This window comes from Dermacentor silvarum, chromosome 4 (genome assembly GCF_013339745.2).
Source record: "Dermacentor silvarum isolate Dsil-2018 chromosome 4, BIME_Dsil_1.4, whole genome shotgun sequence".
NCBI classification, from domain to species: Eukaryota; Metazoa; Arthropoda; class Arachnida; order Ixodida; family Ixodidae; genus Dermacentor; species Dermacentor silvarum.
In genome coordinates this window covers 32,650,572-32,794,750 of record NC_051157.2, presented here as the reverse complement: position 1 = coordinate 32,794,750, position 144,179 = coordinate 32,650,572, and the positions used below count along the sequence as shown (strand labels likewise).

General features: G+C 45.8%; 1 protein-coding gene and 1 pseudogene across 1 annotated transcript; both read right to left on the bottom strand.

Annotated features, from left to right (window-relative positions):
- Positions 1-72,023: 72,023 nt before the first annotated feature.
- On the bottom strand, positions 72,024-143,085 carry LOC119449725 (apoptotic protease-activating factor 1). The gene is made up of 21 exons (XM_037712962.2): positions 142,781-143,085; positions 133,383-133,549; positions 132,468-132,641; positions 129,765-130,142; positions 128,136-128,379; positions 122,493-122,725; positions 121,640-121,804; positions 117,900-118,142; positions 115,766-115,956; positions 114,198-114,324; positions 112,833-112,995; positions 101,051-101,214; positions 97,991-98,159; positions 93,662-93,982; positions 90,174-90,376; positions 88,823-88,966; positions 81,232-81,351; positions 80,278-80,400; positions 79,148-79,279; positions 75,420-75,548; positions 72,024-72,783 (listed from the first exon to the last, which is right to left on the bottom strand). Exons 1-21 carry the CDS (start codon positions 142,788-142,790, stop codon positions 72,421-72,423), a joined length of 3,963 nt encoding a protein of 1,320 aa, XP_037568890.1. The 5' UTR covers positions 142,791-143,085; the 3' UTR covers positions 72,024-72,420.
- LOC119449728 (uncharacterized) lies at positions 81,514-82,149 on the bottom strand (annotated as a pseudogene).
- Positions 143,086-144,179: the final 1,094 nt, after the last annotated feature.

The window sequence follows — 144,179 nt, the reverse complement described above, 5'->3', positions numbered from 1 at the left end:
ATATTTTATTGGGACATACTCCAGCGCACAATTAAAAAGAACTTCCCATAACACCGCACGGAATTCGATACTTAACTGTAGGTAACGAGGACGGCGTTCCTTACGAAATGTTCGTGGTCCTCGACCTCCACAGCCTCTGGAAAACAAGGATGCTAGTACGCCATGCTGATATTAGTAAACGCATGTTCTGCAAGAGAAAACTTTGTTGAAAGCGTCGCAAACATCCGCGCATGAGGCCTACAGAGCTCAACCTGAGCCGCAACACTGGCTCGCCGTATTGGATGAACTTGCATGTTTGAGGAAGCTTTAACTTCCACTATTTATTTTCATTATTGGTGTGGATGTGTGGGATTTAAGAAAGCCACTTGAATCTAAATATCAGTGCTATTGCGAATGTATCGCACAGAAGTTTTACAGACAATGAAGCAAAAAAGTGATGTGGTCGTAGGTGACGCTTCTTACTGGAAATCTGTCGGTCCACAGTTCGAATCCAGGCTTCCGATGGCTATTGTTTTTTCTTCACTTCATTTTTTATATATAAACGTCTCGGAAAACACTTCGGGATTACTTCGGTGGACATTCAAAAGACTAGAGTAGTGATGGAACAAAATATATCGCTGTACAAAGAAAACGTTGTGTGCTTTTTGGTAAAACAAACATTGAGGGAAAGAGTGCAATTCCAAAAAATTACCCATTCAAATTGGTGTATGAATTCTTACACCCTTTTCTAGGGGTGTAAAAAGGTGAGTTATACACCCTTAAGGGTTCAATTTTCCTACATGTGCAGGTTTCAAACAATTTGCAGTAGACGCCTTCAAACATCTCCGTGTCCCGCCGGTCACGTAAAGTCTCACTGATTTCACTATATCACAGTGTTTAGCCAAACTAACTACGTCGTCGTTCGTCAGGTAACAGAGCAAACAAAACGAAGACAGATAAAAAAAAATCCTGCGTCAAACGACAATCAATCGTGGGACCATTTCGAGCTCTAGACTCATTTCCTTTCAGCAGGTTATGACGTCATCAGGAGTGCGTTTTCTACACTGATTGCGGCTGATCCCTTCAGATTCTCTTCTCGACAAGGAAACCGGGTATATACCTTAAATTCGCGGGCTAGACTTTGCTCGACTGAATGTGATGATAATTTCGTCTCGAGGAGGCTGCCAGCTTAGGCCTATTTCACGTTTAGGTCAGCAAATGAGATCAATGCGGGGCCAGAAGTTGACGTATAACTCTCTTCTGTCTCGTGACTTCTGATCCTGCAGTGTTATTATGCAACCAGAACGTCTTAAACAAGGTGAACAGAATGTCGAGCGTTAGTTTGCTTTGGGGTGTTTCGCAAATGCTGAGAAATATATGATCTGCCGGTGATGGCCACTTGATCCTGCTGGGGGCATTTCCGCAATGACGAAGTGCTGCTCTGCGCTCTGCTCCACCTATACTTACACCGCCTTCTTATCCTCCTAACGTAAGGGTTTGCAGATTGAGCCACACATTAAGCTTTCCGTCCGGTGACTAACTGGAAACGCGGCTGCAATTGTCGTGCCGTGCGCACAAACACTGTACACTGCAGTAAGTTCGTTAATATCGCTTGGTTTCTTGCTGCAGAAAACAAACAATTTTTGTTGACGTAGCACCACAGTATACTTGCGTGGAAGAAACTCAGTGCAAGGCACAGATGCAGTCCATCTTCTTCGGCACCGCAGATAAGACGTCATTTCGGCGGATGTAATCCGCCTGCCTGCAATCTTTTTTTTTTTTTTTCTTGGGATGATGTTACCACTGCAATGAACGCTGCCGCGTGCGCACGCGCATATCTATTTGACACTTTCATTTTCCACTTTCTATGTATCTGCTTTTTCCATTTACCACAGTAAGATTGATTGATTGATTGATTGATTGATTGATTGATTGATTGATTCTTGACGTTTCAAAGGAACGCGGGGGCTATGAGAGACGCCATAGTGGAAGGCTCCGGATTTGCTTTTGACCAACTGGGGTCTTTACCGTGCACGTAAATCTGAGCAAACCAAGTGTTTTTGCCTTTCGCCCCCATCGAAATGCGGTCGCCGCGACCGGAAATCGAATCCGCAACCTTGTGCGCAGCATCAGAACGTCACATCCACTGAGCCAGCGCGGCTGGTCTAGTGTACTGTATCAAGGCGTGTGGGTAACCAGGAGCTACCTGGTTAATTAACCCCACTGCGTTTCCTCTCTCCCTTAGGGTGTCTTGCGACTTGGAATAAAAAATTACAGAAACGTCGTTGTGCAGTTTATTTATCTTTGGGCTGAACACGAAGTATATCCAAGTGTACATTCGACAGAGAGCATAGACGTGCAAACACAAAATCAAGCAGATGCGACGTATAAGCAAGGACGAAGGCGATGTGTGACGCTTGTCTATAGGGAAGAATGGTGATGGCAGGTGTGCGCACAAGCAAGTACGACACATATCTAGCTACATTTAGGGATTGTGTACCTCTTCTGTTGCAGTGGCGCTACCCATTCGGGAGGATTGGCCAAGAATGGGGACACATTTAGAAGCACATACCCGACGACTAAATGAAAAAAAAAAATCAAGTAAATCAAGAAAGCCTTTGTATAGAATGCGCTATTTTATTAAAAGGTGGGTGTGCTTTAGGGGCATCTAAGTCGACATTATATCTTCAGGTTTTCAAGCGAAGCTTCCTTTAAAGCGAAGGCGCCAAGTCCTTTTCGTGAGCGCTCGCACACACGCCGTTTTGTTGGGAAACCAATGTCACGTAAGTTCACGACAACGGCACTGCGCAGACAGACATCTCGCTTTTGCGCTCACGTACATTCAGGGAGGTGCGATCATCTTTTCCAGGTGAGATAGTACGGGGTCATATACGGGTGAATGCCAGAAAACGAGGCGACAATAAGCCACGCCATTTCAATCGCGTGTATTCGTTTTCCGCCAGTTAGAGAACGTGCAGCTAGAGAACGTGCAAATAGATGCATCATAAGAGTTGTACTTTTAGCTTAATATACGGAGCATGTCGTTGCCTCTTATTTATAATTCTGATAGGTACTCCTTCATCTCGCACGACGGGTATGCAAGTGGGTGAAAGTCCCTGATAGCCCTAACGCGCAGACGATGTGGCCCATGCAAACATTTCCAACGGTTTTGTGAATGAACACTTCTTGCGTCGGGTGACGGTAGACGCAGTGTCTTGGGACGCATAGAGTTTCCTATAACAATTACTAGAGGGAAATTTGGCGCTTCGATCGTGCAGCCACCATGGGAATGATGGCTAATACGTGGATTTGGCAGACCTTCGTGCTTGCGGCTTCAGACGTTCTAGTGGCTTCGTTTATTGCGCTTTATCTGCCGCTCATTGGCCTACATCGGAAAGCAATCTATACTTTTTCTTAATACAGAAGGCAATTAGACTCTGCGAACACGCGTAATCACTGCTATAATTTGAGCGGTTCCGCTCGTCCATACGTCCATAGCATAATGGTTTCAATAAATCAGGCTTCCCGTGGTCGAATTCTTTCGTCGGACAATTTTAGTAATGTTTTTTTTTTATTATTTAGTATATTGTTTGACTTTCTAGTATATTGTGTGAAACTCTATGTTGGGAAGGGCCATCTTGCTGCACAGCAAGGTGGCGGGAACTTTTTGGCGGGGAAACGGCACCGTAGAGCGACGACGTGGACTCCGTCACCAACACGCGCTCGTCAATCAACACGCGCCTAGGGCGGAGCGAGTGTATTGTGTGTTGCTAGAGCGTTCTTGGAGCAACCCGAACAGAGCAGGGCGGACTCGAGCGGACCCACTCGAGCGGACCGTGGGGCTGTCATAAGTATAGCTGTTTTTTTTTTTCGACGTATATCATTCTTTACGTATGCTAAAATAAAGACTTATTTCACGGCTGACAAAGAATTTATACTGCTCTGGGAGACGACAGAACTTATTGTAAAAGACGAAGCTCTCGGTTCTTATACCAGCGGCGAGTTGTCTTTTCGTCATGTTTCTCCTGTAAACAATGTATTAGTTGTATTTCGAGCGCTAGTGCAGTATCTTTAGATTATATTATGAGGTTTTACGTGCCAAAACCACGATCTGATTATGAGGCACGCCGTAGTGGGGGACTCCCGGAAATTTGGACCACCAGGAGTTCTTTAACGTGCACCTTACTGTTTCTGCAATTTTCAATTAAAATAACAGTTCCTTGCTCATATGCTTTCCTTGGCTTCATTATAGGTTTACTTCATGTGGTTAAAATTGAAAAAAAATTGAGCCATCTCGGTTCTCATTCTTCTTATCTATGCCTATCTACTTCCACGAGCCCAAATTACAGTGGTGAAAATGAAACTGACTGACGGCTTCTCGCGCGAAAACTGCCCTCAAGTAGTGGCATGGTATGTGGGACATCTCTTTGCCCACACACTCGACGCAAAATTCTCCGAATATTCGCGTCATTCACGCGCACTTCGTACTCGTCAACGCGTGGTCTGTGGGCGCAGCGAAAGCCTATAACAATGCTTGGAATGCATGCTTGCACTTACGAGAAGATCGTTTCTTGCGGGACAGTAACCAGACAGAACTTCAGTTCCTTTCGTCCGTTGTCATTTTCTGTTATTTTCCTCGATTATCAGTCTTCTTTATTTTTTTTTCTGTTCCTTCCGACTGTCTGTCTTCAAGACACATTCCTACAAAGTTTCTTCAGAGACGGTACGATCGAAAGAATTGATCGAAATAGTAAGAGTAGGATGTGTGTGACGCGAAAAGGAAGTAAATATTGCCCGTTCACGGAACCGGAAGCCCGATGCAGGAATATTGTTCCGCCTACGGCAAATCAATTGTGCGGATTTCCGCAGAACTGACCTGCCGTATTTAGAGTTATTGTCGCTTCGAGTTATTGATTTATTCGACCTTGCTCTGGCGATCTGCATGCCGGCCTCCTGGTTAGCTAAAATGGGTAGCGCGAGCACTCGGGAAAGGCGTTGGTCTCGGATTCGATTTCCAGACCAAGATGAATTTTCCTTCAACTGCAAAGCTTTCTTTCCGAGAAACCAGTATTCGGCTTCCTTTATAGCTTCGTGCTAACATTACACATGATTTGTGCATGCTCAGCAATACATGCGATGTTCTTAGAATGCAGAGTGTTTAGTTCACTCTAAGCGCTTTCGAAAGCTATCGAGTATTTCCATTTTTTCTACTTATGTTGTTCTCTCGCATAGTGTTGTTGCTCTTCTTTTGTTCTGTTCTGTTCTTAGCCACGATATCGGAATATCAGGCTCTGCGGTAGCCAAACTTCTCAAACTGTCGCATTTATTAAACAACAAATTAGAAACGTGGGTAGCCGATGTGGACGCTGCGATCTGAAGTTCCATTACTTCGTATTAAAAGGAAATAAAAAGGACAAAACTAAATCAAATTAAATTTGTGAAACATATATACTTGCAAGGTTCTATATGGAATTGTCGCTGGCATCCACTACGCTGATATCTCTGCTTCAGCTTGGCGACAGCGACTTACAACGCAAACTGCTACTTCATGGCTTCGGCCAACACCTAGTGCCTGATCAGGCTAACAAACACTTGAAAAATATATGTAACCCAGCGCCTGAGCCGGCTGAGCCGTCGCTGTGCCGGGTTTTTCTGCGGCCAGCGTCATTTCGCAAAAACTGCTCACATGTTTGAGGCTTCGCTCGGCAGCCGAGCGAAAGCAAAGCATGCCGACTTGCATTATAGTTCGCGGCGCTCGCAGATTCTGAAGTACCCTGGCAGAGTCTGCCACGAGGGGATCGCTGTTTTTCGACGCGTTCCGCTTCTTTCATTGCTCTTGTTCCCAGTGTCACATTGACACATACACGTGTCACCCGCCCCCAGCGTGACATTTTCTCACCCATCTCATTCGCACACATGCACAAGGCACAGCGACCTAAAGCAGCTTCGTGACGCACGCAAGCAAGCGGCCGACCAAAGTGAAATATGAAGCTGCAGCATTTCAGATTACACGTGCCGGTCATACATCTTGGCGCACGATACAGGGCACGAGGCTATCAACGTCTGCCACTGCTTGCCCAATTTTCTATTTTCCTCTGCCGGCCACCTTCAGATAATCGCAATGCTATTACATGTTCAGCCTAGTATGATTCCTGGTGGCATTTTTCGTCTTTTGTCCTCCCTGGCGAAGTATTAAAGAGCGTAGCGGTTTGGTCGAGCTCGTAAACGACACGTGTCGCTTTCATTGACCTTGTTTTTCCTTGAGCTAAGTTCACCGGAAACTGACCTTTTAAGAGGGCTCCAAATGGGTTTCAAACCACGTGCCGTCGAAATGCGAGCGACCGCTTAAGCGACAGGCGTTCGAAGCCACATAATTTTTTTGTCAGTTTTTCCCTCGTGAACAACTCGTGTCGGAGATACGAGAAACGCATCATCGTGCGTTAAAACAACGTACCCAGTCGCGACCACTATCACGTCGACGCCAGTTTGCTCGCCTAACCTTATTTCATAAATTGTATTATCATTCCACGCTTCACGATGACTGCTTTTCGCCACCTCCTGCAGTTTTCCCGCGCCGTGACCACGATAACAAAGTAAAACGGATAACATGTCGCTCATCTCATTACGTAAGATCATTTATTCCTCGCACAATAATAGAATCGAATAACCTACCATCACGCATAGCTACTGAAGTTAACTTACCACATTTTCAAACCTCGTTGTAAGAAAACGGTCAGAGCTAGCAGATTAACTTTACTTATTGGTATGATATGTGCATATTAACATATTGTGTATCAAGTGTCTTGTGATTTCAAGACTTACTGCATATACCCCCTGTTCATATATATTTATTTCGTGTTCCTTGTGTGTGTGTTTATTTCATGGAGTTAAATTCCATGTCTATATTTCATGTTGCAGTTATATTTCATGTTTCCCCTGTAAAGAATGTATTATTAGTTGTATTTCGAGCACTAGCGCTGTATTTTTCAAGCATGAGTTTGTGTGAATGAATGCCTGCGGTGTCGAGGAAACTATAGAACACCTTCTGTGCTACTGCCCATCTTTTCATCTTGAACCATTCACCTTGAGCAAGATCTTGGCACCACGGCCTCGCATATCGCACCTAGAGAAGGGCACAAAAGCGCGGCTGCGATTTTTGAAAGCTACCGGATTGAGTGACCGTCTGTGATCCAGACTTAGTGACCGTCTGTGGTATAGAGCAGAAAACTGTTACTGCGTCGGCGATATACACAGCGGACTTTCTCTTCGTCTCTTAATATTTCCCTCCCCTTTTCCCTTTACCCCAGTGCAGGGTAGCCAACCGGGCTCAATCCTCGTTAACCTCCCTGCCTTTAATTTATTCTTTTTCTCTCTCTCTCTCTTTTCTCTCTCGGAGCTGGCCCTTATGCTCGACGCCGCCTGTCCGTGGCAAGCTCGTTGTAAATATGTTGAGAACGCGATGCGTGGTTAAGGTCAATGCTTCTCTAAGTTGGGTATAGCTGCGCACCAAGCCGACACTATACGAACAACGACAGACCTGAGTTGTATATCAAGCCGATAAACAGCTCCTGCCGCACTTCAGTACTAATGCTCCTTTGGCTACTCTACGAATGTAAGCACGAGGATTGCGGAACAGTCGGTGACAACGCGTCTGCTAACACCGCAATATAAGTTTACCCTTACCATATGTTCTTTTTTTAATGTTCAAGAGTCCTGGCAACATGGTGACTAACACAACATGGTGACTAACATAGATCGGGCCCCTCGGTTCCCGTTCTTCTCGTTCAAAACCGGGCCTGTTTCTTTTTGGGGTGAAATTTTAATTTCAAGGATGTCCTACATTTTTTCATGTATTTTTTCTATCCAAATGAGGTCCCTGTGGATTCTATATGCACGTCTCACCATTCTCTTTACTTTCTCAGGCTGTGGTCGAAGACGTTGTGCTCTCTCATTTACGACGCCGGCCCTGTCTCACTGCTCGTAATCTAGCTTCTTCATTCCGTTAAAAAAAGAAAAGAAAGAAAAAAAAAGTTTGTGGATCAGTAATGCCCTATCGACCTCTATCTAGAGAGCCAGAAGATCACGAAGAGCAGTAAGATCAGGATTCTGGGTTTTTGGATCCAGAGAAACCTGAAAGCCTCCCACACCATCCAAACCCTAAGGTCCGCCACCAACCAGATCACGCGGATTGTCAAAAGAATAACAAGAAGCCGCAAGGGCATGCGAGAAGTAGACACGCACCGCCTCGTCCAGGCCCTGGTGATCAGCAGAGTGACGTATGGCATGCCGTATCACTACCACTCGCTAAACAAACGCGACCAACAACAAGTCGATGCCATCTTCAGAGGTGCGTACAAAACAGCCCTGGGTCTCCCCGTCACCACCTCAAACGAGAAGTTAGCGGCTCTCGAGATCCACAGCACCTTCGCTGAGCTGTCGGACGCGGTTATGGCTTCGCAAAAAGCCAGGCTGCAGAACCCGGCGGCGGGCAGAGTCATCCTCCAAAGGACCGGAACGACAACGGAGCTCCGTGCCCTCGATGGGCAACAACCACTCCCGCCCAAAGTCAGAAGCAAGATCAAGGCTAGCCCCATCCCGAAGCACATGAGTCAGGAACTCCACGAAGGACGACGCAAGGCTCGCGTCGACAGACATCGCCGACAATTCAAGGGTGACCCGTATACGTAACATACGTGGACGTGGCGGTGTACACCGAGAGGGGTTTCTTCGCCGTAGCCGCCGTGAACGGGAGAGAAAATTCCTTGACACTTGCGGTCTCTGTCAGGGCAGAGACTGCAGCGGCGGCTGAGACCATAGCCGCGGCGCTAGTAATCAAGCAAACAGGACAGGGTGGGCAGGGAAGTTCACGTCGTTACCGACTCGCAACAGGCCTGCCGTAACTTTACCAACGGACGAACATCGCTGCTGCCGGCTCAGATCCTAGGCCTGAGGCTGCAAGAATCCCATCGAATCGCGTGGACGACGGGCCACGCGGGAATGGAGGGAACGAAAGGGCGAACGCCTTAGCTCGAGCGCTAATCAACCGAGCTGGGCAAAACGAATTGACACATCAATCGCCACCCTTTACCTTCGTGCCCCTGCCCTCCAATTACTGCGACCACCTCGAGATCCAGCGGCTCAACCACAGGATTTGTCCTCTACCTCACAAAAAAACTCAGCACTGAAGATGCAGTAGCTCTGAGACTTATCCGAACAAACACATTCCCAAACCTACACAGATACAGCAAAACATACCCACAAACATATCGCGGCATCTGCACCTGGTGCGGCGACACACGCCCTACACTCTTCCACATCTTGTAGCAGTGCGGGTGCAAACATCAACACTTTAACACGCCTAGCACGCCATTTGAGCGGTGGAAGGTACAGCTGACCGGCGATACCCTGGCGGGCCAAGAAGCGCTCGCCCACTAAGTTCATCGAGCAGCCATGGCCAGTGGAGTCTTGGAATGAAGACACCACCCACTCGACCTCACGAACAACGACCCGATGGTTCAAATAAATCTTTTCTCTCTCTCTCTCTCTGTCTTTTTCTTATTTCTGTCACTGTGTTCTCACTGTGTTCTCACTGTGTTTATCACTGTATATATCATAATCGTCACCCAGCACCTGTAGTAGCATGTCAGGCGAACAGCCAGGCTAACATCTCCAGCATATCATTAAAGCATGTTTATCTCTCTCTGTCCAACAGCTAGAGTAAACGAGAGAGCCGGACGTGGCTCTCTTATGGGTGACCTTTTTGTCGCTCCTTTTATTTTGTTCGCTCTTTCCTGTCCCGTGCTGCATATGATGTCTGCGATTGCGAAGACCGCTTATTGTGCCGCTGTTCCCGATTTTATATACAAAGACAATCAATTTTCGATGCATTGGGGCGACTAGACGATAATCCACTGTGCGTGCAGACGCTACTGGAATTCACAGATCATCGGCCCAGAAGGCAGTAAAGCCACTTTTCTGTATTTTTTTTTCTCTCATCTTGTGTTTTGTTTTTGAGAACGACTCACTTGTGTGGGGGGGTTTGACTGCGTGGGCTGTCTGCGAGTAGGCACGCATCCATGGCATCCTTCCTCTCTCTCTCTCTCTCTATATATATATATATATATCTATATATATATATATATATTCTCCTGTTGCCTTTTCCTAGCGTAGGGTTGCCAACCAGACGCTTTTCTAGCTAACATGCATGCCTTAATTCTCTCTTCTGCTGTCACACGTTGTCGCCTCCAACTGCATAACGAGTGAACAGGAAAAGCGAATTGTGCTCCTATCGAGGCTAACGAGTTCCCTGAAGTGAGGAAATCAGGAGCTACGTCTGGAACAGCCTGTGTACGTTTACTGCTTTCTCTTCGTTAACTGTTCTGGAAGACTAAGGGTCCCCGCTCTCTCACTTCACGGGCTTTCAGGTTGGCACGGTGGAGGCTCAGCTGGCCTAATTACGCAGCAAGATACCGCGCATGTTCCAACGCAAAATGCGATGTCGAGGGACATTATGCTAATCCCGGCGAAAGGTGTCGCATTAGGGCGCGCAAATCCCGACACGGGCTTACGTGCGCGCTGACCAAGAGCAAGGTAAATCAATATGAACGCTGTTAAAGCGATGAACTTCCGTCCAGTGCGGAAGGGCGGATGTCGAGGCGAGGCTTTCGGCCGTGATTCCGTAACTATAGGTGACTCTTATCTTGAGATTAGCAACTTTCCTTTTAAGAAATTATTTGTCTCTTCCTGCCATTCATTTTCTATGGGCCTGATTGCCGAAAATCAAATCCCGGAAATAAAGTTAAGCCATACGAATGGGGCCGACGTTTTAAAGACAATTTAGGTAACAAAACTGATTGATTGATTGATTGATTGATTGATTGATTGATTGATTGATTGATTGTCCCAAAGCGACACTAGCCGCGTTTACATGGATACGCGGTAAAAACGTAGCATATAAAGGTATCGTATCGCATATACCTATACGCCCCTGTTTACATGAATGCGCATCTTCCTGTACAGCCAGCTAACGTCATCAAGTGGCATATTTGAAAGTTAGCACTCTCAGTTTCGATAAGCGTGCTCTTGCGATCGCCTCTTGAAAGGCATCGAAAGTCTGCTACATATTCTGTCATGCACATGGACAAATTTATGTGACGTTTATTTTGCGGAACCCTATCATATTGTATCAAAATATTAAAATTTCCTTCGTCTTGTCATGTCCAGTGTCGCCGAGCGCAGCCGTCTCGGCTTCTGTCTCCCCAAAGTGGACTTGACCACGTTAACACTGCGAATCCCAAGTAACTCACCGATATTAATCTCATTTATTATTGACAAAGAAGACACTGAATGCGCGTAATGTGCTCTCGAGTGAAAAGAAATCGTGTGTGACCATCTCCGTAAGCAGACATTTTTTTTTTCTTTTGATGTCCCCACAGTGTGGCAGCGGCCGCCGCCGTTTGGTTAATTAAATTAAATTATGGGGTTTTACGTGCCAAAACAACGATCGATTATGAGGCACGTCGTAGTGGGAGACTCCGGAATTTTGGACCAAATGAGGTTCTTTAACGTGCACCTGAATCTAAGTACACGGGTGTTTTCGCATTTCGCCCCCATCGAAATGCGGCCGCCGTGGCCGGGATTCGATCCCACGACCTCGTGCTCAGCAGCACAACACCATAGCCACTGAGCAACCATGGCGGGTAGCCGGTTGGTTGGCCTATTGACATCCCACAGCAAATGCGTTCCGATAATTCCTAATATGATGCGATTCTGGGCCGGCTAAATGCGCATTTTCCATCTCAAGCTACCCCTTTTTGGTGCATTTGATGTGAAACGTCTTCCTAGCTAATTACCTCGTTTAGATGAGATGCGACGCGCTTGAAACTTAATACGATACGCTACTGTCGCATTCATGCAAACGCGGCTACTGATGCTATGAGGGACAATTTAATGGAGTGCACGGATTAATTTCGACCACCCGGAGTTCTTTAACGTGCACGTGAATCTGAGTACACCAGAGTTGTTGCACTTCACCGACTCAGTAACGCTGCTGCCTCTGAGGTCGGGACTCGAACCCGCAACCTCGTGATCAGCAGCAGAACGCCATCGTCACTCAGCCACCGTGGTAGGTCGCATATAATATAAGTGAACACCTTCATAATGCCATGTTAATAGAAAAGCAATGACTTTACCGTGAGAAAGTACATCATCGCAACATTGGTGTCACTGGGAAGGACAATTAAGGCAGGCGGATAAGAAACCTGACCTGAGCGCTTCTATTCATTCATTCATTCATTCATTCATTCAGTCATATAACAAGTAATTGACTATAAGCTTCCAACATCATTGTTTGTCGGTATTCAGTACTCAAACGGTTGTGTTCGTTTCAGATTCCTTTCGAACGGAATGCTGTCTCCACGAAATAACTCGAAATGGCCGTTCGGCTGTCCTTGCGCCGAGAAAACTGCGCATCCAGGCGAACCTCATTAGTCGCCTCATTACCGGAGGCGGCCACACGCTGGCTTGCTCGGCGCTCACACGAGTCAACAAGGTATACGAAGCAATTATAAGGCGGGTTCACGAGCTGTTTCCTCTTGACCAACATGCCGACAATGTAACGCACGCCCGCAAGATAATTAAGACCAAGCGAAACTCTTCGGAAGTTTGTGTGCTTGTTAGCCTCCGCGGGCTATGTGTTTATTTTTACCTTAATTCATTGTATTCCCCGCAAGTGTCTGTACTTTTTTTTTTTTGCTGTGTAATAACAAACAATTTTTGCTACAGGTATTTTTCCAAGGAGGAGGAAAGAGAAAATCAGAAGGGCAGGGAGGTTAACCAGAATAACGTCCCGTTGGCTACCCTACAGCGGGGGAATGGGAAAGGGAGAGAGAGGAGGGAAGGAAAGAAGATAATTAGCGGTGAGTTCGCTGACGCGTGTGATATTGCACTAATATTCACAGACGTTCACACAAGCCCGTCGTCCTCAAGAAGCGCAAAACTGCCTTCACCGCTTCATGGGCCGACGAACTATGGGGGCGGTGTTCCAGCAGCACCTGCACCGAAAGCGGCCGATTGTCCGGTTTTTGTAGCGCGTTAGCAAGTTTTTGTCTTTCTGAGGCATATAGTGGAAAGTGGCAGAGCAGGTGGTCAATAGTTTCTTCGGTGCCGCAGACCTCACATGCTGCACTGTCGGTCACTCCAATTAATGTATGGTATGCCTTTGTGAAGGCAACTCCTACTAAAGGCGATAGAGAAGTGAAGCTTCGCGTCGAGGAAGTCCGAATGGAGGTCGGAGTTGCAGGGAGGAGTTTAATCGATGCAGTCGTGCAAGTCTTAAGTTTGGCGAGTTCCACTCTGTCAATGAGAGACTGCGTGCCAGGTGTCGAAGCTGCCTTGCGGCGTCTGTCCTCGAAAGCGGCATTGTAACACTGTGCTCTTCTTGATGTGATGTGCGAGCAGCGTTATCTGCGGAATCATTGCCACTGATTCCACAATGACCAGGTACCCAATGAAAGACAACCTCGTGGTCTTTTTGTTGGACGTCATGGTGTAAGTTTCACGATTTCGTATGTCAGCTGTTCATGACATCCGCGTCAGAGAACTGACTGCGTGCGCTGTAATCCCGGTTTTGTGTCAGAAAACACAGCCATTTTCTAGGTCTTTCAGAATCAATGAATTCCAGTGCACGACGCAGAGCCGTATACTTCTGCCGCCGTATAGGTCGTAACATGCGATGTCTTGAACCGCAGTGTTATTCCTCGCGTTGGTATAACCACCGCACCGCCAAAACTGAACGACGTAGTAGATCCATCGGTACAGATGTGCACGTGGTTGCTGTACTTTTCATACAAGAGGAGTAAGTTCAGTTGTTTTAGAGCAGGGGGTGGTAGATTTGACTTCTTCTGTAGTCCTGGAATCGTTATGTGTACTCGTGTACGGCTCAAACAGCACGGAGGAAACACTGGCCTGGTAGCGGGTGCGTACCCTGAAGTAAACGACGCATGATGTGCACTGACAGTAGCGCTAAATGTCGTGCAGGGCCTTTCAGCAGTGAGGCTTTCCAGGTGGTGGGAAGGGGTCTGCGTCTCTCTGAACACCGAGCGAGAGGTTAAATTTTGCCTAGCATAGTGGCTGAGATGCGTACCCATTGTCTCAACGGTAATGTGCGGCGTGATTGGGTAACCCTGTGCAATGGCAATGGTTTCAGCCGTTGACGCACTGCGTGATAAGCCAAAACATATCTTAAGGGCTTGGGCTTGAATGCTCTAAATCGTACGCAGGTTAGTCTTGCAGGTGTTGGATATTGCAGACAGGCTGTACCGCAGGAATCCAAAGAACACCACCATGTACAGCTGTAACATAGCGTGTATAGATACTCTCCTACGTTTTCCTGCAAGGAACCTGAACAGGTGACAGATAGCAGTCAGCCGCTTTTTCACGTAATTCACGTGCGGAGTCCAAGGCAGGTCTCTGTAAATTACGACTCCCAAGAACCTGTGACTTCTGCTGTATGGTGTAATTAGTTGTCCGTTAATTGATATGCCCTAAGCCGACATTGGCTTCCTGGTGAATGCCACTATTGCGCACTTTCCACATGAAATGTCAAATCCTTTTTGACAAAGGTAGCAAGATGTGACTATGGCTGCCTTCTGAAGCCGAGAGCGAAGCTGAAGTCATGTTACACCTGATGCCCAAATGCAGATGTCGTTCGCATAGATGGAAAGTCGTACGGTGCTTGGCAGGTTTTCAACTAATTCAATGAGGGTTAGATTGAAAAGCGTCGGGCTAAGCACTCCGCCTTGAGGCACTCCTCGGCTACCGTAATGCTCGGATGTCGGGTCATTTTTTGTGTGCACGTAGAATGATTCCCTCTGTAATTAGCTGCACACCCACATATATATCTTACCACCAAGTCCTTCTGCTTCTAACGCACTAAGGATGGCTTCATGGGTGACATTATCGTAAGCACCTTTAACGTCTAGAAACAGAGCAGCAGGTAGTCGTTTACAGGCCTTCTGGTGTTGCACAAATGTTACCAAGTCAACAACGGTGTCTGTTGACGAACGGCCACGCCTGAATCCGGCCATAGCGTCTGGGTAGATTTCATAGTACTCTAAGTACCATTACAGACGTGTTAAAACCATTCTTTCCATTGTTTTTCCGACACAGCTGGCAATTGCGATCGGAAGGTATGAGGAAATGTCCAAAGGCGACTTGCCAGTTTTGAGAAGTGGAATGAGTTGACTGGACTTCCATTCCTGCGGAACCATACCCGTCTGCCACGAGTTGTAGTATAGGAGCAAGAGTGCCTTCCGAGCTTGGTCTCCTAGGTTACACAGGGCACGGTACGTAATGCCGTCAGGTCCTGCCATGTCGCTGAAGAACACCTGTACAAAACCAGCGCAGCTTCTAGTTCTTCCATAAAAAACGGGCACTCTATGCGGGGATCGCGTGAGAACAGTGAGTGGTCGAGCATTCCCGTTCCATCGGAATTTGCCTCGCCAGCAATCTTTCTGCAGAAAGATTCTGCGACGTTAATCTCTCAACAATGTAGATGGAGTGCCAAAGACTTAAATGTATGGCGCTGACCAAAGGTTGTAACAATCCTCCATATAAGCGACAAAAGTTTTCGCGAATCCAGGGACTCGCAAAAGGATGCCAATTGTCGCGAAGCCAGCTTATTCATGTGACGCTGTATTTTCTTTTGTGTTCGCCTAGCCAATTTGAAATCATGATTGGACTTCATGCGTTTTTATCTTCGTTCCGCACGACGGCGAATTTCTCGAAGTTTCCTGAGTTCGAAGTCGAAATCAGTGCCGGCGGAACTGTTTATAAGCGAATGCGTGGTTGTTAGTGTGGCATTATTTATCACTCCCTCTAGGTTGTAGGAGGTGCCGGCATGACAACAGTCTTCCGTGATTATATTGTACTTAGGCCAATCGGTGCACTGGACGGCTCTGGAGGACTTGGAGCTAGTCAAACCTTCAATCTTCAAATAAGTTGGGATGTGGTCGCTACCCCGCGTTTCTAAATCCGAAAACCAGCGCACTCTTCTCGCAAACGAACGTGAAACGAAGGTAAGGTCCAGGCAGCTACTATACGCTGATCCATGCAGATAAGTAGGGCTTCCATCATTTGACAAGCAAAGTTACAGGCTTCCCCATAGGGAAGGGAAGCCTGTAACTTTTTCTATTTTCTTCGGGTACCCTTATAATAATTTAGAATGGACGAATAGTCACACGGTACTGGAACGGGTGCCTCAGGGGCAGGGTAATCGGGTGCTCGGCTTATATACCCTCGAGCGACTCTGTCCGCCGCCTGGTTTCCCTCCAGCCCCGCGTGGCCAGGTGTCCATATGATCTTATGCCTGATCGGAGTTGTTCGAATGTGCAGCTGTTCGCCAGCATCATGTGCCCTTAGGAGGATATTGAGCGCAGGTTGACAAACGCGTCCTTTCAGGTATAGTTGCGGCAGGCGGCCTGGCAGTCCGTGAGAACGTGAAACGACCGTCCTAGCTTGTTGCCGTGAGCGATGGCAAGTGCGATGGCAACTTCTTCAGCCTCCGTGATGTTCTGGTGAGTGAGTGAGTGAGTGAGTGAGTGAGTGAGTGAGTGAGTGAGTGAGTGAGTGAGTGAGGGTGAGTGAGTGAGTGAGTGAGTGAGTGAGTGAGTGAGTGAGTGAGTGAGTGAGTGAGTGAGTGAGTGAGTGAGTGAGTGAGTGAGTGAGTGAGTGAGTGAGTGAGTGAGTGATTGAGTGAGTGAGAGTGAGTGAGTGAGTGAGTGAGTGAGTGAGTGAGTGAGTGAGTGAGTGAGTGAGTGAGTGAGTGAGTGAGTGAGTGAGTGAGTGAGTGAGTGAGTGAGTGAGTGAGTGAGTGAGTGAGTGAGTGAGTGAGTGAGTGAGTGAGTGAGTGGTTCCAACCAAACCCTCGCGTATATTCTGTGCCTGCCGGATCATCGATGTGAAGCGGCCATCGTTCAAACCACTTTGAAACTATGGCTGTGGAATCACTTACGTAGGGTTGTCTCGAGAGCACTTTTCACATTTTTGCCACTCGCTGCTGAAAAAAAGGCATGGGCATCAATAAAAGAGTGGTAGCGATGGATGAAATATGAATGTTTTCCTTATACGGGTTATGCAGGTTATACATAATTTTTATTGTAGTCATTGAGTTGTATTGTTCGAAGTGGCGTACACTATCCACATGAGAAATCGAAATGCACACTCGACTTTTTATTCAAAATTTCCAAATTCATTTCTTAATTATTTAAGATAAATAAATGCCGTCACATGAATAATTTAACAGTCGATTAGTACATTTTTAATTTCGATTTCTCGTGCAAGTACTGTCCGCCTCTTTGAGTAATCCAGCTCAAGGACTAGAATTATGCTATTTGCTACAGGCGATTTTCGAAAATTCCAAATGGCTTAAAAAACCAACGTCCAGCATAGTTGCTTTTCAAAATAACAGCATACGTGAGAGGCGCCTCCATAGACGACGGCAGTTTTGTGCTGACCCGGCAGGCACAAATTAACTGCATATATAGGCGGCTATGTTCCAACTCTCTTCATTGGCACTGCCGTGACGGCGCGTGCGGCACTGTGACAACGCTACAGAAAGAGTGACACGCCTTCCCGGAGTCGTTATCGTCGTCGAGTGAAACGTTCAGCCGAAAACAATACTACCTAGTAGCTCGGTTGCTCATTCGCCGTTTCAAACGCGTAGAGAAAACAAAAACTAAAGTCCCTAGCGCAGAGCCTGCACTATTGATCCACAGCGCGCGAAAAAGAGAATCTTGTACTCCGCACGAAGCCAGTGTTTCGATGAAGGAACTGGTTTCCACTTTGACAAAAACAAGTCCCCTCGCTGAAATTCTAACATAGGGTTGAGGATTTCCTTCTCCACCACACTGTTGGCCAGTTCAACGCCGTACCCTTCGTGTGGTCCCTTTGAGTAGGTAGTATTACAGTTTGAGAAAGAAACATTGGCACTCGAACAGTAGCATCCATAAAATTATCCCATAATAACGAATCGGAACCTCTGAAAGTCGCTTTCTTTGAGTGGAAAGTCGCTAGCAGCATAGACAAAAGTGATCAATCGATTGCAGGCTGACACAAATAGTGCCTGCGTGCCGCGCATGTATGACGTATGCTTGTAGTTGTTTCCTGAGACCCCAGATGTCCTCGAGTTATTACGTTTTCTAGCTTTTTGTCTGCGGTACATTCACTGACTGACTGGGACGAATGAAGCATTCATTCGTTTTAGTTTATTGTGGGTGCACTACCATAGAGGAAGTATAGCGTCAGACCAGACCCGTGCGAGTGGAAATGCAATGATGGGATCCGAAGGCGCGACCTGACTAGCGAAATTTCGAATCGTTGAGACACTACTGCCTGTTTCCAGAATAACGGAAATACTCACCTGCGTTTTTTTTTCTTCCTCTCTTTATTTGCGTGTATGCATTCAGGGAGCGTGTCTGGGTAAGGAGTTCAACTGAGTTACATTGTCGGGCTTTTACAGACGACACAAAATGCTGAAGCACATTGACTTCAAAGGAGCTCCGCAGCAGCAGCGGCTCAGTGACATGGAATTCGCTGCTTTGATCTTAAGCGGCGCGTTTTCACGCCGGCTGATCTTATCGCCTGCCGTTTTGCGTCGCCTAGGCAGGGATCGAGTGGTGCTCAAGAGGGCACGCCTGTTTTTAACAGCGGAGCTGTTTATGCCGAGCGTAATCCGTCTGTCGTCAACAGAAAATGTGGACCGATCCTGGCGGCAGTGCAGAAAGGGTCCAAGCGCAATGGCACATACCCCTGTGAATTAGCGAAGCTGAGCCTGGCTAAGTCTAGCTAAGCATGATTGGAACTACTTCAGCTTAGTCAGTCATCGATAGCCAATCGATAGCCAATCAATAGCTAATCGATAATCGACAAATAATCAATGAATTCAGGGAAATGCTGGGGATGACTTGGTAATGCTTAGTCTAGCCCAAATACGTGGCCTATACCTTGCAATAACCAATCGATAGCCGATCAATAGCTAATCGATAATAGACAAATAATCAATAAATTCCAGGAAATGCTGGGGATGACTTGGTAGTGCTTAGCCTAGCCCAAAAGCCAGGACTAGCTAGGTGCCCATCAGCTCCACTGTCTCTTTAGCATTGCGCCTCCTGTGCAAGCTACGCTATTTTTTTTTTTTACAGCCGATGTCAGGAAACACGAAACCTAAAGCAATTGCGCTAGCTACACTCACAAAAAGAAAAAGTGTGCCTTCTGCTGTAATGTGCACCTCAAAAAAGACACTAAAGAAAAACACTAAATCCTTTAAGACATATACAGTATTTATTTCAAATTTTATTTTGTTAATTTCGCACTAATAGGGCTATCATTAGGAGAAAACATGAAGGCCAAAGTTGTATTTTTTTTTTTTTTTCATTTCGCGCCGAAACCCCTTCACCGGCACGGCACGCCAGTGCGACGTGATGAATTTCGAAGTGTTTCCTCGCATTTGGGTCGTTGTGGCTCCGTTAAAGGTTGCTTAAAACTTGCTAAATTTTAACATTGTGTTCTTTAGAACACAATGTTAGAACGCACGCACTTCGAGGCAGGCGTCGCCACTGCGTCTTTTCTGGCTTACCGAGCTTTTCTCACTGCAAGGGTGACTTTTTTTGGTATTGTAGTTTGGAGTTTACTAATACAGGTCCAATAGTGTAGTACCGCGCTCAGTATTATAGCTACAACGTGCGACCGCGTTGCCACACGATTTCGCGTTGGGGCGCACGCTAAGCGTGGTATAGTACCTTTAAAAAAGCACTAAAGAGAAAAATAAGTTAAGTTGTATTAGTAAATGGCTACAAGTACAGAGGCACATAGTCTCGGTGATTTACAAATGAAGCCCATCTTTCTAAGAAAAAAGTCGCAGTTTCACCCGAAAAGCGAACGAAGCATTGATTGCGATAGCAAATTAGTGGACAGCTATATATAGTAAGTAGAGTAGTTTTATCGGCTGTATAAACTTGTAACCACAGGCACACTATACTAAATTAACAAGCATGGTGTCACGCGCGTACAAGCAAACATGAACGCATATCACTCGTTGACCGCGGAAACTCTGTCAAAACGCTGGAGTGAGTCAGCGTGGCTGCATCAGCGAGCGAATTGAGCTTCATGCCGGTGCTCATATCAACGCGATCTTAAGCCCAGGCCACACGTACGCTTGCAAACGCGCGCAAGCTCGCGTCCGCGCGCCCACGCATGCGCAGACGGTGCGGCACGGCTTGTACGCGTCGAAACGCGGCGCGATCTCGGTGATCAGCTGCTCTCAGTTATCGCGCGCCTGGGCTGCCTCGCGTCGGCGCGCCTGGCTACGCAGCGACGGCGCGGTACATTCAACTCTCAGTTAAGCAGATTTATACCATGCAAGAAAGTGCTTCTTCACTTTTTCTGCTGATCTAACAGCTCCAAAAATATAACAATTACGTTTATAGATATCGAAGCATTTTGAAGCACTGTCAACAACGAAATACGAAGTGGTGTCTGCCAAGGCGTCAACGAGTGAGGCCAGTGAGCGCGCGCTGTCGCGCGTATTTGTGGATGCAAACCGCCATTCCTCGCTAGGCGCTGCAGGCGCAAGGCGCGTAGACGCGAGCTTACGCGCGTCCGCAAGCGTACGTGTGGTCTGGGCTTTAGGCGCGAAAACACAGGGAGGGCGGACTCCACCCTCGCCGCAGATGTGTTTCAAGATACAGCCGCTTGGGCGGAAGCGCGCGGCATAGTACACGGCCTCCCCCCCCCCCTCCCTCCCTACCCTCCCCCCCGCCTGGCCGAATAGCGTGGCCGCAGTAGCCGCAGTAAAGAGCGGCCCCTCCACCTGCCCACCCTCCCCCTTGAGCCTTCCGGCCCGGCGGGAGCGCGCGGCCGCAGTAAAGCGAGGCCCCTCCGCCTCACTACCCACGCTCCGGAGCGTTGCGCGCGACTGTAATACTGCGCGCTTCCTTCCCGCTTCCCGCCCTTGCGTGCGCGAGCCGCGAATGCCGGCTACCGTCGCAAACTTTCACTCGCACATACAGCGTACGGCGCGCGGCGACGATTTGATCACCCGTGAACTTTATACGGAGCATCACGGCAACAGCGACGGCGGCGACGACGGCGACGGCAGAAATGCGCCTGGAGTGTCCATATAATTGCTATCGCAATAATACTCCAAGTATTCCTAGTATCACTGTACAAAACCGCTGTATGTAGCGTCGGACTTTGTATGTCAAAAGCTAATGTCCGCAAAGACAAACACATGTAGTGTCTGATGAAGGCAGCGCACGTGACACCATTTCTGTGTAGCTTCGTTCACAATGCACGCTTCTGCCACGGCATATGCTACAGGTGCTGGAATATGGACGTTAGATTCTTTATCAGCGTAAATTTAAAAAAATAAGACTTCGGCCTCGGTCCACTGCGCATCCGTCTCTATTATGCCATATACGACACGGACAAAAGCTCAGCGAGCACATGCGGAGCGGAAAGCTGATAGTGTGGAGACGATGTCATTAATATCGCTTTTCAAGCGACAGCTGCAGTCCAGCTTCGTGTGTCAATGCGCGTTATAAATGTACGTTGCCCGGTGCAATTCTCGTCTAGGGAGAAAAATAAAAGAGCAGTTAGCAACAGCGCTTATTAAGCAGGACGTGCTGCATTAAGAAGGCCGTGCGAACGCAAATGTCAGCACGGTGGACGGTTAATAAGTGACCGGAATTACAAATGAGACGTCGTTAGGTAGCACTCTTCTATTATTACATTTCACGAGTCAAGTTGGGGTGGCAGACGTGGGTGGAAGGTGGTGACAAAAAAGCACATGAACGGGAGGCGAGACTCCTTGCATATTAATAAAAACGAACTCAAAGGCTAAATGTGAGGAAAGGTTCTTACGACATACATATGGTGCATTTATAAAGAATGGAAGTAGAGTAAAACGCGAGAAATATGACATGCATAAGTTAGATTAAGGGAAAGCTATGAAGACATGCAGGCTTCCTACGAGAAAAGGGTCCGGTTGCTCAAATGCCAGCTCAAGTCAGAGCTGGCATTTGCGAAGCTAGCGTACCTTGTGTAGCTGGTCTACCTTGCGTAGCACATGTCCTTGACAACCGGTTACAGCCTATAGCTACCCGTACTATAGGAATACAGGATGATACAATGAACTTGATTCAAAAGGATGGCTCAGGTGGCTTAAGCAATATGAGGTAAGTGGTGGGAAACATAAGGCAACTAAACAAATAAAGAAAAAAAAATACGATCATAGCCTGGCAGTCAAGTCCTTTAGCCATCATGGTTGCCAACCTCTATAGAAATCATTTAGTCCCCTTTCAGGATAGCAAAAAAAAAATGTTAGAGAGTTAGAAAGGAGACCTAGGCGAGCAAACACATAAGGTATTTCGCGTAGCAGCAGCCGAAGTTGTGGGTATATCGGTAAATTACTTTGCTCTGTTGTTCCTCCATGTTAAACTCTACCAGAGGTGTCCGTGAGACAAAAAAAAATCCTTTGGTCTGACAGCCATTTTGGTTTTCCGGTGCCCTTCTTTTTCGTTGGCAAGTCAACGAAATGGCCGCTCTTTTAAGAGTTTCATTTTGCGCTTGACTTCCAATATTTCCTTCCTTTTTTCTCGATCAATAGCTGCCACTCGCCGCGATAGCTTAGTGGTTATGGCGTTGCGCTGCTGAGCTTGAGGTCACGGGTTCGCTCCCGTCCGTGGCGGCCGCTTTTCTATGGAGGCGAAAAGCAAATGCGCTCGTGTACTATTACATTATAACATATTATACTACTATGGTCATTCTAAATGAGCTTCGAAATGCGTCCCGTCTCATATCATTGCTCGTGCCTGCAGTTAAATATTTATTTGTAACGATAAACTACACTCTATTCTAAACGAACCAGAGGTTGTATTTAGAATGTTTCGAGAACTTTTACTCTATTTTGCCACATCGTCCTAAATGCGGCAAAATACTTCGCAATCCAACCTGGGGTAATGGCGTTAAATTCAAGGATGAAACTGTGACTGTCGTTTTATATTCCAGCAATCAACCCAGTACCGCGAAATCCACAAACGTTCTTCAAGAACACGTTATGGATCCAAACTTATTCAGGTTTCCTCTTTAGTGAACCCTTCAGTCTCCTGTTTCACGTCCGAAGCCACGCTGCAGTTTTAGGCGCGTTTGGAAATAGTCGCATTAAAAGGCAACGTGATTAAGTATTTATTGCGCTTTCGAGGAATCGAGGCTCCATAGCGTAATTACTGAGTCAGCAACTATCCAATAACTGAATAAAAACGAGACAAAAAAAAAACTTCGGTAAGCGTATATGCTTTAGTGTAAAGCCTGCAGGCGACCCAGAGAAACTTCGCTGCCTTCTGCGCGTTCCGCAAAATGAGTTTTGTACGGTGTTTCATCTCCTAGGAATGCATCTCTACAAAAGACGCATTGAACAGCATGGGCTCAGCAGCTAGTACAACTAGCGCTTATTTACGAATTCGCTGTCTCTCGGTTTCAACGTTTCATAGGTCTGTTCGTCGTTGCACATAAGCGAGCATGACATACAGGAGTACTCCTGCCGAGAAAACTGCGTTCCGGCATAATGCGTATATGGGCCCACTCGTTTCCAAAGGTTAAACAATTTTTTTTTTAATTTCCCCGGGAAGCACCATGTTCGACCAGTCGTTCGAAACTCGCCTGCGATGCGACGTAATAAAAACCTAGGCAGCTTTCGAAGCAAGAAACGCTCTGTGTTTATTCGAACCTACAGAGTTTATGGTCGGCGTTATACGACATGAAAGTTTAGGGCCAACTTTAATATAAAAGTTTAGAGGTAACTGCTGTACGCTTAAATTGCGCGCTGTTCGGTGTAACCAGCTTTCGGTGTGGCGTGTCTTTGTTCGTCATGGTCGTTATTTTTTTAGCACGATCATAAGCAATATCAGTGAACCGATATTTCTTTTCCTGCAATCTTGTGGCGCTTAGGTAGCTAGCTATAGCTAACTGTTCAACATGAGCTGGCACAAGAATCCTGCAATGTTCTGCAAGAGCACGAAATATGCATGTGTTTTTTTGTTTTTGCTTTTTTACCTGGGCACGTTTTTTTCGAACGAGAAAAAAAGAAGGGTGATTACAAGAAAAGGACGCAAGAGACAAGGCACTGCGAGACATAATTGCCGCTAAAATTACGCACACGAATACACAGACACAGGCCTTTACAGCAAGTATACCAACTAAGCAAACCGCAACTTCTGAGACAAGACACTCTTGAATGTAGGTAAAGGTGGCATACTTTGTCGTTTGGAAAGTTTTGCGTAATATTCAGTGAAAGCAATATGAATTTTTCCAACAAAACAAAGAGGGGGAGACCGTAGATGCTCCAAAACTACACCTTGAGTACACCTGAGGCCCAACAAAATAACCCCTGACAGAGGACAAACGCAACCCGACAATCATACAGTAAAATAAAACAATTATTCAATGCTGAATTCAGAATAGGAGTCACAAAACCAGCATTCAACATTTGTCAACGATATCGAAAATGATATATCACTAATGGCTTTCAACAAAGTCTCAAAACGCACACGGCAGTGTGTACTCGTACACATAGCATTCGCAACATTCGTTACTTATTTGTGCGCTCACATTTCTGATCAGCACTTGACACTGACAGTGACTTCAAATACGAGTACAGGCACTGATAACCAGAAAATACAGTATGGTAGCCCCTCACAGTTAAACTATGCAGGTTTTTACCAGCGAAGCTCTTTAACCTGCGTGTTTGCCGTCAGGTGTAACGCCGAAATGTGGGCCGATCCTGGTGGTAGTGCAGAAAGGATCCAAGCGCAATGGCACATACCCCTGTGAACTAGTGATGGTGTGTAATCTCGAGGATGGTCCGTCGAGTGTGCGCCGCAAGACCTCTGCCTGGTGATGACGTCACCATGTGTCGCCAAGCCACGCTTCACCCCATCTGCGTGAGCCATGATGCCATCGCGCGCGCCGCATCGCTTCGCCTTAGCTTTGCTGAGCCATGACGTCACCGCGGAGTGCGGAGTGGTTGCCGCGGCTGCTCAGAGGCGGAGCTAAGCCGTGACGTCACTGCCCCGACCCACGGTATATATAGCACCGCGTCGCCGCCGCGGCGACACAAAAGCCCCACCGTCTGCGCGCCGAGCACATCGCCGCGAAGATGGGGCGGCTGAAGAAGAGCGTCATTCCCGAAGAGGAAGCCCGGCGCGAAAGCCACCGCGCCGCTACTCGAGAGCGAGTGAAACGACTTCTGTCCGATCCCGACTATCGCGCCGCCGATACGGCGGCAAAACGTCGGCGATTTGCAGAAGATCCGGAGTTACGAGCCCGCGAAACCGAGCAAAAGCGTTTGAGCGTCCATATACTTCAAAGATCGAGTGTTGGCTGCTCCTTGGGCTGTCGATGATTCCGGGGTGATCTTGCGCAAAACGTGGCCGAGTCTCGAAGCATAACCTCGCAAAACTTGGCCGAACCGAGATAAAGCTAGGTGGGGTCGCCAGCTTCGCTGTTTGCCCAGTCTTCGCACCACTAGTGTGAAGCTGCCCCTAATTTTTTAAGCCACATCCCTATAGCCGCATACAGGCACTTATTAGCGCTTTTTCAAGCGAAGCTTGTATTGGCTCACACGTTTCGGTGACGTTGTGGTCACGCAAAAACTCACGTGTGGCGCATACCAGCATTGCATATGCGGGTATGAGCCAGGGATATATGGGTATGAGCCAAGGACAAGAAAGAAAGAAAGAAAGAGAAAGAAAGCGCAGGTGCGGGGAAGCTGCGTGCGTCACGCGCAGCTTTCCCACGTGACGCGGGTGACTAATCAGGGTCGTTTGATATGTCGCGGGGAGGGAAAGGGAAAAAAAGAGGGCTGGCGAGCGCTCCGCCGGGCTTCCCTCGCCTCAGATCAGTTTCGGCGTCCGGATGGGAAGGCCGCGCGTGGTGCGTTCCGCCAAGGAGCAGGCTGCGTTTGAGCAACGGCGCCGCGAACGCGCTCGGGAAAAGGCTCTTCGTCGATGTGCCAATTCTAGCGTGAGGACTTGCGAAGCCCAGGCGAAACGTCAGCGAAGAGCCGTGGATCCCGAATTGCGGGAGCGCGATTATGAGGCCAAACGTCACCGAAGAGCCGCCGACCACGAGTTGCGGGAGCGCGATGTTGAGGCCAAACGTCAGCATCGTCTTGCCCTCCAGGAACCCAACAACGGTGGTGCATGCCTCGGCAACGCTAGCGCCAACTTCCCCGGTGCAATGGCCAGGTTTCAACCCGAGTTTCTCAACCGGAACGTCGGAGCCGGCTCCTGTGCATGTGACCGATTGTGGTTCGAGCAAAACGTGGTACTCGACAGTGTAGTTAGTTCCGAGGAACACCGAAGAAACACACGACAAGCTTCGCTTACCCCCATTTCTTCGACAGGAGAGGGACTACTGATATTTTTGTCAAGTGCAGCTATTTCGTGAGACTCCAGTTTCTCAGAATTTAAGCCCACGCCTTTCCTGTCAGAAGAATAAAACGCTGCTTTCTCGTTTTCCCTCATCTATTCCACAAGCGCGCCAGCCGCAGAGGCTCTCACGACTTGCGTGACAGCGAAGTCCCACTTTAGCAGCACAATGATGCACATGGTCCTTTTACTTGCTTTATTTTATTTTGTTGTTCTTTCTGGGTTTTGGTTTTTGTGTTTACCCTTGCAATCCAATATTCGGTAACTTCACTATTCTTAGAACACAGCGCGCATACCGGCTAGCTAGGTTATCCTAGAAGGAATTGAAGGATGCCGGACCGCTCATCGATCTTCCGGTGTTTGCTCACCGAAACACGGTTTCGGACGCGCACCCCATCTCGATGCACCTGCCTGCATGCAAATACAGACTATTCCGATGCACACGGCAGCAAAACAAAATGATACGACTATGGGGCCTTGTACTGCGGAAATGCCACTCAGTGCCCGCTCAACATGCATGACAGCTTTCTGGGAAATCAAGACCCAACAAATATCCTTGTTCTTTTCGTTGTTGTTGTTGGTGGTGGTGGTGGTGTCGTCGTCGTCGTCGTCGTCGTCGTCGTCGTCGTTGTTGTTGTTGCCGTGGTCGTCGTAGTTATTATTGCGCGTTTTCTTTTTGTTCTTTCTTTGCTGGGAACTAAATAATCGCCACCGAAATTAATATGCAGTGTAGCTAAAACTATACCCAGAAAGGTGTATGAACCTTAATTTGCAAGGATGTTTGTGGTGCGCAAAAAAATTGTGCGTTGCAGGCATAGCACGTTCCCGATCAAAGAGCAGCAAACTGTAGTTGAATCTGCATATCAATGGCCGGCCGCGTTCGCTAATAACTGTAATAACTGTTTCGCTATAACAATCAGCTGGTGTGTGTTCTTACGAACGGCTCTCGCTTATGAACTGCTTTGGGAGTACGGGCTGGTCCACGCAAATGAGCCTACTAAAGAGCTACTCGAACATTTCATTGATTGATTGATTGATTGATTGATTGATTGATTGATTGATTGATCTAACGCAACGCCTGGAATATGAGACATACGTCATAGTGGAGCATACCGGATTTTGATCGCCTGGAATTCCTTTGACGTGCATCTATATCCAAGTACGAGAGGTTTTCTACATTTACCATCTGTTGAATTGAGCCAAGCTCCCGCTTCTTGAAATCGAACCCGCGACCTCATGGTCCTTGTGTGTGCGTGCGCGTGCGTGTGCGTGTGCGTGTGCGTGCGTGCGTGCGTGCGTGTGTGCGTGTGTGTGTGTGTGTGTGTGTGTGTGTGGTGTGTGTGTGTGTGTGTGTGTTTGTGTGTGTGCGTGCGTGCGTGTGTGTATGTGTGTGTGTGTGTGTGTGTGTGTGTGTGTGTGTGTGTGTGTGTGTGTGTGTGTGTGTGTGTGCGCGCGTGCGTGTGCGTGTGCGTGTGCGTGTGCGTGTGCGTGTGTGTGTGTGTGTGTGTGTGTGTGTGTGTGTGTGTGTGTGTGTGTGTGTGTGTGTGTGTGTGTGTGTGTGTGTGTGTGTGTGTGTGTGTGTGTGTGTGTGTGTGTGTTTACTCATGCTTTAATGTAGTGTGACCCATGATGCAGGGTGACCCATTTCTTAATGCTCAGAGTCATGCTGTATCTTTTGTCACACTTTTACTTCCGTCTTTGTGACGTTTTATCTTTAGCTTTCGTCCTTCTCTTCAGCAGACCTTCCTGTCCTATGTCTCAATCCCTTCCTTCCCGAACAGCGGGGAAGCGTTATGCCCCGATATTGTGTCAGTTGCCAACCTGAACCTCCCCTTTAAAGTTTCTATTTCTCTCTGTATTGCCAAACTATTCATGACAGTGCTATGCAGTAGAAAACAGGTGGCAGGTGATCATGGCAGGTGGCTTGACACGCTTCCTCCTTCAAAGCGAAGCTTTTTAGGTGGACCCTCCAGGATTTTGCTGACCGTGGCTGTTACTGCTGCCGCTGTCTTGCCGAATAACTCACATACAGGACAGCATCTCATGTAACGAATCGGCCTATATGTAGCTCCGTCTGTACTACTCTACACCGACATGCCGGCGGACGGCTTTGTTCTCTACGGAATTACGCAGGGATACAACAGACGGTGTGAAAATATCCTCACTGCAACAAGTATACGTCTTCAAGCGCATAATTACTATGTTAAACGCAGCTTTCTATGTCTTATTTCCCGAAGTTTGGCCCGGCTGTTCGGTCGGCGTCGTGCCGAGTAAGGTGTGCCGATCCTGGAGATATTGCGTTACTAAACGGGCCGGTCCCGGAGCTGGCGGTATCAAAAGTGGGCCGATCGCGGAGAAAGCGTGATCCGCGGTCGCTTGGATCACGTGGTTCGCGTAATGGCGGTTTCCTCGCCTCGCTAATTTCCCGGGCATACACGTAATCACCATGCTGCAAAACGCGTTGCAAACAGTTTTATAAATTTTAATTCACCTCCTCATGAAAGTTTCGCTTCACGTGGATTCCAAAATGTGCGTTGTAGCTGCATAATTTTTTTATGTATTTTTTGTTCACTTAGTCCGCACATTGCGACCCTAAAAAACTTCAAATAATTCAATGTACACTTCGCGGAGGCTCGTTATATATATATATATATATATATATATATATATATATATACATAAACGAGAAGAAAGGGAACCGAGGGGCCCGATTTTTATTAATCATATCATAAGAAGCCAACAAACAATGACACCAAGGTCCTTGTCCTTGGTGTCATTGTTTGTTGGCTTCTTGTGATATTATATATATATAGCCGACGCTCAGTAATGAGTTCCTTTCAGGAACTCATTACTTTCTTTCCGCTATTATATTTGGCTGCCAGCTTTCCACGTCTCCACAGATTTGATTTACCTAGATAATAAAAATGCTTCACTGGTCAACCTTAACCAATGACGATGCGTATTTTGTCGCTTCCGCGGTCTTCCAAATGCAATTTTGCTATGGAGCGTCGGCGAATGCTCCCATAAACTCAACGGCTGCTCGACCAAGTGTTAGGGGAGCACTGAAAGCGAATGGTGCGGCAATTTCTGCAGACTCGGGCGCATCCTCCTCCGGGTTAAAAATTTAAGAAAAAAAAGACACATGCACGCTCCAAAACCTATTACACCGAGCGTGCGGTAATTTTCTGGGGAGCCGTGGAACAGCACGTTCCGCTTTTACGTGGCTCTTTGTCTGAAAACTGAAGATTTTAACTTAATTTCTCTGGAAAGGTTCTCCGAGAAAAGGCAATCAGGTTAAGCCGGCCGATATTGTTTCGGTGAGGTATACGTGAAGTGTTTGTTTAGTTAAGCAAGGGCCGCCGGCAATTCCACGTCTATATTCTGGCTGCAACAGTATGACATGGTAAACGCGCCAGTTGCAGCGCACATGCGCAAAACGTACGTGTGGTAAAGGCTATATCGTAAAATGAGCTCGTAAAATAAAATGAGGTTGTCGTGCAATCGCGCACTGTGCGTTTTCTCGCGCATTGTGCGTTTTAAGATGATATCTTTATTGTGCTTTACTTAATTGTTCATGGAAGAGTGTTGCCCATGAGCACCATATATACCATCCCAAAACAAAAATGTTTTGCTTAGTTATGGTATTAAGTACGAAGTTTCTCAATAAATGCATCTTCAGCCAAAAGTGAATGACAGGAGGCAAGTGTCGTCTGTTGGTTTAGAGCAGGAACACGGGAAGAGAAAAAAGACGTTTGGCAAACGTCTTTGCAACAGACCGATGCATGATATCCGGCTGCAGTTGTGTCACACACGCGATGTAAATCAAATTAAATGTACACCTATGAGTCACGTATGATGGAGAGCTGTCTGTACAATTTCCAAACGAAGCCATAGATGGATTGGGGTGAAGCTCACTTCCGGTTTTCTGCCATGGTGTTTCCACCTTAGTGCTGAAAATGTATTCGCAAAGTATATTTTTATTTTCGTTGATTATGCTTATTCTCAATTTGTTTTGCACATTTAGATAGAAAAAAATTTCGGGAATTTATACGTACGTCTGCTTCTTAAAGGGTTACCGGACACTCACGCGCTGGGCCGTTTATCTTCCGCCGGAAGGGGATGAGAAGTGGCGCGTCTGGGAAGGGGGGGGGGGGGGGGGGGGGCAACTATAGATGGTCGGAGCTATAGGGTGATGCAGGAGCTTCGTTTCTCAGCTATGTTGCCTTGATGGTGAGGGGGCCATCTTATCCAATCGAAATTCCAGACAGATGCCCACATGGGATCTTGGGATTTGAATCCAACTGAGCAGAGGCGATCATGTCACCGCGGTTCTTCAGAGAGTTTTATCTGATACGAGTGTGTTTGAGGTCGATTCATTGCCGGTGTTGTCACCGGCATCTTCCGCCAATGCTGTTGAAAGATGGCGCATTCCGATAATAAATGTTGTGAAGTCTGTGGTGTTGCGCGTTGCTTGCACAAAAAGATCTAGCTTCTACATCTCCAAATGAGAAGGCCTTTAGAGATGGTGTAAGGCACACGCGTCTTTCACACGTGATCACGTGAGATTTATAAGCCCTGCTACGTGTAGAGAAGAGCGTAAACTATATTAGTGTATCTCTGTATGTGCGTTTCATTCTCATATGCGAGACCGGCGCACCATGGACCACATCGTGACCTAATATGCACTTTCAGCTCCGGGTTGTTTTTTTCTCACTATGTGCGAATGAAATCCCAGTGATAATCTGGGGTAATCACCCAGCCTTTATTTATACTCCTCCTCAATCTTATCGTGCTAGTTTAACGACCTCCTGTCCTGCGCAGAGAAGAACGTAATCTGTGTTATTTGTGTGTTCTATTCTCATCTACGAACCTGCGCATCTTGGTCCACTTCGGGGCCTCATATGCCATTTCATCTCTCTGTTGTTTCCTCTCACTACGCATGCGCGTTAAGTCTCAGCGATAAGCTGTAATAAGGAGCAACAGAGGGTACCTAAAAATCTTCGCCGCGCCTTCTAGCGCATAACTCCTTTATTAAAGCAAAGCTCTCTTTTCCTTGCTCCCCGAGTTTTGGCGCGTCTGCTTGGCCGGTTTGTCGCCGAGTAAAATGGGCCGATTCCCAGTCCTTTAGGTGTCCTTCAGATGGTTTATATATAAAATACTGCTGAATGAAATTCCAGCGCATTTCAAAGAACTTAACGCTGTATTTGACAAAGACAGAGAGGGAAATAAAAAAAAAACAGGGAGTCAAACCACGTTGCACTAAAGTGCGGCGGTTTTCTACCCTACACTATGGAAGTGGGAAGTGGTGGAAAAAGGAAGCGAGAAGGGGTAAACGAATAACAGTGTTCAGCGCATTCAAAGGCGGTTGCTGAGCTCAATCATCTATAAAATGTGCAGCAGGGCTCTGGTGGCTTCCTGCGCATAAGACAGCTCCTTGACAGTCGTTATCGATGTTTCCAACGTATATTTTTATGCACTTTGTTTAGCAGCTTTGTCGTGGTTTCGAAGAGAAAAAAAAACACTAAAGCAGATAATGAAGTGGTAGGACACAATAATATACTGCGCTCTAATACGTTTCGTCAATAAAAAAGAAGAAAAAGAAGAAGATATGGGAAACTGAATAAAATGTCTAACCCGAAAGCGCAGTATACGTTGTCATTCTCGATTATCAGAGACATCGTGACAAGCTACACTTTTATGCAGCAGACATCTCGGAGCTAGAATCTCATCAAAGCTTCCCATTAAATCGCAAGCCGAAATGTTCTTTAGCGTAGGGGCACGACAGTTTAAACTACACATTTCTGTCAAGCCTTCTTGGTTTGCTCAATTTTTTTCCCATTTTTAGTTTCTTTCTTCCCTGTTTTAGTTCTTACGTTTACTACAATTCTTTTAGAGAGGATATGCAATGGCAAGGGGGCTTTTCGCAAGAGACGGTGGAAAAGAAAGTGTCATTTATTGTCATCATGTCTAGAGCAAATTGCATCGGCTTTCTCGTCAAGTGCCTCATTTTCGTGATGTTAACGTTTCTTTTCAGGCTTGATGACCGGAGTGCACTTCAACCTAACGTCGTTATGCTGCATAATTTAGAGGTTTTCTTTTTGGAACGACTTGATGAAACCAGACACGCCAAGCAAGTAAACGTTTGCAGCATAGGCAATCACATTGTACAGCAGAATACGTGCAATTACACCTCATGCAAGCCTGAATGGATTACACAGAGCATGTTTAAGGAACAAATACAAACAATTCCACGTTCAGTTACACCTCATGCAAGTCTTAATGCATTACACACAGCATGTACAAGGAACAAATGCAAAGAAGTCGGCATGTTGCCTGAAATGTGAAGCATTGATAGCGATAGCAATGTACTACATAATTAGGCCTACACGAAGTAAGACTTGTATATTTATGGGGTGTATACATTGCTGTAAACATTCGCTTAATAACTAAACAAACACGGTGTAAGGCGCGCACCGACAAACACGTACAGATCTCACTCGAAGACCGCGAGCACCCACTGTCCTAACACTGGCATGATGAGGAGCTCCGGGCGCGGGAAGAGAGCGTGTTTATCCCAAAGCGAATGTTTTGTTCTGCCGCCCGCCTCACCATTTCAAGCCTCCAGCGTCAACAAAACCCATATTACGTGACCTCCAAGAAGACAGTACACACTAACCATGCATGAAGCCACCAGCCATCTCGGCTCGCCCTGCGGCCTTCCACCCGCAGCCGATCACCTACAACATAGGTAGGGCTCCGTGTTTTCGGAGTTTATTTTTCTTGAAATTCGGAAGGTGTTTTTCAGACTGTATTTTCTGGCGGTGATTAGGAGTTTATCGGAGTTTATTTCTCGTAAATCCCCAATTCCCCGAAATTCGGAGTTCAATTTTGCATTGTTCTCAATACTCCAAAATCTTAGATGAAATGATATCTGAACACGAAAACATCAGAACACACGAAGCCTATTTTTGTTGTCTGGAAGGTTTGAACGCCCAAACACGTATAAACTCAAGCACAAATGCTTGAACACAAAACACCTACGTTTGTGCGTATTACAACCTTAAAGGTTGTTGTAATAGACGCAATCAATACTTTACGAGGTTGCTGTCACTGATGGAGGCACGCTCCTTTCGATTGATGATTCTCAGCTTTGAAAATGCCGTTTCAACGTTTGCGCTAGAAGACTCAACGATCAGCTAAAAAGCACCGGCCACCGGACAGTGTGAAGTCTCCAAAGCGACAGGGGTTCAACAATGTTACGGAATAATTAGCTCTGATAGTTCGCAAAATAACTCATGAGTTGGCTCATGTCTGTCAGTTTCAAGAAACACTAACTTAAAAATCGGTGCATAGGTTTCGAATGCGCGGGGTAACTCATGCTTCACATTTAGATTCATAATTTGAACACTATACCAAAACGATTCACTGGTGTACTGGAGTGCATCGAAAAGGTTCCTCTCAACTATCTGTCTCCACTTTTCCTCGACAGCAGCGTAGTATCCATGAGCGTCTGCGACAGTCGTTGAGCGGTCATACGTCTCTCGCTTCGTGCGCGACAAGCCCTTTGGTAAATCTGCGATGGGTGTGGTCTACAAGATACTGTTGACGTGAGGTAAAGTTTATATGTTCTATAGCAGTCATTGATACATCGGCCAAACCGGCCGATGTATCAATGACTGCTTAGAACATGCCCTTTCGATAAAGAACGGAACAGGGTCATATCGGCCGTTAAAAATCGGAGTTTATCGGATAAATCCGAATTGTAAAAAATTTCACCGGCGAGTGTTTATCGGATTTTTTCGGATTTATCCGAAAACACGCAGCCATAAACATAGGGCACGCATGGCTGCGTATGAGCTCGGCCACGAGGGCATCCACGGCCAAGGTAGAGGAGACGCGCGCTCACCTCCTCTAGACAGGCACTGGGGCAGCGCGGGTTCGACCACGTAATTTTTAACACGCCCCCACTTTTTTTTGGCTCGCCCTCGCATGCTTGCCCTCGCGTGACCACCAACATGCGGCGCGCGAGCCACTCATTCTCCTCGCACTTGTATTTTGTTCAAGACAGAACGCCGACGGAGAAGGTGAAAATGCACAATGATAGCGAATTGGGCGAGTTGGAACTTATTCGCGATAGAAGCGCACGACAAAACGAAGACACCGAAAGAGAAAAAGGCGGGACGAAGCGCTGTCTTTCAACTGGAACCAGGACATGGCACCGTTTGTCCTGTCTTTGCATCTTTATGTGTCTTCGTTTCACCGCACGCTGCTATCGTGGAATTGAGTGTCCATATCTTTGCTATCGCAATAAAATTAATCAATAGGCTTTAGCGCTTGCTCCGCCTTTGAACTCACTGCGACAGCTGCAGGCTGCCACAGCGGACGCCGCTTTCTTCTCAAGCTCAACTTTTTTAGATGCGAAGCAGCTTATGGCGGGGGCTTTGTCCGTCCCTCCTTCCGTCCCGCGGCGTCCCACACCCCCACAGCGCATGCGCGTCCCCTCTCCCTCTCTCTCCTCTCCTGCGCTCCCCCTTTCTCTCTTCTAGGAATCCTCTACGGAGCGGCGCCCGCGTCCCACACCCCCACAGCGCATGCGCGTCCCCTCCCCCTCTCTCTCCTCTCCTACGCTCCCCCCCTTTCTCTCCTCTGGGAATCCTCTACTCTACGGAGCGGCGCGCACGACAGGTGGTGCGACAGCTGCATACTCCGCTGGGGGCGCCACGGTAGTTCCGCGGTATGAAAATGACGGAGCGCGCGCGCCTCATTCTCTCTCCTGTGGAGCGCCGGTAACGCTGCCGGTGACCATCGCTTCCACCACAAGAACGACAATGTGGACAAGAACATGATCGACGAATTCAAACGCCTCGACAACCATCGTCTCGACACCGTCACTCAGCGTTACCTCCGCGCTTTCCGAGAAGACGTCGACCCCGAAACGGTGTTCACTATAGCACTGCTAAACAGCCGGTCCCTCAACGCACACGCCAGAGACATCGAACGTGATCCCGTGCTAACCAAAGCAGACGTGCTCTGTCTCACGGAAACGTGGAACACCGCAAGACCGACGATCAACGCTCAAGCTAGCCACCTCCCCGCTGCTTCGCATCCACACATGGTTCCCTTTAGCGGGAGATGGAGTAATTTTTTTTTTGATTGTATGTCTGGGTATATTCTGTGTAACAGTGCGGGGTTAGGGTATGCCCCGACCTGGAGTAATCTGAGTGTCAACGCCTGTGGTCTGTTTAGTTTCCTATGTGGCGGAGGATATCGTCTCCGTCCCATGTAAAAATGTTTCGTAAGTTCGTTATATGAGGAGGGAGGGTCCCGATTGTCCATAACCTCAGCGTCGCGCCACCCGGTAGCTACGCGGTCAACGACTCCTCGCGCAGCTCTGTGGGCCGACTCGTTGAGGTTGGGCGGGGCGCCCTTGATCTGCCCCATGTGTGCGGGGAACCAGATGATCGTGTGCGACTTGATGTCCTTGTCCCGTAGAATGCGCACGACCTGCTCCGAAACGGTGCCCTTGGCGAAAGCTCGTACAGCCGTCCGCGAGTCGCTGTAGATCGTGGTCCTTTTGTCGTCCAGCAGGGTCAGGGCTATGGCCACCTGCTCCGCCACCTCGGCCGACTTCGTTCGAACAGTCGCACAGTTCGTGATTTTCCCATCGTGATCGATGCCCACCGCTACGAACGCCGTCCCGTCTGGGTACCGGGCAGCATCAACAAAACAGCAATCCGGAGCCTCTTCCCGAGCTTTGCCCAGGAGAGCCTTGGCCCTAGCTCGTCTCCGACCCACGTTGTGTTCGGGATGAACGTTGCGTGGAATTGGAGCCACGACAATGCGTTCCCGCTGTTCTCGAGGGAGACCGCAGAAGCGGGACTCGATTTCCGCCGGAGGAACCCCCAGCTCCCGCAGGATGCTCCTACCCGCTTGGGTGGTGGACAACCTGGCGTACTGCGCCCTCTCCTGCGCTTCCGCGATCTCTTCCAGCGTGTTGTGCATGCCGAGACACATCAGTTTCTCCGAGCTTGTGTACATGGGCAGGCCGAGGGCCCTCTTGATAGTCTTCCTGATCAACGTGATGAGCTTGTCCCTCTCCGACCTTTGCCAATTGTGCATGGCCGCCACGTAGGTAAAATGACACATTACAAAGGCGTGCACCAGTCTCACGTGGTCACCACCAGTCTCACCAGTCTCACCAGTCTTAGTGGGAGATGGAGTAATTTTTTTTTTTTGCGTTGCGCACAACATCGTCTTCGTCCGTACTTGCTGTGGCATCCGAAATGAATTCACAACCGCCACCACTCCGGGAGGCTTCGTGGCTCACAAAAACCCGCACAAATTATCAAGCACCAAAGGTAGACGATAACGCAGTGGTTAGCGAGCACAGCTCTTAACTGTGGATTGCTGAAGGAGAATTAGTTGTTGTTGTTGTTGTTGCCTCGATCCGCAGCGGCGGTTATCTGCACTCTTCGTTCTCGTTCCCGTGTGGCGATGGTGAAGCTTATATGATGAGGAGGTGGTATGACAACTACGTAATAGACTGACGTAGTAAACAGCAAGCCCTGTTTACAGCTTTTAACGGCTGTCGTAGTAAAATACAATATTAGTACAGTAAATGTACTAGCATGAGTGGAAGAAGTAGTGCGAGCGGAATGAACGAAGAAGAGAAGAAGGACGTCTGCCCCCGGCCGTTTGAGGCTCGCCTTGACGTGATAGGCAACAACAACAACAAGCCAGTGGCGCACCGACGAGGGGGTTTCGGGGGTTGTAACCCCCCCCCCCCCCCTGAGGCCGACTTAACCCCCTTCTTTTGTTTAACCCCTTTTCTTTCCTTGCGCATTTCAGTACTGCAACTAAGATGTAAGACGCGCAATCGTCTGCACACTCACAAAAAGCGCATTTTTTGACAATTTCCCGTGAAGAAACTGAAATTAGTGCTATTTAGATGGTATTGGCAAACTGACAAGCATCGCAAACCGTATATCAATAAGGGCTAGATCTCGATTATCTTGTTAACGCAGTTATCGACAGCCATTATTTGGTAAATAATTGTTTATTTGGTTTTCCGGCCAAGGCGGCCGCATTTCGATGGGGGCAAAATGCGAAAGCACCCGTGTACTTAGATTTGGGTGCCCGTTAAAGAACCCCAGTTGGTCTAAACTATTCCGGAGCCCCCCACTACGGCGTGCATCATAATCAGATCGTGTTTTTTGCACGTAAAGCCCCATAAGTTAATTACAATTTTTCATAATCAAATCGTGGTTTTGGCAGGCAAAACCCCATAGTCAGATCTTGTTTATTTGGTTAGGCTGATTTCCACGCATAACGTGCAAGAAAACGAACGAAACCTATATCTTTCATGAAGTACACAGTTCTTCGAAATAGATTGTGAAGCTGACATCGAGGCTTCGAAGCAGGAGATTTTGACAAAACAACTACTTTGTCGTTGCTCAGCTAAAGGGATTCCGAGGGAAAACAGTCTGTGCAGACTATGACGTTAAATGAGCGCGAAAAAAAAACGAAGCGCGGGAAGAAAATAGGTGCGATCACAGGAAATGAATCACAAACATGGGCGCTGACTATCAGTTGAATATCATTGGTCAAGGAACATGCACATAAGAACAAAAAAGGTGACGGGGTTATCGAACACTGCATCGCAGACTCGTCTAAATATCAGCACATCCAAAAAAAAATATATAGCGTTTGATAACCCTCTTACTTCCTACGTTCTTATATATACGTTTTCTGAACCTATTTTCTTCTCGCCCTTCGGTGCACTGCGCTTGATTTTACATCATGAACTTGGACCAACTCGAGCAAATCGCTATCCTGATTCAGCGTAGACTAGTACATTTTTCTTTCAAAACTCTCTCTCTTTCTTTACACTTGTCCGTTGGAAAAGAAGTTCTTTTAGTGGAGAAACTGAAAATTTCCTTCCCTCGAACTTCGCGCTTGAAGGCTATGCAGAAGCTGCTGAGGTGAATTTTAGCTCCTTTCCGCGCGCAACATAATCCTTTCTTCCATAATGAAATTGCGACGCCGCCGAGAGCTGATTCTAAATTACACGGTGGAGTCGGCACCGGATTTTCGTTCTTAGGTCCTATCTGACATACAAATTGCTTCCATTCGCCGTTAGAGACAACTATTTGCAATTCCATAAGCACTAGCTGTCTGTCATTTTCGCGGGACTTTTCTCCGACGACAACGAAGTTGTCGCTCCTTGCGAGATTACTGCCACGTGTTACTGCATATCTGCTTGCCTGATCGCATACACTTCGGAAACGTGCTCCCGGTAGTTGCCGGGTTGTTCTCAAGTACGCACATCGGCATGTTTGAAGTGTCATTTTTATATGAGGTGGCGGAACCCAGTAGTGTCTCCTAGTAACACCTGTTTTGTAAGCACAGAAAGTGCAATGTCGACTGTTGCAGTTCCAGCAACAGCTCGTTAAAATTGCAAATCGCGCAAATGCGAAACGCTTGTGCTCAATTGTAATAGGGGAATATTGTCTACAAGCTTGGCTCCATCCGTCCGTCCGTGCGTCCGTCCTTCCGTTCGTTCGTTCGTTCGTTCGTTCGTTCGTTCGTTCGTTCGTTCGTTCGTTCGTTCGTTCGTTCGTTCGTTCGTTCGTTCGTTCGTTCGCTCGCTCGTTCGTTCATTCGTTCGTTCGTTCGTTCGCTCGTTCGTCCGTCCGTCCGTCCTTCTGTTCGTTCGTTCGTTCATTCGTTCGTTCGTTCGTTCGTTCGTTCGTTCGTTCGTTCGTTCGTTCGTTCGTTCGTTCGTTCGTTCGTTCGTTCGTTCGTTCGTTCGTTCGTTCGTTCGTTCGTTCGTTCGTTCGTTTGCCACCTTGAGAGGAAGACGTTCTTAGCGGCACTTAATATTAGCTAGACATACGTGTGCAGTCAAGGCTATAGCGAATGGAATGACAAATAGAAATCACTTTGTCGGCATTGAGTTGCTGGCATTAAAACCTGCTTTACGCTCGAGTCCGTTGAAGCGCAAGGGATAACTATTCGCGGTGCATGTTGACGAGCGTATGCAATAAGCAGAGCGATCATGGCAATTAAAGAAAAACTGAGCGGTTTTGTGACTTAATTGTAACATAATTGTCCCTTAAACACTAACGCAATGAACCAGGATCGTTAGAGAGGACGGTGAATCTGGGACAATCCGAAAGTGAACGAAATAAAAAAGAACTAGCTTTAGCTGTATTCTTCTCTCGCTATAAACACACTTTAATCCGTAATCCCATGCGTAATGTACGTAGCCAAAAACGAGCTTCTCTTATTTCAAGGAAATCTGTTACATGTACGTTTAAAATTTCAGGCTTAGAGCACTTGTCTACCAACATTATGTCCTGAAGGGTCGCTAAAGTCTTATGCGAACTCGGAAGGCCACAAACACAGAGCTATTTTATACGCATAAACGGGAAGAGACCATCGAGACTCTTAAAAATTAAAAATAATATACAGAATTTAGGTAAATCGTGCGAAATATCTAAATATAGGGCAAAAACGCCATTAACAGTTTTACCTTTTGTGAAGTACTAATAAGTTTATCAAAACTACATTCTTGTATCTACTGTCTTTATTTTCAGCGTGCGATCGCAACTCAGCTGCATAAATACCTCACGCCCCTTGAAGTAGCTTTCCCTCAGCGCTACAAAGCTAGCGGCAGTGCACGCTCCTCAGGCGATGTCTGCACGTCTAGGATCCCTGAAGCAGGGGTCGAGAACAACGCACAGCTTCCGGTGCCCCTGTATAGAACGCACGAGCGGCGCACCAGACGGTGCGTCTTTGCGTCTCGAAAACGGTGGAACCGTTCATCGGAGAGAGCGCATAGCTTCGGAGCGCTCGCTACCAAATGGGCTACCCGCCGACCCTAGCGCCACTGCTCGGATTGTCGTAACAAAGCAGTTGTCACCATACATGTACGTAACGAATTACGTGTAATTAATTGCTCGTAATCAATTACATTTCATTGCGATAGCAATTATATGGACACTCCAAGCGCATTTTTGCCGTCGCCGTCGTCGTCGCCGTGATGTTCCGTATAAAGTCCAACGATGATAAAATCGTCGCCGCATGCCGTGCGTTGTGTGTGCGAGTGAAGGCGTGCGAGGGTGAGCCGGCAACCGCAGCTTAATCTCGCGCACGCGACAGAGGAAGGCGGCCGGAAGCGCACACTCTTCGTTCACGCTCGAGGAACGGGGAGGAGGTGACGGAGACGGGAGGAGGGGGGGGGGGTGCGTTCTGCTTACGCCGCTGCTGTCACGGAGCTATCTTGAAAGCGATCTGCGACGCGGCTGAAGTGTGCGCCCGCGGCGGCCTCATCTTCAAAGCGATCTGCGATGGGCCAAAGGGCATTCACCGAGTGATGGTAGCTTCGTATGCGCTGCGCTTTCGACGTTTAGTTCGCGTTGAAGCGAGAGCCAGCGCGAAGGTCAGTTAGCTCGCTGCCTCTGGCGCGATTTCTCACTCCAGCGTTTTGACGTGCTCCCGCGGTCATCGAGCGAGATGTGTTCATGTTTACCTGTGCGCGCGTGACACTGAGCTTGTTTATTTAGTTAATAAGCGAATATTTACAACTTTATATGGCCGATAAATCTACTATCCTTACTTCGTATAGCTGTCTGCTAATTTGCTATCGCAATCGATGCTTCGCCTCTCGGGCGAAACTGCGCCTTTCTTGGTAATTTTGAAAGTTAGCGATTACTTTGTTTACTCGGTAACGCGCTCACTGTAATTCAATTAGATTTTTCAGTAACCTGATTACTTGTTACCAATTACTTTATTGGAGAGACAAGCTCCAACAAGCTACTCAGCTTTGAGAACCTGAATTTGGTGGGAGCTGCAGTAGAATGCCCGAGATCATGCCATGCAGCAGTCCTCGCTGCGCATGTTCATCTAGGCAAACCCGTGGGCTCAGTAATTGTTTCCTCATCTTGACGCTCGACCAGATGTGTTCGCCCATGAATTGAACAGGTGCTGGTAAGCTCTGATAGCGAATGACTTAGGAAGTAAATCCTCGGAAATCACATACGGACAATTATTTCAGTTTTTCATCGACCCAACCGGGAGCGTCTTCTCCAAGTCCAGCAACGGTGAAGCGCTGCGCTTCATAGAGGACCCAGATGCTGAGTAACCACAATATTGTGCGCAAGATTTTTATACGGTACAACACCGCCCTACCCATCAGCGCGCCTATCGAGCGAACTGGCGAACCTTCTTGTCTTCCCCTCTCTTTTTGTTCCTCAAGCAAGTTTTCAGTGTCGCGGCTGATGGCTTCACAACAAAAACAAGGAACGATGATCAACACATTTTTTAAAGCAATTGTTTGTGCAGATAAGCAATGAAAGGACCAGGCGAGCTTGTTTTGTTTACTCTATCTGTACAATGTTAATAAATGTTCGGCGAAAAGTAACGTAGAAGTAATCAATTGCTATTGAGTAATTCCTCGATTACTTTCGTGGGGCAGTAATTTGTAACTGCCCCAATTACATTTCTGAATGAAAAATTGTAATTGTAATCGGTTACTGTTTTTCTGTAACGTGTAAAAGTCTGGCTGTTGCACAGGAGCATTTCGTAAAAATAGGCACCGACCAATCGTGTCAGCGGAGATGTTATTAGCGAATGCCCGGCCAATGGCAATCAGTTCTTACCAACAAAAGTCTTTATTAGAACAATCCATGATCCCTTAAAGGAGAACAATAACGGCCGTACGACTAGACAGGAAGGCTAAATCCGTCCGCAGCCGACAACGTCCTCCTCCGTCTACGACTAAATAATAAAGAGAAAATTGTAATTCACTCGGAAAGTAAATGAAAGCTACCAAGAACGCCCATGTGGGTTACACAGAAAGACTGCATGTCAAGCTGTCGTCATAGGATAACCTTTCCACATACCATTAAAGTCACTCTTTCTCTCTGTTGTGGAATGTCGGTCACTTCAGGTACAACGAAGAAACCGCGGGGCTTCCTTCTGAGCTTCGTGCCTCTCGCGGGTGGATGACAATTTATTCCTTTCGTGAAACTCCCTCCAACTTGATAATTTCCCGCGAACCGATCTGTTTAAGTAACAATACAGTTCCAGTTACGCACCGTAGCAAGCGAAGAACATCCTGCTTTGAATAGGAATGATACGGATTTCGGCTTGTAGACAGTGCAGCCGCATGGAACAAGAATAGATCGACCTAATAGTAATAAGCTTGCCAGGGGTAAAAATACCTTCACAGCCATCGCGTAACTGACAATCTATGCTACGCTATTCCGCTGCTGAGCGCAAAGTCACTGGTTTAATTCTCGCTACAGCGATCATGTTCTGACTGGGGCGGAATGCAAGAACGCTAGTTCACCGGCGCTTTGGTTTCACGGCAAAGAATGTCATTGTGATAAAGCTAAAATGAAATTGTATAGACCTATAGGACTATATAACTATAGCCATGTTGCGATACCCAGGCGGCGCTGCGAAAGTGCTGGTCAACAACGCCCTCCATGAAGTGTTTATTGGTTTTGGGTAGTACAAAAGCGAGCCTCTGCTAAGAAATGCATGGCGCCGCGGTATATCCGTTCGTCTGAGCTACGCTATACGGTGAAATTTCAGGAGAATTTCTTGCACGAAAGGCTTTGTTCCATGCAGTGTAAATTACGAAGAAAGGAAAGTGCAGTGAGGAATACGCATGTGGCGCGGAGAGAAGCAGGCGCAGTTTTTCCGCGCTGCTGCATTTGAGTACAACTGCAACAAACTGAACTGTGATGCTTGTACATATGCGTTGCGCGGTGTAACTGAGAACCGCAGCCCCTGAACAAATATACAATCAGACATTTAGTTACCTTATAAAAGGACTAAGTCAACTACTGCGTAGTTACCAACGGGACCGACAGTCTGATCGGCTCCGCTACGTGTTCGTGCTGGCTGCCATTAGACGGTAAGCAACGAACACGCTTCTACAGCAAATGCAGGGTTCCCGGCAGTTGCGATCGTTAGATTGAGCGACTGAGTTTCGGTATCTTGTGTATTTACACGCAATAGAATTGCTTATAAAGGGCGAACGGCGCGGGCGCAATTGTTCCGTCGTGTTTCATCTGCCTTTAGTAACCCAGTGCAAGTCATAAGTCTCTATTTGCACTGTCCTCACTATGTGCCGCGTCAGCCAATTTCGTTTCAGTTATCCCGGCAGCACGTTTTGTAGGTGAAGCATTTGTTGTCCTAAAACCTGTGCCGCGTCACCAGACAAACTCATTTGGGGACCTGTAAATTGTTGTGCTTGGCAGATTTGAACCAATAATAATAATATAAAGAAGACAGCTCCAACAACGGTTTCGGAGACGCGACGGCATTGTTTGCTCCCACTTTTCGCACGGTTAGGCAAAGAACGAGGCACTCCCTCTCGACAAACTGAGACCCAGGCTACCCTAAGCGAATTCAGATACGTTTTCCGGCAGTGCAGCACCAAATCAATGGCACAAAATGAAGCCTGAACGCACAAACAAAGCAAACAAGGCGAGTTCTATTGCTCCGTGACAGCGTAACACACTACACCATTGTGACTTGTGCTACACAGCCACTTTATATGTTAGCCACCAGGTTGCGACATAGTGCGTTTTAAATTTTCGCGCAACAAGCCCACATGACATCCCTCATAGCATGTGTGTTGCTTTGGGACGTTGAAACTTATAATATTATCTTTTCTTTATGACTGCGTTCCTTTTGTTTCGCATTATCGCAACGAAAAAGGCTGGCGTTGCCCAATGCTTGTTTGGTGCCCAACGTTCCCAGCTATATTAATTGGTTGATTAAAGAACTCTTGTTCAAGAGCACACGGCACCATACTAGCTGACCTCAGATATCTCTAATGTCAAGAAGCCACCGCCACTGTTTTATACACAAAACATTTTTCTATGGTGACAACATCCTATCCAGGGAAACAAATACCTTTCATGATTTCGCATCCTTAACAACTTCACACTTCTCTCCGTCTTCTAAACTTTGTGGGGTCTTAGGGTCTCACAGGAGACCGACCACCGCAGTTTCGAGCTAAGCGAGCCACAAGGCCGCGTCATCCGTCGCCTCCAGCACCCCTGCGCGCGAGCTGAGGTCACATGGGGCTACCGAGCGACGCACGCAAGAACACAATATTGCCCTTAGTAATGAAAACCGTTTATTGTCTCCGGCGGCACCAGCACTTCACAAATGCCAGGGCGGCGGGGAACCAAAGGGGTCTCGCAAAAAGGACGAAAATACAGACACTGCCGCCTATAGCACGTCGCTGCGAGAGCACAGGCTTAAGCTGGGACACGCCGCTAGGAAAAGTCTCGGCGGCTATGCTACTTGCTCTGGCGATAACCAATGGGCCAACTCGCGAGAGCTCGTGCAATCTCCTTCAGCAAGTGCGGCTCGGCGTGGTACGACCTCGCGCGAGCGCTTGGCACCTCTCTTCGGCTTAGCGTCAGGAAATGATCAGCACAAAGTACGCGCTCCCCGCACGGACAAAGGCACCATGCGCGAGTTCAAGTCCTACTCACAAAAGTGTCGCGGGCGTGAGGAAAGCATGTACGTACCCTGCGCTCGTCCCGGAGATAAGAGAGCCACGCTCAGCAATCCGCAGCCGAGCGCGGCCGCGTAGTGACGTCAGCGCCCCGCCCCCACCGCAAACCACCGCGAGTGGAGCGCCACCGCTAGCGAGCTGGGATAGGCGTGGGGACGACCAGGGACGACCCAACAGGTGAAGCCCGCGCAATGGCGCCTACGCTTACCTCAATCCCCACAACTTTCAGAGTTAAATCTAACTTCTCTTAGCATCCGTCGCAACATAGAATCCCTAATGATCTCTCACTCTATCATTAACTCATCGAACTCTTCTTTCCTTAGTACATACATAAAACTTGCGGAACCTTCCTCATCTAGGTACCACCATCTTAATATTGTACCCGATCGGGATGCGCTTAAAGGGGTCCTGAACCACTTTTTATCGAAGTGGAGAAAGACATTTGAAGTGAAAATAGGCCATCACTTAGCCGCAAAAATTACTGCAATGCGTTCAGTAGAAGCGGAGTTATTGACAATCAAACACGGCCTCCGCTGTGCCCCCCTTCCTCCTTCAATGCCTTGCTCTGCTAAGGCTACGGTGGAGTGGGCGGGGCCACAACGCTCCGCCTCCGAAACGTCACCGTGGCGTGCAGTTCAAATTTCATTTTGGACTTCCGATTTTGGTGCCTACGAAGCGCTAAACATAAGCCGAACGCGGTTGTCCTCACTGCTCAGCGAGACGCACTGCGCTTATCCAGTGCACTCGTGGCGGCACCTCGCGGCGGCCGCGGTGTAGCCAACCACAGCGACCAATAGCAGCCGTGGAGTTTGCTTTATTACGAAAAAATGCCACAGTTTCACCCTAAGGGCGAAGCAATGAATGCGATAGCAACACAGCAATGTCATACGAAGTAAGGTGAGCGGCTTTGGTAGCAATATGAATTGTAGTAAACATGAGCTGATTAAGTATAAGCAGGTGTGCTGCGGCGTAAGTAGACCGACATGAAGAGAGACTCGATGACCACGAGAAGGCGCGTGTGAAACGGTGGTGTTGATGAGAAGCGCTTCCCGTGGGCAGCGCGTGCGAAGGGACTCACCTGTAGCGCTGCACTGCCGATCCGGGCAGCATTGCATGTGTAGCGTGCATTGGAAAATGTGGCCCGACTATTACTAACTGAATGAACAAGCGTGGTGTGAGCGCGCACAAACAAACATGAATAGATCACACTGAATGACTGCAGACAACGACTGTCAAAACGCTGGCAGCAAGCATACGCCGCAGCGGGCGAAGGTACGTGCGGTCTATCGCTTCAACGGAAACTGAGCGGCGAATGCACGGCGCATAAAGGTCAGAGCCGTGTGGAGATAAGAGACGGTGCGGACGAGCAACGAGCGCGGTTGTTGGCAGAGTAGAAGTGTGCCCCCCCCCCCCCCCCGCTCCCTCCGGCGCTGGCTTCCTGCTTCCTTGCTTGCGCGTGGGAGATGAGTGCGTTCGCTCTCCGTGATAGCGCGCGTCCCCGCACGCTTCCGCTCGGGCATACGGCGCGCGGCGAAGATTTAATCTATAGGGAACCTCACGGCGACGGCGACGCCGACGGCAGAAATCCGGTTGAAGTGTCCATATAATTGCTATCGCAATAATAAAGCACACAGAAACGAGCAAGGATCATGGGGTCTTTCGAAACGAGAGTGTTTGAGAGAAAGGTGACTTCGCGCTCCGCTTGCGAGCTCCTCGGACCACGTACAACAGCAGGACTTGGCTGAGATAATCACAACAGCGTATGCTACCCACGGACTATGTTTTATTGCGATAGCAATTATATGGACACTTCAACCGGATTTCTGCCGTCGGCGTCGCCGTCGCCGTGAGCTTCCCTATAGATAAAATCTTCGCCGCGCGCCGTATGCCCGAGCGGAAGCGTGCGGGGACGCGCGCTATCACGGAGAGCGAACGCACTCAATCTCCCACGCGCAAGCAAGGAAGCGGGAAGCCAGCGCCGGAGGGAGCGGGGGGGGGGGGGGGGGGGAGGCGCACTTCTACTCTGCCAACAACCGCGTTCGTCACTCGCCCGCACCGTCTCTTATCTCCACACGGCTCTGACTTTATGCGCCGTGCATTCGCCGCTCAGTTTCCGTTGAAGCGATAGACCGCACGTACCTTCGCCCGCTGCGGCGTATGGGCTTGCTGCCAGCGTTTTGACAGTCGTTGTCTGCAGTCATTCAGTGTGATCTATTCGTGTTTGTTTGTGCGCGCTGACACCACGCTTGTTCATTCAGTTAGTAATAGTCGGGCCACATTTTCCAACGCACGCTACACATGCAATGCTGCCCGGATCGGCAGTGCAGCGCTACAGGTGTGTCCCTTCGCAGTGTTCGCACGCGCTGCCCACGGGAAGCGCTTCTCATCAACACCACCGTTTCACACGCGCCTTCTCGTGGTTATCGAGTCTCTCTTCATGCCGGTCTACTTACGGCGCAGCACACCTGCTTACTTAATCAGCTCATGTTTACTACAATTCATATCGCTACCAAAGCCGCTCACCTTACTACGTATGACATTGCTGTGTTGCTATCGCATTCATTGCTTCGCCCTTAGGGCGAAACTGTGACATTTTTTCACCAAGCCCGAGTGGTGGTTCGGGGCCCCTTTAAATACAGTTTTTTCCCCTTTAACCATTGAATATTGGAACTCGCTGCCTGGTGCCATTCGTTTTCTTCCGTTGGACGATTTCTTGCTTGAATGTAGTTGATCTATTTTTTGGTTGTTTATGCTTTTAGCTCTCGTGATGCTTATACTTGAACGTTTTGTATGCTATACAACTGCATAATTCTCACATCCTGCTATAGCCCTAACAGGGTATGTAAAAATAAATGGAAATAAATAAATGTTAGTACACTTCTCCGCTTCTGCTCCAGCTGCGGCAGATGAGTGCGGCCGCGCGCGTCCTATCTTCGAGGCGATCTGCGATTAGTTCGAAGGCTAGCGGACCTGAGATAGCTAATGGTTTCGTGTGCGCTGTGTTCTCGCGCGCCTAGTTCACGTTTGTAGTAGCGTGCAGCAGCCGAGTAGGCGGCAGCCGTACTCAAAGAAACAGCCGTGGCAGGTGCAGAACAAGATGTATGCGTTTATTCGTTTGACGCACTTTTATAGGCAGCGGTTGCTTATCCGCTGCTGATATCAGTGCACGCGATAACGCAGTGGCGCGTCAGCGCTTGACGTTATCACAACGTTGAAACGAGAGGCAGCACTACGGGGAATTCGCTCGCCGCTGCAGCCGCTCCTTATTCCGCCAGCGTTCTGAAAGCGAGTGTCTGGGGTCATCGAGTGAGACGCGTTCGTGTTTGCCCGTGCGCGCGTGACAACGTGCTTGTTAACTTAGAAAGCGAATGTTTACAGCAGCTTATGCAGCTGATAAAACTAGTAACCTTACTTCGCATATCTGTCTAAAAATTTGCTGTCGCAATCAATGTTTCGCCTTTCGGGCGAAACTGTGACTTTTTGGTAGAATGCCTGGCTTGAAAAGACGAGCAGTTCTGCTCGCAAGGTATTGAGAAAGAAAACTAGAAGAATTCTTGCAGTCACAACTGTCGTTTTTTTTTTTTTTTTTTTATCCCTGCGTTTGCTTTATCTGTACGAACTAGACGCATGTTTGCTCTTATTTATTTCGTTAGTAAGCCTCGCTTTGTGCGGCAGCTAATTCCTCACGAAGATAAAAAGAAATTTACTGCCCCTGACAACAGTCGCTTATCTCAAGATGACAAGGCGATTGGAATCACTTCGCCCGATTTATCTTAATGTTTTCAGTAGTCAGTCATGTAACACTTTGTTCGATGAAAACAAGAGTCGCGTGCGCACAGGAACAAGTCACGTTCTGTCTTCAAGCACGCAGGTGTATGCTTGAAAGCCACTGATTTTCCCGTATTACAAACAATAATTTAAGCAAACATGAACACATCCATGATTAAAATTATCTACAGATCATTTTATGCAGCCTCCCCAACTCCGTTTAATGTTCGAACGTTGGTCCACGAACCTGCTTTCTTTACTAAAAAGAGTGGGATCCGGAGGAGTCCATCTTTGCTTATTTATGCATTGGCTCATCGCGGTATAGGGCATATTGTCCTCAACGAAAGTCTTGATGCGACCATACATGCTTGCGTACATCTTAGCGTCGATATAAGGCCCAAAGATTACAAGGCTGCCAGGATTCCAAGGGACCATGGCAAGCAGCGATGTCGAAAGGCCATGGAATACCCGGCAAGGTTGGGCGCATTGACCAACTGTCTGAAACACCGTGCCCTCCTAGGGGCCATGAAATATTCGCGCAGTGTTCCCCCCCGAGCCTTGGTTCGCCAGAGAGACCTAATCAGCACGAGCCAGGAACAGCAGTCCGGCATCGACGCTAGGTAAGCACTCCTCAGCGACTATAGCTCCGCTCTTTCCATTAGCCGCGCTGCTGACTCAGGAATGCGGAATCCAAGCAGCAGAACGAATGACCAGCCTGCGAATAACGGAGCCCCCGGAGATAGTTGCATGCAGGGCGTACAGACGCGGCCTGCATCGCAACTCGTTCGGCCTGCGCATTGAGGCTGTTCCACGACGACTTATTAGGATTCTGGCAATCTCGGCTATATCTGCGCCAGCAAAGCCGGTGGCGCTACCATGTCTGAACAAGCAAGTGTATTTGGCACTACGCATAGGATTGCGATGGCTCAGTCAGTGTGGCATTCTGCTGTTGAACGCGAGGTGGCGGGTTCGATTCCCCACCGTCGCGGCCGTATTTTGATGGTGTCAGGTTAGAAAATCCTTAGATTGAGATGGACATTAACGAACTCTAGAAGGTCAAAATTGATCCAGAGATCACACAAACAAACAAAAAAATATTCACGGGACAGGAAAGAAAGAAGGGAAGGAAGAAGAAGGAAAAGTGGCAAAAATAAAATAAGTAATGGAGGGAAGGAGGAAAGATTGGGGTAAAATAAGGAAAAAGAAAGAAACAAGGACCAATAGAAAGGACACGGTCGAGAGACATACAGAGGTGTGAGGTGTGGAAGAGGCAGCTGTGTTGATGGGGATAGAAGACGGGAGACCAGAGTAAAGCTTGCATTTATTTGTATCATGCGTGCCTGCTATGTCCTCCTGAGACCCCTTGTACGTTATACTTATTGCACATTGCCTGCAATCAGTCGCATAAGTAACTATGAAGCGATTGCGTAACATTTTCACCGCGGATATGTGAGATCAGACTTGTAGACGTTACAGTAAAAACGTTACCGATAATAATAACATTAAGTTCATTCAAAATTGTAATTGATTACACTGTGCAATTATACTGCCTCCCGAAAGTAATTGAGTAATTACTAAAAGTAATTGATCGATCTTACCTTTTATTGATCTTCCTTTCTTCGCAACTTTTAAAACACTAACACAAATGCGGTAAACAGAATGAGCTGGCCTGGCTCTTTCAGTGAATCCTCTGCAGCCTTTCACACGTTGTTTATTTCATTAACAATTGCTTTTCAATATACTCGTCAGTCATCGTCCCTTGTTCTTTTTTTTTTTTTTTTTTTGTGAAGACAACAGCAGCGGCACTAAAAAATTCGGAGGACGCTTAAGCTTCGCCCTTAAGAGGGGGACGCGATTGGATTCAAAGATCGCTGACTGCTTCTCACCCTTCCCGGCAACTGCAGCTTATGGAACCGTGATGTTTACCGGGAAACGCTGGCGGCGAACGCTGTTCACGAAGGCGAGCTTTCTGGTAGAAACGCGGCCTCTTGCGTGGGCCGATCCCGGAGGTAGTACACAGCCGCGCCAACCAATTGCATCATTTATTGTTTCGCACTTTTAATATTTCAGCCTGAGAATATTAACATAAGATGCATGCGCTGTAGGTGTTTTGTTTCATGATATTTGTTTTTGGTCTGTCATTCTGAAAATTCCGAGGAATGACTTTGTCAGGAATGCAAGAAAAGGTATGAGCAACTTTTGTGATAAAATGGTATGGCGATATGACTTTGTCAAGAATGCAAGACAAGGTATGAGCAACTTTCGTGATAGAATGGTATGGCAATATAATCCGCATATACTGCATGTCACATAGTAAGGCGTGCCATATGCATATACCAAATATATACGAGAATTCCCGCTCACGGGGCGCCAGCGCCAACGCCGACACCGGATTTTCTGCGACACGGGGCCCTTAACTACGCGTACACTTTAAAAAAAGTTTACGCCCTTTGGGTCGTATCTCGTCCCCAAACAATATTCGTCATCTGCCTTGCTTGCGTTTCCTTTCTTGAAAACTCAGCGATCGCTACTTTCCAGCCGAGAATGCTGTGTCACGCTGATAACGCGCAAGCCTTTCGTGACTAGGGAGTACAGGGCCGCTATTTTGTAGCGATGCCTTTAAAGTAATAATGCCTTTTCGCGCTTATCGCGCTTTGTCAGTGGTCAGAGCGACGGTCCGCTCACGATATCAACGTTGATAACGCGAGCGGACCGTCGCTCTGACCACTAACAAAGCGCGATAAGCGCGAAAAGGCATTATGACATTAAAGGCATCGCTACAAAATACCAGCCCAGGGCTCGCAGCATTAAAGAAAGGAAACGCAAGCAAGGCAGATGACGATTATTATTTGAGGTACAAGATACGACCCAGATGGTGTAAACGTTTTTTAGAGTGTAGCTCAGTGCGCATGCTCGAGGGAAGAGCGAGGTTGTAACTTACGAGCACCTTGCGCACGAGACATCAATTACTCAATGCTGCGATGCTCGCGCTTGGGTCCTCCATGAAGCGCAGCGTTACATATTGTTTCCGGGTCTAGGCGAAGGCGTTTAGTGAAAAACAATTGCACCGCCCAAGGACTCCGTACAGATGGTTAACCAGCGAAGCTGAAACGTGCGGCCCCGGTGTTTATCACTGAGTTAATCCCGAGAGTTCATTAAAGTATTTCTCAATTATGAGGTTACACACACGTCCGGCTGCGACGGAGAGAACGACGTCACTGACGGTATATATGCCCGCAGTTCGCCGTTGTCGTTTGCGTTTGATGTCTCGGGTTTGCTCGGCGACGTGGTTAGCAGCATTCACCCGTCGTTGCCGCTTGTGATTCTTCGAAATTAAGTTGCTTCAAAATTAAATTTGTCCGTTACGTAAGACAACTGAATGACTCTTACCCCCGCAAGCAATGGCTCATAGCCCCGTAAACGCGGCCTCCCCATTACGACGACAGAAGAGAAGTGAAATTCTACGCTGGAATGATGAGCGGCAACGCAGCCAGCTGTGGAAGAAGACTGAAAGTGGGAGCAGTAGCACGAGCGCGTGCCGAGCACGAGCACGAGAGCAATGCGAGGGGCGCCAACGAGCTAGCTGCGGAAGAAGACGACGACGCTCGAGCCAATGCTGATTATGATAGTCTTCTTTGGACAGGCGACTAACAGACGCTTTTTCGTTTCACCTAGCCATATAAAGCTTCGCTTTAAAACTGCAAATCGTTCATTGGGCAACAACGTCCGAATTGGCCATGGTTATGGTCATTTAGACAGTAACGAGGAATTGTAGCGGACGTCAGCAGACGTTCACCTTCCTCGAAAAGGTGTCTAAATCTGTAATGTACTTAAAATAAAGCTACACATCGTTGAGCCATAAACATGCTGTTCGTGTATTACAATCACAAAATTAACGAGAAGAAAGGGGACCGAGGGGCCCGATTTTTATTAATCATATCATAAGATATGGTTGTTTATTGGCTTCTTATGATATAATCACAAAATTAGGTGTTTACTCCACCCGACCTCATTTCAATAAATGTTTAATGCTTAAATGTGCGTTGTATGTAACAATTTGGTCCGTCAATAAAGTAACTGGTTACATGTAATTGGTTTTAGGAAAATGCAATTGAATTACAGTGAGCGCTACAGAGTAAACAAAATATCCATAAAATTACTAATCGACCAAAAATGTCAATGATCACAAGTAATTATTTACGTGCCGTTCGTTACGTACAGGTCTGTGAGAGATGCATGCGGAACTGTGTGAGATTGGCTTAAAGATATTCCTGCCGTCAACGTTCGAGAAAATTTATACTAATTTGATACGGTGGACTCCGGATAAACGAACCTTGCTTTAACAGAAATGCCGAATAAACGGAGCGATCGAGAGTGCCAACATTTGTTGGCCACCCATATGCATAGCGTTAATGAACATCGGTTAAACGAAGCGCTTCTTCTTGTGAACGCCGGTTAAATAGAACAGGAACTGAGAACTACCACCTACCTCATGGTACGTTACACCGCATATGAAACCAGAAAAGCTTGCGCAACTACGTCAAATAGTTATGATTAATAAATTAAGCAAATACAACGTACCACGCAGTTGCGGGTAAGTCAAGTCAAATTATGAGTATATCTTTACATATAATGCGTTGTGAACTCCGTTGCAACTTTGACAAAGTTGCAACGGAGTTCACAACATACTCAGGGCTTCACTAAGCAAGAAGTGATTTCTTGGGAGGAAGCAAGGATACAGATTCAGGTTACCCTGCGCGGTGGCTCTGTCAGTTAAGGCGTTGCGCTATTGAGCACGAGATCGCGGGATCGAATCCCGGACGCGGCGGCCGCATTTCGATGGAGGCGAAATGCAAAAACGACCGTGTGCTTGCGTTGTAGTGCACGTAAAAGAACACCAGGTGGCGAAATGCAAAAACGACCGTGTGCTTGCGTTGTAGTGCACGTAAAAGAACACCAGGTGGTCAAAAATTGGTCGCAGTTTCACCCGAAAGGCGAAGCATCAATTGCGATAGCAAATTAGTAGAGAGCTATACGGAGTAAGGATAGTAGTTTTATCAGCTGTATAAACTTGGACATGCAGTAGCACCAGCAACGCGCAGAACTGTTGTCGACACCGTCGGCGTTTTCCGCGTTCGCACCGAACGCGCGCGGCGTTGGTGACTTTTGCAGGTGCCTCTAGGGGGCGGCTCGGAGGTTTTCGACGAGATCAGAATGGGACACTCGTCGAGCAGCGTCGGAAATCTTACCCACCTTCTGGCCTCGCAACGTTTTTATATAAATACGCATTTGGTGCAGCAGCTAGACGTCGCCTCCCCTCCCTTCCTCCCGTCACCCCCACGGCCTTTCGCGCGACGGAAGAAGTCGCGTTTGCTCTCTATATATGGTGATCGTAAAGGAGGAAAGAGACGTTTAATTCTGCAATCCTTCAGGGAGCACGGCGCTGAACGCGCGCTTGCTCTCCCACGTGCGTTCGCTCCCCGTGAAAGCACGCGTCCCTCGCGCCCTTTCACTCGCACATACAGTGTCCGGAGCGCGGCGATGTTGACGTCATAAGGAACCTCACGGCGACGGCGACGGCAGAAATCTGCTTTGGAGTGTCCATATATTTGCTATCGCAATAAAATTGATCCGGAGCCCTCCACTACGGCGTGCCTCATAATCAGAACTTGCTTTGGCACGCAAAACCCCAGAAAGAAGACAGATTCAGGTTGCCACTATTACTTCGTTCACCCCGCAAGAATATGCTACCTTAGATGATGTCATTATTGCCTGGTCTGACGAGACCGCTGAGGTATTATCGCAGAAGTTCACGGTGAAGGATTCAAGCGACGATGACATATTAGATATTACTGTCCCAGTACGCATTACAGTTTTGGATCAGAAAGCAAGATACGAGTTCAATGTACTCGGGCTCCTTTGAACGCGAAGGCTGCGCAGAATTGTTGCGAAACTTCTTTGCATATGAACAAATGAACAGGTATACTTGAAAATTCTGCACAAGCTGCGATATTCGAAGCAATGCAGAATAACGCCAATTTGTCCCACCGCAGTAAAATTTCAACACTCAAAGCTTTTTCAAATAAAACAATCATAGGAGATTTTATCGCGGTGTTTGGTACCTTCGCTCGACTGAAACTTCGGATAAACAGAACACTTTTTTTTTCTTTCCCTTTCCGATACCGCGAAATGACTCGAAAATACAGGATGCAGTGTCAACATTGCTACCCACTACACAATATTGTGTCTTCCTGTCTGTTTATGCACGTAAAAGCAGTTTTTACCATATCCACATTACCATAGGACTCGTGTACGGCCGTTAAGCCCTTTTTGGCGGGCGAATCGACACGGGCGAATAGGATTGCATCAACGCGCTCACTAATTTCCGGCAAATTGGCACGGAAGCATATTTCCACATTTCATGGTTCCCGACCCACCTGGGGGACTCGGTCCAACTGCACAGCTGCAACCCCAACGAACGGGTTCATCGGCTGGTACGCGATTTCACGACCCGCGCAGCCGACAACGGCCATCTTCGTAACGAGGCTTGCATCCAGAAAGATACATTGTGCACTTTTCACGAAATCGTCTCTCACTACCGCTTAGAAAGGAGGTGGTTCTCTCCTCCCCGCCCAAAAACTAAACAAACCACAAGCTAGCACGCTCAGAATGCTACAAACCCGTCACGGTTCCTTAGCAGGATAGACCCAGACTTCCCGCAGTGGTGCCCCAAATGCGAAGCCGATTCATGCGCTGTCGACCAGACGCTCTGGCTGTGCCCAGCCCTAGAAAACTCTACACTTGCCACCAAGGAACGGTGGAAATTCCTCAGAAGAGACAAGCACCACATCCAGCTCCAGGCAGTCCAGAGGGCTCACAACATCGCAACGGGACTTCGCCTCCCGGTACCATCGTGGGCGGAGCCACTGACTTGACCTGAGGGAGCCTTCGGCTCCCCCGGGCCACAGTTTCTCAGGACCAAATAAAGTTCTTGTCACCGTCACCATATCAAACATGGTTACTATGTGCACGTACATGGAGGTGCTGCTTCTGACATCTAACAGCGGGATGTTAATTTAAAAAATGTTTAGCTTTTTTTTTTCCTTCTAAACGTTTCTAATACATCAGTTAGTATTAAGAACAGACGATTATGTCCCTGGGCTGTTTTAAGTCTCAGGAGGATATATACTGCTAGCGATTTGAAATACAGAAAAGGCTGCTATACTTCCGCGCATATGCAAGTCGTTCAAGTCTTTCTTATAGTGAAGTATCTCGCACTATTCGTTCTTGATTAAAAAATGTCAACCACTAACCTTGGCACTCTGAACACTTGTCGCGTGCACGCTTCAAATTGATTTCACAAAACATTCTTTGCAAATCAATCATTCCCGTTCTTTGGCACCTTCGTCGCACTTGCCCGTTGTCTTTAAAGTTCGAACAACAAAATGTTCGCTCAAGCTCCCTGTTTTTTTTTTTCCCAACTCTTTTAACCGAGCAGATTACCCCATAGTCAAGGTTTGTTGACGACCACGCGCCCAATAGAGGCGCGAAATTAATGCGGCCAGACGTGACAGCACGCGAGTTGCCGAAATTACTGCGCCGTATATAGTATACCTCCGGGAAATCTGTCTTGACGCGCACAAATGGAGACAGCCATATCCGACTGCTCAGTTCGTGTTGATCGCCGAAGAATTTATGCCAGCGAGCGCTTTCATCGAGAGAACTCGCGCGTCTATACCTGTCAGAACAGAACGGAAGGCATTACTCACAAAGTAAATTGCGACGAGTTACCGCGCACTGTGTGAAAATCGCCCAACGGGAAGTCTGCGGAATATTTCTGGTCTCTCAGCGTGAATGGTAATCCGACGCGTGCACCTAAGACAGTGAGAAAGGAAAGGCATGGGAGGTCAGTCAGAAGCAAGCCTCCGGTTTGCTACCCTGCAAGTGGGTGTGGGAAAAGAGTGGTTAGAAAGAAGGAATTAGGAGGAGAGAGAGAGGAAAAAATTAAGGCAGGAAGCATCCTTGACGACTGTCTATGCGAAGCAGTTATGAAAGGTATAGACGCAAATGTGAGGGTAAACTTTTTTATTTCTTAAGCGCTATTCCCAAGTGATATGTTACATGTTACTTTCTTTGATGCTTCTTCAGCCACCAATTTTTTTTACGATACAGTATTTTTTTTAATCACCTGAGGCATATAGCATAATTCTAGTCATTGAGCTGGGTTACTCAAAGCGGACATCACTTGCACGAGAAATCCGAATGCATAGTCGACTTACTAAAAAAATAACTAATTAACTTTTCTAATAAATTACTTTACGGCACATATTGCAATTTACGAATTGCAGCCGGTGAGTTCGTTAGGCGTGTCTACCTGAAACGAATTTTCAGGATGGCGCCAGTTTCGAGACAATCATTCCCAAAGTGTGCGACGAAATACATGGGCGTTCCGGTTACTTTTGTACTTCAATGTATACAACGGAGGTTTGTAAAAAAAGTAGCTGGAACAATGCTGCATTTTTACCGCAAGTCTCTCGGCGCATATCTCGAAACCTGTGCGATCCTTAGAATTATTTATAGTACCATTAACTAAAATAACTAAACTTAGCGAAGGCGACCATGGCAAATAGCTTTTACAACTAAACACTTCGTGAATTCGGCGCGTCATTATTAGGACCTGCGAGCAAAACACTGTCACGCTCGCGCGCTTTTTTGCATAAAGTTTATTCTCTCTCTCGGTGTGTATAAGGAATCGCGTGTTTGAAGAGAAGTTAAATCACAGAACGAATTTGCCTTTTTTTTTTTCGCAGACGTTTCCCGTGGCCGCCACATACTCACGAGTATACATACTATCAGGTATTTGGCCAAATAATCATCACAAATCAACATTAATCATTTATTTCAGCGCACACACACATGTTGCAATTGCGGATTTCAATGCAGTCATTATTTATATCCTAAATCCGCAAATAACCAGTCTTCGAGACACATTCGTCACCAACATGTAGGGCGGTATACTGACGCGTTCCATGTACATACTACATAGCAATTACGATAAATGCTAACAGTCAGCACAAATTCTGGGGTCGAAAACAATATTGCTGGTGCGGGTCTTCTAAAGTCCTGCGTACTGGCGTCGTAGTTGCACTCCTGGCTGTCACTCTCGCTCATTCGTTCGGGCTATTTGCATACATTGACAATCATCGTCAATGGTTCCTGCGTAACTTTTTAGATGCGAAGCAGCTTATGGCGGGGGCTTTGTCCGTACCTCCCGCGGCGTCCCACACCCCTACAGCGCATGCGCGTCCCCTCCCCCTCTCTCTCCTCTCCCCCTTTCTTTCCTCTAGGAATCCTCTACTGTACGGAGCGGCGCCCGCGTGCCACACCCCCACAGCGCATGCGCGTCCCCTCCCCCTCTCTCCCTCTCCTACGTTCCCCCCTTTCTCTCCCTAGGAATCCGGAGCGGCGCGCACGACAGGTGGTGCGACAGCTGCATACTCCACTGGGGCGCCACGGTAGTTCCGCGGTATGAAAATGACGAGCGCGCGCACCTCATTCTCTCTGCTGTGCAGCGCCGCGATTAACGCTCGGGCTGCTGCCGCGAAACCATCTCCCGCTCAAGCTAACCATCTCCCCGCTGCTTCGCATCCACACATGGTTCCCTTTAGCGGGAGATGGAGTAATTTTTTTTAAATTTTGCCCTATTCGACAACCTCTGTAAAGAAAAATGAAGGCCTAAATACGAAATGCGCTTCTTACAGTCACTATAGATTTTAGCTTCTTATTTCCTGTGCAATGAACTTCATCAAGTTCGGCGCAGTTGTTGCGGAGAAAAACGATTTCTCCATGTCCCTTTATTTAAATATAGGAGCCCCGGAGCTAAAGAAGAGAAGAGTGAAACAGTGGCACTATGCGCTGACTACAGTAAACAAGAAGAATAGAAATTTGTAGCAGCTAGGGTGCCCTTGTAATGAGTTGGGGTGCTTTAGAACGTCGTGGTATTAGAGACGTCGCCCTTGAGAGGTACATATTGTTTCGCAGATACTCCCGCGTATCGCTCGTTGCAACTGCTGTAGGAATACTTCCCTATACCGGGACCGAGTGCGCTAGTGGATAGTACGAGATTAGCATAAACGTGTGCTTTATTTTTTTGCTTTAACGTACATACCATAACTTCTACTGTATTCTTTTTCGCCTAGTCGCCTACTATTTCTGGCTCGTCTTCATTTTCCTCTCCCTTCAAGTTTCCTCCTTCCGAGGTGCTTCTTTCAGCTTCACTTGAAAATGTTGATAATATATTCTTGTATATACTTGTGCGGCTACGCATGCAATGTGCACCGCACGTGGCTACGCATACACTGTGCGTACACATAAGTCTTTCTACATGCACAAAGTTTGCATTTCTTAAGTTTTACATGCACGTTTATTTTTATAATGTTAATCTTGACATTCATCTACTGATAACTCCTGTTTATTTTTTTTTAAGAAGTGTTCTTTTTGAAGTAAAAAAGATTGCGGCAGGACCCATCTCACGATGACTGTCCACGGTAATTGTGCGTTAGCAGTGAATCAACATAGCGAAACGAGCGAATCACCATCGAAATGAGTTTTGTATGAGTTTTGGCACGTAAAACCCCAGAAAGAAGAAGAACGAGTTTTGTATGAGGCGCGTAACTGCGGCGGGATTCCTATTTCGCGCTTCCCTAAGGACACTCGGCGCCATCTAGCGCCGCCGCCTCGAAGCCTGCGCGTGGCCTCCGTAATGCATGGCACGCCGATGCGTGCGAACGCTGAGAATTCTTCCCCCGCTTGCCGCACACTTAGTGGCACATACTCGGTGACCCAAATTGGCGAGATGTTCATTGAAGAGTGCCACACACCCAGTGCATTCATGACGCAGTTCGCTAAAGCGCTGGCGTGAAATGCGTTCGTTGAAAAGCGGCACATACCCAGTGCAATTGTGGCGCCGGCTGCTGAAGAGTCGGGTTGCCGTCTCTGAGGAACCCTGTGTGACGTAATTTTGATTCCGCTTATAGCATCGGAGACACTGAAGGAATATTTTTCGTCATTGTAGAGTGGCACATTACAGTGGCATATACCTACAGTCGGGTGCAACTTTAAAGGATAGCAGCATTTGCTCCTCAAAGGCGGATGCACACGAGCCTCCGCCAATGGGCACGCACTTTAGACTGACGTCATGAGCCGGACGGCCGGTGACCCCAATGACGGAGAAAATGGCCGCCCGCGCTTCGAACTGGGCCGAGTGGCGTCAGCTGTGTGCGCCTGCCTCTCGTCAGAGTGAATTCCCAAACTGTTTATGGTGGTCCATCACGCCGGAAATATTACTGCGAGCTTACGATGCAACATTTGTGTCGTGTGCGTTTGTTCAGCGCAGTGCGCGAACTGGCGAGATCGCAGGTTCACAAAAAAAAAAGAAGAGAAAAAGAAAAACGTGAAGGGGAAAAAACGCCTATCATATACTTGAAAATAAGTTTGTGAAGACACAAAAACAAGAAAATATAAATCTTAAGTTATTTAAAACCAAGAGCCAAGCATCCGTGCATAAATTTAAAACGATGAATGAAGCATTTCTGTACGTTTATTGCCGCGATCGTCTTCTGGCACCAGGTTTGCAATGGTTTCGATAAATGCATTTTATTGCGATAGCAATTATATGGACGCTCAAAAGCAGATTTCTGCCGTCGGCGTCGCCGTGAGGTTCCGTATGACGTCAATGGAGATTAAATCGTCGCCGCGCGCCGAACGCTGTATGTGCGAGTGAAAGGGCGCGAGGGGCGCGCGCTTTCACGGGGAGTGAACGCACGGCGGAGAACAAACGCGCGTTCTGCGCCGTGCTCCCTTAAGGGCTGCAGAAGTAGGCGTCTCTTTCCTCCTTCACAATCACCATATATGTAGAGTAAACGCGCCTTATTCCGATGCGCGAGAGGCCGTGGGGGAGGGGGGGGGGAGGGAAGAGGGAGGCGACGTTTAGCTGCGGCACCAAGTGCCTATTATTGCGATAGCAATTATATGGACACTCAAAAGCAGATTTCTGCCGTCGGCGTCGCCGTCGCCGTGAGGTTCCGTATGACGTAAATGGAGATGAAATCGTGGCCGCGCGCCGCCGAACGCTGTATGTGCGAGTGAAAGGGCGCGAGGGACGCGCTCTTTCACGGGGAGTGAACGCACGGCGGAGAACAAACGCGCGTTCTGCGCCGTGCTTCCTTAAGGGCTGCAGAAATAGGCGTCTCTTTCCTCCTTTACAATCACCATATATGTAGAGCAAACGCGCCTTCTTCCGATGCGCGAGAGGCCGTGGGGGAGGGGGGGAAGGGAGGCGACGTTTAGCTGCGGCACCAAGTGCCTATTTATATCAGAGGCTCCGGCAACAGTCACCAACGCCGCACGCATTTTGAGCGAACGCGGGCAAAACGCCGACGGCGTCGACAACAGTTCTGCGCGTTGCCGGTGCTGCTGCATGTCCAAGTTTATACAGCTGACAAAGCTAATATCATTACTCCGTATAGCTCTCTACAAATTTGCTATCGCAATTGATGCTTCACCTTTCAGGTGAAACTGCGACAACTTTTTATATCAGAGGCTCCGGCAACAGTCACCAACACCGCGCGCATTTTGAGCGAACGCGGGCAAAACGCCGACGGCGTCGACAACAGTTCTGCGTGTTGCCGGTGCTGCTGCATGTCCAAGTTTATACAGCTGATAAAGCTAATATCATTACTCCGTATAGCTCTCTACCAATTTGCTATCGCAATTGATGCTTCGCCTTTCAGGTGAAACTGCGACAACTTTTTTAAAGTACTTCTTAAATAGCAACCGATTCATTTTAAGCTCGGAAAACGAGTAGTAAATGTTCCGTGTATATGTAAACTAGCGGAAAAGCGCTGCTCTTTATATTTTGTCCCTTGCAACGAAGCTAAAAAAATAGTCGCAGTTTCACCTGAGAGAAATACGTTTATTCAGTCATAAAAAAAATAGAAAATTGTACTTGTATGAAAAGGCAACCCCAGTGGTTTTTCCGGTGAGGTGCCGAATGAATTTCAGGTTGTTCACCTGAAAGGGGAAGCATCAATTGCGATAGCAAATTGGTAGAGAGCTATACGGAGTAATGATATTAGCTTTATCAGCTGTATAAACTTGGACATGCAGCAGCATCGGCAACACGCAGAACTGTTGTCGACGCCATCGGCGTTTTGCCCGCGTTAGCTCAAAATGCGTGCGGCGTTGGTGACTGTTGCCGGAGCCTCTGATATAAATAGGCACTTGGTGCCGCAGCTAAACGTCGCCTCCCTTCCCTCCCCCTCCCCCACGGCCTCTCGCGCGTCTGAAGAAGGCACGTTTGCTCTACATATATGGTGATTGTAAAGGAGAAAAGAGACGCCTACTTCTGCAGCCCTTAAGCGAGCACGGCGCAGAACGCGCGTTTGTTCTCCGCCGTGCGTTCACTCCCCGCGAAAGACGCGCCCCTTCACTCGCACATACAGCGTTCGGCGCGCGGCGACTATTTCATCTCCAAATGACGTCATACGGAACCTCACGGCGACGGCGACGGCAGAAATCTGCTTTTGAGTGTCCATATAATTGCTATCGCAATAATAGCAGAGGACGCGCAGCCTTGTAGAAGGCACGGGGTTACTTTTTCTCTCGCGATCCGGCATGTGATATGTAGCCATTCCCATCACGAGATCTCTACCAAATCAGTCATCAAGATACAAAAGTGCTATTTATACCGAGAATTACGCGTTTTAGAAGCATTAAAACAAATGCAGTCGTGTTTCTCTGCCTGATAGTACAAAATAAACACTTAAATTTATGCGCTTTCGATGCGACGTCGTGCTGAGTTGGGAGTTGTGTGGTGCACTCGTTACTTTGGACATTTCAAAAAGAAAAAAAAAACAATTAGTCGTTAGCTGTAGAACAAACTCCTCGCTGAAGTAAGCAATGAGGATAAAATTGTGCTTCATCGCTTGAAACTAAAAGCGGGGTGTGTGTTGGCGGGCCACTGCCCCGGGTGCCGCTTACTCTACAGTGACGCCACTGCCTCAATGTGCCGTCATCGCACAAGAGCTGCTTATTTTAAACTCAGAACATTCGAAGACAGTTAATATTCTTTAGTGAAGTCATGCGGTCGAGGCAAGTCGACTACTGCAGACTGGGGTGCTATTCTGGACTGAAGCCCCTCCATCCGTATATGGAGGGGCTTCATTCTGGACATTGTCGAATTCTGCTATATTGTCGAACTTGCGATCATGGTCATATCTGATTGGCCCACGGCCTTTTATATGGCTTCACCAATTGACTCAAAATGCCGCCATTACAGAATTTGACAATATGGCTTTGACCATGTCCAGAATAGTACCCAAAAGATAAGGGGTACTGCAGGAAATGAAGGGCAAAAGTTGTGCCGTACTTACCTACACAAAGTTGCACATAACTAGAAGAATGTGGCCAGCAAGTACAACGTGCCTGTTGTCTTCTATGCCGAAAGTAGGCTGGCTTGCACGCTCACGAGTCTCGGAACGAGATGTGAAGCCCTAGTGCTGAAGAAGCACGCCAGGTCTTACGTGGCCTAGCTGCGCAGTTGCTGCGCTCTATCGAATTCCACTGACATGCAGAATGGTCTGTATCAGCCAGACTGGCAGGTGCATCGATTACCAAACACGAGAACGTCAATTATCGATCGATTAGGAATAATGCTTCGCTACATCTACCGACATAATGTAAAGCTTGCACGTGCGGGATTCTGGGCAATTTACTTTTCTGAGCGTAAAATGCAGCTCTTTTTTTACAGCGAACCTTTCACTTCGTCTTTTCTTTCTGGGGTTTTACGTGCCAAAACCAGTTCCGATTATGAGGCACGCCGTAGTGGAGGGCCCCGGATTAATTTTGACCACCTGGGGTTCTTTAACGTGCACTACAACGCAAGCACACGGTCGTTTTTGCGTTTCGCCTCCATCGAAATGCGGCCGCCGCGGCCGGGATTGGATCCCGCGATCTCGTGCCCAGCAGCGCAACGCCTTAGCTCACTGAGCCACCGCGGCGGGTTTTTAAGGGCCGTCTTCGATGGTCGCGTCCGGATGTAGGAAAAAACTCTCATTGGCCGTATGCTGTATGTGAGTGAAAGCGCGCGAGAGACGCGCGCTTTCACGGGGAGCGAACGCACGGCGGAGAGCAAACGCCACTTCTTCCGTCGCGCGAAAGGCCGGGGGGGGGGGGGGTACGAGAGGGGAGGTGACGTTTAGCTGCGGCACCAAATGCGTGTCTTGCGACCGGGCGCAAGGGGAACTGGCGACTCAATCTCCCACGCGAAAGGAGGACAGCGGGAAGGCAGCGCGGGAGGGAGCGGTTGCCCCCCCCCCCCCCGAAATGTATGTTCGTATGCAGCCTACCAAGCCCCCCCCCCCCCAAAAAAAAACAATGTTGCCTACACCGTCCCCCCTATTACTCTGTCACTTTCGGCAGTCACGGTGCCTGCGACTGCTGCACTGAGCTGACCGAAGCGTGCGTGTTAGCAGTTTGCGATACTACGTGGTCACCAACTCCGATATCCATGATGTCCCAAGGAGACCTGCTTCAAGTCTGGAGTCGTGTTGCGACTGGTGTACGTCTTGAATCCGTCACTTTAATATATGATGCAATAATTTGTTGTACTATCAAAAACTGAAGGCTTCATACATAGATCATTGAGTCCACAGCTATCCACTTAAAATCTAATTTTGTACCTGCACTCCCTTAAATTGTCAAAAGAAAGCACCTTTGTTTTCGTGGCTTGAATAAGACCAGAAGCCAATAAACGACCTCGTATATATGAGGCTACTGTAAATTCCAAGATCCTTTTTTAAATTTTAGCAAGCCAGACCGAATACAGCTCTTCATAGGCAATCCTAGATAAAACTTATATTCTGACTTGGCTGAACTGCAGTATATTTTCCAGAGGTTCAAATGCCATAAGTGATTTCAAAGGCCGAAACACGCCTGTCAGTAAAAACACGGATTTTATTAAAAGCAGCACAATTCATAAAGCACACACTTAATGTATATGTACAAAAATGTCAATTTTCAGTGAAATGTTCCGAGTCACTGTTGAACAGTGCATAGTCCACACACATATGTACAGGAGGCAAGCAAACATGCACTGTAAAGTGACACTGTGGCCGACTGGCTGCCACATAAAGTTGGTAATAATCTGTTCAATATTTGAATTAGTCACCTAACCAATAAACCCAAAAGCAATAAAATCCGTACAAGATAAACCAGAGCTCTGATGTCACAAATGCATCCAACCTCTATAAAAAATTGCACATAGTGAATACTGACGAGACCAACCATTTCATATCAATGACGTTCCACACTTGAGGACACCTGTGTTCAGGCTTACAAATATTGCAACTGTTCAAAAAGTACAGTCTGAAACAAAGTAAGGTGAGCAAATCCATGAAAAACTTGGCATAACAATGCGGTACCTAACCATCAAGGTTATCAGGTAGGGCACCTCTGCACTGCTACTCGTAATTTTGAAATCTCTTTGGCAACAACAACAAAAATAAGTATTTAAAGCCTTAGGTGACTGATACACAAGCGGTGTTTGGCATGTAACATCCATTGACTTTTGTTCTGAAAGACTCGAAGGTACCAAAAGTCTGAAGCCCGATCAGTTCAAATAAAAAAAGAAAATAAATATAAAGGAATGTAACCAGAAATTACAAAAGAAAGGTGCAAATTAGTGTCAAGAAATTGTGTTAAAGTCAATAAAACATGCTGCGCAACAATAAAACAAAAGTTCATCAAGAGATCTACATGCAGACAGTCACTATTCCTCCACAAACCACAGTAGCCTGCCAGCAAGCTACTTATAAAATTGGTTTGAAGGAAAGCATTGCTGATGAAAACACACAGACACACACATGCAATCATTAGCCACAGCAGAAAATGATTGGCAAGGTCTTCAACAAAATCATAATGCTAACAGCACTGTGAAATCCGTACATTTTCACATAAGGTGGCAATAAAAAAGGAAGACAATTTAAATTCAAGCACCACGATTACAAAAAATTAAATGTCCATTTTGTAGGACACACAGTCGCATAGTCATCATCAGTGCATTCTATCAGAAAGGCTGTTTCATAACAGCACATATAGAGTTCACACAGTTCAAAACCATGCAATTACATTATGCACTGAATTCCACAAAAATTAATCAACCATAACTACATTTGCACTACACATTTACAAGCAGTACTAAGCTGCTAGACAGCTCATGCTCTCCATGCTCACGAGCAAACACTGGCTAGAAATGTTGAAACACAAGCAAGAACTACCTGCCCTACAAACGTTTGGCAGAAACTGAAAGATTATACAATAGTTCTTACTTTACTACAAGAGTCCAAAACAACATATGAGCACACTAAAGTGAGAACTGGCCACAGACAGTTCTGGACCCTGGCAATTATTCAGAAACTGAAGTTGTGCAAGAGATCTCCAAAAACATGAAGCTAAATTCATTACATGGTGCAAAATGCACATAGAAAATAGTAGCCAGCAAAAAGAGAAACATAGAGCAATTTGCATGCTCTATTAAAACCCAAGAATACTAACGGAACTTTCCAGTGGTTGAGCAGGAGGCCTTGCGACTGCTCTAAATTATTATAGCACCACGGCCTCAGAGATTGGGCAGCATGCATGCCACCAATCTTGAAGGCCAAGCTTGCACGACAGTTTCCTAACAGGTGCAAGAGGGGAGTCTTGCAGTAGCATCTGCGTGTGCTGCCAGTACTGCAGCGTATCAGTAATGCAGTATGGGGAATGACGGGGAGTATACATTGTTTGTCTAAACTGCATCCTTATTGAAGCGGATTTCCTGTTGCAACATTTTTGTATGTCGGTAATTAATGAGCCTTAGATTTGTGCCATTCGAATGTTTGCACACATTAACAATAAAGAATAACCATTTCAAATAACAAAAGTAAGTACCTGCATTGAGCCTTAACTGCCAATATATAATATATATCTACCGGCATGCATACTCAGATATGTCGAAATTATGCGCTGAAAAATGTGTAATAATGTGTGTTTAGTTTTGAATTTTAAAAAGTCAACTGTTATAAGGTTGTGAAGAAAGTATTAGGCAGAATTTGACTACAGAATGAACTAACAGAATGTGCAATGTGCTCCCTAAAGTCAGGTCAAATCAGAAAAATCAATGCACTACCAACAGTTCTCAGGGTGGTTGAAGAGCTGCAGCACACAATTTTCTGAAAGCAATCTTAGTATCAAACTATGGTCTCGCAAGAACACTTTTAGTGCAGTTCAGAGTGTTCCTGTACACCCACTAGAAGGCACCTCAAGTATTTCAGGGAATCTCTCTAATGCTTGTATATTCTTGCTTATTGTGTTTTACAAGTTGAGCAAACGTGAGCAAGCATGCATCACAATATTGGCACAGTTTCAATAAAACAAAGAATGTAGCAAAAATGTATGTGGCCACATTCAAGCTAAAAAGAGAACAGTGAAGCTAAAAGGCCTTGTAATAGCCTTTTTAAGGCAGTGTAAAACGAATGAAATGAATCATTCCACAACAATAAAAAAGGGGGCGATAGGAAGCTCCATAAACAAGTGTGAATTAGGGCGTGGCTGGCCTGCTTTGCCAAGCTTCGTTAGGTTGCTCAGGACCATGGAGCACACACAGTGGTACAAGCTTCGTTATATGGCATTATAACAATGTTTGCAGATGCTGCAAATTTCATGTATATAAAAATGGGCACATTACATTTTTCAGAGTTCGAGGAAGAAAAAAATGTTTTGATACATGTGTCTGGGACTACAAAGACCTGAATCGTTATTTAGCGTATAATATGCAACAAACATCCATCTGAAAAATAAAACAACAGCAGTGTGCACTTACACTGCAAGCTTAAGTGTCATATATGGGCCCAAACCAACACGTGTTCAATTGTGTTTTCGGTCACACACTGCAGAGATAGACTGTTGAACATAATTCCAAGGCACAACCCTTTCCACACCAAAATAAATTATTGAAATTAGTATAAATTTGCCAGGAGAGTTTTCTTGATCAGCCAGTGCAAATCATGTTCCTCCAAAATGCTTTCAGGCAGGAAGGCACTCTCGGTTAATGAATACAACGAAAAAGTATTGCTGGGAAATAGGGTTCACTGCTATCATTGCAAATCCACTGGTAGCATCAGTGCTTGCTAGACCTTCACTCTTGGTTTCTGAGATCACTATGCTACCTTCCAGAGAGGAATAAGCAGAAAACTTCCACTATCGTGCACCTTCCTTTTCCTGCAATGTTGTAAGTGCCAACTGTTACCCCAGCCAGCACAGTGCAACAAAGAAACAACACACAGCAATAACATGTGCCCCTCGTGCCACTTCTCTTGAATATGCTACTGCTCGAATATGCTACTTGAATATGCAAACTGGCAGGTTATTCAGATCAGCATTTGGCTCCAAGTAAGCTGCACTTCCACCTACGAGCTGAACTTGTCCCCGGCCATATCGGTAAATCACGTTTAAGACAAGTTGAGTGCTTCTTAAGACACTTATGATTAAACCCAGGTTGTAGCATATGTGCTGGAAGTAGGTACTGTGCTCGCAAGTGTGTGTAAAGGAAAAAAAAATAACCACAGAAGGCAGAAAGATGTGTGCATGCTGAAACTGCCAGTTATGTGATCATGCATCGAGATCTGTCCTTTTGTCTTTCTTTTTCTCCTAGTAATGCATTGCGTTATGCAAGTTTCTGAATATGGCTAGCTAGATGTCTTCCAGGTACATTGCACTTAAAACAGTCAATTTTAGTACAATACTATTTAAAATATATTTCAAGAAGTATAAAAACAAAGAAATTTTTGCTTCATACTATTGGGTGCCTTTTCTTGACACTGGAGGTGAGCCGAAGTTGTGTGTGTGAGACAACTTTAATGAATATCCTGCAAATTGATGGCCTGGGTCTAGGCTGCGCCGGGGGCAGCAAGTAGTTACAAAACCATTTTTAGCAGATAGAATGAAATGGTGCTCGAAGGGGATACGTTATATACAAATTAGTGCCGACTTTTTTGTGGAATAGACAGGGCAAATGTTCAGACACGTTCATACATACGAAAGAGGTCTTGGCACTTACAGTTAACACAAATATTGGAAGAGTGTTAATTTTTATTTGAGTATGATGCATTATCTTAGACATTTCAATGTTTAATAAGCAGTAAAGCATAATGCAAGTGCAATAATTCCAGTGGCTATGGGCACTAATTAATGATCATTGGAAACAAGTGCCATAGTGAAACACCAGGACTTGGAACGACAGGTTTTTCCCATACTGATAGCAATAATATGTACGTCTTCTGGCCATCTCGATTTCACAACATACCAGTTTCGAGTTCCTATATCTTGACTGGTCGCTTAAGCGATAGAAAGCCAGATTCTGACATAATGTGTAGTTGTACAACAACATGTCGGTGCATCATCATCCATTAGGTGATAATGCTCCACAAACAAACTTTCCAATAAGACTGAACACTTCAAAAAGCTTGCACAGCTGCTTCGTTCAAGCGCACAAATTCCAGTCATTATCACTGAAATGTCAATAGCTTTAATGGATGCCACAAGGTGCGAGATGGTTCGTCTTCCAAGTCAAACAACGTTACAATCAGAAAATGTATATGAAGGCATCTCTTCGCACCAGATACCAACTTCAATTTTTTGTAACAAGCCCACAAAATTTCACTCGGGACAGCGAATGGTGTGAAACCTTTTGATGCTCTAACCTCATACGCAAGTAATTTTAAGTGAAATACGAATATTTTTTCCCCTTTCAAATTTTCAATGCGAAAAATGCTGACATTAGGAATTAAAAGCCTGCACTGGTTGGTGTGGAAAGTGTTTGGAACTGGTTCAAATACAGGAGCACAGCACTTAAGCTGGTTCAATTAGCAGAATGTAATTAAAACATCAAAGAGCATATAGAAAGGGAGATGCGAGTGAATGGCTGTCACGAAGACTGCTTTGCCCTCCTATTGCAGCCTCCCACTTAACACAATAACACACAAAACATTGATAATGGTATACAGGCTAATACCATATGCCATTTCCATAATCGAGAGGATGCTCTTTCATGGTCTAGAGCTTGATGAGAATGGTTGGGAAATGCTTTTACAAGGGTTAAAAGAGAGAGAAAAGAAAAAAAAAGAGAGAGAGAGTGAGACAGAAAGGCAAAAATAATTAAAAGCGGCAAACCAAGTGATTAGTGATGCCTAAGCAAATAGTCAGATGCTGGGAAGAGAGTGTACCAATGTTCTTTACAAAAAAATTGTTTCAAATTTACTTGCACTATGTAAACCTTCACAGAGTGATGTGCCAAGAAAAGGGCAGACACCTGTGTGCGATGCACCTTGAGCAAGGCTAAAAAACGCCCGTGGCACTGCTTTATATAATGTAGTTTCTGAGGATGAAACCGCTGTTGAAACATCTTTGCAGCCTGCAAACCACTCACTCTGGTGGCATTGGCGCGTTGCACCGGTTTATCAGCTGCATTTTGTACTGGCAGGTAAGAAGGCCACTAGTGATATGGCAGTAGTGCTCTATTTTAGGCTGCCCAAGCATGCAGCATGACGGAAAACGTATCATGGGTGACTCGCGTTAACTGGCGATAAACAAAGCATTAAGACTATAAAAAGGAACAGGTTAGTAGGCCAGTGGCTCACTAGTGAAAGTACGGCTCGTTTAACAAGCTCATCATCCATTAGGTGATAATGGATGATGAGCTTGTTTGAGAACATGAGAGAACATGAGAGCGCATTTGAGAACATGAGAAAACTTGCGTGTGGCAGCACTTTTGCAAGTTGGCTGGTGCTGAGAGCACACAATTTTGTCTTCTGATTATCAGTGACCACACAGCTTATCTCCAGCAACAAGTGCCCATCGCATTTCACTACCGGTGGGCTTCGTGCAACTTGACTGATAACCCAGGTGATCATCTCAAGAAAGTTCTGCAAGTAATGCTGGCTACATACTGACCTGTTCCCCTTAACATCTTACAGGTCTGAACAGCCTATTGTGCAGAGAAATGAAGTCACTGCGTGGGGTACTGCAGCCAAACCCCGGGCTGTCTAGTCAACCTTGCACTCCTCCAATGGTACTGCCCAAAAGCACAGAACAGAAGGCGAACTCCGATCTGGCGGAATAATTTCATGCAGCCAGAAGTTGACAACACTCGTGTTGACTGCCCATCGTTCATGGGACAGGCACGCAGTGCACATCATGCAATTGGCCTGATGTCCCCCATCCATTTCCACACTGCTAAACCGAAAGGTTGAAATACATATCATGTAAGAACGCATGGATGACTGCTTCTTCTTGGACAGTTTGGATAAGTACATCTGCTCAAAACTCCACTGGATATTTGAACATGCATTAGCTTAAAAAAATAAAATAAAAGGGAAGCAAGAAGGTTCCACTTGAAATTTTTCTAAACACATACACATTTCAACAGATCTGGTGGGGCCAATCATAAAACTGTGTAAAATGTGGGGGGGGGGGGGGGGGGGAAAGCTCGAAAAGGAGGAAAATTGCCAAAAATCTTTGTTAAGCTCCTCTCCTTATGCAATCATATGCAAGGCTCAGGAAAGGTTAATGGCACCACATAATTTGAATAGAAAAAGCATTAAATAGGAGACTAACGTTTGGGCTATCATTCGTAGCTGCTTTAGCATCCTGGTAGTAAATTAGGGTACTGCCCCTGTCAAAATGACACAGTTGCTTTGGACACCTGAGCGCTAGCAAACAGAAAAGTGGTTGAGCAACTGCATAGAGAATCTCACAGCACAAATGTCCAAGCACAGCCATGTAGATTGGACCATGCTCAGTGGCCTTTCGAAGTGATTCATATAGTGGTCCACCAAATTGCTGATTCAGTCCACAGACAGAGCGCGACATAGTTCAACAGCACTGTACTAGGGTGTGGAAAGGTGCTCCCGACTAGCTTCTCACGGCACGGTTTGGTGCCGCTGAGCCACATCACAATTGTTCAACAGACTGAGTCAGCTGCTGTTTTCCCACAGGAATACACTTTCAGCAGCAATACCTTGGAGGTCACTCAAAAAATATGGCAATGTCAGTCAAGCAAAACAGGGCTACGGCCTCAGAACAGCAAAGATTGCAAGGCTCTCTTTCAACTTCAGAGAATAAGCCGCTTGCCACACCTTTTTTTGAAAGATAACTCGCTGCTCAACACTTACTTTATATCACATGTGATCACTATGCAGAATGTGCACATGCTCGGTGCAAGAGCTAATGTGCATTGCGCACTTCCAGAGTAGTAATTCAACTTGGTGAATTCAACAACAACTGGCAGCACTGGCCTCCTAACAGATCTGTCAATGACGACTTAACCAGAACTACAGTAGGAGAATTTCTTCTCAGGAACCTCCAGAATTGCTTCCACCAAGTTGGAATGTGAAAGAAGTGGCAACAGATGAAAGCACTTCACATGAACAGGCGCACAGAATGGTAATGCCTGTATGCCAAGCTACACATTACTTGGGCCTTCCTTCACAATACAACTATAGGCAAAATGAAGCAAACAAAACAAAAAAACAAATAAAAACAAAACAGTCAGCTCTCCCTCACTTGAGCAGCAGCAAGCCTGTTGAGCACATACAGGATTCCCGAGTCATCGACAGTGACAAATGTTTTGAAATCTGGTGATGAAAACAGGGCCACAGCCTTAGAGCTTTGCAGCTGGAACCTCTGCAGCTGACGGCGACAGCGAGGCTGAGCCAGTGACTCAAAGGACGCTATGCTACCGTCTTCCAAAGAGCTCTGCGCTGATGCAAACTCCAAGGAGTCCAGGGACCACCAGCAAATGGACTCCGAGAGCGATGCAAGCTGCTGGCCGTCGGGGGAAAAGGCCAGGTCGTAGACCCAAAGCTTGTGCTGGCCGATCTTCTGGAGCAAGTCCTCTTCCAAGAGATAGACCTTTGAGCATTAAACAGCATTTGAGTACATTTCTTTCACCCTTTGTGTCATGACAGAGTGTACTTAAGCAAGTCCTTATGCATATACAGTTAAACCTTAATATAACAAAATTGGCAAAATCCGCAATTCGCTTCGTTATAATGAAATTCGACCTTTTATGCAAACAATTACAGTCACCGATAGGTTTTTCTTACCCGAAAGGGGCCGCAAAATTTTTCGGAGGTATTGGGCAATTGAAAACGCAAACTTGAATGAGAAAAAATTCCGAAGACAGACAGGACAAAACGTGTACTACATGATAGAAAAACATCGATAACACAAAAACGAGTAAGCAAAAAATGACAAGAGAATACTGCAAAGAACAACTTTCTAAACACCCGCTAAATCTCTATCCTCGCTACTCACACACAACAAACCAACACCCAAACTATAGTGTCTTTTTCCAGAGCACCTAAATTAGTGACAAGTAGACTTCTGTTAATTCAACTCCGGTTAATTTGATCTTTTGGTTAATTCAATCCTGACCGAAACTTCTGGCCTGCACTGCATACATTTCCATGGGACCAACCTTTTGTTATTCTTAAGGGTCTGCGAATATTTGAAAAGTTCAAATATTATCGAATATTATATTTTTAATATTCGTATTCAATTCGAAAAATAGATATTCGAAGATGTTCAAATATTCAGTTGGAAATGAACATTAACATTCAAATCAAATTGAATATATTAGAAACCAAAACGAAACCATGTTCCTGGTGTTTAACTGTCAAAACTAGCCGACCTAGCGTCATCGGCATAGCCATCACAAGATGACGAACGTGGATGGCGACAGAATGAGTTACCTGGCATACCATTACCATAATAGCATGACAACGATGACCGGCCACTATCAGTCTAATTACATTATTAACATGTTCAGCTAGCGGCAACAGGTCGAGTCACATATTCTTGGGATTCCAGAGAATTGCATGCTTCGCAGGACGAACTAGCAAAGCGGTTAGTCTAGTAGTGGGCCACAATCCTGTTTGCGATTGTTGAGCAGTGATTTGATATATGCAGACTATCAAACGCGCTATAGATTGTACGAAGGACAACATGTTGTGGTTCCTTGACTCTTTCCATACCATGCCCATTGGGCATTGTTAGCTCTCTATCGATGGTTTGAAATGCCGCTTTTAAGAACTTCCGCACCGCTCATAGACATACTGCGCTATCGAATGTGAAGGAGGAGAACTATATTTTAGTTTTATAAGCAGTTCGCTTTTTTCCCATGCGGCAGTGATTTTTAAACGCGCTACAAAGTTTCGCGATCGTCAAAGGAGAATGAAAAAATGGCCGCCCGCTATCAATGATTTGAAACGCCGCTTTTGAGACCTTCCACGCCGCTCACGGACACACTGTGCCATCGGACGTGAAAGAGGAGAAACTATATTTTTGTTTTCTAAGCAGTTCGCTTTTTTCCCGACAGGCGGTGATATTTAAACGTGCTCCGAAGTTTCGCGTTTTTCAAAGAAGAACACAAAAATGTCCGGTTCCGAAAACGGCGCGCGCACTTTGGGAGATTGCAGATATCGCGATTCCGCTGCCTCTGCGGTTGATCTCATCGATACATCGAATAGCAGAGAGTCAGACGCAAACCAGCCCGGAACATCGGCGGCCGCAGCCCGGCACGCCCAACTGTAGTGCTTGCAGTTAAATTTTTGTAGCGGAATACCTGTTCAATTAAAAATTTGGACTTTTTTCGGAGATAGTGCCTAATAGACAGCAATACATTTTGTATATCTGATAATTTTCGTAACATTTTTTTCTTAGTAGATACAAGCGTGTCTTTACAAACTTTGTTAAATTTTATCGCACAATCTTGATTTTAACAATTTATATCTTTTTTAGGACATACATCTCATTAATCAAACTTTTAGGCTTGAAAAGTGCAGTCATTTTGCTTTCTGTTTATGTATTACATTAAATATTGAGTGCAGTAGTTCCTTCAGAAAAAAACATCTTCCGTAATATACAAAAAACACCCATTTTCCCCATTGTAGGGAAAGAGTTATTAGACAGCAGAAAAAAGAGCTGTCCGAGAGTGATGAGGATGGACATTAGGTAAATAAATTTTTATTCTGTGAAGTTGAAGGTTGCTGGTTTCGAGTTTTTCTTATTGCCAGAATTGGAGGCATGCGACATTTTTCTTGTTAAAATATCAGGGGTGTATTCCAATTTCTGCTGATTTAGGAGCTCCAATTTCATTTATTCATTAGTTTTCTGCTATAAACCTATAAGAAAGTGGGTGCGCATTCGATTCAGGGGTGTTTTCGAATCTGGGCAAGTACTGCCAATGAATCGGCGTTGTCTTTCTGTGTTTTTTCAGCCACTTGTTTAAGTCAACCCGCCGGATAAATTGACCAATTTCAGTAGTCCAGTCAGGGTCGAATTAACTAGTCGACTGCGTTATGTGAACGTGCTGTACATGCTGTTGGCGAATCAAGGCTAGTGCGTGAACTATGTTACAACCAGGAAAACATGTTAGCATAGAACCAATGTTTTAGCAAGTCTACCGTAGACTAGTTTCAAGTTTTGAGCTTGCTTTCTTTTACTCATGGGTGATCTATAAAGCAAAGAGAATTAAATCCACTTACATAGACAGATCCTTCATCAGTGCCAGCTGCTACAGTAACACTTCTGGGGTCTGGACCAAACCGGCAGCAACGGACGCATTCGTCAAGCATCTGGCCACTCAGCAGCTCGCCTGTTTCAGCATTCCACAACTGTTGAATGGAAACAGAACCTTTGTGCAAACTCAAAAAGGTTTACATGAAAATTGTACGAAGTAAATAAATGTAACTTACTCTAAATAGAGTAACAGCACATGGGATAGGATGAACAGAAGGAAACAAACAGTGTACTGTGTCCGTTTCCTTCCGTTTGCACATAATAGCAGTAGTTGTTTGACATTAGTATATATAATAAGAGGAGACGACATGAGACGATGAAAATGTAGTCACTGAGAAAAATTACCACAGTTTCGCCATAAGGGCGAAGCAATGAATGCGACAGTAACATGTTAGAATATTACACGAAGTGCAAGACTCGTAGCTGTAGTGGCAGTATGAATTAAGGTAAACGTAAGCTGACTAAGTAAAAATCAGTTGTTGTGCTAGGGGTCCTCTGTTTGAATTCTGACATCGGACAACTTTATTTATCCATATCGGGCAAGTTTCAAACCTCTTGCCTGGACTGATCCTGGAAGTAGTACACCGCCGCACCAATAAAATTACAACTTTTTCAGGTTTGAGCTCTGCTATTGTTCCACACTTTGAACATTTTAGTCCGAGAAGATTTAAGATAAAAGGCATATGCTGTTGGTGTTTTTTGTTCGGCCGACATTCAAGGCAAGTTTTTTTTTTTTTTTTTTTCTGGCTTTGAACTTTTGGGGGGTCGGCTTAGAATCGGAGTCGGCCTAGATTCGAGTAAATACGGTTATTGCTATTGTGATAAAAGAAATGGAGGCACTGTTTCCTGCTCTGAAGTGAACTATTATAACTTGGCATGTGAAACTGCACTTGGCAAATATAAATACAGAAAACAGCATGGGAACAAAATGGAGTATGAGATAACTACTCGCATAAATCCTGAAAATGGCTGCAGGCCACAATAGTACTTTTTACTGATCGTACAGTACATTCGCCCTGTCCTATTAAAATTTTTAATTAATTTCTTACTGCTAATTAATTAACAAGTTAAGAACCGCACAAAGAGCGATGGAACGAAAAATCATAGGACTAACGTTAAGAGACAGGAAGAGAGCGGTGTGGATCAGAGAACAAACGGGGATAGCTGATATTCTAGTTGACATTAAGCGGAAGAAATGGAGCTGGGCAGGCCATGTAATGCGTAGGATGGATAACCGGTGGACCATTAGGGTTACAGAATGGATACCAAGAGAAGGGAAGCGCAGTCGAGGTCGGCAGAAAACCAGATGGGATGATGAAGTTAGGAAATTTGCAGGCGCAAGTTGGAATACGCTAACGCAAGACAGGGGTAATTGGAGATCGCAGGGAGAGGCCTTCGTCCTGCAGTGGACATAAAATATAGGCTGATGATGATGATGATGAATTAATTTCTGGGGTTTTACGTGCCATAACCACAATATGATTATGAGGCACGCTGCACTGAGGGACTGCGGATTAATTTTGACCACCTGGGATTCTTTAACGAGCACCCATTGCATAGTACACGGGCGCCCTATCCCATGTGCTTTTACTCAATTCAACTTAAACATGTACCAACCATACAAGTTAGTACTCTTTTTTGTAGTAACCTACTCAGTGACAACCAAAGAATTCAGTACAAGCTCTGCCCACAAAGCCACATCACACCTGCTCTCTGTGCCTCTGCATTGCTGCACTCTAAACTTAGTCCCAGAGAGGAAGAAATTGTAGCAGCACCAACGAGGCAACGCGCAAAGCTGCTGCCGACGCCGCCCACATTTGCCCGTTTCCCCGCGTTGGCGTCGGACGCGCGCAGTGTCCATGACTGGCGGCTCGGCAGGTTTCAACCAGCCACGCTCCGGCAAGTGTGGAGGCACAGCTTGGCCTTGACGTCACCAGGGAGATAAAACACAGAATTACCGCGACGGCGGCAGAACTCTCGTTGACTCATTGGCGAGTACACGTAGCCTTGACATGGGACGACCAAAGAAGATCCAGACACCCGAAGAAGAAGCTGCTCATCTTGAAGCGCGTCGCGCGGCCAAGCGAGAATCTGTACGTCAGCAGTGAGCCGATTCACAATGCCGTGCCTAGCAGCACTTAGCATTTCCCAGCAAAACTTAGCAAAGCCTAGTAAAACCTGGAAGAAAAGCTAGGTCGATCACCAGCTCCGCTGTTTACTCCAGCCTTGCACTACTAGTGCAAGCTGCCCAAGTTTTTTTTAAATGTCAACTATGTACTTTCTTATGAGTTGCAACAGAGAATCTCTCAACGCAAGATAAATTTCATAATACTGATAGAAATGTCATTGCTGTTCACAGAGAACTACTTACAGTAGAATTCCTGAAAACACTTTTGACTCTTGTTTTCTAGTTATCTCTGCGGAGTGTCTTAAATTTTTTTTTCCAAATGCTGATGCCTTTATGTTGTTCCTACCATGGAATAATGTGGAAATTGGGGCCAATCTGATGCTAATGAAGCCATTCTAAAAAAAAAAGTGTTGGAAATGTTCAATGCTGTGTTCTAATCATTGAATGTTGCCCTGCTTTATAGGCTCAAGTTGGGTGTCCTACATCATCACCAATGCTGCTGCTGTTCACACTAGCTTTGGTGCTTATTTGGTGACTGAAAATGTTATGGGAAAATTTCATTTTTGCCAGGAAAAAAAAAAATAAAGGATGAAATTTTGACAAGTACCTGTGCAAATAATAAGAGTTATGAAAGTGCCATGTTTAAAATTTCACACATAATTTTAATTGACAATGTATACAATGGTAGACAAAAAGGTATTGAATTTTACCTTTTCAGTCTTCTGAACTTAACTGTTCAGAAAGCTGGTGCCGCATCATTTCACAATGCTAGCCTTGTACAATAACTTCTTGGACACTCACCACAACATTATTTACACCACATGGCCAACCTAATGTCTAAAAAGTCTGCATATTCCAAGAAGATACTGAGAGAGCCTATCAACCAATATGTTACAAAATATGCACGAGAGAGAGAACGTTTAATGATAACTGGAAAGGTTAGCGATGAGACAAGCTTGGCGCGCTACTTGAGGTATAATAGACAATAACCTGAAAGAAAGAAAAAAAAAAAATGCACATGCACATAGCTCAAAAATGTAAGTGACACTGAGCACCATGATATTTCTAGGCAGAAAAAGGAGTTATGGCAGTGGCAACAAACAAAATGTCTGATCATTATCTCACTAGTGGTGGCAGCGGATAGGGAGTTTCAGATTTTGCGCATGTAAAGAGGCTTGGGTACGCAAAGCACTATGCCCAGCTTGCATTCTTTTGTATTCGTTTGGGGTTCTTTTGTATACCTTTTTGCATTCTTTTGTAAGCTCCGCGGCTTGCATCCCCTAACTTTGCCTATACAAAACCTAAAGCTCCCTAATATCCTGTATGACACAAAAAATAAACTTATAGCTTAGAAATATAGGTAATGAATTTTTTGCAGAAAAGCATAAAAAAGCATAATTATACTTTTTTTTTGTCTGCTACCATGTGCGTCGAATTCTGACACGTGATTCAGTACAGCAAGCTTTATTATAGCCAAATAAGAATGCAAATGTGATGCAACACTATCATGACAACCTTCCTATAATCGCAACAGTGCAAGGCAATATAAGACCTGAAGCAATTTACCTGAATGGTTTTGTCAGTAGATCCAGAGAGGAGCCACTGTCCATCGGACGATACATCACAGCACAAAACGGGATTTCCCTTGTGAGCCTCAATATGAACAGATGGCTGGCTGCACTGCTTCAAGTTCCACACCTAGGGAAAAAAAGAACAATGGCAGTCAGTCAGCCAGGTTTAACATCCCACAGTAACAAAGAGATGCAGCAGTGGAGGGCTCCTAATTATTTCTCAATTCTGTACACTCTTGGATTCTGCACACACTGGGATGTGGCCGTTACTGGGCATCAATTGGAACTCTAAACCTTGTACTCTACAGCAAAACACCATAGCCACTCAGCCACTGCAGCGGGGAGGAAATGGTTTACATTATGCACATGTATAGAGATAGAGTAAACTTTATTGGGAAAAGGCAAAAAAAGAAAGAAAATGTGGGTGGAGCCCCTAGTTCAGGGCCCCACTGGCTTCAGCGGCTCGCTGGGCTTGGTCCAGGAGAGCCAGCTGACTGTCCTGTTCCTCGACCGCAAGCCATGCCTCCCACTGCCTTAAAAAGTGTTTTGTAAATTTGTGTGTGTTTGCTTGTGGAGGTCTTCTGGTGCATGTGAGTGTGATGTGTGACAATGTAGGCTTTTCGGCACACCACGGACATTTGTCTGCGTACGCTTCGCCATGTATTTGTCTTAGCTTGTGTAGATTAGGATGTATAGTTGAACATAAATAGCTGTCATATTTAAATAACTTTCCATACACAAAACTAAAGGCTTGTCTTTCTATACTAGTGTTTCAATATCTCTGAGCAGTGAAAAACACCATGAATGCACAAAAAGCAGTCTTTCTAAACTACAGAGTTTGAGCTGTGGGTGCACATAAAGCAGGTTTCAAGACTTCCGCTTAAAAGAGAAAAGTGAGGAAGAGAAGCAAATGCTGATAAATATCTCCTAGTGAAAAAAAAAAAAAAAAAAAAAACTTGAGAAATCAGTTTATTAAACTTGAAAATTTTTATTCTGTTCACCAAAGCCAGTCAGCATTCTTCTGCAGCTTCTCAGGCAGGATTGTCATGTGACAAGTGTATGGGCTGCATAGCTGCAGCATTTTACACAACGGTACATGATGAAGTGGATGGTGAGCTCCCTTACCATTAGCTCGCCCTTGTCTGACGAGGACAGAAGCTTGAAGTTGCCTCCAAACAGGCGGCATGGTGCCGTGATTTGACCACTATGGCCAACGAGCGTGCTGTGAGAACCGTCCTTGTGCCAGATCTGGAAAGAAGCCAGCCACAAGTCCCAATGTGGGAAAATCTTCACCCGAAGCAAAACTCAAGAGTAAAGACCGTGCAACGAGCAAAGCAACAAGATGGAAATTCGCAAGCATAGTATTGGCAAGTTGAAGAGCATAATGTCACGAAGATGCAGCAGCACTGTCCAGCAAATTTCATGCTGAGAAACATTTTTTTTGACAAGCTCTACTGGGCGTTAATTTTCTTAGCAGGCAAAATAAATAGAGATAGGCAAGTTTACAAATGTTAGCAAGAATTGACTAGCATATACAAAGTTGGTTCATGATCAATCACAGAAAAGCTGAACTGGAAGACAGTACAAGATGGGAAGGGTTTCAGGAAACAGTGCAGTGTCCACGTGCTCCTTCCTATCGTGTCCCATCTTCTAGCACTGCTTTTCTGTGGTTACGAACGTTACTGTGCAAAGATTGTTGTTCAATGTGGCAAAGAGTGATGAAAAGAAGTGCCAACTGTAGTCTATGCTCGTTTTTCCTGTACTATGCTTGTTTGTTTAAAAGCATGCACCCTGTCCAAAAAGCCAGCTAATTTAGGACAGCGGTAACAGGCAATTGCTGGGAGAGGTCTCCATATTGCCTGGGCATAAAGATGGGATGACTTCGGCCTGCGAATTTCAGGAGTTCGTATCATGCCGAAATTTGTACCAACACTGATCGCATAGAGACGCTACTGTATACTCTGCTGCCAATCGGTCCCCCTCTAATGTTGTTCCTTGAGGAATGTTCACAAGCCAAGGTATAAAAATGAGCGAAGGCCAAAAAAGTTCACTGCTTTTCAATCGGAAAACAATGCCTACCTTCACGGTAGTATCCAGGGAGCCTGAAATTGCCAGACCTTCGGGCCATGCCAGTAGTGATGTGACGGAGCCATTGTGCTTGCCCAAAGCCTTACACTTCTTTGTGTCCAAATGAAACAGCTGCAAATCAGAAAAAAAAAAAATTCAGTACAAAAGGAAGCTACTGCATAAATCAGTATATAGGTTTACCGTAAAATTCCGAGCAAGCGCCCCCCCTGGAGTTAGTGATAATAACCAAGTTAAAGAACTTGATAAACGCGGGTCATAGCGATGCACAGAATGATCAAAACTTTATTCAAACACAACTTTAATCACTCTGAAATCCATCAAAGGACTCCTCAGAGTCTGTATCGAAGAATAGGCTGCAGCATTCGGCCTGCAGCCCATGGCGATGTTCCGGAGGAACGGCGCCAACGTCGGACACCCGACCATGCAGACAACCTTCCTCTGATCCATCCAGCGCGTTAGATATACCGCAGCCCTTGAAGCTCTAGGCAACGGTTTCCTCTGGCACAGCTTCCCATGCCTCAGCCACGAAATTCAGGACATCTTGATGCGACGGCTTCCGCAGATTTCCTTTCGGAGTTTTTTCCGCCCTGTGCATGAACTCCTCCCAGCTTCTGCGAAGGTTGGCTTTGAACGGCCAGTTCCAATACATGTCCGCCGGCTGCAGTATGCTCGTGCAGCCAGCCGGCACGTATGCAACATCGGTCTCCCACTCCTCCAAAGCATCCCTTGCTGCCTGCATCTTATGAATAGGCGCTTGGTTTAGCACCAGCAACCGCCTCACGTCGTTGGTGTTAGGGCCCCAAACCCTCGACAGCCACTCTTGGAACTTGTCGGAGGACATCCACCCATTCTTGGATGCAGTCACATGGAATTCGCTACGAGAAGAAAAAAAAAAAAAAAAAAAGGTGATTAGCGCAATCTCGCTACCCCATGATTAAAAAAAAGAGAGAGAAACCCACCTGGCACACGAATCTTCACGAAAGCCTTGGTCGGAATCTTGCCGCTCGGCTTGTTCAAAATGACGACGGTCGGGAGTTTGTGGCCCGATGCGCAGGCAGTTAGTAAAATTGTGAAGCCTCGCCAGGCACAACCAGTATTGGTGATCCGTACAGAACTTTCCCCGATGATGTTGTTCGTTTGGGAAACCGGACAGTTCATGCGGACCATTGTCTGGTCCAGTGGCGCACCGACTGGGGGGGGGGGGGGGGGTTTCGGGGGTTGTAACCCCCCCCTGAGGCCGACTTAACCCGACTCTTTTGTTTAACCCCTTTTCTTTCCTTGCGCATTTGAGTACTGCAACTAAGATGTAAGACGCGCAATCGTCTGCACACTCACAAAAAGCAAATTTTTTTACAATTTCTCGTGAAGAAATTGAAATTAGTGCTATTTAGATAGTATTGGCAAACTGTCAACCCCCCCCTGGCAGAGATCCTGGGTACGCTACTGGTCTGGTCCATGTTGGCCATATTAAATGGAGTGTAGCCATGATGCAATCGCAGCTCGTTCACGGATGACCATAAGACACGCGCTGCTTCTGCGTAGTCATCTGGTGTCTTCTTGCTTTTATTTGTTGCCTGTCGCATGGAGATGCTAAAACGCTGCTTCCACCTGGAAATATAATGGGTTGAAGCGTGAAAGTTTCCTAGCTGCAGGCTCCTGGCTATACGCGAGGCCTCTGCGAGCAGCCCATTACTAACAGCGCGTCCGGCACTTCGCTCGTGCTCAAAAAACTCGAACAGGGCATCGTCTACCTCCTCACTAAACACTGGAGCACCGTTGCTCAGCTTGCGTCGTAACTTCGACTTGCCGAAGTTTTGTTGCAGCAAGCTTTCGAACTTGCCATTCAACTCGTGGATCCGCTTGCGATCGAGGTTGAAGTGCCGTGAAGTCTCGTGCACATTTTGTCCAGCTTGGCGATGCCACTGCACCACCTCAATTTTCTTCGCAACTGTGTAGGAACGCATCACCGGCAAGCTGACCACGTCAAAGCACAATGAACAAATGGGAACTGACGACGTTCACAGGTTCACGCACACCAAGCCTAATCGCTATGGCTACAGCTAGAGCAATGGCTAGATGGCTAGAGACGCGGAGAGAGCGCCAGTGTTGTGTGGTGGCACCAGTGTTGTGTGGGGGGCGGGGGCGCTTGTTCGGAAAAGGGCGGCAATTTCAAGTTGCCCAAACTAGGGTGGGGAGCGCTTGCTTGGGTGGGGGCGCTTGCTCGGAATTTTACGTTAAGCGAAATAGGTTGACTCCTGCCTTGAGATAAAGAAAGCACCTGTGAAACAGCTAACTACAAAATATATTTTATTTGCTCAGTTTGCTCATTAGTCGTCAAAGACAAAAACTGCACGTGCAACTTCTCTGGGCTGTTTTAAATTCTCACTCGATGACGGCTGCTACGCAGTCACTTCAACACCAGTCACTTCAACTCCAACACCACAACTAAATTTTGACCTCTGGGTGGTTTAGGGGCCCTTTAATAAACAGGCTGAAGTAAGCGAAAATCTCTTTTCAAATTTCAATAATAATAATTACGTACTTCCGGAAGAAGCCAACTATCATCTGCTCACGCTCGAAGCGGCCGTCCACATAGGAATTAAACCTTGGTCACCCTGCTTATCGGTGTCGTAGCGTTTAGGTCTCGCTAATTTCTACTAGTATTGAACACTCAACTAGCCTCGAACCACATGAAACTTAAGATCAGACCGCATGCCCGCTGGCCAGCACGCGCTCACTCCTGGCTGCTGCTGGTTGGACGCCTCAGCAGACTTTGCTTCATATTGAGCTAATGGTAGCGCTTCAAAATGCGCAAGTTAGATGTGGCTTCTATCCTCCGGTCAAGCTGGTGCAGGACAATGCCGGTCCGCACCACGTAGCACGACTAGACTGGAGCATATGAGTGCGAGCGTGCACTCAAGCCCTGTTGTGCACAAAGCGAACGCTGTGCCTACACACTACAGTTGCATGCAGCTGCAGTCTGGTACATAGCGTAGATAATGCAGCCGCTGTGAGGTGCCGCAACAAGTCCACTGGCTGTGCACACTGCGGCTCGCTAAGGACAACTGCATTTGGACACGTTGTAGGCGCCAAAATCTGAAGTAGTGGTGTGTGCGTGAACATTCAAAATCAAATTTGAACTGCGCACCACGGTGACATTCAGTTCGCGGGGCATTGTGGGCATGCCCCACACTGCCGTAGCCTTCACAGTGCAAGAAATTGAACAAGGAGAGGGCGCACCGCGGGAGAGATGTTTGATTGCAAATCCACTTCAGCAGAATGCATTGAAGTACTTTTTGTGGCAAAGTATTTCTGAAATAATCCATTTTAACTTCAAATATGTTTCCCGGCTTCGATAAATAGTTTGTGAGGAGAGAGTGGCAGAGTAAGCGAACCGAGAGCTCCAGGTGAGGCAAGGCGCGGTTTTCAGGAGCAGTGAGCACGGTTGACTGTAGTTGACAGGGGAAGGACCAGGTGAGGCGAGTGCGGCGGCGACAGAGGAAGGAAGACGCAGGTGGTGCGCAGTGTGTGTGATGCGTGTGGTGCGCGCGGGTGGACAGCATGTGGACAGCTTGGGAAAGGAGTCAAGGAGTGCGGAAAAAAAGGGAATGTTTGCAATGAACGTGTCGGCCTGTCGTCGTTCGTAACAAGTGGTTCAGGGCCCATTTAAAGGACACTAAAAGCAAACATTCAATAAACAAAGAGTGGCGGATTAACATTTTAAAGCCTCACAGCATTTCTTTTATTTCAAGAGATGACTAATACCCCTGTCAAGTGGGCAAGTTAAGTGCACTTACGGAGAGTGTCACTTGGTTTAAGTGCACTTTGCCAAATCTAAACGTCGCAAGTGGAGTGTCACTCGCAGAAGAGTGTACTCCGGTCGAAGTGCGTTCACGGAACGCACTTTGCTGGCCGAGTGCGTAGCCTTGCCGCCAGCGGTTTCAATGGTACAAAATGTCTTGCATAAAAAAAGGACACAGAAATTCATTTTAGTGATTGAACAGCTCTTGCGCACAAATAATAGCCTAAAACACGCTCATATTCTGTTCTAGCAGGATCAAATGCCGCCTCGTCACAAGCCGCCATGTTGTTCTGGATTGGCTAGGCATGTTTCTTGGCCGGCATTGACTTGCCACACTCTTACAATAAAAAATATTTTAGTTTTTGTTGAAAAAGCATAGATTAAGTTTGTTTTTATTAATAACACAACGTAAAAAAATCACTTTTTAGAAATACTTTTCTTTTTAATCTACATCACAAAACGCTCTCGTAGTCTGTCGCCATTTTTTTTTTTACTGAGAGTGTGCTCTGTTTTCCCGTTATGAACCGCGTAGCCTAAAGTGTCACTCAAGGTCCCGAAGTGCACTCCCCGTAAGTGCACTTAACTTGCCCGCTTGAAAGGGGTATTAGTTGCAGAAAAAATCGTGACTGAAGGCTTGTGAAGGTGTAAAGCCTGTATCAGCACGGGAGTAGGCAATGCAAAAAGGAGTGGTGGCATCGAGAAGACATGCTCCAATTTTGTCTGCGCAATGCTGAGCCAATGAAGGATGTGCTGTATGTCACAGTCTAGCAAGAACAGTGAGATCAACTCTCTCGTCATTTGTATGTGACACAGGAGCAGCATGCCAGCAGTGACGGTCCTAGAGTCAAACCTCGTTAATTCGGATCTCAAAGGAGCGAAAAAAAAAAAAATGTCCGAATTATCCGATTGCCGAATTATCGAAAAGGACAACAAAAGCTGCATATGAACAACGCTTTTATTCCATACCTTCACTTCCTAAAGAAGTCCGTGATGGTTGTTTGTTTTTTCGTCGAAAGCTGGGCGGCCAGGACGTCTTTTCGTACATGCGCCAATCCCTCCAGTGCAAGCGTGTTACACGGAGCATCGAGGCAAAATTCCTCCAAAACAGTGAGGGCATCTGCAGCTTCTTTGGTGGTTCGCTGTGCTGGAAGTTCTTTGCGAGGGCCATCTTCGTCGGACATCTCGTCCGTCACACCAAGGGCATCATCGATGATTTCCATCAGTTAACTGACCGGCTACGGTAACACCGTCATCGATGCCAAAGTAGTCGGCGAGCTGTACTTCGGTGAGAAGCAGGGCTACGAGTGCCCTATCTTCTTCATCCTCGTCAGGCGCTGCGACCTCCGAGCTTTCAGACGGCTCTGGTTGCCCAAATCCACTGAGTCTGAAGCAGTTCGCCACTACTGCTGCTGGGGTGTTAGTCCACACGTGTGCGCAAATGTGGATTGCGTTCAGGAGCGTCACATCGTAGGGCACTTTTCTATCCATGCACGGAAGCATACACTCCAAAACTTGTTTTCTGTATTTTTTCTTCATGTACTGGATGATTCCTTGATCCATAGGCTGTAGGGCGGCGGTCGTGTTCGGCGGCAGGAACACAATTCTGATCGCCTGGAGATCAGAAATGCTGCAGTGCGCGCTGCAGTTGTCTATAACTAGCAGCACCTTACGTTTCTTGGTGTTGAATTGGCGGTCGAGCGCTTGCAGCCAGGAGCGAAATACTTCTGAAGTCATCCAGGCCTTCCTACTTGCATGCTAGTCGACTGGTAGGTGTTTGATGTTGGAAAAACATCTTGGTTTGCGCGCGCCTTGCCGATGACGAGAAGACGAAGGCGCTCCGTGCCCGTCATGTTTGCACCTAAAAGCACGGTGACATGCTCCTTACTCCTCTTTCGCCGGTGCAAGTAATGGCCTTGTCTGGCAGCGCTTTAAAAAATAAAGCTGTCTCGTCTGAGTTTAAAACATCGTTTGGGTTGTAGGCTTCGATGTGTTCCTGAAGTTCGCCGTTCTGCCAGTCCGTTACGACTTTTTCATCCACCGCACCTCTCTCTCCGCGCACCGTCTTGAATACCAAGCCATGTCTTTCCTTAAAGCGCGCAAGCCAAGCCTCGGACGCTTTGAAGGTATCATTGTTCATGCGGAGGGCATAGCTTTCTGCTTGCGCGCAGATCAATGGTCCACTTAGTGGGAGCCGTGCATCCTGTGTGGCACCAATCCATTGCAACAATGCATCTTCCAACTGAGGGTGTGCTGCAGTTTGCATACGCTTGCGAGCTGCATGAAACTTTTCATTCTGGAAAGCTTCCAAGATTTGCATTTTATGTTTTACGTAAGTTCCCAGGGTGCTTGCTTCTCTTCACGTCAAAGCGGGGCATCACCTCTTCACGGGAGATGCCTTCATCCAACGCCTTCAGAATTTCTACCTTAGTCCCCAAGTCCTTGGCCACGTACTTAGCCCGCTTAGCAGGCGTCGCCATCACAGCGGAGCGCAACACTACAGCACCACAACAGCAACACGATGCGCGCACACGCGAAAGAAAGGATGTCGAAGAATACACATGTGCGTCGTTCTCGTTCTCACTCGTTCTCTCTCGAAGTGATGACAGTAGCGATGCATGCTCCAAAAATTCACCTTGAACTAGCAGCGACCCCTCGTACGTTTTCGGTTTCGGAAAGGAGGGTGGTTTCCGATCTGGTACTGATTTCTGCGCCCCAAAAACTCATTTCAGCGCTGGTCTTGGCCTGTCTCCAGTCCGAATTAAGTGGTGCACGCGTAATTTCGTACATTTTTGAAGGCAGGGAATCAGCAGGCCGAATTATCTGAATTTCCGAATGAACGGGGGCCAAATTAACGAGCTTTGACTATATATGGGGGTGAGGGACGACAGGAGCAATACTTCATGCTAATGCAACTCTGCAAAATTTGGGGGAATTATCGCTTCCCATCTAGCCGTTGTAGCTACCAGTGGCACAAGGAGCTTAACATCTTCGGTACCTCTCAGGATCATCGACCAAGTTACGATTCCTCGACACGTGTCCACAGAATACATTCCACTTGGTCCCATCCCCAATGAGCAGTAAAGCTTTCCTAGAACTAATGCAAGATTTTCACGCTGTTTTAGTTCTCCACAATGCACACCTGGCCACTGAGGGTTTGTATAGTCGCCATTCAGTAGCCTTTGTTATAGTACTGAACCCTCCCAGAGTAGAGGAGTTTGACGGTTAGTAAAGGCGAAACTGTTGAATGTTGACAATAACTTTTTTTCTTTTAGTCAGCGGTTGAGAGTACTTTCGTTGAAAAACAGTTTTCTCGTGCATGCCCAGAATACTTTTGATATGGTCAGTTGACTAGTGTGAACATTGCAAAGGCAAAAAAAAAAAAAAGAAATCTTTCCTGCTGTAAGACCCACCTAAAGTAAAGGGCAGAGCCACACTAGAGGAAAAACGCACACAACACTCTGCCAGTGATAAAACCAGGTGCAGCAGCATGGCGCTGCCCCTCCTCCAAATGCTATGCATAAGATCGCCCCTTCTCTCTTTTTTTTTTTTACAAAAGAAAGTTTGTCCCCCCCCGCAAAGCTATGATGGCCACTAGCTGCCAGGTGCCACAGGTGTTAGCAGGTTAGCAACACTGTGTAAAAAGTGACGAGGGTCGAGATTGTGCGAGGAAGCACCCAATCACGCAAATGCTCATCATTCTGCAGACATCTCTAATCAATGATGCGATAGAAAAAGTAAATACCAATGTTCAAAGAGAAGACATAAACAGTGGTCACTCACACTGACATGACCATTCTTGGTACCCAAGATGACAGCCTTTCTGTCGTGAGTGAAGCAGCAGCATGACACCTCTTCGCATCTGTTGTCCTCGGTGCCAGCAAAGGCATGTCTGACTACCTGTTTGGTCTCGAGCCCTGATGAAATCTGTTCAACGAAGTCACAGCCTCTCTTAGTCACAGCTCATGGAAGAAAATTCACAGGGGCTCTTAGGTTATCCCTAAGACGACTTGAAGGTGAAAGCCCAAGTGCCGATGCATTAAAGACGGACACATGACGTACACATCCACCTTAATTTGCTTAGTCATCCCTCTTATTTTGCTTACTCATCCTTTTAATTTGCTGAGTCATCTCCCTTAATTCGCTTACTCATTATAATTCGATTAGTCATCCTCTTATTTCACTTAGTCATCCTCTTAATTCGCTTAGCCATTCTCTTAAATGGCTTCGCCATCCTTTTAAATCGCTTAGCCATCCTCTTAAATCGTTTAGTCATCCTCTTAAATCGCTTAGCCATCCTCTTATATCACTTAGTCATCAATCTTAATTCTATTGCCTTTTACTTGCCTGAGTCAACCACTTAATTTGCTTTATAAACTCATGTTACAATCAAATAAATACGTCAATTTTTTAATAATTTAATCTACCTTCCTTAGAAGCAGTGCAGGTTCGTGCCGCGGGCTTATTCAGGCGGTCTGTACCCATTTTTTGGGCAAGACTGAGTGTCACTACCGATATTCTTAGTTTTTGAATTATACGATGCCCGGATTATACGACGGTTTTGCATGGTCCCCTCAAAATCATTTAATCGGGGTTCCATTGTAAAAATTGGGTGCATGCTAGGTTCGCGAGTGCGTTAGAATTGGTTAATCACTGCCAAATAAAGAAGCACTTCATTTGGATGTTCTTCTCATGCCTTTATTAATTCGACCCACCGGATAGCTTGATCAATTTCGTCAGTCCCGTCAAGGTGGAATTAATGAAGTCGACTTTGCTACCGGCATCCCTTGAGGAAGCAGCGATGTAGCAAAACTCGTGAAATTGGTCTACTGGCATCTGCATCATTCCACTGCTGAATGCCAGACAATGCATACTGCTATTGCTTTCACTGACCTGCAGGTCACTTTAGTGTGTACAAGTTTATCTACATAATCCCACTTTCAAGCCCCTTGTCCATTTCTTACTGTTTACTAATGCAACTGTGCAACAATACGTATAATACGTCAACTGTATACACTAAGCAGTTGGATATTTTCATCATGGTGGAATGCTGACAAGTTCGTGAGCTTTCCAACATTAATTTAGATCTGACCTAAACAGACGGTGCACAAAAGGAAATGCAAAGCTGGCCCACCTGTATTACACCACTTTCATCGAAAGTGGCCACCAAAGGGCTCTGGTCCTCAAAGGCTACGGCAAGTATTGGCATGAGTGCCACTCGAGAACATCTGCGGTAATTGTCCACATCCCAAACCACGACCGTGCCATCCGATGAAGAGGACACTAGCTGGCTGCCATTGTGGGAGAATCGCACAGACTTCACATCTTCAGCATCGCCTGTGTATGGCATACAAGAAAATTAATTAGCCACAACATGTGAAGTTGGTGCAGCAGAAAGCATTGATGTGAGGTTCAGTGCAGATCACTTTTCAAGGTACAACTTATGACAATGACCAGCTGTAACGACAGGGCTTTGCGTACACTATGGCTGTGTTCCAATTATTTACATCATCGTAGACAGTCTAGTTTGACGTCTACGAGGACAGCCAAGACAGCTTCGAGGACCAGCAATGGAACGCGTTTCAAGCCGTCTGGAAGACGCTTCTGCAACGTGACGCCACCTCGCGGCGACAAAAAGAAAGTTGAGAAAAGCACACATTAGTTCTGTATTTTAAGTATTTTCGCCCTCGAACCTATGAAAAACATGACGTGACTTACATTAAGGGTATATAAAAGCGTGTCTACGTTTTTGTGTGCGCAGACAACCTTCCCGTCGAGTTTCTAAGCGCTCTGCTCAGTCACCATCTTGTTTAAACAGGAAAGTAGCCTGCATCGTTCTTGACTTCGATGCTGTCTACTTCGACATCTTCGTGAGAACTGGAAATTCAGTTGTGAAAATGAAAGAAGGCAAAAATTAAGGAAACGCCCGAACATCCCTCATCATGATGCTGCACTGAAGTGTCTTGCTTTATCAACAACCTATATATGTCCACTGCATGATGAAGGCTGCTTCAAGCGATCTCCAATTACCCTTGTGTATCTTATGCTTGCAAATTTCCAGATGGCCACTGTCCGCTTAGCTGTGTATTTAGACGTCTAAGGCGAGTATTGGAACACACCCCTAGTATCAAAGGTTTGGTAGAAGCAATCTGGATGCAATGGGATATTATCATATGACTGACTAGGCTCAACAGTTAGAATTATCTGAGAATTCCAAGTTATGTGATTTCAACTTATTTGTAATCTGGTCTTCATCCAGCACACACAGGCTCTCTATGGTGCCCATCCAAACTGTCCAACAACGCTGCATAATTTTTTTTTTTCTTACGCTGGCCATTAACTTTCGTTTGCCCAAAGATACTTTCCCTGCAATGCATTTTTTCCATCCACATGGTGGTGCATCATGTTCCTTTTCTGCAAACTTAAATGCAATGCTGGTGCTGCCTGCATTATGTCACAATGCCTTGTGTGTGCTAGCTTGGCAAGCTGCCTACACCTGAATTAGTGGTGAAGGAATGGTCTCTTCGCTGCTAAGGGAAAGATGCATAGAGAAGCTGGCTTCTAAGTCATGGAAGGAGTGTCACACCATGTTGCCATTCAGTTGTGAAAATGAAAGAAGGCAAAAATTAAGGAAAGGCCCGAACATCCCTCATCATGATGCTGCACTGAAGTGTCCTGCTTTATCAACAACCTATATATGTCCACTGCACGATGAAGGCTGCTTCCAGCGATCTCAAATTACCCTTGTGTATCTTATGCTTGCGAACTTCCAGATTTTATTACACCACATAGTTCTCTCCTATCTTCAACGGTGCTTCCCTACCCTCGGCACCCATTCTATAACTAATAAACCACCGGTTATCTGCCCTATGGCCAGCTCCTACTCCATATCTCCATATTTCAACTAGAATATTGACGGTTGCCATTTGCTCTCTAATCTGCACCGCTGTCTTCCTGTCTCTTAAAGTATATGCCTATCATTTTTTTTTTGTTCCATCACTCAATGTGTGCTTCTTAGCTTCTGCTCAAGCCTCTTTAGTAGCCTCTTAAGTTTAAGTACCGGTAGAATGCAATGATTGCGCACTTTTCTGTCTCTGCTTGAGGGACAGCTATTCACCGCTGCCTCAACAATTTCTCTGTGCAGCTAGAGAGAGCAGACCTCACTGTCTTGGATGCATAAGGTTGGCACACTAAGCCGATACTCACTCACCAATATTTTCGACAGCTACGTACTCACACTCATCAATACTCACTCACGTTTCTACTCACACCTAATCATACTCAACAACACCCACTCACGCTCATACAGTAGAACCTTGTTGATACGATCCCATTTCGTAAGATTTTCCGGCACCAACGTTCGCCTTCGAGAACACAACAAATGACCCAATACAGTTACGCTTCCTTTTTGACAATTAATATGTTCCCGGAAAACACCAACGTTTCAGTACCTCACCAAACTGCAATCGTATGATATGTTTTCTGGCCGCTAGATCCCATGTGAACAAGAAACAGCATGAGGTATCCGCGAATGGGAGCAATAGGTGCCTGTCAAGCTTTCCCGCAGTACTTGCTCACCTGTTCCACGTGAAAACGCCAGCAAGCATTCATAGTTTCCTGTTCCGGCACCAGTAAACTTCCTTGTGGGTCATCGCACGTCGCATTCACAGCTATCGCTGCCAACCCTACTGCTCAGCGCCATTAGAAGCATACTGCATGCCTTTAACAGGTGATAAGCCAAACACGCCGCCTGCAGCAGGGAATGGCAACGCGTTTGGGTTGTCGCCTATTTCCTGCTGCAGGCAGCGCAATGTGAGCCTGCGCATCATTTAATGGTGAAGGAATGGTCTCCTTGATGCACAGAGAAGCTGGCTTCTAAGTTATGGAAGGAGTCTCACACTATGTTGCCAATCAGCTGTGGAAATGAAGGAAGGCAAAAATTAAGAAAAGGTCCTAACATCCTTCATCATGATGCTACACTGAATGTGTTGCTTTATCAATATCCTATCTATGTCCACTGCACGATGAAGGCCGCTCCCAGCGATCTCCAATTACCCTTGTCATGTGTCAGCTGAATATCTTATGCTAGCAAATTTCCCAATTTCATTCAATTTCATCAATAGGAGCCTGTCACGGCAGCTTCCCCGCAGCACTTGTCCGCCCGTGTCACATGAAAATGCCGTCATGCAATCATAGTTTCTTGTTCCGGTACCAGTAAATTTCTTTAAGGGTCGTCGTACGTCGCATTCATAGCTATTGCTGCCAACCCTACTGCGAAGCATCTTCACCTATCAGTTTCACAGCGCGTGCGGCACAGTGCCGTTACAAGCATACTGCATGCCTTTAATAGCCGCTTTCATGTGCTGATCAGAGTACACCAGTCACTGATGCAAAAATGGCAAACACAATTGCAGATGCATCCCTTTCGGCAACTGGCTCCACCAGCAATGCTAACACCATATCGATTTATCCTGTATAATATATCTAAAATGGTATGCATCTACCACCACATTTTCTGCAAGGCATCTACGATTGTTGGGCCCTCTATTTTAGTTTTCCTTCCTCTGTGGCTGTGAATGTGCATCCACAGTGGTGGAAGAAAACTTGAAGACTAAAGCACACCTTTGAAGCTGCCCAAAGCTGCTCCAGTGTCTGCATTCCAGAGCAAGATGGCACGCAGTGATGTCCCAGCTGCAATCAGTGTTTTGTCAGGAGAGACTGCGCAGCACGTCAGGTTATAGCTCATCCAGAAGCCGTTGTAGCGCTTGGCGCTGTCTGCCGATGGGTTACGCACGTCCCAGGTCCAAATGTGCTGCCCAGCGGCTGATATAACTTGCTGCCTGGCACCAAGGGCACCCCGGTGGACATGCGTGAGGCAGCAATCCACAACAGCACTGTCGGTGTGGTCAAGGACTTGTGGCCTTTCTGGCGGCTCTGTTTCAGCTGTGAGGCAGATTGAGGAAAACACGATAACACTATGAAATTGTGGACACCAGCGACTGCACAAGATCAGCTTTCTGCTTCAAATGTCTTAAAAAGCATGGTTTATAAAAGGTGATATTCAAATCCGTGCCCAAGCAACAACTCTCTCCAGGTAAAAAACAGATCTCACAGGTTATGTTTATGCTAACTGCATGCACTGGAGGCGATTGCAGGAGCCAGAAAGGCATCATAAATGTGAAATTTATTACCTACTATGGCACAAGCCACCATAGACTTCACATCTAAGTTTTCAGAGGTTAAAGGGACTGCAACATGGTTGTCCAACTATTTTCAGTTTACCCTAGTAGTGGGAGTGCCCAAAGCCATTTCGTAGCAATTTTGGGATCAGATAAATTTTCCTTTCAGAGCAGATTGGGGCAGTGAAATTCTAATTTTGGAGCAGTCTGTAGCCCATATATCTCATTATTGGAACATTCTGGAGCATTAAAATTTTAAATTAAAGCAGTACTATAAATGATTGGGGTAACAGCTCCAAAACTTTGCATTCTGCAGGATTAAAAAGATGTTTAAGAGCAGCCTGAAGGCATTTTTCATACTACTTTTGTATTAAGTGCTGGCAAAGTAACTATTTTCCAACAGAAGTTGTGAAAAGGCTAGAGTTAGTGAACACAACAGTGGTTTAGTCAAAGACATTTCTACGTAATATGACAGCATCAACTAGCTCAAACGAAGATTCTTCAGTTGATTTGACTTCGCTTTGCCACTCACTAGACAACATGGAAGTGCCTAGACATCTGAACTTCATATTGACTGACTGGGTGTAAGCCTCCTGAACAAGCCTAAGGAAGCGATATTCCTCCTCTCTCAGGCTAAGCTTTTGTGAGTCCCGCACGGCATGCGCCTTACCTTGCCGCTCGCCGTCTCAGTTTACACTTTTTGATTTCAGCAATCGTGCTGCGCAGCAATGCAATCAACGCGATATCCTATATCTTTGGGCTGTGCTAGCGATCATGAGCAACTGTCATACTGCATGTGCAAGTAAAAAAACAAAAACAAAAAAAGCATGGCCGGCAGTGCGCAGACAATTGCATGCGAGTTTCCGCAAAAAATCGCTGCGGCTTAGCTCAGCTAACCCTGGATATGCAAAGCACAAGCTTGGTTTAGCCTGGTTAAGTCTTGGTTTCACTTGGTTTGCCTTTGATTTAGCTGTAATTATTATACTCATCGATATAAGCCAGGTATAAATTATAAGCCGACAAGTCCAAGCATTTTGCGAGCCGAACGGCTAGCTCTTCCTCAGTCTCCGACGCTAGCTTAACGCGCTTGGCATTTCGGACTCTCTCCAGTGAAGCAGTTCGCCAGGCGAAAGACGCATGTCAGACGCCGCGGGGTGGTCAGACCATAGAGAAAGAAACGCTGCCAGCCAGCTGCGGTGCCAGCTGCGACGCCAGCTGCAGCGGTTGCTAGGCAACGGCTCAGCTCGCGGTGCTGCCACCGGCCACAGCGAAACGGAGAGAATGCGGCCAGTGTAGCTTTCGCTACAAAAACAGCGCCAGCACAACCACATCACTCTGCTCCACCAACAGGGAGGCACGTATGAGCCCCGGACTTCCTTGCCCGCCAGCTCGGGTGGCAAGATAAGAGACTGTCACTACCTTTAGTTTCGTTCAGGGGGCTTAATTAGGTGCGACTGTTCGCGCCCACTAGCTGCCAGAATACAAAAATTACTTTTACATGCCTTCGAGACCAAAGACACAACGCCCTGCACCACACTGGCGATCTTTCGCTGATGCCTGCCAACGCTAAAGCTGTCAAAGATGTTCTGACGCAGCAAGGCACAATTTTGGCCATTTTTTCCACTTTTGGTGCAATTTGGCGCAGCGATTTGCTTGAGTATTAAAATGGCACAATTGACGCAGGATACTTTTTTCTTTTTCGCACCGAACTCACGCCGCGCGAGTTCGGTGCGAACGCCGGCAAAATGCCGCCGCCGTCAACAACAGTTGTGCGCGTTGTTTGTGTGACCACACACAACCGCTGTCAAAATGCTGGCTACGTGACGGAACGCCTAAACACCGTTGTCGACACTGTTAGGGGAGAGGCGGGTGAGAGCCCAGAGAAAGTCGGCAGCACAGGCGGCAGAGGCTGGCAGAGCTGCGCGCATGCGCCGCAGTGGGCGAGCGGGCATGCACATGCACAGTCTAGGGTGCCTCGATGCCCTCCTCGCCCACCGCTCCCCTTCCACTGGGAAGTCGCGTTTGCTCTCCGCCGTGGGTTCGCTCCCCGTGGAAGCGCACGTTCCTCTCCCTCGCGCGCTTTTACTCGCACATACAGCATACAGCCAATGAAGAGTTAGCCTTTCACAGCTTCGCTGTAAAAAAAAAGTCTCTTCATAACGGAGGCGTTTTATTCGGCATTTCCGCTTCAACGGACTTTTCGAGAACAAATCTGGGACTGAACTGAAATTGGAACTGCCGAATAGTCAAATTAGAAGGCCCTTCCAAAGCTGTGACAATCATATGTCCCCTTGAACGAGGTTTTCGCAAACGAAATCAAATTCGAAGTACCGATTTGAGCCACTGCAATCCATAGCCGCGCGTGGTCATCACGCGCCTGCGCAACACTGCACAGGATCCCCACAATCGCTGCCATTTTCTCTGTCTGGTCGAAATCACTACGCCAATGAAGAAATGTAAATTTCTCTCTCGAGGAGGAGGAGGCACATATGATCGCCGAGCCAGAAAGCAGAAGGAAAAAAATTTTGCAGTTTTGGCCGAAAGGCGAAGTATCGATTGCGATAGCATATTACAGTGCAGTCCACTTATAACAATATCAAGAAGAATGAAAAATCCGATCGTTATAACGGATCATCGCTATATCTGGACTGACATATATTAAGAGAAAAAAAAAAGCTGCTGAATATATTTTTGTAGTCCCAAAACCAAATTTGTCACTTGCAACAAAAAATCTACGTTGTAGAAAGTATGTAGAGCACTGCACAGGCCGATTTTTTCAGCCCGGGCCCGTTTTTACATTGGGCTGCCCGCCTGAGCTCGACCAAAAGTTTTATGGTGAGACCCAGGTCCGGCCTGGGCCCGGAAATAATCTACGTTACCCGCCCGGCCCGGCCCGCCACCCCTTTACCTCAGGCCCGAGCCCGGCCCGAGACCAAAAAAGATCACCGAGCGGCATAAAAAAAAATAAAGTAAGGAAACAGCACCGTGCGCTTGCACCGCACCGCGCTGAAAGCATTAATTACACTGATTTAGGTATGGAATACAATGACATCCTTTGGTTTGAGGCGACTTCAGTCTTTCTGGGCTTTTACGTTCTGTTCAAACAGCGCAAAATACGACGGAAGAAGAAAAGGGAAGTAAGTACACAGGAGTAGCACTGCTAGCTTCCAGCTGCGCCGGGGCAACAGGTTTTTCAGAGTCGAGACGCGCGAGGATAACTTGCTGCTCGTTACATGCACAACACCAGAAAGTCCGAGCCAGGCCCGGGCCCGTGTCAAAATACCCGAGACCGGCCCGGGCCCGGGTCAAAAAGCACATGCCGTGCCCGAGCCTGGCCCGAGCCCGTGAAAAAACTGCCCTACAGTGAAGGGTCACCTGAAAAATTACTCAAAAAAGCACTTTCGGAGGGGGGGGGGGGGGGGGGGTGGAAATAAAAGCTGTTAACGCTGAACTGCATTTATAGTGCAACATAATTCTTGTTTATGTAATAGGCAACTAATCAGTCCTGGGCAGATTCTGTTCACATATATGACATCACATGGAGTTAGTGCAGGAACTTCAAGGTGGCACTAATACTCGTCTCTTGTTCTTTTTTTGATTGCCACTCAAAGTAAGACTGACTGAAACTATTTATGGTATTTCAGAAGAGTAATTTAATTAATTCACTAATGCAGCTTAACCTAATGTTCCTCTTTACAGTCCCTTTAATGTTCCGACTTGATTTGAAGATTTCACTACCTGCACAACCTTATAAGTGATATTGCTTGCTCACCTGTGTGAGTATCAGATGGCACCTTCCATATGACCACATACTGGGCGTTCAGGGCCAGCACAAGGCGACGAGAGTCACTCGTGAAAAAACAGCTGCGGACAGCATTCTCCTGCTTTGGGATCGCCTTCACCATCTCTTCCCCAAGTTCACCTTTGAAGATACGGTGGATCTGAAAGGCAGAATGGTGCAATTTGATGCAAATGTTGTTATGTTACCTATTTTGTGTTCAAGACTGCACAGCTTGTTTCCAATACCCAACGGCATGAGTTTCAAAGTATGCCCTCATTAGAACAAACTCATTTTTCATGAAATAGACGGCAAACTACTTTGATGAAGTTGTTCCATGTAGATGATAAAACTTCACCACAAGTTTCAAACAACTTGAAAAGTGCTACCTTCTTTTTTGTGCATTTCTAATGACAGGGGAACCCAACCTGCGATTTGGTTTCAGAGCTTCAAAGATATGTTCGGAATTTTTTTTTACCGGCAGTCCAGAAATAGCGATGATCGGTTATAACAATAGGATTTTTCATTCTTCTTGATGTCGTTATAAGTGGACTGTATTGTATAACCGGTTGCATGAAAAAAAATCAAAACAGGGGGATGGCAGAGCTGCTGTCAGCAAACTATAATGGCGGGGAGGCCAGTGCCCCTCCCCACCACCTTCCTCCATCCGGCTGCTGATTGTGTTGCCTCGTTTAACTGTTTAACTCTGCGTCCTGCACGCTCCGATCGCGTGTAAAATGCCACGGCTGTCAGTGTTCAAGAATGGCACTGCTATAACTGCAAAACGGGGTCACGAACAGCAAGTGACATGCGAGCTCCACCGAGGCATCGCTTTGGTGGCTTCAAAAGGGGCCTTTTAACTCTTTCTGTACAGTGCCCATTGGGCATGGTTAGCCCTCTATCGATGGTTTGAAATGCCGCTTTCGAGAGCCTTCTATGCCGCTCACGGACATACTGTGCTATAGAACGTGAAAGAGACCGTGAAAAACACCTATTTTCCTCATTGTAGGGAAAGAGTTAAAAAATGCGAGAAGGTTGCTGCAGCAGCCTCTCAGCTTGAGGAATCCAGAAGAAACGCTGGGGCGAGATCGCCACAGGCATCTCGCCATGTACTTCTCACTGGCTTGCATGAGAAAACCCCATGTCTGTCAGCTTTGCTTGTTTTGCGCGAAGCTTGCCGACATTCTTCTCTCACGAAGATCCCTCGTGAAAAAGAAGCCCAGAGGGACTGAATCATCTGCAGGGCCTCCTGCGAGTACAACGTTGAGGCAGCCTGCCCTACCGCATCATCGCTGTCGTCGTCATCGCTATCCGATGCAAGCACATTCGGTTAGAAGCACTTCGTTTCCAAATCTATAGCAGTGCACTTTCTTTTTGCGTGCAATGTCACGCATTGCCGATTATCAGCGGGCGGATCAGCCATCTTTCAATTCGGAGGCGAGTCAAACGAGGCTGAGAAACCACGTGGCCTGGAACTTCGATGCAACCAACAAAGACAAGCACGAGCGACTTAATCCATTGGCAGAACTGCACAGATTGAGGGGTCAGTGAGCAATCTGGGCGCAGTGCCCAGCGCTATCAGCGCAGTTGGCACGGTCCATTTGTGTTTTGAAGGGTGGCGTGGTGTAGAGCTATGGGCAGAGCCCATTTGTGTCCGGAGGGGTGGAAGCGCAACAGGAGAGAGGCGGGCGAGGCTGGCGATGCGGAGAAGGCTGGAAAACAGCATGGGGCAGCGTGCAGCGGATCAATTTCTTTTTTTTTTTCTTTTCAAGGATTTCGCATTCCATTCCCTTTTGGCACGGACACCCAGTAACCAGATTTTATTGTCACAACCGATAATGCGGCATGGGGGCATTTTAGTAAGCGGGTTATATCACCATAGAAAACATTAAAAAGTTGACGGTTCAACAGCTTCTCTTTGTTATAACCGATATATTGTTAAGACCGGTAAGTTAAGACCGATATATGTTGTTAAGACCTTCCTAATAGGCTAGGTGTAGCGTGCAACATGTTTGGGGCCAACAGGGGTGTTGGGCAGGCTACTTTGACTGCGACACATGCAACCCACGTGGTCCAAACTGGCTGCAATCGCTATGAGCCAAGAGAAGACAGCATTGCAACCAAGGCACATGCCGAGAAAAAATGAGTTTTCAGTGCTTATCGCATGGGGACGCTTATAACATTTCATCCCAAAGGGCTTAGAATTAGTGCCGACTCTACTTTGAGTACAGTAAAACCTCATTAATTAATATTTCATGGGACCAAACATAATGTCCGAATTAACTGAATGTCGAATTATCGAGGGTATTAAGAAAGCAATAAACAGATGCTTTCTACGCTGACACACTTTTATTTACTGAATGAATCAGTAGTAAGCATTTGCTTATTGGTTTCTGGATACCCTAGATACTTTGACATCCAGTTAATTCAGACATTTTTTTTTTGTCCCGTGAAATCCGAATTAACGAGGTTTCACTGTAACACCACTGAAAATAAACTGCTTCTTAAGATGAAACTATTTACAAGTTTGCAACTGACACGCACGCGATGGTAGGAGTTGATGTCGTAGTTAGTTATGCAGCTGCAGTAGCATAAGTGTTCCGATGCAAGTGCCACAAGGCGAACTGGTTAACTTGGGTGAGAGAAGTACTATAAACTCGCTTCCTCTTCACCTGCAGGACACGGTACGCACATGGACCAACCGTGCATTTGTTGGGCTTCGCTGGACTGCCCCACGAAAAGCTTTCCAGTCAACTTTGGAGCACAGCACCAGTACGGGCCATAGGTAAACATGATCACTTAGATGCACTACCAGTGGTGGGAGCACACCCGCAAATGACTTGGGCATGGGCGAACATTTGCTCGATAAAATTGCAAGGTGAATAGGTTGTTTGGCTGGTTACAGTGTTTATTACAGCGGCGTTATGTGAAGCTTAGGAAGGTGAATTGAACTTTCTCAGGTGTTCCATTGAGGTTTGCACTACAGTGTATTGTGTCCTTTTTTTACCAAGAGCAGTTCAGACTCCATAATTGCAAAACGATGATGCATGTTACCTTGACGAACCCACATGCGTCCCCGGAGGCCAGCAGCTTGCCATCAGGTGAGAAGGCACAGCAAAGAACAGCAGCATCGTGTGCCACAGAGGCAGATTTAGTGCAGCGAGAGCTGCGGCGTCCAGTCAGCCGGCCTGCTTTGGATGATGCGCTCAAGGGAGATGCTGAAAGGTACAAGCAAGGATTCCCACACAACAATTAAAATTCAAGGGCAAGTCATGGACTTTGAGGATACTGGAGGTGAAAGTTAAAAAGAGCAAAGCAGGCTGCATTGTCACATAGAATGTCTTAAATGGTTTTTCTTTTTGCTGGTGACCATTTTTCACCACATTGTCACTTTTATGCAGTTTATGGCTCAGCGCATATTGCACCTACAGTATCCTGAACTTCTTTAATGGTGTTGCCAATTCTATAGCGAAAGAGACTTGTCTGATCACGTTGTGCGCACAGTGCGCATAATGTTGTACATTCTTGAATGTACATGAGCCCCTGCAATTACTCTGGAAAGTACAGTGACACATGATAAATAGCAGACTTGATCCATCAGATTTGACAATCCATGACTGTGCTCAATGTTGTCATTGGGATATTTTGGAGCACAAGTTAATCCAATAAAGAATAAGAAATTTATTTCCTGTTTCATTCACTGTCACTACTGTGACAATATGTAGACACGCACATAAATGTAACGCGAATGAAGTCCGTCATGGTCCGCGTAGCACATGGCACTCAACACAGTGCACCAACTACGGCTGATCCAGGCTGATACGCCACTCTTATGTGGGTCACACTGTGCGCTTGAGGAGGCCTATGAGTCTCGCTTGGCTTGACCTCCACGAGTGCACCGGCACTGATGCGGTTTCAGTGGCCACACCTAGCTCCAACAAGCCTTCACTGTGCGCTGCATGCAAGCACTGGTTCACTATCGTACTTATCTCTCTACTGCTGAGCATGGCACAGACTGGCACGGGTGGGGCGCAGCTATGTGTGGCCTCCGAGATTGCACCTGTGTGATCTCGGAGGCCACACCTAGCTGCACCAGCCTGTGCGGAGTGCCACAATGAGAGAGATGGCAGTGAGCATAAAGGAAGGGAGTGAGCCGCTGCTTGCGTGCGGCAGCATTAACCCTTTGAGGGTAGAATTTTTTTGCCAAATGCAACCCCTCAGGGTCGATTTTTTTATTGCTGATTTAAATTCTTCGAAAGAAACTATTTCGAAAAAATATGGTCGTAATTTTTTTAGAGTGACAGTAAAGTGACGAAAAAATTGTTTGTGTTGTAAAATACACAATGTTTATTCATGAATAAGAAGATAAGCGCACTGAAAAATGGTTGTGTGCACGTCCGGAAACCGAAACAAGTGAGAAGCCTTCGTCTTATCACCAACAAGGTGCGATAGAGATTTTGTGGTCTCCAAAAAAGGAAACGCAAAAACGGCAGCATCGTTAGTGTATATACACGCCTGCCTGGGAACAGGTGTAATCGCGCCGCGGTGGGCGATAAACGATCGAGTAACAAGCCCTTTGAGAGATTTGAAATCAGATAGCCATTAGTTTAGCTCGTGCAACAAGCGGGATCCGCCGCAGGAGAAAACCGTAACATGCCGCCGGTGCCGCATGCGCGCGCACTCGGATGCGCAAGTGATAGCTGACACGCCATTGCCATAAAAAAAAAAAGAAAGAAAATAAAAAACGGAGAGGCATTGGCGCAACTAAAGAATTCCACGTGTTCCCGCCGAGTGGCAGCACATGCCAAGTGAAAGAAATGATGGAAAGAGGTGCGCGCCCGGATGCCCGAGCGATAGCTGATGCGCCGTTGCCATAAAAACAAAAAAAAAAACAAAACAAAAAAAAAAACAAGGAGAGGCATTGGTGCAAGTAAAAAATTCCACGTGTTCTCTTCGAGTGGCAGCACATACCAAGCGCAAGAAATAATCAAAAGAATTGCGCACTTGTCGCCGCCGCGCGAGTGCGCGCGCCTGAATGCGCAAGCGATATCCGACGCGCCGTTGCCATTAAAAAAAAAAACCAATGGCGCAAGTAAAGAATTCCACGTGTTTCCGTCGAATGGCAGCACATGCCAAGTGAATGAAATGATCAAAAGAGGCGCGCGTTTTAAATGTACAAGCAATAACGTACATGTACGCCATTGACCATTTTGAGGGTGTTCGCGGAGGACGTACATGTACGGTATTGACCCTGAAAGGGTTAAAGACCAGTGTTGCTTGACTGCATATTCGACACAAGGATGCAGGAGTTTTGAACTGCTGCACCAAACGAGTGCTGAACCCTACACAAAGTGATATAACTGGCACGCAACGGTCGGGTATTTTTTGGTTTCGAAGACCAATCTAGTTTTTGTTATATTCATTGGCAGGACAATCCTACTTCGTTAAAACAAGGATACATGGATACCTATGGGGAGTTCGAGGGCAATTGCATTTATTGCGTTGTATCCATTATTTTGTTATATTCTGTTCTGTTACAAGGTTCGATTGTACATACAGCAAAACCTCGACAATCCGAAGGCTGCCGGACGGCGCAAATTCTTTGAATTAGGCGGATTTTCGAATTAACAGAAATGAAGAAAAATTTGCTCAAAAAATTTTTCTTGCTTGTCATACAAGCAAGAACTTGCCGCAAAAAGAAATTAACCTTATTTTACCTGTTCGAGAAAGATTACTTGAAGTAATCACTGACGCGGCATTGCTTAGCGCGGTAGTTTTCCCCCCAAGTGCCATGTTTCCCAGCCGACTCACAACACGTAGCATATAAATATCACCAACGCTGCACTCAACAAAGCTGCGGACGGTGTTCATGGAATCGATAACTGCCACTAAAGCAGGCATGCAGGTGCTTGACACCAAAACTTCGGACTTAATGGGTATTCCAGAAGTCATAAATGCACTGTCAGTGTTCCTACTGAGCTAATCCATTTTCGCGACAGATTTTTCGGACGAAATGAGGCTCCGAAATTCGATATTCCAGACTAAATCGCTCGTTCCGAGCCATGGTACTCGAACTTGGAGGGCGCCCCCATTAAATTTTTCGCTGGCTTGGTTTCCAATAGCCCGATCTATAACCTCCAATATTGGGAGGCGCACGCTATCAATAGAGAGCACGCGCCATCCTTCAGTCTCGGAGGCCATGCCCGCTCTTCCTTGGCTGACAAAATGCTCCAGGGGACAGCAGTTTTTCTATTAACAGAGGATCTGTTTAAGGTTGAGGTTGATCACTACGGAGCTATGGTGTTCGCAGTTTTGAGCGAAGTGGAGAGAGTGTGAAATGAGAAGAGGAGTTGCAGAGACAGAAAGAAAGGGAGGCAGACAGAGAGCGAGAGAAATAAATAAATAAATAAAATAAAATAAACTTTCTTGGCGAGGTGGGATTCCAGCCCGGGTACCCACAGTCCGAAAGCGAGTGTCAAAACCACTAGGCTATACACCCACGCTTGCAGAACATGCATTTATGGGAGCCATATGATAGTGTTGTATGGACGACTGTAACACAACTTTCTATGGGCGAGAGAAAGAGAAAATGAGAGCGAGAGAGATACAGAGGATGAAAAAGAAAGAGAGAAATAGAGAAAGGGAGAGATAAAGAGAGAGGCGGGATTTGAGCCCAGGTACTCACAGTCCGAAGGCAAGTGTCATACCCACTACGCTATACACCCACACTTGCAGAGCTCCGCTGTTTCATCAGATTTCACAAGCGTAGAACTGGCTTAAATTTTTTCCTTCATTTTTCCGTCAGCACTATCTTCATAATCACTTAATGCGGGATCTGTATTTTTCTTCTAGAGTTTCGTTTGCTATTTTGCACGTGGTGTGCCCACTGAGCACGTATGTCTCGGAGACGTCGCATCTTTGTGGGTGTTTGTGCGGCTTCGCATTTGTATGATGGGTGCCACCTTCTGTGCCTTCGTGAGAGTCAAGTGGTGTGAAGCTCGTTTCTTCGAACTCCATGGCAAACTCCGTTGGCAGAGATCGCCAACGCGATGGTGCTCTTGTCGACTGTATACGGAAACGACGTCACTCTTTTGCAAATACAAGCAAGTGTGATCACCTCCAAGCGTAGTATGAGGCAGGGCATTATTAGAGATTTTTTTAGGCTGCTCTAAGCCTAATTCTATTTTTTTAGCTGAACCAGTTTTTTGGACTATTTTTCGGTTCCCGTGAGGTCCGGAAAATCGGTCGGCAACTGTATGTAGCGCCCTAACCCAAGAGTCGCACGTTCCTGCCGGCCGGAAACTACAAATTATCCGGATAGAGCCGCGCAGGCTATTCAAATTATCCGGTAAAACTTGCACTGAAAATGACGGTACTGCTCAAACTCTTCGAATTAACCAAAATTTCGAATAATTCGAGTTCAAATTATTGAGGTTCTACTGTATTTCAAGTTTTCAAGGTTCTGTACTAAAATACTACTTTTCTAGTCACCATTGTTATGATCGTATATCATTGTTTTCTCAGCAGCAGTAATTACCAGAAAGCTCCATGCTTCCACCCAGGATTAATCCCACGTCTACGATGTGTGAGCCATCTTAAAATGAGCATAGTCGTGTGCAAGCAGCAACTATCGCCACTGCACTTCTCTCTCTCACTGAGACGTCCTCCAAGATTGCACCAGATATGCGCTAGTAAGATCTTGGACACACCCAAGCCACACGTAGCTGTGTATTGAAAAGCTGATCCTCAAGTGCAAGCATTAACCTATGAATGTTCGCAAATTTAAAAGGAAGCAGAAATCCTGGTTGCATGCTTGGATTGTCAGATACACGTGGCTGCTTTACCTACATGTTTTGCAAGTGTGCATACTCCAGCAACTTAACTCTGTCCCTACCATGGGGCAAATAGGCGTTTTTTTGTATGTTGTGGCAGATGTTTTTTCTGAAGGAACTACCGCACTCAATATTTAATGTAATACATAAACACAAAGCAAAATGAATGCACAATAAAAGTTATATTAACAAGATGCATGTCATAAAAAAGATATAAATTGTGAAAATCAAGACTGTGCAATAAAGACATGCTTGTATCTACTAAGAAAGAAATGTTACGAAAATTATGAGATATACAAAATGTATTGCCATCTAGTATTAGCATACCTGCCAAGCTCGAAGAAACTAAATCCGGGAGATCTTCTGACCACGGAGAGGGGGGGGGGTATTCGGTTACACAACCCTCCCCCCCCCCTCGATGTCTACATTGGAGAACTTCGTTACAATTTTCTTTGCAGATATACAAATGACCACATGAACATCAATGTCTCACTTTTGCAAGCATTTTGTTGTTGCTAATTCTGCCTTCCAAAATTCTTCAAAATTTAATTAAATTCTCAGGTATGACATCCCACAACCACCATCTCATTATGAGGCACGCTGTAGTGGGGAACTCCCGGATTAATTTTGACCACCTAGGGTTCTTTGATGCACCCAATGGACGGCACACGGGCGTTTTTCCATTTCCCCCCCATCGAAATGCGGTCGCCGCGGCCTAGATTTGATCCCGCGAACTCGTGTTTAGCAGCGCAATGCCAAAGCCACTAAGCAACTATGGCAGGTGTTCAAAAATTCTTCAGATAATGTTTGATCGTAAGAAATTTCATTTATTTCACATTTTGCGAGCATGACGTTTCTCCGCGTCTTAGACAAGTGACACATGGACGAGCGGCACTGTGTCTTTGTATTTTTCCTGATGTGAAATTGCCGCTCGCACTCTGCATTGCTCTGTAGAATCAACGAAATACCCAACATCACTTCGGCTGAGCACTACATTAAAATAGTTGAGATTTTTTGTGCTAGCGCTCCTTGTTTTAAAGCCATGACTGACCACAGGCCTACGCAATGCCAGAGCGGTTGACGCCAAGGAGAACGATGGAGAGTCGAGTGTTGCTAGTTGCGGAACGTGGCATTCGCTCGCTAGCTTAATGAGGCTAGAGCCACTAGGGCCCCCAACAACCTCCGTCAGCGTTAGGAGCGGCTCTGCAATTAACGAAATAGCGCAGGTATAGGGTTTCCCTGCTACTTTCTTAACAATGTATGCACGATGAACTTCCAACTGGATTGGATTGGGTTAGACTCTTTTTGCCAATGTGGCCTGACAAAGCACTGGACGCGGATAGAAACAGGACACAACTGCAATTTCCGGGAGATTTTCCTGTCAACCGTACAACCGGAAGAAATGGTCCAAATCCAGAAGACTTGGCAGGTATGTATTAGGCACTATCTCCGAAAAAATCGAAATTTATCATTGAATAGGTATTTCGCTACAAACATTTAACTGCGAGCACTGCAGTTGGGCGTGCCGGGCTGCGGCCTCCGATGTTCCGGGCTGGTTTGCGTCGTCGTCGCTCTGAGACTCAAAGTCCGACGAAAAGTCGGCGTCCTTTGACTCGCTGCTATTTGATGTATCGATAAGTAGAGCCGCAGAGGCAGCGGAATTGCGATATCTGCAATCTCCCGAAGCGAGTGCGCCGTTTCCGGAGCCGGACATTTTTGTGTTCTGCTTCAACGATCGTGAAACTTCGGAGCGCATTTAAAAATCACCGTCTCGCGGGAAAAAAGCAAACAGCTTAGAAAACTAAAATATAGTTCTCCTCCTTCACATCCAATAGCGCAGTATGTCCGTGAGCGGCGTGGAAAGTCTCGAAAGCAGCATTTCAAACCATCGATAGAGGGCTAACGATGCCCAATGGGCGCAGTACGGAAAGAGTTAAGTTATATGCAGTCTGTCTGCACTAATGCCTTTTGCCATAATAAAACGCCTTTTGCTTCTGTCCCTTTTCTTGTGTATGTATGCAAGAAAGAAATAAAGATACTACTACACTCGAACCTCGTTATAACGAAGTTGAAGGGGCAGCCGAAATTACTTCGTTATATCCGTTACTTCGTTATATCCATTATTTCCATTTACTGCAATATATGGCCAATACAGTGCACAATTATACACATGCAAATAAGAAGATGGCATTGCGGCCTACAGAAACACTGCACGGCCACACGTGCAACGAAATTTAAATAAAACAAAAAAAGAATCTTCGGCGTGTGCAACACGCAACTTCACACCTGACAGGACAGCCTTAAGAGAGCTGCCTTCTGTTCCACCGTGATGGTCTTTCGCATCTGCTTTCCACTTGGCTCGTCACGGTCAAGCAGGACGTGGCACAGAACACAGCGCTTCGCTGTATGATCAAGGAGGCAAGCGAACTTCGCTGGGCCGGCTTGGCTCGGCAGGCTCATGTCCTCCGAGATTGCCCCAATGCCAATGCAATCTCGGAGCCCACGCCCAGCTGCCAGCCAACGCAGCGCACCGCAGGGAAAGGGAGAAGCGAATTCACAGCCTGGGTGTGACCCACGAGATTATGCTGGGGAAGTCTCTGAGGCCAGGCCCAGCTGCGGCTACTTGCGCGGTGTGCCATAAAAAAATAAGTTAATGCACTAATCTTTTGAACAGTCGCGCGTAACCATGCATCATGATGCGACTCGCGCAGGCTTGTGCCCGAGATTGCATCAGGAAGATCTCGGAGGCCCCGCCCAGCTGTACCTGTGCGGCATGCAAAAATACATACACTAATCTTTCACACTGCTGCACGTAGCAGCGGCTCGTGCAGCTAGGCACGCACAAGAGAGAGAGGTCAGTAGAGAAGTGTGATAGTGAGCTGCGGAGTTTTGAACTGCCGCGGTGAACGAGTGCCGAACCCAATCAATCAATCAATCAATCAAATCTTTATTTCCAACGACAGTTGGGGGTCCCTTAGGCGAAAAGCGGTAATAACACCACTTGAAAATGCCTAAGGGCCCACGTACATGACAGCGGTGTTAAAATGCATACTTTCAAAAACAAATTTACAATAAGAGAAAAAAAAAAAGATGCAGGTAAAAAAAAAATTTTAAAAGAGGTTGTGCAAATACAACAATGGAACAGTAGAACAAATGAGGATATATAAGTACACTCTAGGACGGTTGTGTTTTGGAGCTGAAATATTCGGAGTTCATGTGAACACATAAAAAATGACGAAAACAATAAACGCGATATAAAGAGTAATGAAGCATTCTTGATCATGTTCGAACACTATATTATAAAAAAGTTTACACAAGAGTTAGAAAAAATTCACGCATTTGTTTTTTTGTAAACGTAGAAAAGTTAGAGTCTTTCTCTTCATATTTATTAAGTAGGGATGGCATTGTGAATCTAAGAGACTGCAAAAAATAGGTCGTACGCGAACGAGGAACAAGCCACCTGTCGGCGCTGCGGGTGCGTGAATCCGTGTAATGCATGCTTATGTTGGATGAATCTTTAATAAACGCTCTGAATTGTTCCTTTGCGAAGAAATAAGCATACATCAAACGAAAATCGAATATGCGTTTCACACTGATTATTTTATAGCGAGCAAACAATGTACCTGTAGAACTATTGCACGGGACGTTTGCAATGTACCGAAGTGCTCTCTTCTGCAATAGGTGAATTGTTTTTATGTTACTTGGGGTTGTGGTGCCCCAGACTAACAGGCAGTAATTTATATGGGAAGAAAACAGAGCATGATAAATCTGAAGTTTAGCTTTTTCTGGAAGAAAGTGCCTACATCGTGACAGAACACCAGCAGCACGCGATAATGATTTGGTCAGTGATTCAATATGGCAAGTCCATGTCATATGAGCAGAAAAAGTCACACCCAGAACTTTATGTTTCTCTACTATTTCAACGGGTATTCCCTCAAGCGTTAATGATTGGTTCACGTTTACCTCCATGCCTCGGGATCTGAAAAAAACAGCTTTTGTTTTTTTCGCATTTATTCGTAGCCCATTAGCAGTGGACCATTGCAGCACATCTGAAAGTACACTTTGGGTTCTGGCAACAATTTCAGTTGAATTTTGTCCAGAAACAAAAATACTAGTGTCATCGGCGTAGAGTAGGAGTGAGGCATCATTGTTTATCTTAACAATATCATTTATGTAGATAATGAAGAGCATTGGTCCTAATATGCTTCCTTGAGGCACGCCACAAGAAATGGTTTTAGAAGAAGAAAAACAGTTAGCAATTGAAACGCATTGCTTCCTCTCAGACAGATATGAACTAAACAATGCATTAGATACACCACGTACCCCATAAGCGTTCAACTTCCCGAGTAAAATGTAATGGTTTAGGGTATCGAAGGCCTTGCTATAGTCAATGAAAACACCAAGCGTAAACTTTTTTTCTTCGATGTTCTTAATTATCAATTCTTTTTGAGCTAACAGCGCAGTCTGTGTAGATTTACCACGTTGAAAACCATGCTGATACTCTGAAAGTATATTGTGTTTGTTAAAGAAGCTATTTACGCGGCAGAATATTATTTTCTCTAATCCCTTAGAGAATACAGGTATTATTGAAATTGGTCGGTAATTATTAGCATCATTAATATCTCCACTTTTAAATATAACAGAAACTTTTGCGATTTTCATGAGATTTGGGAAACAGCCAGACTGAAAGACTAGATTAAACACGTAAGCTAGAGAAGGAGCAAGCAGGTCAATTACGTGCTTAATCGCTTCTACCTGAAATCCATCGACATCGACAGCTTTACTGTTTTTTAGGGAAAGAAATGTACGTACTATTTCTGCCTCATCTGTAGGTGCGAGAAAAAATGTATCAGCATTATGGTAAGCAATACGAGTATGAGCAATGCTTCCCAGTGGTTGCACTGCATTAGAAAAGTGCTCACTGAAGTGCTCAGCTAAAGGCACACCGGAAAGTTTGTTCCCGCCAATGGTTATTTCCGTTAGAGTATTCTGACCCGCTTTGCGGTTCAGTGCCTGATTGATGGCTTTCCATACTTGGTTTGGGCGCCGTCGATAGATGTCAGAAAACATGTGGTTATAGTAGGAGCAAAGTGATGTACTTGGCACACACAAAGTGATGTACTTGGCACACAACGGTCAGGTATTTTTTGGTTTTGGAGATAAATTAGTTCGCTATATCCATAGACAGAACAATTTCACTTCGTTAAAACGAGGCTATCTATGGGGATTTCGAGCAGGGTTCGTACAGGTTTCCAAGGCAAAAATTCAAGGATATTCCAGGACTTTCCAGGACCTGTCACAGGTATTTCAAGGACTCAAAGCGGCATCCAAAGTAGGATTTCTTTACTCTAACATTTCCAAAAATGACTAGTTTTATTGCAATTACAATAAATAAATGTATATCACAATTAAAATAAAATGTATAGCCTTGACAACTTCTCAAGATCACAACACAAAATGAATGCTTAGAACAGCGGCAGAGATTTCTCCAGTATAGGCTGGGTAAAGTTCGCCAAAAATATTCAAAACATTCAGCACAGGGTTATTGCGCTAAAATAAAAAGAAATAAATGTATATCCCAATGATGTTAGTATTGTGTAGCCTTGATCACTTTGCAAGTTCACAACAATGCCGAAGAAAAAAAAGTTTACAAAACACAATGAATGCTACCAACAGCTACTCTGACTTCTCCAGTATTAACTGGGCAAGTTTACCGAACATATCATACCATCTAGTGTAGTCTTCCTACACATCCATTTAATGATAAGAATAGATGTACAGTATATTGCAATTTTGTAAAACATGTCTTGTCTTGATCGTTTCTCAAGTCCGCAATATTAAATTTAACACAACAAACACTCGCAACAGCTCTCAGGCTTCTGCAGTATTAGCTGGGTTGGTTCATCAAACATTTCCAAAACATTCAGCATAAGGTTATTGCACTTACTTTATCATAAATAATATTATAACAAACCTCCACCCAAAGGCACAAAGGCAGTGAGCATCAGTGGTAAAGTTGCTCCACTAAAGCTCTCTTTAGCTTCACCTCATGGGCAAGAGGGAAAGTGGGAAAAGGCAGACCGACAGGCGAGGAGTGAAACGAATGATAGGGTGAGGAAAGCAGCATAAACACTGCCAGCTGAGCCAGCACCCAAGCGCGGTACGCATCTCTCACTACGTTCACGGTTTGACGCGGTGAAGCCTTTTATTTTTTTCCCGTAGTTCTGCAAAACGGAACCGTGTGTGCTCGTGCCGGTGTATTGTTTCTGAAATGGGGAGTATGTTGGATCGATGCCGATCTACCACAGAAAGGAGGTCACAATGTCGATATCAGAGTGCATTGCTGATGAAATTCAAGGATTTTCAAGGAAGCAAAAAAATTCCAGGACTCTCAAGGGCCTTCAAAATGCACTTTTCAATTTGAAGGGTTTTCAAGGATTTCAAGGACCTGTACGCACCCTGTTCGAGGGGAATTTCATTTACTTCGTTAAATCCATTATTTCGTTATATCCCGGTTCGGTATAACAAGGTTCGAGTGTACTACTACTACTGTACTCTTCTGCTTATAGTGTAACTCGTACAAAAGCATCTGACTGACTAATCTGCAGTTTGCCATCTACAAAATAACGTAAGCTGTTGAGTAGGAACATGAGGAGAGCCTATATTCTAGTTGATATTAAGCGGGAAAAAATGGAGCTGGGCAGGCCATGTAATGCGTAGGATGGATAACTGGTGGACCATTAGAGTTACAGAATGGATACCAAGAGAAGGGAAGTGCAGTCGAGGACAGCAGAAAACTAGGTGGGGCGATGAAGTTAGGAAATTTGCAGGTACAAGTTGGAATTGGCTAGCTCAAGACAGGGTAATTGGAGATCACAGGGAGAGGCCTTCGCCCTGCAGTGGACATAAATATAGGCTGATGATGATGATGATGATGATGATGATAAGGAGGAGGAGGAGGAGGAGAGCTAATTATAAGGTATACATCTATTGCAGAGCCCTACCTGGAGTCGCCTGGAAGCTTTCACCAACATTCCACAGGATTACTTGGCGGTCAGAGGAAGCTGATGCAAGCATGCGGCCATCGGGGCTGAAGGCGCAGAAGTTCACAGCCTCTCTGTGGCCAGCCAAGGCCTGCAGCTCATTGCCAGAGTGAGTCTCCCACAGCTACACATAAAAAATTAAAAAAGAGCAGAGGTGCAGAAATAAATTGCTAAATTGAAGTTACAAAAAAAAAAAAAATTAAGAACTAAAGCAAGCATTTTTGAACAGAAATACAGTCAATGACTGAATGTTCAGACACACAATTTTTCGGACATGCCTGATCATTCGGATGCCTTCGCATATGCTTCGCATGCCACATATCCCATAAAGCCATAAGGACATCTGAAATTACAGACACTGAAGCTCTTCCCAGTTCCATTTTCCACACTTTTTGCCATGACCGCAGGTTCGAAACGGCATGAATTGAAGCCACCACCGCCGCCATTTTGATAATCTAGCAGTGTCAAATTACATGCCGATTCGCTGCCAGCCATAGCCACAGCGGCAATGCTAGCTAGGCCTATTTGCTTGAAAGAATTCGCTGCTGTCAACAACAGTACAGACTCCCCTTTCCCTTCCTCGCGGACAGCTTCGAAGCGCAAAAAGTGTGGCAAGGGTCAAGCACAGCACAATGGTGGTCCCCCAAAATCAGCTTTGCCATAATAAAGTGGTGTTACGCGGTCAAGCATACAGTGTACTGCGGTGAACCACACCAAGAATGGAAAGGGACCACTGTCAAAAGACACAGTATGTATTAATTATGCACGCGTGCATCCGCCGTCTCCCATTAAATTTAAGCACCAATACACCTAATAAGTGTACTGCCAGGCTTTCACAGCTATTTCGTACGTGCCTGTGGCAATTTGAGCCCTTGGGGGATGTAAAAAGCAAGCTTTCATTTTTCCGGACAACCTGATTTTTTTTACATTTTTGCGGCACCTGGGGGAGTCTGAAAAATTGGGACATTGACAGTACCCACTTCAGCAGTAAGAAACTCAACTAAATCACAGCTAACATTTGATTTCTATCTAGCCCAGGTTTCTTTTACAGTATGGCTTTGGGGAACCCTGCCAACCTACAGAAACTATGCAGATTCATGAAATCTTGAAAAGCTTTACATTGCTTTGTCAGTTAGCCAATATGTTGACTTGGTGGCCAATGCAGGTGTCCATCTTGTGGATGGACACCTGCATTGTTCAAAGTGCCTGTGTAACACATTTATAAGACATTAAAATTTGAACTCTTCCATCTAACAACTACTGCTAATAATGCAGCATACATTAAAGCTCTTTAGATCCTGCACAGAGTAATCTAACAGCACTCACCCTGACGATGCTGTCATTCCCAGCTGAGGCAATGATGGTGTCATCTGGACTGAATTCCGCGTGGTTCACACCGCCGTTCAGAGTTTTCATCCTGACCTCAGCCTGAGACCAGTTGTCTGGCATGTTCCTGACAACACAGGAAGAGTCAGCTCGCGTTTGCTTTACAGAAGCAGATCATGCAACACTTTGAGCCACATTTAATAATACAGATAGACAGCACCAAAGTCACCAGCGAGGAACCCGTCAATGATAGGGCGAGTTATATATCTTGACTAGCAATGTTGTAGTGTTTAATTGTAGTGTTTAATTTTAGAAAAAATAAAAAGCCGTAAATCTGTGATTATCAGTGAAAAAAAAAATTACTATATATAAAGCTGCAAAGGTAACGATGTGAAATAATTTATAATACAAATACAAATCAAATATTAAATCCTCGGATAGTATAATTCATAAATTGAATGTCTACTAATCAGTATGTCAAATATCTGGAATATTTGGCAGAAGACGCAAAGTCACTGTCAAGCTGTGAAAGACATTCCACCCCAACACTGCTCGCCCTGGCAGAAAAAAAAAAGTAAAAGAGACCAACACATGTCTTGATAAACATAATGTTGGCAAAATTTCTTTACTTAACACTACATAAATATCTGCTAGTTCTCAATCTAGCACTTCTGTACAACAGTGTGAATGTTGTCTGTATAAGGCACACTATATACAGTCAACCTCCGACCGCAAAAACACCCAAGAAATTGGGCAGTCTAAAAAAATGAATGCATGCCTTTTACTGCCCCCAAGGGCTCAAATGGCCACAGGCACATCCGAAATAGTTCTGAAGTTTGCCAGTACACTTATTATGCGTATTGGTGCTCTTAATGTGACAGGAGATGGCGGGCACACGTGTATAATTAAGGACTACATACTGTGTCCCGTGACAGTAGCCCCTTTTCACTTTTGGTATGTTTTTCCGCAATACATTGTGAAGGCTTCACCACCCAACAACGCTATACTGCGGTGAAGCTGACTTTTGAGGATCGGCATTATGCAACGCTTGACTCTTGCTGTGCGTTCTGCGCTTCGACGCCATTGGCGAGGACGGCAAAGGCGAAGTCGGTGCTATTGCTGACAGCAGCGAATTTTTTCAATGAAAAACACGGCACCGAACAGCACGAAGCTTGTCACTGAATGTTGAAGCTGCTAGGCCTCGCATTGCCGTAGCAGTGGCTATGGCTGCCATTGGATCAGCATGCAAGAGCGCTGGTTTAAGGCTGCCAGATAATAAAAATGGCGGCAGTGGTGGCTTCTATTAGTCAGTGCCATTTTGGACCTGTGGCCACAACAAAATTTCCAGAAAACTCAACGGTGAAAGGTTTCAGTGTCCTAAATTTCGGACGTTCTTATATATTGACTCTAATGGGGTACATTGCCGCGAAGGCGTCCGAATTATCGGGCATGTTCGAGAAATCGGTCGTTGACTGAATAGTCTTTCTGCACAGCAGACGCAACCACACACGTAGATGTACGCACAAAGTAAAAGGCAGTGCAAAGCTGCTCCACTCAACAAGCCTTACATCCACTCGAAGTAAGGAGTCTGGTGGTCTCCTTCAGCAGCACGCTCCCTAGCGAGGACCAAGGCTTTCTGATGTACAGTGGAGCTCCGTGGTTGACTCAGGGCAAGCTGGATGATGTCTGTGTCTCTATCAGACAGCAAATGTGCGTTGGGCTGCAAGAACCTCAGCATGTCCAGCCTTTCTTTTGCAACCTGGGCATATGAGATGCAGCCACAGTTTTTTACGCAGCACAGTACAGACTACATAGCAGACTATATAGCAGAAATATAGCGGTGTGCCTATATACCGAATAGTACATTTCAAATTGAATCACGAAAAAAAATATAGTATCGAATCATATATCAGAAAATGATCACAAAATTTATTACAAATTCTGTGCAAGAAAAGACGGCGCTGTACATGCTCGGGAGTCTCCTAGCGTTGCATAACAAGAATGCAACAAGCAATCAGTAACTTGGGTAAACAGAAATCAAAACATACAGTACGATCTATTCTTATTAAAGCGATCACAAAAGGCCTGGAAAATACTTTAACAATAGAATGTCTGTTGAATAGAATAAAGTGTTCTTTTCTCTTTGTCGTTATGTTCTACTGTACATCAATGAGGTTCTCAGTTTATTAGTGGACCTGTGTTTTATGGCAATCTTTTATTACATAGAAAGTTTTGCTTTTCAGTTTTCACCCAAAATACAGAAAGGCTTTCCCATCTTTACGACACGTGGGTTATCATAATACCAAAGTGTAAACCGTGTATCATGTGACTTGATTACTGTTCTGCACGTTGGCGCTGTGCTTGGTCGACAGCAGTCAGTGCTGATATTAATGAGCAGGCGCCTTTTCACTGTTAGGTTCGGCAAGATTTGCCACCTGTCAAAAATTTTGAAATGGAGAGGGTCATGGCATGTTTGCACGGCACAAGTTCTTCGTCGCATATTCAATATGATATGCGTGCCTTCCAGATTTGCAAGCACCAAGAACAGCCTGTAGTAGCTTGCAGTGTCATGCAAAAGTGTTTGTACACTTGCATGAAGTGCTCGACATTGCTGTGACTGAGGTGCAGCAATGAAAAGCTACAGGTGAACCCCACTACAATGAAATGTTGGAGCTAGTAAAAAAAATGTCTTTGTCACGGAACATCGTAGACTTCAACTCTATCAATAAAGGAAACATATGGCTTAGTGATACAGAAAAGAAGTCTTAATTCCAAAAATGTAATTTTGGCTTGCTTGAACTTGCTGGCAAGCAGCCATCGTGGTGTTGATATGCACTCTGACGAAACCTTTCGATTGTATCAAAGGCGTCCACTACACGAGACACCAACAGAATAGACTCATATTTTGTGGCAACACCTTCACCATCCAATGAAGCAAAATTATTATGAACTCTCCGGGTGAGGTCATCGTTGCTCATTTCTTCCCAATGAACAATGTCAGAGTTGGCCTCAATGGTCACGGGGTTGCAACTACAGGGATCGCATGCTGACAAATTTTGTTACAGAAATCTCCAGAAGAAATGGCTCCAGAACGCTGATAACAAGTGATACGCTGTTGCCGCTAGCTTAACAAGTAAAATAATTTATCTTTTTAATGAACTTTCTTAATGAAAGCAGCATGTTGTTGCAAATGACACATAGTACGTAAAAACTTGTTCTGTCACCATCTTGTGGTGGCATGATAATAGCGATGACGCTGACTCTGACAGTCAGCTGTTGCAGAAGTTATTCGACTAAACTTACAGGTCAATTTAATTTGCCAGCACTTTCTGAACTACTTCACAAGGTGCTGCACTTCACTATTCATTTCACTAGTTCATCATGGCGGCATCGGCACGTCGCGATTTGTTTCACTGAATGCAGGCTTCGTGCAGGATGAGTTCACAGCATTCCCTGCACTCACGAGAAATGTAGTGCAGTGTTCGTGCAGAAAGTGCCGTGCTGGTTCCGCACGAGCAAGAATTGGAACTGAACTGGCTGAACTAGTTCACAAAGTGCAGGATGAATCAAATGGACCTTACTTGAAGGAACTCTGGCACTGTGATTGTTCAGCTATTCGAAAAATGATGGGTAGTATACATGAATTTGTCTAATCCTAGTGCTTATTGTTCAAAATTGTGAGTGAAAGGAAAACAGCCATGCCTGTGGGTCACAGCGGAAGTGGTGCTCATAGCGGTGCAAGTCGGTCACGAGGTCACTAGGACAGTTGCATCGAACCTTGCGCTCAACAAAGCGCAGGTCGAGGAAGATGTCCCGAAACTCCTCATCCATTCCGGCTTCATCCAGATGGTAGCCCAGGTACCAGTAAAGGTAGCCACGGCCACACGGCATTGTCCAAGGCTTCCAGCGCTTGAGCAGCTTTTCCACAAACTGTCGGTGGAGGTCCTGATGGCACAAGACCAGACCCAGCAAGGGACAAATCACTAAATTTACAACCTTCCTCTTTCAGTTAGAAGAATCTAATTCTATTGGCTTTGAAAACTGCTATATTCTAATACACTGAGACAGGCATATAAAACAACTTTAAGATGGTTCTAGCCTGGAAAAATCTGACAATGGTAAAACTTCACTGATGCATCTAGACAAGACAAACACAGTTGTAGAACAAATACACTCAGCCACCATAGAAACTGGTCTTTTGGATAACCACTTGGGGGCTGCAGTTGCTGCTCACTAATGCGTATTACATTCACTTTTTGTTGTGTACACCATCTTGACACAGGACAAAAACGCCCGTGTGCTTGCGTTGTAGTGCACGTTAAAGAACCCCAGGTGGTCAAAATTAATCCGAAGCCCTACACTACGGCATGCCTCATAATCAGAACTGGTTTTGACACGTAAAACCCCAGAAACAAGGGGCGCAATCTTGTACGCGTTCCAAAATGGAACGGAGGCGTTCCGTTCCATCGAGCCGCACACGATTGGTCAATTTGAACGTCGCGGTTGAAATTGACCAATCGTGTGCGGCTCGATGGAACGGAATGCCTCCGTTCCATTTTGGAACGCGTACAAGATCGTGCCCAAGATGTCGCAGCGCGCCAGAAAACATTTTTCTGCCCTTTCGTAATGTGCACTCAAAGCAGAGATCAGTGATTAAGGTAAATTATCCTGACTATGAGTGCAGTGACGCCTCGATCAATGATAGAAACAAAATATGTGTACTTTCTACATGTAGAGATATCCTGAACATGTTTCTTAGGGGTGGGCAGCGCTACCCGGACGAAGGACAGATGAAGAGGCAATTCGAGCGCTGACTGACAACTGATTTATTATTTTCGAACAAGTGAATATATATACACAAAATATGAACATGTGACGCATACAAGTGGTGACAGGTTCTCAGCCTATCTTACCATCCAAAAATTTAGTTTCTGTATCATGCAAAGAGATAGAAGTCTGGCTGACACATGCACCTGAGTTGACATGCATGTAGTAGGCTTCTACAATCTTGCGGTTGATTTGGTTTCTATTTTTTATACAGTATTTCAGCTTTTTTAAACACGGGTTTACATGGGCAATTTCTACAATGCGCGGCCAGATTTGAACTGGTTGAATTTCTGATAGCGGCTTGGTGCTCCCTGAGGCGAATGTTGATGCAGCGTCCCCCCGTCTGCCCATATTTTTTGCCACATGAAAGTGGAATGATGTATACAACTACCACTGCACATGCCATGGGCTGTTCTGTGTGCTTGATACGGAAAATGGCCTTGGACGTCTGCTTAGGTCTATTAACACGAGGGCAAATTTTGTTTACCGAGTTCTTAGCAGAAAAAGCAACTTGAACGCCATATTTCATGGCTGCCTTTTTTAACCCATGCCCCATCTGATGTACATAAGGAATGACTGCAAACTTCCTTCCGGTTTCGATCAGCTGCTGGAGTGGTTCCGGAACCGGAAAGGAAGTTCAAACTTTGGAAGGACGTTTGCAGTCATTCCTTATGTACTTCAGATGGCTGTTAATTTAGAGATATCCCTTGGATCCTGTGGATGTTTACTCACATATTGAACGCACTTTTTTTTTTTCAGAAAAATTATGTGGGTTAAATTTTATGGGAACTTTTTCGAAAAGGCAAAAATTAAAAAGTAAGACAAACGGTCACGCATGAGTAGACACAGGAGAAGCAGGGTTCCAGGTAGCAGTCTGCAGACAGTCTGCCCTCAATCAGCCATTAAATCGGCAGGCATCCAACTTTTTCTGTTGGGCTCATACATGTATGCCTGTTGAGAATTTGCCTTCAGTATAATCTTCCTCTTCCTCAGTATAATAATAAGATGTGGATTCCATGCACTGGGGGGAATCTGTTTCGGCGAAGCTTTTAGTGGTGTTTGCGAGAAATGCTGCTTTTCTATGGAGAACCAGCGCTGGAGTTTTGAGCTCACACACAGCACTGCCTTACGGACATTGCCCACATTGTTTAGTCATACAAACAGAAGAAAATGGTCAGCAGCGGTACAGTGATGGACATGCAAAAGGCGTGACAAAAAGAAAGCTTGGATGCCATCGTAATTCCTGCGTGGTTAATTGCCACAACTAGAAATGTCGCAAATTGCTTTCAAGATAGCGGCCAGCGCCGCAGCCGCTGTTGTCAGCAAGATGCTAACGTCTCGTCATCTGGGGAAAATGACTATCCGCTAGACACACCGACTCCGGCGACTGCTTTGAAAGTAATGGATCATTTTCGCCTCATCAGAAAAGTTATCAGAACCCACGATAATTGCGATGGCTCTTTTAATGGACCCTGAGACTTGCGTAACGCCTTTGCTTGCCGTGAAGCGCAAGAAATCCAGGCTGACCGACTTCGGGAAATAAAACTTCCGGTAAGCGCAAGCTTGCCAAACTTGCCGACTTTGTCATAAATATGCAGTGAAATTGTGATAATTCAAACCGCTTCATTGTGACGGTGCATGTGCCGCAAAATGAGTGTTTTGCGATCGGCCGGGCACGCGCGTTGGGTTAGGTGTCGGCCGCAATGTACGAAAAATGCTGTAACAGCGGCGCGAAATGCATTCTCTCATGAAGTTGACACTTTATCGACTGCCTTCAGTACGTCTCAACCTTTGCCCCCCCGCCATCGCGAAGATTTCCTGGACGATGGTTTCGGTTCCGTTAACGGCTTTGCCGTTTGGCATACGGATATACATACCAATTTTGCGTCAACGAAGTTCCGCCACAACGAAATTTTTCATGTGTCACCGTGAATTTCGCTGTAACGGGACTTGACTGTAATCTGCCACGTGTGCAAAGAGTGGGCGCGCCAAGACGGTGTGGCATCATCTGTCTTCCAGCACGTTAGTACTGGAGGCTGCGTAATCTCGAGTTTCAGAGACCCATTGAAGCGAGAGGCGGACGAAGCATTCACTCCCCACTGCCGGCGCTTTTAATGATAGCATCGTCCAAGTGCGGAAAACGCGGGGGTAGAATGGACGCGAAAGCGTGGTTCGCTTTGCTCAATTCGTAACGCCGATGTGAAGATACCATCAATGTGGCATGAAATCATATCATTCGTCGCCGACTCCCAAGTTTACCAAAATGATTTGTTTTCTCATTCAAATTTTTTTTTTTTTCGATTGCCTGATAATGTGGAAAATTTTACAGCCCCATTCCGTGTGAAAAAACTTGATCGGCGACTGTACTTAATTGCAAAAAGGTTGAATTTCGATATAATAAAATTTCGATATAACGAAGCAAATTGCCCATTTTAGCGACTTTGCTATATCAAGGTTTAACTATGAGTATTTCGATATATAAAATAAAAATTGTATACAAAAGTTTTCATGAGGATTTTACTGCTGTTCATTATACACAATAATTCGTTATATGTGGGTTCGACTGCACATCTAACAAAAGAACCAGCAAAGAAAAGTCAACAAGCACTACAGACCTTCAGCGAGGTGGCTTTCCTCTTGAGAAAGTTGAGGTAGAGGTCGTGTATACCATAGGTGTAAGAATTGTGCACAGGCTCCATGCGCACAAGTGACTTCTGCACCAAGCCAGCCATAGCATGCTCCACATCGCCGGCTTCCATGTCCCATAACACCTCAAACACCTGCAGACAGTGCAACTGTTTTTTCAAGTAGAACTCCAGAATAACAAAGGAAAAGGAAACATAGGTGCAACAAAAGACTAGCTTGTGAGTGGTGAGAACCAAGGGAGCAATGATGAAGGTTTTACCCCAAGGGCACACGAGCAGCGCCTCCAAGCCTCAGTCTTCATCAGTAGGACTGTGGTAAAGCCCCTCCATTCAAGCTCCACTGCCGCTTTTGCTAAGTAACGCCAACCTTTGATGTGCACCACTGTTCCCCGATTCATCCCTCTCACTAGTTCTGCTTTTGATTTCAGCTTCCAAGGTTTCCGTTTCTAGTAGTTCTGCTTCCGAGATATCCAGTTCCTGAATTTTTGCTTGTCGCAGGCTCGCACCTCAACGAAGCAGTAACTGACAGCAGTTACTCTGTCAGCAGAGGCACTTCTGCTCGGAAGCAGAAGCTGGGACTATGTTCCCCTTGAAGCCTGAGGCTGAAGGAATGAGAGAGAGAGGAGCGCGGAGCAGGAGGGTAGGTTGGCGGTACTTCCAGAAGCTGGGACTATGTTCCCCTTGAAGCCTGAGGCTGAAGGGATGAGAGAGAGAGGAGCGCAGAGCAGGAGGGTAGGTTGGCGGTACTTAACCTGGTCAGCGGAAATGTGTATGGAGAAGCTTTAGGTTGTGGTAGACTCAAGCAAGTACAGCAATCACTCACTAAACTCGGGATGTCGACGTCTTCGAGAAAAAGAGCAAAACTTTGAAAGTATCCGAGCTGTTCGGAGTCCAGGCTACTGATGATGAGCTCCAAAGGTGCATCGTAGGTGCTGCCGGAACCATGCCTCACTCGACCCTTCACACGGGCATCTTCAATGTATGGCCTCCATTTGTCGGGCCGCTTGGCATTGGGAAACAGCACGGCCGCTATGTTGGCCATCAAGAGGGGCAGCCCTGTGCACACAAGATGATACAAAAGGCAAGTGTAAAATAACCTATACTTTGTAAGCTTCAATCAAGCTACACCCTTTTTTGTTTTGGATGAGCTTAGCTTGTCTACACAATTTAACCAATACAGAAATATCTCACTAATTTGGATTTCATGTGACCAGATAAAATACCAGAATTAACCAAATGTCAAATGAACCAAGAAAGAAACAAATACATACTTACTACATCAATATACCTTTATTCACTAAAGAAACCCACTACCCTCCTTTATATTTTGCACAAAATCAACGCGGAAGCTGCAATTTATATCTTTTGTGACTGATAAGCAATCACAGTGACACGAAATGCACGTCTTCAACTAAATAGATGTGGTTTTCACTACCACACGGCCACGCCCACTTCAATTATTTTTCACCAGCGAGCTGGCCAGCAGTCAGTGGTTGATGGTGCCGTAGCCGGCAGATTTGAAGTTAACGTGCGGGTCGCAGTAAAACACTTTTTATCCTGTCGCCGTTTGTGACATTGCATGTCCTTGCACCAAATCAAAATGAAATTCGCCGCAACCATTGCAGTTGAATCCGTGGCTGCTCTTCTCACAAGCACAGATAGCGACGACGCAGACCCAAAGAAACGTGGGCAACGTGGTGCCAGCTGTGGCACTAAGCAAAATACAGTATAATCTGGGTGATACATTCACACTTGATACGAATTTTCAAAAGTCCCGGCTCAAGTCCATTAGCTTACAACGTGCTAAATTTCAAACATTGCGAACTGCTTTTCGGCTCGTGGCGGATTGTAAGAACGACTGAGGCTGACGCGCTGGTAGTGCCATGTCACGCTGTTGTCAGGCTGATGAAGACTGCATTTCTCAAGACTTGCTGTGCATGATCACCAAGTGCAGTGATCACTTCTTTCGAGAGGTAGCGCTGTTATCTACTTTCTTGAGTTGAGATGGAGTGTTGAGTGGAGAGACATTCTAGAATGCGGGGTTTAGAGCACCTAAAACATGCCGGGACAGTAGTCCTTTGTCAGTGAGGTCATGCTTTCTTAACATTTCTATAAAATGCTCGTTTTTTTTTCAGCAGTATCATGCAGCTTGCTGGGCATTTTCAAACGCAGTGCAACTTTATCAGGAGCAGGGTATCACACGCGGCTCAGTCTTGCCACATCAGTAAGATTGGCGGCACTCGTTTCCATGGGTAGCCTTATCTCTGTACTCCACGCCTTCCGTTGTCTTCAGCACCCGATGACAATTCAAAACTTTTCTACCTCTGCACCCATCAAATCACATAATACCAAGTCTCTTTGCCGTTACAAAGAAAAGTAAGCAGATTCCCTTATCTTACAGAAATCATGTCCTTATCACCACTAAGCAGCAGCAGCTAGGTTAGAGCAACGAAAGAAACTCCATATAACCAGGAAGATATGAAAATGTCGGGCTCGGAACACGCAAAGTGCACAAAACAAGCGCACCAATGATTTAAAGTGATATCAGCCAATAGAAGTGCTCCTTGCATGTCATGTGACTGCAGTAATGAAATATAACGTTAGTTTTCCCTCTTCACACTAGCTTTCTTTGCTATTATTTCTGCATATAGAAATATGCTGAAGCTTCAATCTCTCATGTTTACGGCAATGTTAAGATGGTGACGCTACGTCAATGGAAAGCCGCACGATCAGCGGTGCGAGATCCCCTCCTGAAGCCCGATTTTCTTTCCGATTTCAAGGCCAACACACTAAAACAAAGTGCAATTTACTCAAATTATGCTGCGTACTTTTTCCTAACATTTCGCCATGAGATAAAAGAAAGTCTTGGGATTTCAGACAAAAAATAAATTAAAAATAAGACATTTTGACCAAATCGGTCATTTCACTTCCGTGTCCCTCTCCCTTAACTCTTTCTGTACCACGCCCATCGGGCACCTTTAGTCCGACATCGATGGTTTGAAATGCAGCTTTTGAGACCTTCCGCAACGCTCACGGACACACTGCGCTATCGGATGTGAAGGAGGAGAACTATATTTTAGTTTTCTAAGCAGTTTGCTTTTTTCCTGCGAGGCGGCGATTTGTAAACGTGCTTCGAAATTTTGGGATCGCCAAAGCATAACGCAAAAATGTCCAGCTCCAATATCGCAGATCTCGCAGTTCAGCTGCCACTGTGGCTGATCTTATCAATGCATCGAGCATCAGCGAGTCGGAGGACGCTGAGTTTCGTCGGACTTAAGAGTCTGAATGCGACGCAAATCAGCCTGGAACATCGGCGGCCGCAGCCCAGCACGCTTAAATGTAGTGCTTGCAGTTAAATTTTTCAAGCGGAATACCAGTTCAATGAAGAATTTAGATTTCTTTGGAGATAGTGCCTATTAGACAGCAATACATATTGTATATCTCATCATTTTTTAATGTTTTTTTTCTTAGTAGATACAAGCGTGTCTTTATAAAACTTGTTCAATTTTATCCCACAATCTTGATTTTATACCTTTTTTATGACATAAATCTCATTAATAAAACTTTGATGCATGAAAAGTGCATTCATTCTGCTTTTAAAGCGAAAGCTTTACTAACGTAGTTGAGCCGAGTTTCACCATCACCAGCAATTTGACCTTCATTTGACCGTAGCTGCGCCGTAGCCTTGGCAACGCATCACGTGACTTGCCGCCCCGAGTTCCGCTGCCAACGCATGCGCTAGCCACCGTCGCCAGCTTGCAGCATGCGCTCTTCACAGCTCGGTCGCCGCCTGACCACATGACTTGCCACGCACCTGGCTTAGAGCAGCGCCGTGCTCGCCTAGTCAGTACGAGCTCGGCCATGGATGAGAGCGAGGCCGGGCCGCCTTCTCCGAGCGTTGCGCGGGAGCGGGAGCCTTTGAGCCATCGTCGGCAAGCGGCGTCTGACCACCCATATCGCTCAGTGAGCTGCTTCACTGGAGAGGGACCGGAATGCCAAGCGCGCGAAGCTAGCGTCGGAGACTGAGGAAGAGCGAGGCGTTCGGCTCGGAAAATGCTTGGACTTGTCGGCTTATAATTTATACCTGACTTAAAAATAAGTGTACACCTAAGTATAATAATTACAGCTCAAGCAAAGGTTAACCAAGTGAAACCAAGACTTAACCAGGCTAAACCAAGCTTTCGCTTTGCATACCCAGGGTTAGCTGTGCTAAGCCGGAGCAGGAGTAAACAGCGGAGCTGGTAATCAATCTAGCTTTTCTTCCGGGTTTTACTAGGCTTTGCTAAGTTTTGCTAGGAAATGCGAAGTGCTGCTAGGCACGGTATTCGGAATCGGCTCACTGCCGACGCGCAGATTCTTGCTTGGCTGCACGACGTGCTTCAAGATGATCAGCCTCTTCTTCGGATGTCCGGATCTTCTTTGGTCGTCCCATGTCAAGGCTACATGTACTCGCCACGAAGTCAATGAGAGTTCTGCCGCCGTCGCGGCGGCTCTGAGCTTTATCTCCCCGGTGACGTCTCGGCCAAGCTGCACCTACAAACTTGCTGGGGCGTGGCTGGTCGAAACCTGCCGAGCCGCCACCAGAGGTGCCTGCTGCAGTCACGGACATTGCGCGTGTTCGACGCGAACGCGGGGAAACATGAACAGCGTCGGCAGCAGCTCTGCGCGTTGCCTTGTTGGTGCTGCTACAATTTCTCTCTCTCTCTCATTTTCTCTTTCTCTCTCCCAAGCATATCGCGTGCCGCGCACATGCTCTCCTTCCCTCTCCTTAACGTCTCACGTCAAGGCAACATGTGCACGGCACGGAGAGCACACGCCGCTCCGCAAGGTGGTTGCTAGGCAACGCACGGTGACATCGTTGAGCGAGGTTTTTTGTACACACTCCAAGGACTGACGGTCGGCTTAAACAGCTCCGCTGCTAAAAAAATCTGGCATAACCTACGAAAAACTCCTGTTTTCCCCATGGTAGGGAAAGAGTTACCATCTGCGTTACCATATAGCCGTCAGCATTTCGCACGCGCATCAAGCCTAGTTACTCTCGATCGAGCTTTGCTACAGTAGCTTCCTTCATGTGCTGCAGTACACCTGCTTAGGCAAAAGTCTACCATCTGGCTTCCCATTCTCTGCGTCTGCTCTATCAGCATGAAGTACCGAGTTCAACATGATGCCGCATTTAAAAGGAAAGTGATTATGTGTGCGGAGACGGACGGAAATCCAGCCGCATCACGGGCATTCTGAGAATCCTTCTGGGGTTTTACGTGCCAAAACCAGTTCTGATTATGAGGCACGCCGTAGTGGAGGGCTCCGGATTAACTTTGACCACCTGGGGTTCTTTAACGTGCACTACAACGCAAGCACACGAGCGTTTTTGCATTTCGCCTCCATTGAAATGCGGCCGCCGCGGCCGGGATTCGATCCCGCGATCTCGGGCTCAGTAGCGCAACGCCTTAGCTGACTGAGCCACCCCGGCGGGTTATTCTGAGAATCCGAAACTTGCTTTCGGGACTGGCACAAACAGAAGGAGAGGATTTTCACCAGCAAAACAATGCGCAACGGTTTCAGTGGACCAAAGCTGGACGTAATCTGCGACGATCCACTTTGGCGATACCATCGCCTTGGCCCTATCTTGAAAGCAATCTGCGACGGGGAAAGTCCGCCACACGCCGTGTTTTGGCCGCTTATAGGTCGTCGCGTTGAAACGAGAGGCATGATGGCACAAATGTCAATTCACTCGCCGCGCTTCATCACTCGAGCGTTTTGACAGTTCGTTTCCGGGGTCAATGAGCAAGATGTGTTCATGTTTGCTTGTGCGCATGTGACACCGTGCTTGTTAATTTATTTAGCAAGCGAATACGGAACCTAGAGCACGGTGACAGCGACGGCATAAATGCACCTGGGGTGTCCATTATCGCAATAAAATAGTTGTTTTGGTTAAAGTGTGGTGCCGCTTATAGTGCGGATATTCGCGACTCCGGCGATTTATGTTATAAGCAGTCTACACTGTATTATACACAGTAACTGAATGAAGAAGTGCAATGATCCACACACCCTTCTTAACTGATGTCAACTATCGGCCAATGGCAGCGCTTTATTAACAAGGGTTGAATTAACGAGGGTTGAATTGACGAGATTTTTGTGCAACTAGGTAACTGTTTAGGACGAGTACACCTCTTCTATTGCAACTATAGCTCCATTTCAGTGTTTCAGGCATGTAGGGCTTGCCTTATCATTTCAACACATGACGTTTCATGCAAACCACCTTGTTCTCTCTTGAGGATTCCTGAGGACCTGCAGGCCAGTTTTGATTAACACCAGTCTAGACAAAAGAAGCATTGTACCCTTTAACACAACCTGAGGTCAACTGAGTCAAGATGCTTTCACAGCAGCTACTGCAGGTGCAGGGAAGAAAATCAAACTTGCTCTAATAGAAAAGTAAGCACAACAGCTGACAAGGTATGTGCCGTACCTCGATGAGTATTCCATATCTCTTCAACTTCGGGAGGCAGTTCTTGCTCAGGTATTTTCAAGATGCTGGCAAAAAGTTCCCGAGTTTCGTCAAGAGTGAGCCCTTCATTGATATGAATGGATCGCTTGTACATATGCATGTCATTCACAACAGAATCGTCTCGGGTGGTCACCAGCAGAGGACAGCCCACAGTAAATGCCTCCACAACTCGAGGGGACCAGACATCGTCAAGCACCAGCAAAACCTACAAAGAACCATGAAGAAAACCGAGCTTTCACAAAAAATTTACACAACCGATGCTGTAGTAAGACAGGCATAAAAACTAACATGTGTTCCTAAATTGCACATTAGTTAAGTCTGAAAGAAAAGGATATTAACTAGGGGTGTGCGAATACCGAATAGTAGATTTCGAATAGAATATCGCATCGAATCGAGAAAAGAAGGCAAAATATCAAATCGATATCAAAAACTTTTTCACTAAATTTAATGTTTACAAATTTGGGCAGAAAGATACTATGTTGCATATGCTCGGGAATCTCCTTGCATTGCACAACAAGAATGTATCAAGCTGTCAATACGATAGGTACACAAAAATCAAGATACCATACAGTACAGACTCCTCCCATTAAAGGAAACACCAAATTAGTATGCCACCACTGATTGCAGCTCATTTGTACTATGTATATGAAGGTCAGGAAAATATTTTTTTTATTAATAGAATTTCTGTTGAATGGAATGAAGTGCTTTTTTTACCCTCTGAAACTAATGAATTAGTGGGGTCCTGTTGTACTGAATACCGATGAGGTTCTCAGTTTAATAGTGGACCTGTGTTTTGTGGCAATCTTTTATTTATTACGCTGAAAGTTTTGCTTTCCATTCTTTCTCCAAAATACACAAGGGTTATCCGACCTTTAGCACAGCTGGATTATTATAAGACCAATCTGCGCGACAGACAATAGGACCACGCATCACGTGACTCGATCACAGCTCCGCGCATAGCCTTCCCCAGCAGTAAAATGCAGGCGCCGTCCACACCGTTTCATTGTTAGGTCCGACCTGATTTGCCACCTGTCAAAGATTGTGAAATCTATACGGTCAAGGAAAGATCACACAACGAGTAATTAAGGCTTCGTACTACCATTATGGAGTCGATACTTAAAAAAGAACAAAAAGCGGGTCACAATATTTCCGTGTTCGCACACTAGTTTAAGTAAGTCAAGTCTTCAAACCATGTCTGTGTCACGCTGATTTCAGTCACGGCTGAGTGACGTGGTGCTGGCTGTGGTACGTTCTTATTGCTCAATTAGGAATGTCATCTTTGTGTTGCCAAGGATCCAGGTGAGGACCCCAGGTACACCTCTCACTTTTAACTAAAGCCTCACATAATGTAAAGCCTTTTATTCTCACAAGCATATTTCCTGCTTTAAAAAATTACCATGCCACTTCCTGCAATCCAGTTTGAAGCACCTGTACAACAAAAATCATTTACACTTGTCTCGCACTCTCCAGCCAAGCTGTCTTTGCAGCACAAAACTCACATCAAATCACTATCTTTGTACTTTTCTCATCCTGCCTCAAAAACCGTTTAATTCTGTTTTCCACTTGTGCAGATTCATGTTTGATACTCACTTTGACGTCGTTCAGACTCCATCGCTTCAACCGACAGGTGGCCATTTCAACGGTGCTGACATCCTTGTGCGAGCCAAGATTCAAGCGATCGAGCTGAAGATGCATCTTGAGCAGTACATCACTTGGCTCGCGCAGTTTGCCAATCGGCAGCCAGTAGACCCCATCTGGGAAGCATTCGGCCAGCAGCCTATAGTCCCTCAAGGCCTCTGCGGCCAGGATTGACTTTCCGCAACCTATCATGCCATGCAGAACCACAGCTCCATTGCAACGTTGCTCGCTGGAGCAGAGAGACCGCAATGCATCTCTTATCTCTTGCACAGCCCTTCTTCGTTTCACCAGGTGCACGAGGCGAAATGGCACTCCCCCATTCTGAAGTACCTGCAAAAAAAAAAAAAAAGTAAATAAGAAAGTCAATATATTGACATGCATACTTGTTTATATTTTATCGGTGACTGCGTTTCATCGGCTAACCAATGTTAAATCTTAATCGCTCAGCGTAAGAAGTGCCTGCATGTATTTATTTATTTACAGATACTGCAATCCCCAAAGGGATTTTAGCAGGGTGGAAGTACAATATATCAGCGTACAAATGCAGGCAACAAAACAAAGCAATACGGAGTACATTGCCTATACAAACAACATCGATTTAAATAAACGTGGCAAAAAGAAATGAATGAGGTCACATTTGATCTTGAGGCCTAATCAACAGATGTTAGCAGCAAATAAAGACAACGAAGGCTGAGTAACTTCTATATTAGTCAAATTATTTTGACTGTGATGTATCATAACATTCTCAGCCCTCTATCTGTTGTCCATGTTGTAGCCGAACCTATTGTTATCGGATTGCATGCGCGACATGAATAGTGTTGTACATTCTGGAAGGCACTCGAGCACTAATTATTACGCTGGAATCTTCTACTAGTCGTGTATGAACAGCTGTCGTGCTTGACCAGCAGATCAGATTTCGCCGATCAACGCATATGCTTGTTACTATAGTTCTGCCTGAGTGTAACTTGCCTTTGTGGGCACAGGTTCAATCAATAGTGTTTCATGAGTCGCCGTTCTGCCACATTTGGATTCTTCACTGTCCCAACTATGTGAGAATATGGTAGAAAAGTGACCCTTTGGGTTCAGAATGACATCTGTCCATTTGCAAGACCATCACACCTAATGTATCTCTGCTGGTTGCTTTTAAGAACTCTGGAGCACAATGACTGGCAGCTGCATGTTGAGATGGTTGAAACCTCCCAGTATACTTTCATTTTTAGGGGGTTAAAGTAAGCTTCAGAGATTTGGTCTGGATCTGGTCAGCTGACATAGGCCCGTTTCATCATATGGAGGCATGTCCCAAGCTGGCAAGAATCTGTTTGGGCACATGCAGAAGTAGTTATCTCCTAGTGTTTATTTCTGGTGCTCACCGCTCTGAAAAGACCAACGGTATATTCGGCAGGTCATTTTTGAGCCCTCCACTCTAGCGGCCTGTGTCACATTCAGCTGGTCGAAATCGTGTGCTCGAAACACATTTGGCTGGTTCTTTCAGAGTGCCGCGCTTCAGATCTGTGGGGATTGAGGGAGGCGCCGGCGCCATTGTGCGAGCTTCACCTGTTCTGCCGTCCCTCGCCTTCATTCCCTGTCCACTGCTAACTGTTTGCGGTGAGGGCGGGGCGCTGATGTCACTACGCAGCCGCGTTTGGCTGCTAGCGGCGGAGTGTGGCTCTCTTATCTCCAGGACCAGCACACGGTACGTACATGCTTTCCTCTCGTCCGCTGACACCTTTGTGACTAAGACTTAAGCTCGCGCACGGTGCCTTTGCCTGTGCGGGGAGCGCGTACTTTGTGCTGATCCTTTCCCGACGCTAAGCCGACGAGCGGTGCCTAGTGCCCGCGCGAGGTCGTACCACGCCGAGCCGCACTTGCCGAAAGCCTAAGCCAAAGGAGATTGCCCAAGCTCTAGCGAGTTGACCCATTGGTTATCGCCAGAGCAAGTAGCATAGCCGCCGGGACTTTTCCTAGCGGCGTGCCCCAGCTTGAGCCTGTGCTCTCGCCGCGACGTGCTATAGGCACCTGTTATTGTATTTTCGCCCTGGTGCGGGACCCCTTTGATTCCCCACTGTGCGGGCATTTGTGCAATGCTGGTGCCGACGGATTCAGTAAACGGTTTCCATATCAGGGCTTTACTGGGTTCTCTTTGCGTGCGTCGCTCGGTAGCCCCTTGCGGCCTCTGAGCTCGTGCGCGAACGGTGCTGGAGGCGACGGCTGATGCGGCCCTGTGGCTCGCTAAGCTCGAACCCACGGTGGTTGGTCTCCTGTGAGACACCAAAAACCCACAAACTAACAATGTTCACTGCCTGCATGGTTCTTTACCTATCGCCCATCAACACCAGGGGCAGTGTTACCAGTCAATCACATTTAGGGATATGACCACTTTCGCGAGATTTCGCACGACTTGGCAGTGGACACATAAGCGCCTATTGGCGACAGTGTTCTTCATGCATGCTGAGAGCGGTCTTGGCACTATGTGAGGAATGGTGTCGCCCGTAGAAAACGACGTGTCCAGTAACAGGTTACGTCAAATCTTGCAAAAGTGATTGCATCTCCGAGAGTGGCCGACCAAGAATATTAGTAGCCCCAAGCGTGACAAGTGCTTACATCCTGCCAGACTACTAGCACCACGAATCATCCCTGAAGAGATGGCAGCCTTACCTTGTGCACAAGAACATTCTCTTTCTTGATGTTACTATGCTCCATGCGAAGCTTCTGTGCAATCCACCCATAGGCATTGTCATGTTCTAGGGCCCTGATGAACACATTGTAGCCAGCTTCACCCTTTCCGCACAAGACGTCAAGAAGGCGTCTGACCTTGTTTTCGACAGAATCCTGCAGCACATGTAAATGCAGACATAATGAGTTATGCAATGCACTATGCTTGCTTCAGGCGTCAGTCAGGGGAGGATTCACAAGACAATCATAAATAATTGCTGGAAGGCTAATTACATGTTCCATGCCAATATATCAAAAGGGTATTTAAAGCATACATTATTGATCTAAACCGGTGCATGTGGGCCCACATGTACAAAGCTTGCTAAGTGTACATACCTATCACATTCCTATTGCAGTACTATATGCTTTTCATATGGCTTTGCGATAAATTTCCATTTTGATAGTATTGCATATTTATGCAATTGTCATTCTATTATCTTTTACTGTATTTCTTTTTTACCCTTAAAGCATACTTATTTTTTTAATCACTACTTTCACTCTTAATCCTGTACCTCTCCTATTCAGAGCTACAGGGCAGTCCAGGTGTCCACTGAAACAACAGACAGTGCCTGTGGCCTTTCTTTTTGCTCCTTCCACTTCCTTTTGAAATGACTATACAATCAACTTAGCCCTAGAACAGAGCTCAGATGGACTGAATGCATTAAAATTACATTTAAATCCATTTGGATCAACCAAATATTGTTGTGAATCTACTAAAACCTTTCTAAAAAAAAAACTTCTTTAATTGAAATTTACAAACAAGATAAAATGCATAATTCAGTAAAACACATTTTCACCACTACAAAGGTTGAAAATATACTGAAATGGCAACAGTGAAGCTGATGACATTTTTCTCACCTGTCTCAAGATATCTTCACGCTCTTCCTTTGAAAAGATGCCTTCTGCTTCAATGTAGGGCAGCACAAACTTGGCCTCCACATCTGCGACTATGGCATCCCGATGCTTTGTGAGGCATATTTTCTCTGCTGTGTCCAATTCATGCATAATGCTTCCGAGTTCTAGATCTAGTACAACATAAAAAGGCAAACACAGTGGCACTGTAAAACACTCTGACATGCACAGCGACAATGTAGAAAGCTTGCAGCAAACAAAGTTTGTATTAATTTCTAATGCCATTGATAGAAGCCAATGCAAGCACTTGCACAGCCCTTTTATATATATATATATATATATATATATATATATATATATTTCTGAGCCCCACAATAGGTTGACCAATGTTCAGTTCATGTTCTGCAATAAACAGACAAACAACCAATTTCTGAAGCTCTATGCACAATGTAACTAAGCTTATACTAAAGGGCACACAGCATCACAACTAATTTTAACAACAAGAGAAAAACACAGGATTTCTGTCACCCTTATCAACTCGAAAATACCACTCTCAGCCTGTGCAAGCCACGGTCTGTTTTGGGTGGATATAATGAGTCACAGTCGCTATGATAAGAAGGAATGCGTAAACATCATGAACACAGATAAGCAACTGTTTGTCCTCACAATGGAGCCCATCACGATGCATTAAAGTAAAAGCACACATTTTTTTTATTAAAATCAATGATGCAAGGCTATGAAGTCAAGGTGTAACAACACAGTGCACATAATGCAAATTCTATGCCTAGCACTAAGGCCTGATAACACACACACACACACACACACACACACACACACGCACACACACACACACACACACACACATTCAAAACAAAAGTAACACCACCTGTCAAGCTAACAAGCCTCACATACCGCTTTCTTTAGAGGAATCATTAAGTGGCACCATAAATATGCAGAGATCTTAACTGTGTCATGTTAGCTTATGTTTAAATCAAGTGACCAGTATTTTTAATAGATCAATAGACCATCAAAACATTTATAGAAAGCCTTGTTACTTGGCAACGAAATTAGTCATGACTTGGCCCCGCCAGAACAGAAACTTCATAGGTGGCTGGCTCTTTACCTCCAATGCACTCGCAGATGGCGGCCAGAAAAAAAAAAAAAAGATAAAGCCATAGGGCAGCTTTGGGAGGCATAATGCACTTAAAGATTGTAAAAAGTTAAGACGAAAACTTAGTGCAAGGCAAGATATGTTGGTCATGATAGCGGGGTGTGGTGTCATAGGGGTCAACTATGACACCACGTCTCAATCCCTACATGGGAACATCAAACAATGCTTTCACTCTGCACTGCTTTCATCAGCAGAGGTCTCATAAAGAGACCTTTCATATAAGGTTGAATTTTTCCAAGTTTAATATCACCAGAAAGTTCCTTCAGTACCTCTAACCTTTTGTTCACTCTTGCAATCACTGCAACAACAATACTGAGTGTTTGTTGTCTATAATTAATGACGTGAAATTTGCTGCGACAGTAAAGGAAGGTGTGGTCTGCGTACTGACACTGAACTCATGTGCAGCAGGACAGCTAAGGCAGCTACAGGAGATCAACTCTGTTGCTGCCATGCTACCTTCTTTGCGATGCAACTACAACAAGGAGTACCACAAGGACAGCCAGTTACGGGCTACAAGTTCAGTAGCAGAGTTCCCTCGAAAGAGAATTTGTACAAACCAATGCCTGCCATTACAGTTACCAGATGTCTCAGTGTCATACTGTGACTAGAGACTGTGCGTGTACACTTGTATAATTAAGAAGCATATGCTATGTCCCATGAGTGGCCCCTTTCCACTCTAATATGCTTCACGACATAACACGGCTGTGTAGCGACGAAGCTATCTTAAGGAAGCCAGCCATTATCCAATGCATATTAAACCTTTGCCTTACGCGCACTCCTTAACGCATGTTTCGATCTCAAGCGTAGATCTACTGTGCCTACACACAAAAATGGCTTGGATTTAAATTTTACTTTGGCTAGTTACCTAGCACATACGATCAATTACGATTCAGCCGTGCTGCTTGGCGTTGTTTTATTCGTTTTTTTCGCAGTGGAGTAATCACTTCTCAGATTCATCTAAAGTTTTCCATCTAGCTTGTGAGTGCATTTGTGCCATCTTCCCACTGACACTTGCTGCGGTTAGCTGTGTGTGCGCGTGGTGCATGATAACACAGCGTACCTTACTCATCGACCCCTACTAAGCTATCAAATTGAAATTGAGTGGGAATACTAGGATTTTCTTTTTATTTCGGTTCAAGTTGGCCATCTTCTCTGAAGTTTTTCATCCATGCATTGCCTGCACTTGTGGCTCTACCATGCTACCTCACTTGCAAATACGCACGAGCTAGCAGTCATTTCAAAAGTGACATCACCCCTAGAGTGGTTTTCAACATGTCGCTTCAGCAGGCAGGCATAATTAGTAATACACTCGTCAGCATTTGAAACTGGTGACTGTCAAATAGTTATCAGGAGGTGGGTGACTTGTACAGTATAATCACTGAAATGAAGTGCTCCTTTGCCGAGTGGTCGCTTTTGATTACACTGCTATACGAGATGACATACTGTCTCTGAGGTGTGCTTCTATATTGTGATTTTTTTGTAGGTACGTCAGACCTGAAGAACCGCAAGCATACCTTTTTAAAGTTTTAGGTGCAGTCCAGGAGCATAACTAAGCTTTTGTACAAAATAAACTAGGTTTTCTATAATTGTTCTAAGGTTATATGCAAGCCAGCACGAGCCAGCTCTAAACCAGTTCGAACTATTATTTATTAATTTTTTTTTTTGCTCCACAGGCGAACTCAAACTGAACATTTCTTGCTGAACTGGAATGCAAAAGTTTCGATTCGACATTGACCACTACAACACCTCCTATAATTTTAATTTTATTGTTTGTTGTAATAGCATTGTATCTCATTGTCTGGTTGACATAATGTGCTAATCCCTGTGAATCATTGTTCTCGTTTTATATATATATATATACATACCTTTTTTTAAATTCTTTTTTCGCTCTCTTTTTTGCTCCTACTTCTTATGTAACGAATGCTTCTGTTTGCTTTTCCGACTACTGTTATTACTGTGCATAACTATAACGACAGAAATTCAGTTTGTTGTATTCACTTCATTTCAATTAGGGTGTCTAGAAAATTCATTTTTTTCAAATTTCCCTGACTATTGCAGGTTTCCCATGCCCTTTCGCAGTAGAATTGTCACGACTAGCAAAAAACATCAGAAGACAGCAACCGTTCTTTCAACATAATTTTTTTAATGTCCAAAAAATTGTGCAATCCAGAAGAAACAAAACTTCGGGAAAAATTTCAGCTCACACTTGCATCAGGGAAAACCTAAATACAGTAGACTTCCATTCATTAGACTCCAGTTAATTGAACTTTTGTTAATCAGACACCGACTGAAGGTCTGGGCCGGCGCCCATACATTTTCATGAAGCCAAAATTTCATTATTTCGATCCTGAAATTGGCCTTTACCGGATAATTTCAAATTGCAGCTAATTCAAACTGTAACCCCCAGTGGTGACTCCAATAGCGGCAGCATCTGTCTTGGCAGTGCTTAGGGCACAGTCAATGCATCAAACACATGTAATCTCCTGTTGAAAACTCCCATTTTAAGCCTCTGTACCTGTGCCGGGCACCAAGGACAACAACAAAAAAACTTTTGGTTTCTATATTCTAAAACTTCAGCGGGCAAATGTGCCCAAGATTATGTGGCTGGGCTATCACTTGCAACGCCATGTGACCATATGGTGTCCAACAAGATCAAGGCGGGGATAACATAAAACTATTCCACTTTGTTTTTATTCTAAATCCACTATTAGCCCTCCGAGATTGGTCAAATTTTTTCAGGTTGTGTATGTATGGGCTCCTCAAAGTATTTTTACCAGTCACAAAGAGCTAATGACAGATTTTGAATAAAAACACATTGGAATAGTTTTACACTATCGTGGCTCAAGTGAAATCTTGCAAGGCGTCCAAAATTTCGACGACTCTTATGGTCAGGCTCTGTGGGGCGCGTAATTATGTTTGGATAAAACCCGAATAATAGTAAAACCAGTGTAAACAAAAACACTAATCAAGCAAAAACATGTATTGAAATTACGAGGGACTCTTCGAAAAAGTCAGCAACTGGTGACTATAGCTCTAACTGTTAAGAACCCGCTTCTCAATACCAGGTGGAATAGTCCTTGTTATTTTCAATAACAGTGCTTTTTAAAAGGGTCATTTAAAGCCAAGTTTATCAGCCATGAAGCCGATCTCCTTAAATTTATATTTAAAAAGTTGTGGCTAATTACTATGCTTAGTGAAGTGCATTTCCAAAATATTTCTGGCAGACCAAAAATATTTTGTCTACGTTAGTGCCATTACAATTTCACAATGCAAGGCGAGGCATGGCGTACAAGAAATTTATTAATTATGCCGAATTTCATGAGTACAGAATCATTTTGTGCATAATTTAAATAAATTGCATTTTGATGTCCCCCCCCCCTTATTGCCCATCATTTTATTTTTGCTGTATTCATCGTTAAATCAAGAAGCAAGTTTGGGAAGATCTGAAGTTAATCAAACTAAGCTTTCTTTACTGTTATTTTGTTATCTGATATTGGCAATCCTAGATATAAGTAATTGGAGAAAAGTGGTTTGTCATGCAACAAACACAATAGGCAAAGAAAAATGGTCCTGAATTTGGAAAAAAATTTCACTTTTTCCCAGTGGTCTGCTGTAAATGGCATATTGTATTGGCCAATTAACAATGTCAATGAGAGTTCATTAGACAGCATGACCCCTAATAACTTGTTTAAGGGGGTTGACTGAAAGTATTTATATACGCAAGCAAAAAAAATTTCAAAAATGGGTCACTGCTCTACTCACTAGTCACTGATCTGCAGTACATCTTCACTGCAATGCATGCCTTAACCTGGTTTACAGTTGATGTGCTGACAGCGTCTTTTCCTATAAGAAAGCGCTGCAGGAGTGCTGAACATGTGGTTTTCACCGCACTGGCACACAGTTCTTCCTATTGCGTCTTCCAAGTAAGCGGTGCACAGTTCTAGTAGAAATTTTGGCTATATACGGGCATTTCTTCAAAGGACCTTTTTCAGCAGTGCAGCAAGAGCTTATTTCATCATGGCAGATTTGGTTTATGTCCCATAGCTGCCCTATAGTAGCTAATAAACACATGTTATTAAAACGAGCTTTAATAGGGTAACAAAATGAATTAGTGCGGCAGTCACGGCAATTCTGCGCTTTAGGCCTGTGCTACGTCCAGCCCCTGCCTCCATCAACGGTCTCCGCATGTTTCTGCCCCAAGTGTGCGACAGTGCGACCGACTGGATTAGTCACACTAATAAATATTGCCTGTAATAACCGCATGTTTCTATTGGCTACAATGCAGCCGCTATGCAGCATCAGCTCACAGTAAAAAAAAAAAAAAAAAACTTTTCCGCGACGAACAAACACCTTTGGTTCATCGTTAGCTTGTACCTTAGGTGCCAGGTTTGCCCTTGCGACTATCAATATTGTCACAGACCTTCACTGCAACATACAAGATGCTTCACATAAGGCAAGCTCAGCTTATGAACAACTGCACTGCTGTAGAAGATTGCGCGATCTTGCAAGTACATGCGGGTGCTCAGTATAAGCTCACGTTGAGAAGCCAGAGGATACTGCTGCACATAGTTTACAATTCAATTCCTTTATTATGGTGATTAAAAACAAAATTATTGTGCAGGAAAGCATACTTGCAGTGCTGCAAAGAGCCTAAGAACTTTGCATCAGAACCTAAGAATCAACCTACATGAATTTGAAACTTGAGCAGTTTAATGAGTTATTTTCCGTGACTTTACTAACAAAAATGAAGTTCCCTGACCCTTCCCTGACTTTTCCAGGTTGCCAGACACCCCGGTCAATTGTCTGAAAAATGGCTGCTGCTCTGTTAGTAATTGCATTCGTTCAATGATGTCCTTTTTTGTTTTTTTATTGCTCAATGCTCACCGCCCTGCCCCCACCCCATGTTATGCCTCTTTAACCCTTTGAGTGCCGAGTTTTTTCGGAGGTTATGCACTCCCAGTGTCGGGGTTCTTCTTTCTCAGATATTATAAAAACGAATGCAATGGTTTATTAATGGTTATTCAGAAGAAAAAAAATTACACTGATGCACTCTTAATATGGTCCTCACCCCCCCATTCCCATCTTCGTTTTCTATCTCTTACCAAGTTTAATTTTGATGCGCACGCTTGCGAAATAGCACTGCAGTGTCACAGTAAAAAATATATATATTTTATAAATGTTATAAGTGTCAAGACTCTGAGAAAACTAACATGACCAGATGAAGTATGAGACTGGTTGTTGATGAAAAGACAAGGAGACATATTTTTCCTGTTTGGTGAATGAAAAAGCATAAAAGACGATTTAGAAGGGTTAACTTGAAAGCCGGTTTGCTGCACACCACTGCATAAGGGAATTTAAATCTGGTTGTATATTGGAAATTAAAACATTAAAGCCAGGGCTGTGAGCAAAGATGGTGGTGTCGTCTGCATATAAAATACACTTAGAGTGAGAAAGGCAACAAGGCAAGTCAGTAATGTATGTTAAGAACAAAAGGGGTCCTAAAATAGATGCTTGGGGAACTTGACCATACGAAAGGTCAAGTTCAACAGGGTGGAAGTGAAACCTCTGCATAACAGTAGGTAATTCTGCCGTTTCACTTTTTACTCTAAGTATTTTTTTCTTTTTACACCCTGGGGGCATTTTAGCTAAACACATTGTTTAGAACACATTGGAGAGACACCTGTTTGGTGTAACCACCTAGACATCACATATGGTGATTGACGTTTTCGTATGTTCTGTGTACAACACCAGCACCACCCAGCTTTCATTTTCAGGCAATATTTAAGTTGTTTTTTTCGTGCCATCTGTTCCCTCCACCTCCTAAAAAGATTAACAGTTGATGTTCCACAAAACTATTACGCGCATTAAAGCATTCCACATGGTAAAATCTTCTAATCTGAGCATGCCTTCATCAGACGAAGAGAATTGGAAGAAAACTTGGTGTTAATGCATTAAATGAACTGTAACAACAAAACAAAATGCAAGAGTACTTGCAGTGCAGTGCCTTCCCACTTTTCCCCACCAGAGAAATATAATAAAGAAAACAAAATCGTAGGGTAACACCAACACGAAATTAAACCAAATAAAAAGATAGTAATAAAATCGCTCTTATAGCCACAGCAAAAATTAGGCCAGGCACGCTATCATAGTGCTACCGGTCAAAAAAGAAAAAGCCAGCACACTCCTGCATTTCAACACTGAACTCATTTGCTATGACAGAGGCAAGTTCTCACTGTGGACACTGTTGATAAGAACAACATTGTAATGCACACAGTGTCCTCGTCCGCTGCAGTACAGCACCTGTTGTGGCCTCCAACATGCATGCACAGAAGCCACCATTCTTGCAGTGGAGTGGGTAGGAAGAATATGCCACATATGCCACATCTAAGGCTGTGTTCGAATACTCGCCGCGAGTAGATGGAAAAGTAGACAGCTCTGCGAAGACAGCATCGAAGTCGAAAACGATACAGGCTACAGGTGTGCTTTTCTCAACTTTTTCTTGTTGCCGCGAGGTGATGACAGAAGAGTTTTCCATTCCATAAGTCTTCAGACGGTTCAAAACGCGTTCCACTACATGGCATCGAAGCTGTCTCCTTAGCTGTCTACATGGATTGTCTTCAATGCTGGCCAGAACTGGAACACACCCTAAGTATATTTGAGCTTTCTATACCCCCTGTGTCACAGTGGCACATACCTATTATGGAGGATTAGCCAAGAATGAGCACATACCCAGTCACCCAAAAATGGGACAGCCCAATTATAAGAAATGTCAGAAAACTGAAGAAGTATTTGAGCGGTATGTGCCTGTAGACTTTAGAGATACCTATATGCCAGCATTATGTGCACAGGTTTTATGTCGTGATTTAATGTCGGATTATGCAGAATAGAGATGCGCTCACTGGCCCTAGTTCATCGGTTAAAATTTCATGCTATGTAAGCCAGAACATTCAGTGCCACATACCAGAATAGTGTAGCCCAAATGTCGGAAATCAATATCATGTGCTACTCCTAATATTAAGAGGTCTGTGTGCCTTGGAGATACCTATGATCTGACATATCATATGCTATAGGTTTTACATCATGATTTATTGCTTCATTACATAGAACAGAGTTGCTCTGGCTCACATTAACGCTCCGTAATAAAACGGGGGGTTGACAAATTATATATCTAAACAGCTCGCAAAACAAATTCATGTACATGTACGTACGTACGTACACACACTCACACAATTTAGTACACGCACAGTTGAAGTAGGGATGAAAAGAAGGCCTTGGCAATGCACTTGCACCGGAAACCACTGGTGAGCGACCGCGTTCCCGATGCCGAGTACAGCCACCTTGCTATCAAAAACACAAAGAAGCACTGCTCCCCAAGTACGTTTGTTGTTTCCCCTGCAGGTATTACAGTGACTAAACTCGCTTTCTTTCTCTCTCAGATCTGGACCTGATAATACGATAATTATAGTATTATCGCCATTGAGACCAACGGACTTCAAATGTCATAAGGGCGCGAGCGTGTTTTCCAGCTAGGCAACTTCGAAACCTTTTGTACAAGGCCAGAAAACCAAGTAGAAACGGTCATAACAAATAACCTTTCGGCGTCATGGCAATCTGTTTGAATAATCAGTTGCATGGTGTGAAATATTTCCATTGAAGTGGTGACATGATGAACACGTCAATGCCAAAAGGATTACTAAGTCTTGCACGTATGATTTAATTAGCTATACCGGTGTCACACAGCCACTTTCGATCGCAATTGAGCCCGATCCGAATCGGAATTCTCGACCGCGACTGGCTCCGTCTCGTAGCTTGCTTAAGGAGCCAATGACGACTGAGAAATTCGATCCCGATCGGACTCGATCGTGATCGAAAGTGCTCCGTGTTACACTATTTACACCGTGACTACGCCGCGACCATTGGCCTCAGGCAGTTGGCGAAGCCCTCGAATGAGAAGATCAAGGGCAGCTCGTAATAACCGTGAATAAAAAAAAACGAGTGTGCGCAATGATGAAAGCAAAATCTTTTCTTGGCAAAATGCGCAACCTTTGCGACAACGAATTACGCGCCTTTTATTAAACCCGAGACAGCGCATAGGCATTCTGCGACAGCGCTTTGTAGCGTCGTGGATGTCAGAACAGCGGCGCGCCAAGGTGTGTTTTCATCCGTTTCACAATACAGCGCAATGACCACCGTTATACGAGTGGGAAAAAACGGAATCCACTCGTTCACTTACCTGTTGTCATAGGTGAACCACTGCAAAGATGCAAACCATAGCAGTTCCTCGAATCTTCATAATTCTCAGACTACCATTTGCAAGTCTCAACATGCACACGCACAGGCTAACTTGTCGTCACGCGCACGGACAACTTGAGCAACCTCACAAACGGCACAGAGCACACACACCAACCAACTGCACGGATCAAGGTTGGTGCATAGAATAAAGAACCAGATTGGTACGGATCGCAGTGTGGTGTGGCACTGGTCGTGCGCGCAGTATCGTTAAAATAGCAACAGGTGTCGCTTATATCGGATTCGATTTAAAGGTACATTTTTACCACCGTGATTTTTACTCATCCTGAAGGTTTACCTGGCTCATTATCTCACAATGAAGCTTGTTCACGACTGGCTTTGCGCATAAATATACGACCCAAATATAATCATAAGTCACTCTGTCCAGACATATGGTTCGTGTCACAGTTTCATTTCATGCAATCTCATGTGGCTTTCACGAAATTCTTACCCGCGCAAAATCAAATTCAAAACTAGAGTAATAGCTCTCTCATTGACCATAATCTACTGTTAATCATACGCGAAAACATCTTTAAGCCTTCAATTAAATTTTGGTATAACTGGAAGAAATGGTTCATGTTTTTTTTTTTTTTTTTTCCAGTTATTGCATTTTTTAAACAGAGCTTGAGAGAATATATTGCGTGCAGAAACAACGAGTACACCGTGCAACGAGCACTTGTACAACTGAAGGGTCCACATACAGCCACGGCCGCTCGATTAAACTTTTTTTTTTTTTTTTTTTTTTTCAGGGCTTCCCACAACAGTAGGAAACATTTTTATCGAGTGGCCGTGTCACAGCTCTTGCATGCGGTCACGCCCACCTGTGGATGGAAGCAAGATGGATAGCGCTTGGCATTGTTGTTTCACTTTCTGAAATTGACGCTCACGAGCTAGTAGAGTGTGCTAGCAGTGCAAGGGCGCAGGAACCATTCAGTGTTTCTGCAAGATGATGGCAGAAACCGACGAAACAGTTCCGTGATATCACACGACACGGCGATGAGAATCAACGTACTATCTTAGGAAAAGTTTGCACCCTTTGGGGCTTATCTTGTCCCACAACATTTAATCGTCATCCATCTTGCCCTAACGCTGCGCACCCGGTACTTCCAGATCGCGAACGGCGTGCGCGTTATCAACGTACGTGACATAGCATTCTCGACAGAAAAATAGCGAGCGCAATGTTTTCAAGAAGAAAATGCAAGCTAGGCAGATGACTATTGTTGTGGGACATTAGAAAGCCCCAAAGGGTGCAAATTATTTTTGAAGGGGTGCGCGTTTGTTATTTTTTTTTACAGTACCTGTGCCCTGCAACTTTTAAGAACTTTAAAGGGAACTCGCAACTT

What these genes read in the sequence shown, in the direction of transcription:
- LOC119449725 (XM_037712962.2), bottom strand. An exon ending in GCCATCTGATACTCACACAG is followed by an intron (nt 93,983 to 97,990) that starts GTGAGCAAGCAA and finishes TCTGCCTCACAG; the next exon opens with CTGAAACAGAGCCGCCAGAA. An exon ending in AGCTTTGGGCAGCTTCAAAG is followed by an intron (nt 90,377 to 93,661) that starts GTGTGCTTTAGT and finishes TGCCATACACAG; the next exon opens with GCGATGCTGAAGATGTGAAG.